This window comes from Caretta caretta, chromosome 10 (assembly GCF_965140235.1).
Source record: "Caretta caretta isolate rCarCar2 chromosome 10, rCarCar1.hap1, whole genome shotgun sequence".
NCBI classification, from domain to species: Eukaryota; Metazoa; Chordata; order Testudines; family Cheloniidae; genus Caretta; species Caretta caretta.
In genome coordinates this window covers 50,930,714-51,070,980 of record NC_134215.1, presented here as the reverse complement: position 1 = coordinate 51,070,980, position 140,267 = coordinate 50,930,714, and the positions used below count along the sequence as shown (strand labels likewise).

The 140,267-nt window shown below is 42.7% G+C and overlaps 2 protein-coding genes and 1 long non-coding RNA gene across 3 annotated transcripts; all 3 read left to right on the top strand.

Annotated features, from left to right (window-relative positions):
- The first annotated feature begins 34,511 nt into the window (after window positions 1–34,511).
- Window positions 34,512–47,710, top strand: CRABP1 (cellular retinoic acid binding protein 1). The gene is made up of 4 exons (XM_048867426.2): window positions 34,512–34,697; window positions 35,348–35,526; window positions 38,514–38,627; window positions 47,384–47,710. The coding sequence occupies exons 1-4, from the start codon at window positions 34,628–34,630 to the stop codon at window positions 47,432–47,434; spliced, it is 414 nt and encodes a 137-aa protein (XP_048723383.1). The 5' UTR covers window positions 34,512–34,627; the 3' UTR covers window positions 47,435–47,710.
- Window positions 47,711–66,949: 19,239 nt separating this feature from the next.
- Window positions 66,950–81,257, top strand: LOC142073487 (uncharacterized). Its single transcript, XR_012670373.1, has 3 exons — window positions 66,950–67,017; window positions 76,953–77,147; window positions 80,985–81,257. It is a non-coding gene; the product is annotated as an uncharacterized LOC142073487 (long non-coding RNA).
- A 4,768-nt stretch (window positions 81,258–86,025) lies between these two features.
- IREB2 (iron responsive element binding protein 2) lies at window positions 86,026–127,937 on the top strand. Its single transcript, XM_048866160.2, has 22 exons — window positions 86,026–86,108; window positions 88,503–88,592; window positions 94,004–94,169; window positions 95,597–95,734; window positions 98,830–99,051; window positions 101,303–101,372; window positions 105,816–105,999; window positions 107,624–107,763; window positions 110,306–110,477; window positions 111,954–112,054; window positions 112,922–113,038; window positions 115,332–115,491; window positions 116,349–116,484; window positions 117,154–117,238; window positions 118,079–118,235; window positions 118,684–118,808; window positions 119,107–119,211; window positions 119,491–119,633; window positions 121,683–121,830; window positions 121,919–122,041; window positions 123,575–123,760; window positions 124,386–127,937. The coding sequence occupies exons 1-22, from the start codon at window positions 86,090–86,092 to the stop codon at window positions 124,494–124,496; spliced, it is 2,898 nt and encodes a 965-aa protein (XP_048722117.2). The 5' UTR covers window positions 86,026–86,089; the 3' UTR covers window positions 124,497–127,937.
- Window positions 127,938–140,267: the final 12,330 nt, after the last annotated feature.

Genomic DNA, 140,267 nt, shown 5'->3' with positions numbered 1-140,267 from the left:
GCACCCCTTTCCTCTCTGCACCTGCTGCCTCTATGGCTGCCCCGTTCCTGGCCTCCCTCCCTGGCCTGGCCTCCACCTTTTCCTTGGTCAAGTTCCCCCTCAAAACATTTCTTCAGTGGGGCCAAAAACCCTCTCCAAAAAATGATAGTGAAACTGGTGGTACTACCCACACTCCTGCTGAATCACCCTGCTCAGTCGCTTGCTGTGCACCACATCCCTTCCCCCATCCTCCTGTGAAATATTGCCATTCAGATTGTAACTTCCTTGGGGCAGGGACCTTGCCCTCATATTTGACCGTAAAGCCCTTCGCACATTTTGGGCTCCAAATAAAGTAACTAATTATTTTTGTTACTATAATTAATAATAAATAGTAGCAAAAAATTAAACCTCATTAGGACATAATTGGCAGGATTTGGGAGTGGCTTCTTAAGAGGCTGACTCGGCAGTTTAGGGAATTGCTAGCTGTGAGTTGTACCTGGCTGCCTTTTGTCATGGTTAGGGAAGAACTTGTCCAGAAAATTCTTCTTGTCCTTGATTATTCTGTGTAATAGAGACTCCACATACTCTTGAAAATGTTCTGGTAGTGGGATCCATGCACCTGACAGCTCCTCCAAGGAAAATACTGTAGCTTCTTTACTGAAGGAAGAGGAAGTTTCCTTGGTAACCATCTATGATCATACAGAAGAGGTAGGCTACTCTTTCCAGCAAACTGGATCATTTCCAAATTTCATTTCCTAACTCACCCATGCGTTAAGATTGTGGGAAAGCTGTCCAAATTAAATGATACTGGGACATTAAGTTAAAACCCCTGGATGTGATTCAGAAGGCATTCTAGAATTTGTAATCAGTCTTTACTTGTCAAAATTTGCCTGAGTAAGCAAAGTAAAAACAGAGATGGGACCTTTGCATTTGTCCCAACACAATACTGCAGTAAAAGAATGAAAATCTAGAAAATATTATTTAGTATAATTTCACAATTCTGTGGTATCCTGATTATTTGTAGACTGACTTTTAAGAGATACCTCTGTACTGATTGAATTTTAAAAGTACACACTAGCTACAAGGTGCTAATTAGGGGCCTACTAAAAAGGAAGCTACCCCCCACCAAGTTTCATACAGGAGGTGCACTCCCAGGCGGAGCTCTTAACTGCAGCATTAGTGTGGAATGTGAGTTCTGCAGAGAGGTGCTTCTCCTAGCTTGTGTCCCTGGGACAGGGAGTCAGTGTTTTGTTTACAAACAGAAATTGGGTGATTAAGACAAGAAAAGGTTGGTAATTAAATTAAGGATCTGGAAATCCTTAGATGAACTTGTAAAACAAAACAAAACAAAACAAGGATTACTTGTGGCACTTTAGAGACTAACAAATGTATTTGGGCATAAGCTTTCATGGACTAAAACCCACTTCATCAGATGCATGGAGAATACAGTAGGAAGATATATATATATATATATATATATATATATATATATATAAAACAGTGCATGAAAAGATGGGAGTTGCCTTACCCAGTGGGGGGGTCAGTTCTAATGAGACAATTCAATTAAAGTAAGCTATTATCAACAGGATGAAAAATCACTTTTGTAGTGGTAATCAGGTGGCTCATTTCAAACAGTTGACAAGAAGTTGTGAGTAATAGTAGGGGAAAATTAGTATGGGGAAATTAGTTTTTAGTTTTTGTAGTGACCCATTCACTCCCAGTATTTATTCAGGCCTAATTTGATGGTATCCAGTTTGCAAATTAATTCCAATTCTGCAGTTTCTCGCTGGAGTCTGTTTTTGAAGTTTTTATTATTGAAAAATTGCCACTTTTAAGTCTGTTATTGAGTGTCCGGGGAGATTGAAGTGCTCTCCTGCTGGTTTTTGAAAGTTACAATTCTTGATGTCTGATTTGTGTCCATTTATTCTTTTGTGTAGAGACTGTTCAGTTTGGCCAATGTACATGGCAGAGGGGCGTTGTTGACACATGATGGTAACTACTTGTCAGCTGCTGGAAATGGGGCACCTTGATTGCACTGGCTTTGTTAGCACTACAAAAGTAATTTTCCTTCCCTTGGTATTCACCCCTTCTTGTCAAATGTTGAGATCAGGCCACTTCCACCTTAATTGAATTGTGTCGTTAGCACTGACCCCCCACTTGGTAAGGCAACTTCCATCTTTTCATGTGCTATAATATATATTCTTCTTACTGTATCTTTCACTCCATGCGTCTGATGAAGTGAGTTTTAGCCCACGAAAGCTTATGCCCAAATAAATTTGTTCGTCTCTCAGGTGCCACAAGGACTCCTCGTTATTTTTGCTGATACAGACTAATATGGCTACCACTCAAAAACAATAGGATATGTGCAGTTCTTCGCTACACAGGAGCAGCAATCACAATTACCTTCCTAGCCTTTATCAGATGGCAAATGTGCAGGTAACTTTGATTTATTAAGGTCTTGGAGGTATCTGAAATCGTTATAAAATCAGCAGATTCAATAATCAGGAGTTTCAGCTCTGAGGGTTGCTTGAGCTGCACAGGACTCAAACTCAACCCCTGCAGAGCCACTCAGCTGACATGTCAACTCCTTTCTCTCCTCCATAGTAAGTAGTTTAGTGAAGGGATTTGCTGACCGAGGTACATAGTGCTTGACGCTCCGTGTGGGTTGCTTGGAAGTGGGCATGTGATTTGTATCGGAAAGGCACGGTCTCTGGTTTATCAGGATGGTGAATATGAAAGGTAGAGTTGGGAATCTGGTCCAGGTAGGGGCAAATTTTCAGGTGCTCAGCATGCACGAGGGGGCCAGATTTTCAGAACAACTCTGGGCCCGCTAAGGCACCTAAAAATAAGGACCAGATTTTCAAAGGAGCTCTGCACCCAATGTGCTGAAATGTTTTGAAAATTTGGCTGTTTATTTTGGTGCCTTAATAGGAGCACAGCTCTTCTGAAAATTCTGGTCATAGGAGCGTAGCTAGGGAACAGTTTTGGTTTGGGGCTGCATGTGCAAAATATGTTTTGAGCTTTGGGGTATCCTTAGGCTTCTGTGGGGAGAACTGCAGTGTGAGATAGATATATATGTCTGTGGGACACACAGAACTAGAACAAGTTGTATTAACAAATGCAAAGAACAGTGTATAAGAATACCCTGTAACTTGCTATATATAGATCCACCACTGGGGGAGCTTTCCAGCATCTTGACCAGCACCAGCAGCTGGGATAGGGCAGGCCCAAGTCTGGTTCTTCTGCAAAAGGTAAAAGGTGAGCTATATTGGCAATAATGGGCAGGTGAACTAGAGGATAGTCTGTGGGCCAGGAAGAGTGAGTGGTGGGTTGTGTGAATGCGTAGCCTGTAATAGAGATACAATGGAGAGTAAATGGGCATGAGCAAGGCCGGCCTTAGGGGTCAGCCACCCAGCCAACTGCCCAGGGAAGCCATGGTCAAGGGGGCGCTGTGCAGCAGCACAGAGGTGCGCGCTGCCAGTGTAGAATCAAACTGCTCCCGGCTGGCAGGGGAGTGCTGCATGCGGGGGTGCCGGATTTCTCCCTGCTTCCTCCTGGTCGGGGTGGGGGGGTAGCAGTGCTGATATACAGATACTGCTCTCACACACACACACTGACATTCCTCTGCAGCCCCCTAGGGGGCTGTGAGGAAGGGAGCGAGGAACAACACCAAGCGCTCTGTACCGCCAGGTCACTTTCCCCACCTTGGATGTGCTGTGAGGCAAGCAGCAGGAGCTGCTGCTCTGCTGCCTTCTCCTTACGCAGCCCAGGTGGGGAAAACAACCTGGATGCAGGAAGCCCTGATGTTAAAGTAGCAGCCAAAAAAGGACACTTTTTTTGTTGTAGATAAAGAATTTTAACCTACATGGCTAACACCTTAAATACGTTAAAAGAGAGAGAAACTTAAAATCCAATTTCATTTTGTATGCGTTTTGTTTGATTACTATTATTATTAATCATGTTGCTATGGTATTGCCTAAGGACCAGTCTAGGACAGGATCCCATTGTGCTAGGTTCTGTACAAAAAAGCAGCAGACAGTCCCTGTCCTGAAGAGCTTAGAATCTAAATAGATAAGACAGAAAAGTTGTTTTTGTTGTGATTTTTTTTTTGGCGGGGGGTGAGAGAAAGGGTATGAACATGTGAGCAGAGTGAAGTGAGTTTTCTTGCATTCCTGTCAGCTTGGACAATGAAAATCAATGAACTATTCCAGCAGTTTCAGCTTCAATTTCCCTACCTAAAGAGAGCTTGGTGTACCAGAAAGGGACCATTGACCGAAACTGTAGCACCTGCAGCCACCGCAGTGACAAAGGGTTCCTAAACGCAGCACTGTCAAGATTCTCAGCCTGTCCCTGGTAACACACATGCAGCCCTCACAATGAAACATTAATCACTCCGAGACTGTCCTTGTTCTGGCAGTGGAGAAGCAGACTGTGACCAGTTGTGGCAGGTGGAAAGAATCCTCTGCTGTCATCTTGGGAATGAATTGAGGCAACATTTAGCACTGCTTTCTCATTCATTTCAGTGGTATCTATCCCTTTCACGCAAGTCTCATCCAAGGACTGGATAGTCACACAGAGAGCATCTGTCTTTCTTGACAAGTATAGTATAAGCATAATGCCAGCAGCATTGCAACAAACTTGGGAAGCAAGGGAAATGAAGATAATAGGAAGATCTTTGTGGATGCAGACATAATCTCCAGTGCTCCTCTTTTGAAATGTGCTGGTTGGGACAGACATGAGGTAAAAGAACATCAGTTTTTTCTGCGGCTTTGTTTCCTGTTTCTTTCTTTGCTCACTTCTTTTGTCTTCCTTCCTTTCCTTTTTTTCCTCTTGTACTCTTTTCCCTCCCTCCTTGTCCATTCAAAATTCCCAGGCCATTTTATTATAGGATTTTACTTAGAGCTAGTCCCGAGCTACAAAGTTGGCATCCAGGTTCAAATCTGAAGTTTTCTAAAGCTCAAGGAGGTTCAGAACTAGGGTTTTGCTTTGAGCCCATCTCTTGCTTTTTCCGAACCCCGTGACTGCCCACAAGACCCTTAAAACTAGCCAAAGCTGCTACACCTTCCATATGGTGGTGCCTGGTCCAGTTGTAACAGATATTATGGGATACAAGGGGATCCGATTTGAAATCACAGCCATTCTCACTCTCAGATTTCAAGTACTGGCACAGGCAAACAGGAGGATGATATAATAGAAACCTTTCCTCCACAAATCTGAAACAACATTACAAATGTCAATGCAGCCTCCTCACTCTGTGAGGTAGGGAAGTATCATTATCTTCATTTTACAGATTGGGAAAACTGAGACCCGTAGAACTCCAGATATACCCAGGGTCACAAAGTGAGTCAGTGACAGTGCCAAGAGTAGAATCTAGGAGTCTTTTTTTTTTTTCTCAGTCTCCTGCTCTAGGCCCTGATTCAGCAAAGCACTTATGCATGTGCTTAACTTTAAGCATATTTTTGGGATTTTTTTTTAAGTGATTACTGAATTGGGATTCCATCCAGTGGACAAATCCTGCCTCCCATTCAATTAATAAGCAGTTACAAGTACAGTACAGAGGGCAGACAGCAATTAAGAAGAAAATGAACCTCCCAGAGGCTGAGACTGGCAGAAGCAAGACAATAATAATAATATCTAACTCTTACATGGTGCTTTTCATCAGCAGATCTCAAAGCACTTTTCATACCATTATCCCCATTTTACAGGTGGTGGAACTGAGGCAGGGGAAGGAAAGTATTAGTGAGGTTTATTTTGTGGGTGAAGCTAGGATGCCAATATCCAGAAGTTCTGAAGCTGCATGAAGAGCATGTTATAATATACTTAGCAAACGATAATATCAGAAAACTTTATTGAGACGGGAACCCTGTTTAGGAAGGCATAAAATATTTGGACCCCTGAACCCAGGAATTTGGGGCTGGATGCAGTTTTGTTCTAGCCCTCTCTCCCCATTTCTCTCCCCCCCACCGCCACCATTCTCCTCTACAAATTGATAGCTGTGTCTAATGATGACGACAATAATGCAGTATTTGGCACTTGAGAAAAATCATTCTCTGACTGGCATTGTGTGCAATCCAGCTGCAGTGTGGTTGCATGAGGTGCAACTCTGAGAAGAACTTGGCTTGTAGAGTCCCTTCCATCAGAGGGGCTGATGTGAGCAGTGGAATTGGAGTGACTGAACAGCTTGTTCTGGGAAGAAAAGAGGAAAATAAAACAGTTAATTAAACAAATAAATCCTAGAAACTAAACTCCATCCTCCACTGGAAGCATTCACATCCCCAATATTTCCTACAGGGAGAACAAAAGGGTCAGACAGAATTGCAAGCCTTTCATTCTCCTGTTTAATGGCCTTTGTAGGTCAGAGGGAGCCTTTAAGAGCTGAATTGTTTTGGAAGAGGATCAAAAAGTATCAAGAGCAGCATTCCTCTTTGTGAGATACTTTCCAGCTATTAGTCTATGCTTACTGATAACTAAGCCCAGCTAACATTCTCTCCCCAGCTTCTCTCTCCTTCTAATATTGGTTTCTGGAAGGAGAATTCCTCTGTTCTTACCTTCCCTCCGTTGTTCATCGCTTTTGATAGGAATGGCCCTTTCTTGTGGGGGGGTGTAATTGGTTTTGTTCTCACTTAAAGCCACTTTTACGGAAGGGGTTTGGAGAAGGTTTTTAAAATATTCCCCTAGCTCTGAAATGCTGAACTGCTGCAAAATGCAATAGTTCTCAAAGAAACATCTGGTGTTTATTTGTCAGGATTAGAAGAAGAAAATGTTGTGAATGTGTCTGTGACTTGCTCTTAGAAGGCACAAGATGTTAGCCCATGATCCAAAACCAATAATGAAACATCCCCACATTTTGATGAGTCTTCTGGGTATTGACATTACAGGAACTTTCATGTTTCGGAAGGTAGTATGTTGGCTTCTTACATGATGTCTTCTCAGCAGCCATCTGAGGTAAAGTGTTATCCCCATTTTACAGTTGGGGAACTGAGAGATTCAGTGAGTTGCCTGAAGTCAGACACAGTCAGTGGTAGCAATAGGGATAGAACCCAGCAGTCTTGACTCTGAATCTATTACCTTGCCCCCAGGACCATTGTGCCAGGCTGGTCTCATGGTCCTGTATGTGTAGGGCCCTGGTGAGGTCAGAGAGAGAGAGAGAGAGAGAATTATTGCCTGACCTCTGCAAGTATACGTTTTAAAATACTAGACTGGATCTGGGGCAGTCCCGTAACCACCCTGAGCCAGATTCTCTGTCTAGCCAAGCTGCACTCAGCACAGGAATGGAAACAAAGACAAAAGTAGCTTTCTGCCACCTTCACAGTTCCTGGGTGCTGGGGCCAGTTCCTAGCATAAGAGCAGCTACACTAGCTCTCTGCCACTTGGGGATTCCCTTTCATAAAACACTCTCCTGTAATAGGTGACTTAATGCATGTGATCATGTCTCTTGTATAAAGCAGCTGAGGTGGGGGCCAGAATCTGACCACCAACATGGCATCTCATTGACTTCAGTGGACTTTCTGTGCGCAGTGCCCAGAGTACATAGCTCTTCAGCAGCCCAAGACACACAGCACATGCATACATCAAGATCTGTGTAGAAAAACTCAATTAGAGCCCTTCACTGATTGACAGTGAGTGCAAAGGTAGACTGCAATAATTAGCTCAGCCACTATCAAAAGCCTCCCAGTTTTATTTGGTGTACTCAGTATTCTGTGCCAACACTTTGGTTATTTCTAGAGTAAATAGAATCTAGGAAGCCTTAATGCCTAATGTCCATTTTTGTAGGTTGCTTGCCGGCTGAATATAAAGACACACACTTGGCTCGACCAGTCAGTTTCTCTGCCACTTAACTCTGTGTCACTGCACTGCTTTATTATTGCAGCCTTCAATGCTACTTTTGTCTCCATCAACACTGTCTCATGCATGCTGTCTGCTTTGATAACTTTACTGGGCAACCACCACTTCCATGTACTCATCCCCAAGTGAGTGAGGCTCATTCTTCTCCAGTTTGTTTATCTGGCTTGCACATCTTTGTGAATGTTATTGACAGTATTAAACTTGCACAGAGGAGCTACCCTTCAGGATAAACGCCAATGCAGTGCCTGCTCTGGTTCCCATTGAAGTCGGTGGCAAAGCTCCCATTGACTTCAACGGGAACAAGATTGAGCACAGCACATTGACATACCATTATGTTAAGCTGCCTTCATATGAGGTGCTTGCGTCAAAGCATATTATTACAGGGATAATACATGCCTATGGCATCCTTCTCTGGCTGTGGAGACAGGAAGCACTGTTTAAAGCCCTGATTCAGCAAACAATCCCAGTGAGGCAAAGCATGCAATTACATCTCATTTATTTTAATGGGACTAAAGTACGTGTTTAAATGCTGTGTTGAATCTCTGCCTAAAATACTGCATATTGGTGTGTTTTACACTTGTCCCCACTAATGTGAGTTCCTGCCAGGATCATTTCGATCATCCCCAGTAGCGTGGTGGCCACAGCTGTTTGCTTTTAGGTTTATAAAATTAATAAAATACCTGACCTTGAAGAAAGTGATGGCTTTGTGTGTTCTGGGCCAGTTGGTGGCTAGCCCTGTGTGCTAGGGAGAGAGAAGGTTTAAAGAGATTGCAGTTCTTGTACATGGGTCCCTGCGCTCTATGGGCTTGATCCAAAGCCTACTGAAGTCAATGGAAAGAGTGCCATTGACTTCATTGGGCTTTGGATTAGCACTAGTGAGTGGACAGCTCTTGCCAGCAGCACAAAGACACTCCAGAGTTTGGCATCAATGAACATTGCACCTCCTGTTTTATCAAAAGGCAGGATTTGATCCTGTGAATGCTCCTATGGGAAAGCTCATTTTCTGAACAGTGCAGCGTCTGAGTTAGTATATTGGGTGGTGACAGGGAATTCCAAACTAGGGGTGGGAGAACTCTAAACTTGGAGTTTGGCTTGGGTATACATACACTCAGAAGTTCAGACGATCCTCCTAATAGGACATGCAGGTCTACAAAATAGCATGGGAAAACCTATGGGAACAGGCTATCTTGTAATATTATTAGCATTTTCTGCTTTTGGGTGGGCTGAAAATGCCCTGAGGACAGCTTTTACCATGGGGTTTGGGCACTGCTGCTTCCACTGTCTAGATAGAACAAAGATGACTGGGTAAGGTAGCTTTTGTGCCTCGGAGACTCACTAAATATATTTATGATGTTGCTGCTTGAAAGATATGAGCAGGATCCCCAAATACAGTACTTGGGCTTAGTGACTTTCAGAAGTTATTTGAAAGAGAAAAATGTAAGAGTCTGTGTCTGAGCAGGCTAGGGAATTTTAACACCATATTTGTATTCATACCCCAGTTAGCTCAGCCGCAGCTTCCCAGAACTTAGTAATGGAAGGAAGTCATGCAAGACATTTCTGTAATGACACCTGGGGATATGGAAGAGCAAGTCATCAAAAACATCAGGCCAATGTTGGTTCTGCATGAAAAGTATGACTCATTGACCCCAACACTTCTGAGATTGGAAATGAAGAGCAACCTTTAAGGCCCCCACCACATGCCATCAAACTTTGCAAAGTTCACTAAGTCACTAAACCCAGTCTACCAGCCTTAGTTCATTCCCTACTTCCCTTACTACCTTTACTGATAGGGGGCCTGATACTACACTCCTTACATTTGCAAATCTCTCAGTGAGTAGACTAGGAGCTGTGTCTGATGAAGAGTGCAGGATTGGTCCCATACCCAAGACATTAGTTTTCAGACAGAAGCTGCTTTCTTTCTAATTAACTGCTTGGAGTGAAATTTGTTGATTTGCAGAGGGGCCAGGGCAAGTCCTAGGCACCACCTAAGTCCCACTTAAACATTCAAAACAGAGCTTAAGGTGTGCATAACCCTTGTGCTGGTCCCTCTAGGTACATCTACACTGCAAAGAAAACCCACAGCACCGAGTCTCAGAGGCTGGGTCAACTGACTCAATCTTTCTGGGCTTGGAGTGTGGGGCTAAAAATAGCAGTGTAGATGTTCCCACTCAGGCTGGAGCCCAGGCGCCGAGACCCTCCGTTCTTGCCAGGATTTGGGCCTGGCTCCAGCCTGAGCCAGAATGTCTACACTGCTATTTCTAGACCAACTGCCAGAGCCCCACAAGCCCATCAATAGACCCAGGCTCTGAGACTTGGCACCGCCGGTCTTTTATTGCAGTACTGTATAGACATAATCTTAGTGCACAGATTGAATTTCACCCCTGTGATGTATCAGCGCGGTGTTTGAGATGCCTCTTTTGCCAGGGAAATAACAGAGATGTCTCAATCCCTGAAGTGACATCGTCGGATGAATTTGGGAAGAGCCTTTGTCTATACTATGGAAACCCCAACCACATATTTCAACACTGGTGCAACTCCACCAGTGGTAGCAATCGTGGAAGCTATACTGTAGCCACTTAACTACCAGAGCAAAGTTAGGCAACATGGAGGGGAAAATGTTGAAGCCCAGTTACAATACAGCTTCCACTATTGCTACTATATTGGAGAAATAAGGGTCTGATTTTTGCCAATATCCATAGAGTGTTAGAAAAGAGAGAACTGCTATTTCTGACGCACACGTGTTCATTATGAAAACAATGGAAAGAGAAGTAGAGTCCAGGACAAATATTCTAGGTGGGGATTTTTGCAAAGGAACCAGTCACTATCTGACGTGCAAATTAAGAGCATGCTGGAATTAAGTAGGGTTGGTTGTTTGTGTTTTTGCTTTGTCTTTTTAAACTATCAGAAAAAACTAGCACACCTGCATGTAGAGGAGTTGGCCTGATCCAGCAAAGCACCTAAAAATGTGCTAACTATGTGCGTAGCCCCATTGAAGTCAGTGGGATTATTAAGCATGTGTCCAAGTGCTTTGCTGGATCTGGGCTTTAATAACAAGAGCTGAGGTTAATAAAAGCTACATCCATGTTTCTCAGTGCAGAAGATTGCTCAAGCCCTGAAGAGTCAATTTGAGGGGACATGCCTGGCAGTACTTCATGTGGAATGAGTTTTTACTGAACTTGCCATAAATGACTATGGATTGCTGGCAGTTTACATAGGACCAGATTTTGCCAGCCCTACTCAGGGGAGCCTCCCACTGAAGTCGTTTGGAGTTTTGATTTAGGGCAACAAGGTTTGGCTATTTGGCTCTTAGACATGATTTGTTATATTTCGGTGCGTTAAAGGTGCCCTGTCGTACATTAGAAGAGGGAATGGAAAATGCAACCCTAGCAGCTTGATGGTTCAACAACTGGCATGTAAGCTTTGGTTTGTGCAGCAGCTTTAGATTTTGAAAAGCAGCTTTTCCAACATATGTTTAGAATTGGAATGATTTAAAATAAAAAAAAAATGAAAGATTTCCCAACATAAAAAATAAACACCAGTCAATTCTCATTTCCTTATGCTACTTTTTATATCTGGTCTTCTCCTGAGAAATGGAGCAGGGCCCCAGTAGAAGGGCTTTGCTCTGAGGTTAAGGTGTGTCAAAGTTTGACTCAGACTCACAGTTTATCAGACCACTCTGTTTTATTAGCAAAGCTGCTCTGCTAATACATTTAGAAGTGAGCCCCCCGAGTGGGGCTTGTGTCTCTTAATTTATACAGTTTTTTGGAGAACAAGTTACAGAGAAGTTACAGACAAAAGAAGAAAAAGATTTTAGTCACCACCCTTCGAGATCCCTGAGACCAGTCACGTATCTTCAATTACCTGCCACCCTTAACAATCTCCTTTAACAGCTTCCAGTTAACTTAACTAATTGCCCTTCACACCTTCCATTCTGATGCCTGCTTCTTAGACGTGCTGGCTCTATCTTAATTGCTTCTCCATTCAAAAGCTAACTGTCCCTATGTGTGCTCCCTCAGATACTTTGTAACATGTTTTGGCATGCCCTCTCATATACAATGTATCCAGCATGTCCCCTTATACAATGTTATACTTCCACAATCCCCCCTTTTGGTCAAGGCTATACCCATGACCAATGACTTACTGGATTCCATACATCAATCGTTCTTTTTCATTACCTTTCACTGGTGACATTTAACAACATTAGATTAGCACTCTGGATTCCCCAGACCCTCAGGACACAGTAGCTGAGGATTAAGCTTCTCAAAGGACACATGTTGGAAGCAGGACCCTTTCTGGTTCCGACAACCCCTTTCGAGGGAACCGCTGTCATGGTTTTACGTCCAGCAGGCGCTAGGCTCACTACTGCTTCTTGTTTGTTGGGTCCTGCTGTCTGCTTACCCTCTGCTTCTGGCAACCCTTACGAGAGCGCAGATTGTAAGGTATTGCAGGCTGTTCCTCTTTGTCTTCTGCGGTTGAAGCTGGTTCTGCGTGGTCTTGCAGAGGTGCTTGGTTCCCTTGAGGTGGCGCTGGCTTACACTGTGAGGCGTGGATCCATGCAGCGATGCCAGATAATTTCACTGCTGTCTGGGTGGTGAGCAGTACCTGGTATGGACCCTTCCACTGGGGTTCCAAGGCATGCTTCCGAAGGTGGTGCCGCAGGTAGACCCAATCACCAAACTCAAGAGTGTGACAGGCAGCAGAGGTGGGTTCCGTCGGCCAAGCTGCTCGCACCTGCGAATGGAAGGACCTCACAGCTTGCATTAACCCTTTGCAGTACTGGAGGAGCGTGTTGTGAACTAGGTTTAGGTCTGGGGCTGGGGTAATAGTAGCCATTGTTCGCATAGGGCGTCCCATGATGATTTCAAATGGACTCAATTTGTGTCTCTGGGATGGGGATGACCGAATTTCCATAAGGGCCAGTGGTAAAGCAGCTGGCCAGTTTAACCCTGTGGAACTACAGATTTTTGCCAGCTTATTTTTAAGCACACCATTTCACCTTTCAACTGCCCCTGCACTCTGTGGATGGTAAGGACAGTGCAACAGGTGGGTGACATGTAATACCTGGTTTAGATGTTGAACAATTTTTCCAGTAAAATGTGTTCCCCGGTCACTAGACAAAGTGGCAGGAATTCCCTTGGTAGGGATAATGTGATTTAACAGACATTTTGCAATGGGCAATGAATCAGCTTTGCGACAGGGAAAGGCTTCAATCCAACCCGAAAACAGACATATTATAACTAAAATGAATTCATATTTCTGACACTTTGGCATTTGTACAAAATCAAGTTGCCAGTGTAGGAAAGGTGCTTGAGGCAAACCCCGGAACCCTTGTGTTACTTTTACAGATTTGCCTACATTGTGGCTTTGACAAGTAACACAAGTGGCACAGTGGCGGGTTGCAAAGGAGCTGAAATGGGGAGCCCACCACCCCGCCTTACTCATAGCAGAGACCATCCCCTCCTTGCCGACATGCGAAACACCATGTAGCAGGGCGGCTAGAGACGGGTAGAGTGAGAGGGGGGCTACAAAGGTACCGGTGTGCGATCGCCAAAGGGAATCAGAATGCAAAGAGCAACCTAAAGCACTCCAGGAGTCTTTCTCTGTTTCTGGGGCAGAATCCTGGAGCTGAGCGAGATGAGACAGGGATGGTGGCGTTACAGAGACAGAGAGGGGACCAAGAAACGCTTCTGGTGAAGGTTTTATAGTGGCGGCATGTTTTGCAGCAGCATCAGCAAGTGCATTACCTTTTGCCACCTCGGTGTCTGCCGCTGAGTGGCCAGTACACTTAACAATTGCCAAGGCAGACAGTAGTAAAACTGCATACAGGAGGGCAGCAATGTAGGGGCCATTCTTGATAGGGGTACCAGTAGAGGTAAGAAAACCTCGAGCCTGCCAGTGGGTGCCAAAGTCATGCACAACCCCAAAGGCATACCGAGAATCAGTAAAAATAGTGGCAGAGAGCCCCTCGGTTAGAAAGCAGGCATGGGTTAGAGCAATCAGTTCAGCCACCTGGGCAGAGGTCACAGAGAGTAGGGGCGCAGCTTCTATGATCTCAGAGAGAGACCACAGCGTACCCTGCAAGAAGGTGGCCTTGGTCATTTCTATAACAGGACCCATCAGTGAATAATACCAGGTCAGAGTTAGGGAGAGGTACATCTGAAAGGTCGGGGCGCGGGACAGTGATAGCGGAGACAGTTGCAAGGCAGTCATGGGGTTCACCATCACTAGGTAAAGGAAGGAGGGTAGCAGGGTTTAACCGGGAGCAGCGCTTAATAGTGATATGTGAGGCTGAAAGCAGCAAAAGTTCATACCTAGTGAGGCGAGCAGAGGAGAGGTGAGCAGTAAATACAACAGCCAAGTTTGCATAGCAAGTCCCGTCCCAGAAGGTTTGCAGGGGTGGAATCAGAGAGGAGGAATGCATGCTCCTCAGAGAGGGGACCGACCTGAACAGACAAAGGTTTTGAGAGGGGAAAAGAGGTAGGGATCCCTGTAATGCCAACAGCAGACACAGATTTTCCAGATCGGGGAACCTCGGGCAAGTCAGTGGTGCGGATTGTAGAAAGAGAAGCTCCAGTATCAACAAGGAAAGGGAGAGAGAGATCATTTACAGTCAGGACACATTCTCCAGTAGGGGACAGAGGTAATAAGGGAGCTAAAACTTTGTGAGGTTCCCCAGCATCCCGTCATTGTTGGGGTGAAAAATAGGGTTGGGGATCAGCTGGAGGAACCAGCGGGGGCGGGGGTTCACTTGATTTCCCATACAATTATTAGGTCGTCTTGGACACTCTTTTTTTTCCAGTGTCCAGGCTGTTTACAGTAGTTACAAACCCCAATTAATCCAGCCCCCCCGCCCTCTTCCGCAACCCCGTCCCTGTCCCCGGTGTGGTCTGCTTAGTCCTGAATAATGCTGTATCTGCAGAGCCATTAACTTTTGGGAGGACTGTTCCTCCTTTCCTTTCAAAGTGCGGTGGCAATGCTCTGCTACTGCCAGCAATTTGTCCATGGTTTCAGTCTCCCATCCCACACTTATTCGTTTTAACATGCTGCCTGTGGCAGGGAGAAGACCATCAACAAATGCATGTGCCAAGGCCCCTGCCCATTTACATCGGGCTCTTGTATTCCTGAATGTTGTAGGAAAATATCAGTTAGCCGGGACCTATAGTCGCCTGGGCTTTCTCCTTGCCCTTGCTTACAGCAACGTATTGCTGTCCAGTTTGTTTTAGGAGAACACACTTTGGGAATGGCTTGATGCAGGCGCTTCCAAAGAGCCATACACCGGTCTCTGTATGCCGAATCTAGGTCAGTACTTTTTATGGTTGAGTGGCGTGCCTCAGCTGGCCAGTTTGCAGCAGCCAACCATTTTTCATAATAACTGGCAGGAGCTAACAATTTACACAGTTGGAGGAGATCCGTCTCAGAGGGTTCATAGGTTTCACAGATTAACAGAAACTCCTCAGCAAATTTGACAGAGTTTTCCTGTGGTTTGGGAAAACTTTTAACTATAGATAAAAGTTCCGTACGAGTCCAGGGCTTATAATCCCATATGGACTCACTTTCTCCCATCTTAAGGACTCGTAAGGGTGCCACAATAGTTTGATCAGAGTCTCTCATTAACCTCCCATCAGGTTCTCTTTTCCAAGAAGAGATGTCAAGAGAATCTTTGCAGTCTGCTTTGGATTTCTTCTTCATAATATTTTGCAGAGCTGCGAGGCCAATGAGGGTATCTTCTTCACTTTCATTATGTGTAGTCACTGAAGATTTTTTCTTTTCTGATTTCTTATTTGCGCAGGAGTATGGTGGGGGTCGGGTTTGATCCAGATCATTGCACAGGACTGGGCAAAGGGGAGCGCTCAGACTAGTGGTGGGAGAGACTGCATCCAATTGAACTGTTAGTTTTTTGATAGAATTTTCAAGAGAGGTGAGTTTTGACTCAGTCCATCTACGATTTGCCTCTTCCCACCACTGCATGAAGCAGTCTACTTCTCCTCTCTCCAATTTGGTTTTGGGAGGACGAGTTTGCTTTTTAAAGCGTCCACTCGATCCTTGTCCCAAGAACCTAACAGTGGCCACTGTAATTTGGGGTTCTCTAGAGCTAATTTGGACCATTTTTCAAGAAACCTACAAGAGTCTGGACCCCTCCTAAAATACATAAAATAAGCTGGAGTTCCCTTAGGGAACTGTTCTACCTTAGACTTCTGATTACCCATCCAAGAGGACTTCACACAGCACTCACACAAGAAGGAAATTCGGGCTCAGCAGAGCGGTACCCGGTGCAACACACAGAAAGGAGCCCACAGGCTACTGCCTCAACTGCCCTTGCTTTCACACCAGGGGTTATACCCAAGGCGTGGTGCGGCTGCAGCTGTGCAGATTCCACTTATTCAGACCGTGGGGACAGTCTCCGGACAGAGATGGCTCCCAGATTCACACACACACCACGGGGAAGACGGATAGACACAAAGACAAGACAGTCCTCAAACTGGGTAAAGCACAAAAATAATAATTACCTGAGACGTCTGATTCCAGAAGCTGGATCCAAAGACCCCTACCCGAACAGAGTGGGAACCAACAAGTTCAATGGCATAGACTGCGCTGCTGCTGTGTACCTTTCTGTCTTGTGGAGGATCGCTTGGACTAAGCATCCAGGCGCCGGCTGCCACGATCAACCTGCAAGGCAGTCAGGGATCACACAGCCTCAGTGAAGCCGCTTGCCATCTCGGTGGAACCTCCAAATTGTCAAAGTTTGACTCAGACTCACAATTTATCAGACCACTCTGTTTTATTAGCAAAGCTGCTCTGCTAATACATTTAGAAGTGAGCCCCCCGAGTGGGGCTTGTGTCTCTTAATTTATACAGTTTTTTGGAGAACAAGTTACAGAGAAGTTACAGACAAAAGAAGAAAAAGATTTTAGTCACCACCCTTCGAGATCCCTGAGACCAGTCACATATCTTCAATTACCTGCCACCCTTAACAATCTCCTTTAACAGCTTCCAGTTAACTTAACTAATTCCCCTTCAAACCTTCCATTCTGATGCCTGCTTCTTAGACGTGCTGGCTCTATCTTAATTGCTTCTCCATTCAAAAGCTAACTGTCCCTATGTGTGCTCCCTCAGATACTTTGTAACATGTTTTGTCATGCCCTCTCATATACAATGTATCCAGCATGTCCCCGTATACAATGTTATACTTCCACAGGTGCTAACGCACAAAGGGGGCTTGCCTGACATATGCTTAGGACCTTGAGTCCTGTATAGCTAGCCCATAGTCATCTACCTCCAGGTCCTAGAAATACAGGAGCAGCAAACAGCCTACTGCTCCTCCCTTGTGCAGTGTGAGCCTTGTCTAGTTCCACTGTGGAAGTACATTGCCTTCAGCATTCCCAACCACTTCCCCATGTAATCTGCAGTTGCAAAGGACTCTTCTGTGCAACACACAGGAGGCCAAATTCTTCTCTCACATCCCTGGAGTTACTCAGGATTGAGAATGGTGTAAATGAGAGTCTGGTCCAGTAGGTGCAGTTCCTAGATTAATTACTTTTGTTAATGAAAATATATTAAGGCAACTGCAGGCAAAGTTGCCCCTAACAATGAGGTAAATTCTGAAGTCCTTTCTTATTCACTTCAGTGGAAAGTCTTGCCTGGGTAAAGACCAAATAAAAACTGAGTATACACTTCAGGATTTGGCCTTATCAGTTGTAGTGACCAAGACGTTGGATCTGAGGACCAGATTCTCTGCTGGAGAAAATATGTGAAAGTCAATTGTTAATGGAAAGAATGTGAGTCTGAATATTTATTTTACAGCTTGTATCCACATAAAGAAAATCTAATCTTGTCAAGCAAAGATGTTCTGTTTTGAATTGCAAACTTTTTTCCTGTGTTTCGTGTGGGTATCTGACCAAGTTGTTTTTCATATGGATTGGGTCATTTTCTTCTGCCTTATAAAGTCATGTTGTATTAAGTCTCTGTAATGAAATCCAGTGTGACAGTTCTCTCCATCGAGTGGCAAAAGGAGGCTCTTCCCTTAAAGGAATTAAATCTCTTGGAAAATGTATTCTTGTATCTTTCCAAATGCGACTTCTCAGCAAAATGCTGGAAAGATAATTGGACAGTGTTTTGACTTGTAAGTAGGATCTGCAAGGCAGTCAACAAGCAAAGTGGGGAGATGGGTAGGGATCTGAGATGCACTGTGATAGGGTGGGAAAAATACCCTTTTCATGTGGGGATCCAAATCTTCTCAGACTGTTACACTCAATAGAAGGCACATACAACCTCTTCATTTGGATTGTCTTCCGTGCTACCACATTACCCTTTCTTCTTCTCCTTTTCATCTATGGTGGGGGCTGGATTGTGCAATTTGCAGAGAGTCCTGTATAGGGAGCAAGGTGTAGCAGCACCACCACAGAGAGCACACACAGAGATTGTGCCTCAAGAAAAATATCTTTTCGATGCTTTGTACACATAGCGAGGGGGTGGGGAAGGAGTGTACTCTCTGCCATCCATTAGGATGGTGCAGACTGCTGTCCTGGTACACTTCCCCCACTCCACAAGCTGGTATAGAGGGTGTTGGAGTCATGGCCTCCCATCTTTCCTGATCCTTTCCAATCCCTTTCAGGCAATTTGCTTGTCAAGGGACAAAGTGGTGAGCACTCCCTGCTCAGTGGGACTGTTATTGTGCCCTGCCCTTGGGCAGGACAGGCAAGACCAGGAAACTTCTGTCCCCTACACCCTGTGGGCCCAAGCAAGAACCAATCATAACCCTGCCCTAAGTGGAATGGCCATGGTACACCTTCCTCTGGGGAAAATGAATTCCATATTCTATATGCAGTAATTGAGACATGTAGGCCTGGCTTGACATGAATAATTTAAACATGGGGGAGGCTTTATATTTTAAAAGACAGGATTAAGGAGATAAATAGATTAACAGACTGAAAACAAAATGTTTGTGCTAACTAGGTAAATGGGTCAGTGAACTAAAAGACAGAATGTCTTTGAACTAACTAACACCCAGAAAACCTTTTACAAAGAACAAGATAAAATGGACAAAATAAGTCGGAAACGTAAAAATGAAGTAAAGAGTAAGTCAAACACGGACAGTGCATAGACAGAGTATGCTGTACAGGGATTGGTTCCTATAAAGTAATCAAGTCAGTCCTAAAATGTAGAATGCAATATGATGTGTAAATGTATGTAAAGGGAGAGGATTTCTGTGTAACTTTAGATCTGTAATGTATCCTGCATCTACGCCCTGCATTTAAGTCTAATCAGTTCAGCATAGCATTGCTGTATGCCAAATAAAAATACCTGCATGATGAAGTTTGGAATCAAACTGTTCTTGGAAAGCTGAGTAAAATAAAGTCTCGGAAGCAATCCCAACATAGTAGTGCCATGACTCAACCCAACAAGACAGATCTACCATGTAATGAGATCTAATCAGAGAGCTATTTATTTTAGGGTTAAGATGTTTAAAATATTAATATTATTGTAATATATTCCAACACAAACAAATGTGTTAAGGTGAAGTTAAGGTTGCATCTACATTATTTGCGGTTTGGGTGCATGTTACCTTTCAACAATGATGGAATTATCCCCCCCTTACAAATATTGGAAACTCAGGAATGCTGAATTAAAGTTGTACTTCAGATGATCCACCAAAATAATCTTAACTCTGCCCCTATAGCAATGCCTGCCTATCAACTTCTCTTCCTTTTGCTTTGAGTATAGAAAATGTGCACCATGTATTTACAATCTGTTTTACATATGACTGTTTTCAGTAGCAGGTGTGGTGATTAGCACCACACTATCTTTTGTTCTTTTCAGGTAAGGGCTGTAAGTGTATGATGTGAGGTTTATATATGCAGAGGTGCTAGCTCGTTAGGTAATGGCAATTGGAGGACGAGCTGCCATGTGTAATTTTTTAGGGCCTGATGCTGAAAGATGCAGAGCATCATCTATAAGGCACTGCATTCCCCTATATCAAGGGTATTTGCAAGTGCTGAGCATTCTGAAAATCAGGGCACTTTCATTTAGGGCCTACCTAAGGATTAAAGAGCCTAACTTTAGGCACGCAGGTTGGAAAATTTTTGCCTTACTTTCTGAGTGCACCAATTTTCCTATGTGTAAAAAGGGGAAAATAGTATTTACGTACAGATCTCATGTAGATGTTGTGCCAGAAAGTGTGATCATGGGCCTATCCTGTACCCCATTACTTCGGCACTGATCCTGAAAGGGATCCTCTAACAAAAAACCTAATTCTGTGGAAATCAATGGGATTCATGTGGGTTGATACAGTCAGAGGATCAGGACTCTACACAAAATTCTCATTTGCTTTAGCAGGTGTCTTCCCAAACTAGAGAGTGCACAACTGGATTCATAAATGTGTTGACTAATATATGCTGGCTAGTATATAAATATATCCTATTAATAGTATATATTATCTGCTATATATATAAAATTAGTATGTATTAAGGACCAGTAACATTAAGCACAAATACTATAATCATGATATAGCATAAACTGGCCTATACCGTAATCCTGTTCACGTATGCTAAGTATCCCATAACTCCTGGCATTTGCTGAAGTAATCATTTGGCATAAGCAGAGAGGAAACTTGTCAACATCAAGATAGATTTCTTCTGTGTCTTACTACAAGCTAGGAAGTACCTTCCTGGACCAGTACCTGCAATGCTAATATCCAAACCAAAGAGAAGGAAGAAAGGAACTCCCTAACAAGAATCATCATATAAATAATACTAGCTAAAGTGTATAACTTGAGGCACTCACCTGCGAACAGTGAATGTAACCACTGCATGGGACAGCTCCTTGGAGACTAGCATTGTTTAGAACCTCTTTTCCTGTACATATTAATAAACCTGGCTGACATTATTTGGTCTTCTGAATATGTTTCATAATGAACCAGAGTGTGGTCAACCAATTGACTATACACACATTATCAACAAGTGCCAGGTATAATCATAACATATCTAGGAAGACAGAACCATTTTTGGCTGAAAGGAAGCTCATGAGTTTGATCTAGGTACCTAACTAATGGCTATATACAGTAATACATTGTTTGCTCTTAAATAGCTGTTTAGCTCTTGTGAACAATCCTCTACTTCAGTATTTGTTTTTACCTCATCCCTTCCACTAACTCCCCTGTGTATGGGTGAAAGATTTTCCCTGTATTTCCTTTGTGTCTACTGTTTCCTTTAATATTCAGCTCATTGTGTAATTGTCTTTGGACTTTTCATGATTTCAAATGGCTTTTCTCTCTGTTTACCTGCTCTGACTCTTTTAATGTCTTGCAGTATTCAATCCCTTTAATAATAACAGTACGTAGCCATCGTAGTGACCAGTATTGTCTTATTGTTTCCTTGCATTCCCCCATCTATCTGTCTGTATCTGTCTCTTGTCTTATACTTGTGAGCTCTTTGGGCCAGGGACCATCTTTTGCTTCTGTGTTTGTACAGCATCTAGTACAATGGGGTCCTGTTCATGACTGGGGCTCACAGGCCTTATGATAATACAAATAATAATAATTAGTAAGTAATAATTCTGTGCTAGATTCTACCTCTCTTAATCACATAAAGTAGTACATTAGTCCTCAAGTAGTCCTGTTGATTTCAATGGGAATACTTGAGGAACTGGGTATTTACTATCCACTGTCAGTATGGGTGGGAGAATCTCACCCTCTATTATTATATTTAAAAATCCTCTCCAGATGACTTCAGTGGGACTGTTCTCAGCCCAGTCTACTCTTTCAGAACAAAGTAACAGGAACAGACGTGTCGACTTATTAACATCTGCTATGAATCAAGTGTATTGGAAAGAGCCAGTGGATAGAAGTCTTGACTACTAACATATCGATTTCCTCCTGTTTCCTAATAACTTGGTTCAGAAAATTATCAGGTAGACAAATTATATTTGAGTTTATTTGATTATGTTTAGAGAGAATTGCAATATTTCTCTGTAGCTGCTTCATTGTACATTCAAAGCCAGATCTAGAGAGAACTAAGTGGAGTATTGTTGGACCTATACACTGGTTTTATTATTCTTTGTTCTCTCCTCTTTCCACCTTACCCCAGCGATACCGTATTTGCAGTTGCTAGTAGTAGTTGTTCATGATAATGATAGAGCAGTTTCAAAAAATGAGCACTTAAGTGCAATTAAGTGAATTAGAAGCAATCATTGTGGCCCCAGCGAAGCAAACAAATGTTGAGAGATGATTGAAAGTAGCAGTTTTACTGAACAAAAAAAATTCCATAGAATCCATGATTTGGGATCTTTCTAGAGTAGCAGCTGAAATGCATTGTTCTGAATCTCTGCATGGTAAGAGAGAGCTGTGCTAGTTTTTGTTCTTATTGTTTGCACATTTGGTTTTGATGAAGATCTGTTTCTGTTGGTACTATCTATATTAGACTTTCAACATCGGCTTGTGTGGAGAAGATAGTGTGTAAAGATGATAGATCATTAAAGTTTACTTATAATTGTGGTTCTTGAAGAGTTAGCTTTCTAGTAACGTGGGGTGAAAGACCTGTGCATGTAGAATCTGGTGCAAAAAGGCTCATGTTCTTGGACTCTGTTGAAAGGCTATAGGTAAATAACTACCCACTCATTCTGATTTTTGTCCTTTAAGAATATTCCCCCATTCTGGCTGTGTTAGAAGTTCATTCACTAATGGCTGCCTTCTTAAATTGGTGGAAAAATATATTTATTTGATTTGTATTTTATGAAATTTGATATGCACTTACTGGAAATGATGTAAAGTTGGCCAGTTTTCATGACATTCAAATAAATTGTTGGAAATATGAATGCTGCTTTATCAAGCAAATCACAGTTACATGGGAAATTTGTTATTATTCCACCTGGGATTACATGATTGTGTAAATCAGGGAAAAGAGAAAATTAGAGAGACAGAGAATTTTGTGGATGAAGATTTCCACCTGTATTTTATGATGGAGAAATTTAGTAGATACTGATGCAGTGGCACATCTGTCTGAAATGAGCTGATCTTGGTAATACTGTTCCAAAAAAAAAAGAATCAATGGCTTCCTAGAAAAGCAAAACAGACTAGTATATGAGGTGAAAAATTCATTTTTGACATATTACATCTCAAGTATTTTGTGCCGCTGGCATTTGGAGATATTAAAATGGGATAGTCCCTGTCTTTTTTTATTTTCTTCTCCTATCTGACCCAAGGCTCATTCTGTCAACATGCCTTCTGCAGGGATGATGGAATTATACTTATTTCTGAAATTCTGTTTCCAAATGCCCCCCTCCTCTCTATCAAATTCAGAGTCTAGCACCTACTGTAAAAGTAAGATTTTTGTGTTGATAATTTTCTCTGCAAATAGCATCCTCTTGAATATGTATAATAAAGAGACATAGTTGGTTTGAAACCATATCAATTTCTTAAAATGAGTTAAAACCGTTTCAGATGCTTCACTTGTCCTGGGGTCTCCCTGCCACTGTTTTTGTGGTTTCACAATCACATTTTCCTAATTGGTTTTCTCCCCCCACTATTGAGTGAAAGACGCAGTGGAAGAAGCTGAATAATTGAGGCCATGATCATGCAAATGGATCCCTGTGAGTGACCCTTGTGCCCATGCAGAGCCCCACTAAAGTCATTGGGTCTCCACCCAAGAGCCAGGGTCTGCTCATACCAATCTAATTGCAGGATTGGGGCCTAAAGGACAAGCTAGGAGAAACTATTAAATTGACCATAGAGTAAAATGCACAGAGTAAAACTGTAAAAAATCAGAAGAATATTTTTTTCTCCAACTCCTTTCAGTTACAGTAATAAGTGTTTACTTACTTGATAACTAAAAATCAGATAGGAGTGTGATTTTTTTTTTAATTGATGGTGCCCTTTAAAGTGTAGCATTTTAATATGAACACAAAATTGAAATAAGAAATTAAACACTAGATCCTTATAATAGCAACAATCTTTATGATTCAGGATAAGAGATCAGGTTCTATTTATATTATTTTTATAAAAATCTAAATATTGACTCCTCCCAAGAATGAGAGAGTAGGACTGAGGAAAAATAACACAGATTCAAAAATTGCTCCAATAGGAAAGTTTGTAGGCTAGATGGCATTGTACAACAATTGTTTCCAACACTTTCACACTCTTTCTACACACACACAAAGCCTGTCTGACTTATCACCTGCTACCACGCCACATGATGTCTAGAGACTACAAAGAGTCAGTCAAGCAGAGTTGCTTCATAGCAAGCTGCCATATCAAGATTAAATGACCTTCCCTTTTCTGTTGCTGTCAGTGTTCAGGGCCAGGAAATGAAAGGTTTGAATCTATTCTCAAACCTGGGTGTTGATGTGCATCTGCTCTGCTATTGGACCTCTACAGCAGCAGCAAACAGTCTTTTAAATACAATATTCAGACCTATAATACACTTAAATCCATGGTGACGCCCCAGCTGGCTTTATACACTGTTTACATTCCATGTTGTATACATATTCAGAATTGCTAGACCATGGCTGACTTATTGGTGCAATGATCAGTCTTTTTATAATGCAAGACCCAAGCCAAATCATTAGTCACAAATCCTGCCAGGTGCTGAGCACCCCGACTCCCACAGTCATTAACTTCGAGTGATTCCATTGGTACTAATTGGGTGCAGGCTTTACTGGGATCTTCAGCTGTCTAACCTTTCCCTTTCAGCATGTCCCTCTTCCCTCCATTCTGCCCCCTCACTCCTCTCCTCTCCTCTCATTCTTACCTTTCCTTTCCTTCCATTTCAATCCGTCTGAATTCCACCATGGTAGTACACTTTCCCCTGACATAAAAATGCTTGCTGGAAGAAATGCCACTAGGTACTTAGTTGTGTTGGTTGCCTCCACCTCCCAAAATGTTGGAGATCCAACATGCCACATCAGATGCTTGCCATTGTACCTGCACCCTTTCCTTGCATCCTCCAAGGTCAGGAACTCCATGCAACGTGTGTGCCAGTTCACTTGGAACTGTGTCTCATTTCAGTCATATTGGACTCTGTTTTTCTGCTCTCACTCACATTGGGTAGGACCTTACTGTGTGCTAGTCCCCTTGACTCCAATCAGTGTGACTACCCACAGAGTAAGGTGCTACTCCAGATGAGTGAGTGTGGCAGAATCAGGTCCTTTATAACTGTTAAATAGGACAGAATTCTGAACCTTTGGCCAGCAGTAAACCTGCTTGCCACAATTATTAGAATATTAATACAGGGAATGCCTTGGAGGTTATTGTGAAAAGTACAAACTGTCCTATTGTAGCCGAAGGCACAGTTGTCTGAAGCAATGACTATATCAGTGTAATGCAAATCCAATCTAATAGTGAGTCATGAGGAGTTTGTATGTTTACAAGTCACCCTGACAGTAATGGTGGATTGTATATTTTTCAGTAGGCAGGAATAGTTATAATTAGCCAATTATAACCAATTAGTTATAATTATAGCCAATTAGGGCTAGTTCCATTTTCACACAAGGCAGGTATGGGGTTCACTTTTGTGCCAGCAAACTTCTCCCATGAACAACAGTGGTCAAAAATAATTCTGGGGGTTTTCACAGCCTGGCCCAATCCCACTCTCTGGATGGACACCAATCTGTTGTGAGTGGATCCAACAGCTGGCTCCCACGTGGTTCTAAACCCCCTGGGTCTGGGCAGTGACTGGTCACTGTTCCTAGTCTGGGCTTCCCAAGCACACTTCCAGGTGCAGACCCTGTGTCTGACACCCTTCTTGGGTAGTGAGGCCCTGCACTCTGCACCTAGAGCCCAGAACCAATACCACAGCCCTCCCAAACCCCAAATTGCTTAGACATGTTTCCCCGAGAATCCACCTGGATGTGGGAGCTCTGTCCCTGAAGGGTGTAACTAGAAAACTGGCAATAAAGCAAGGAACACAGGCTTATCAAAACAACTTTTTATTCACAAATACTTGACTCTTTAAAAAGCACAAGAGAATTACAGATCTGTGGAAAACAAGAAGCTCCTGAATGCAACCCCCTGGATCTGCTGTTGTCATACCTGTGCATCTGTGGTTTGGGCCAAGTCCTTAGACCAGGCAGCCCTTCTGTCCTTCTTGGCTTGGCCATCTTGCTTCTGAAGGTAGAATGGGTTCCTCCTGTCCTCTAAGAAGCAGCCTCCTTAAATTAAAGTCTCTCTTTTAGTCAATCTGGGCCACTGCATGTCTCCCAGCCATGTGCTCTGACTGGGGGATTCCAACACTCCGCCACCCCCACCCCACTTCAGAGACAGGTTTCTATGTAGAGCGAGTCCATTCAAAATCAATAGCACTGCTAGGGGAACCCCTATTGTTCCAGTAGGAAAGAACCATTCAATGCTGATGACCCTTGATTGCTCGGTCACAGCTTCTCGGACAGTGGATCCACGTAGTCAAGTCTCTGCTACAAAACTGATGCTCTAATCACAAGGAAGGTCATAAATGGTGTTCATAAAACAAAATGGAATTCCTAATTTGGCACAGACCTATCCCCAAACTGTCACAGATGCAAAGGAGGGTATGGAGAAGACAGAGGCAGGTGCAATTAGTTTTAGATGTGTACATGGATTTGCTTGTGCTGACAAAATAGTACTTGCTATTATTTGTGGATGCAAAATGGCAGAGCGATGTTTGTATAGCACCTAGCACAAAAGGGCCCTGATCCTGACTGGGCCCCTGGATGAGACTCTAATGTGAATAAGAAACAGCATTTCGGGTTAACACTGTATCTGTCGATAGGCCAAAAGTGTCCTTTGTGTGGAAGTATGCTTGATTGATGTACAACAGTATTTAACTATTATTCTCTGGTAAAGAAGGGATTTGGCTTTTAAAATGTTCAGATTATTCAGATTCCTCTTTTAAAATTGATTTCTAAAGCCACAAACAAGATAGTAAATGTACTAAACAATCAAACAGTCTATCCTATACAACATTCACATTGCCTTGATTCTATGACCAGAGGAGCAGACTCTGTTGCATGGTCTGGGAAGCTCCAGAAATTTCTTGTGAAATCATATCAGCGCAGATTCGTTTTAAAAAAACTGGAGAAAATTTTTTGATTTTTTGTTGTTGTTTCTAAATGATTTTTGGTTTTGAAATTTAATTTTATTTAAACACTTTTAAAACCAACTCCAAACGATTTTTTTTTCTGAATTTCATTTAGTGTATGCTGAAATTTTGGCTTTTCCATCTCCAGTGAAATTTTTCATGGGATGGAAAATCCATTTTCCTGCTAGTTCTGATTACAGTACAATTACAGCATTACAGTAAAATAACCACTTAGTCTTCTCATGTGGTTCTCTCCAGTTGTGTTGCAAATACCCTCCCAGAGTCAATACAAAATCTCACATCTTCCTACGGCTAGAGCTGATGTCTTTACCTAATAGATTTTACTTACCCATTGAAATTGCACATTACTAGTTTCTCTTCACTCTCCCATGAAAGTGGTTTGCGCCACTGTAGATTCACAGCCTCCTTCAGCTCCCATTGAAGTCAGTTGGAGTCTTTCCACTGACTCCATTACCTAAGCAAAGATATCTTCCTTTGGGTTCTCACTCTCTTTTTCTGGTCAGCTGGAAGAAGTCATGTGATCCTTTTGTCTGTGGAGACAAAGATCTTTTGACAGGTTTCAGAGGAACAGCCGTGTTAGTCTGTATTCGCAAAAAGAAAAGGAGTACTTGTGGCACCTTAGAGACTAACCAGTTTATTTGAGCATAAGCTTTCATGAGCTACAGCTCACTTCATCGGATGCATACTGTGGAAAGTGTAGAAGATCTTTTATACACACAAAGCATGAAAAAATACCTCCCCCCCAATCTCCTGCTGGCAATAGCTTGTCTAAAGTGATCACTCTCCTTACAATGTATATGATAATCAAGTTGGGCCATTTCCAGCACAAATCCAGGTTTTCTCACCCCCCTCACACACACACACATCTGAGACTCATCTGATGGTCTGGTGAAATCTACGTTTTATGGACTCTCCGGCATGCTGCATGGCCTAGGTATTCATCTAGGGAGAAATTCACCACTGGGTAGACAGTCAGCACATGCACCACTTCAGACCCACATAACCCCAATAAGTGGTGAACAAGCCTTGTGCTGGTTCTCTACAGGGATGACTTTCACCCTCCAGCCATTCCTGAATAAGGATATGGGAAGGGAGGCTCTTTCCTTTGTGGGCTGGAGGTGCACTTACAAGTATGGAGGTGCACTTACAAGTATGGGGGTGCACTTACAAGTAGCACTTCAGCTTTCTTTGTTGGCCAGATAGACAGAAACCAGCTCATTTGGAACCCGGTGAGTCTGATCTCAGTGGTCTACTGACATAAGCTTTAAAAGGGCTGTCTACTGAAAATCTTTATTTAGATGTTGGTCATAAAGCAATAATTATGATTCTGCATCAGCAGTTTGACTAAATGAAGTATCTCAGCAGTTCCGCAGAATTCTGCTCCCCCACATGCTCCCCTACAACAAGCCCGTAGCCCTTAGAGGTCGGTGTCTTTGTTCATGCTAACCAACCCAACCTCTAACTCAAGGACACCCAACTCAGCGCTGGTATTCTGGCTGCCCCCTGGAAGGCTCTGGCAGTACTGGAAGAGCAGCGGTGCTGCATCTCCGTGCCGATGTGCATGAAGAGAGCTGGCAGAGGAAGCTTGTACTATGCCTGCAAGCGTTAAGCTAGCTCTAACCAGTGCTATCAGCCCTTTACTGTCTTGGACTCTGAAATTCACTAACCACCCCCTCCCGTTTTTTAAGCACATTATTTACCCAGCAGACCATAACAGCTCTATTTAATTATGTAAATAGGTTTCCTTAGTCTTACAAAATCATCTTTTAAAACTGACAGACTGTAAATGCTCTTTCAAAATCATTCTATTCTGCCTTGTTAACTTTTGCTTTGTTTAACCCAAGGATTGTTGGTCTGATAGACAGACAGAGAAACAGCTCCTTTGGAGCCCAGCAGTCTATGGTCTCAGTGGTTTTCTGTGCATGTTTGTTAAACAGGATTCCTGCTAAAAATTATTAGATGTTGGTCATATATTACTATGACTCTGCATCAGCTCCCTCTCCAAAGCAACTCAGCAATTTGTAGTTGTTTCTCCTAGATTGTGAACTTCATGGAAAGACTCCTCCAAATTGCTAGTCTGGGAAGGGGACTGGTCCTGATTTTCCTCTCACTTGTTTTACACTACTGTAAATCAATTGCCTTCAACTGATTTACTCTGGTGCTGATCCAGCAAAGCACATAAGTGCATGAGCAGCTCCCTGGGACAATTCATGCTTAAAGTTAAGCATGTGCTTAAGTGCTTTGCTGGATCAGGGCCAGAATGCTCAGGCTCTTGTGAGACTGAGCACCAAGTGAGAAGAGAATCAGGGTCCCTGTTCTTAAGGTTGAAAGACATAATATAGTAAGGGCAGTACATTGTATTTTATTTTATAAAAACATATGCAATTTCATTGTATTCCCCTGGCAGGAAAGGGAGGAGACAGAAGGAGCAGGTGGCCAGTTTGAGGCCTGACTTTGGGAGAGAATAGGGGTCAACTGCATTCCTGTTGGGGGAGGAGGTGACATGGGGAGAATACTGGGAAGATCATAGCCATGAGTGTACATAATCACATTTATTTTTCCATTCATAGTGTAGGCTTATAATAGTATTTTAAACTGATGGACTTTTTACTGTTCAAGCTCTAGCAGTGCAGGGATCCATCCACCTTGCTGCAATAAGAATTACATTGGGGGTGGGGGGAATCTCTCCAAGTGTTTTAGCTCAGGGAACAGTGGGTATCCTGTCAGCTGATGCTAAACACAAAACTAATGATGCAGTGACATTTTAATGAGTGTGTAATAGACAATACAAGGCAGAACTGCAGAAATGCTTTTTATTCCGCATACATTTATATTACATTTCATCTATTGTCACGCTGGGAGCCCCATTGTAAATTAATTTGGCAGATAAATTTACGACAGCAATTTGCCTTCCAGATGTATAATTTATTCATGTCCGAAATAATTTATTATATATTCCCTCAGACCAATCTTTTTTTCTGGTACCACCTTAGTAAATAAAATTTATTGTTTCCACTGAGCCTTATGTGACTTTGCAGTGGTCGGTCAATAACCACAGGGGGATAGTTTTGGTCACATTATTGGTCACTTATTTGGATGGATGATGGAGTACCTTGTCCCATCTGTACATATATTACTTTCTTTTGTCTTAGGGGCACTTTTGGGAAGATTAATTAGGTCCATCTGCAAGGAAAGATCAGCCTTAGGGATTCAGGTATCTAAAATAAATGCCAAGGGGAAGAACTGCTGAAGGAGACACTTCGAAAATCAAAGCTATTTTCCACGACGTTAATGGGGAAATATATCTATATAGATTGAAAGAAAAATAAACCTGCTTCTTAATCTGGGTCATTTTAACACCAGCATGATAAATGCCTCTTATAGACGCTGTGCTAGGGTAAGGATCTGTGCACCTGGTTAGAGTACATGGGCCATATTCTCAGCTGTATGTCAGCATAGCTCTACTATTGTCCTTGGAGCTACCCCCAGTTCGCATCAGCTGAGGATCTGAGCCATTAGCTGTCAAATATATTCAAGGCGGCTTGTAAACTGATCAAGATCCATGTGTATACACCTTATTTAGCATGAGCTGAATGCAAAATACATAAAATTTGCTGCAACTTAAGTAATAGCTAACTGCATAGCTTGGCCAGTATAAGCTGGGCTCCATGTACTCTGCAGCATGGGATCAACTTCTGGAGCATCTAAATAACAGGGAGGAAAAGGCAAAGGACCATTTTTCTCAGCAAGGCTCAGCCATATTGTGGACTTTCGAACATGGTAAAAGCATTGTATTGCTTGAAGGGCATTTTGTTAGAATGAAATAACTGTACTTGTAGATTTGGGGCCACATTCTGCCCTCATTTACATGAATACTACTCCTATTGACTCTGAAGTGAATCAGTGAAGACAGTGGAATGTGAGGAGAAGGAGATTAGAAAAGAGAATAAGAGAGAAAGGGAGGAAGTAAAGGAATTAAAAGGGAAAGGAAAAAAGCACGAAAGAAGGAAAGCAAAACAAAAAGCAAGAAGGCAAGGGAAAATGCCAGGCAGCATTTGATTTCAGTGTCCCCTCCACTTGGAGAATATTTGAGGAGGAGGATAAAATTTGCTCTGGAAATGCTGATGCCTGTCTCCCTCTCTGTGCTATGAACAAAGCCTCTTCATTCTCAAATCTGGGCAATTCACAGGATGTCTGGATCTTTTGGCTTAATTCTACAGAGTTGTTGATCCCACATCGTACAGTACTTCAAGGAAATGGGGCCTTTTGTACAAATGAGATGCTTGCCTTGGAATGTGTATATATTGCCAGACAAAGCTGATTAGATCGTATATCTGGGCTTTTGTTTTATGAAGGACACTATATAAATGCATAGGTACCCAGTAGCCTTTGGTCATGATTCATAGATACTAAGGTCAGAAGGGACCATTATGATCATCTAGTCCGACCTCGTGCACAACACAGGCCACAGAATCTCACCCACTCACTCCTGTGAAAAACCTCTCACCTATGTCTGAGCTATTGAAGTCCTCAAATCATGGTTTGAAGACTTCAAGGAGCAGAGAATCCTCCAGCAATTGACCCGTGCTCCATGCTACAGAGGAAGGCGAAAAACCTCCAGGGCCTCTTCCAATCTGCCCTGGAGAAAAATTCCTTCCCAACCCCAAATATGGCGATCAGCTAAACCCTGAGCATATGGGCAAGATTCACCAGCCAGATACCCAGGAAAGAATTTTCTGTAGTAACTCAGATCCCACCCCATCTAACATCCCATCACAGGCCATTAGGCCTATTTACCATGAATATTTAAAGATCAATTAATTGCCAAAATCGTGTTATCCCATCATAAAAGTGTAATTTATCCAGAAGGATTGACATCTCCATGTGTTGCTAATGCAAAATGGAGCCTTTAACTTCTAAGCCACTTGTTCTTTCAATACTGTTCCAATCTCTAAAAGTCATGACGCTCTGAAGGCTGTTTTGTGGTCTTCATGACATGGGTTGATGGCTTCAGTATATTATCTAGTAGACAAGTACCACATCCCCAGAACACTCACAACTAGCATCAATTGAAACCCTTGTTGGCAGTCTCAGCACAGCAGCAAAGGAATGAATGGGCATGGAAACTAAACTCCCCTCTAAAGAAAAAGACTCCCTCTGCCGCCTCTTCCCTCCTTCCCTTCCCCCAAAAAAATCTCTTGGCCAGTTTCTGCTCTCTGATACATGTGGCTGATTCCCATCTGCTTGGGTGGGAGCTACGCGTGACAGTTATCTTAGACAGCTAAGGCCCCAGTCCTGCAAACAGTGAGAAATGTGACTTATTTCAGAGTTCTCATATGTGTGATTCTGAATCCTGGATGCAAGGCTGTGTCACGTTACAGTGGAGCCATGCAGCCAGGGTGCTGAAGTTAAGGGATGAGGGAGGCTCTCCTGCACAGGTTCCTGGGGAACTGCTAGATTGCCTAGTGGACTGTGCAACCTTTCCCACAAAGGGGCAAAACCTGCCTGCTAGAGCTGCTCTGGAAATGCTTTGTGTCTCTTCCCCCTCCCCTCTCACAAAAAGAAGACAAAAATGAAAATGGTTTTCTTCAGTTTTCATTTTCACTGAAAAAAAAATAAATGCTGACATTTTTCAGGTTTTGGCCAAAATCTTGGTTGTTACCAAAAACTGGAAAAAAATGTTTTTGACAGAAGATGAAAAATGTAATCACAAATGGACATTGCTCACACAAACTTCCATCCTGATTGGGGAAAAAAATCACCACATTATTCTTTGAAAAAAATGTTGTGGACAAAAAGCGTCAACTAGTTCTATTGATTTCCCTTCGAAGAAACTACATCTAGAAGGAAAATATCTGTAGAAAACTGACCAAATGCAGACATATATTCAGCCCCCTCCTGCAGTCCTTACTTGGGCAAAGTTCCCCATCAGTTTCACCTGCGGAGGGCCTGCAGGATCAGCCTAGTCTGTGACTGGTGACTCCCCATTTCTAGACATTTGTCCAGTTGTGGACACTTGCTTTTAAATACTCCAAATAACCAAATTATTATTCTGAATTTTTCAGAATCAACCAAACAAGGGAAGAGTAGCTGTGAGTGTGCTATGAAACGGGCTCAGCCAAGTGGTTTGCATAGTAAAATTGCATCAGGCACAGTTGTGGGTCAAACTCAAGAGTCCTTTCTGCATCATTAGAATGTATTATTATGGGAAGGAGGTCTGTAAATAACAGCATGCAGTCAAATCTTGCTCATTTTACTTATAAGACAAGGTGGGTGAGGTAATATCTTTTATTGGATCAACTTCTGTTGGTGAAAGAGACAAGCTAGCTTTGGAGCTTACACAGCACTCTTCTTCAGGTGTGGGCTCTGTGTAAGCTCCAAAGCTTGTCTCTTTCACCAACAGAAGTGGGCCCAATAGAAGATATTACCTCACCTACCTTTTCTCGATAATATCCTTGGACCAACACAGTTACAACAACAGTGCAACATTTTACTCATGTGAGTAGTCCCATTACACTTATAAGGTGAGCAGGCTTGGGCCTGGTATGAGAGAGAGAAATCTTCTTTTGCTCTTCTGATACCTAGGAAATGGAGGGATTAAAAGCAGCAGCTATGGAGAAGGAAGCATGAAAGACCTCAGACAATACTTATCTCCTGAATACTGTATAGATACACTTTACCAAACTCATCTCTCTTTCAAATACATGGGAAATAGCCTGTTGTGATGCTTTTTCAAAATGTGTGATTCTGCAATGGGCGCTGCAGTTTCTGATGCAGCTGGAATAATTTCCAGTTCTTCAGATCTTGCTCTGCCGTTTCCAAAACTGCATGAAGACACATGGGAAAGGGAGACATTTTGGCAGTGAGTAGTGGATTAATTTCTGTTACTACCCTAGGCTAACTTAACCTAGGTGAGTAAGAGTGATTTGATGCTTGATTGTATGGAGTCTCATGGATGGGATGGGTATTTATTTAGACCAGAGGGAATAATGGATTTTTTCAGTTTAGGGACCAACTGAAAAATCTGGAAAAAGAAATTGTTGGTTTGTTTTGAACTGAAACTGAATTTCTTTAGTTCTCACTGAAACAAAAAACCAGGGAAAATTGGTTTGTGTTTGGTGTTTTGGGTTTTTCTGAGGTGTGTTTCACCCTTTCCTTGTTTGTAAGTAATTAGCTACATTTCTGAGTCAAGGCCCATTTCCGTGTCTAAGTTTTCTGGACCAGAAATATTTGGTCAGGTTCATCCCCTTACACCAGCATGTGTTTGGCGCATGTGCCTGCAAGACTGCAGGATTCTAAAGGGACCTTTCCCCCTTTGGGAGGCTGAGGAGCTGGCACTGGAGGAAGTAATGTGTCATTCTGGCTATACCCTGCCTGCCTCCCTGGACAATGCCCCAGTTAAAGTCCATCCTGGGCACTGTTCCTCTGCGGACCCCCCTCTGCCTCTTGCTCCTTTCAATAGCTGGTGAATCTCTAGCCGGCTCCCAGCTGCAGGGCGAGTGACAGTTGGGGTCTCCCTTTGGGGAGCCCCAGGAGGTGGCTAGCTGGCTGAAGGCAGGGCGGGCTGATGGATGGATGGATGCTGCCGAGTCCCACGGGAGGAGAGGTGGAGGGGGGGGAGTGACTCACACAGCCAGCGCTTCAGCCCGCCCCGCTCACAAGGTGCCGGAGCTGAGAGCAGCCAGAGCCCGGGACGCTCCCTCCTGCCCCGCCGCCGCGCACGCCCCGCCGCCTCCGACATGCCCAACTTCGCCGGCACCTGGAAAATGAAGAGCAGCGAGAACTTCGACGAGCTCCTGAAAGCGCTGGGTAAGGAGCGGGCGGGGCGCGCGTCTGCCCGGCGCCGGCAGCCGGGACACGGGCTGGGGGCTGCGCCGGCGGGGCAGGGACGCAGCCCGCTGCCCCGGGGAGTTAGCAGCCAAGTCAGCCAGTCTGCAGCCGCGTGGCTCGGCCCCGGGTGCCGGCTGCCTTCTCCCCGGGGGCGCGGGGCTGCGGAGACCTCGCCGCACGGGGCGGCTGTCCGAGGTGCTAGCCTGGGAAGCGACGTGCCGCCAGCAGGTGGCTACCAGCCCGCCCGGCCCATGGCGAGCCGCTCCGCCCAGCCTCGCGCCCCAGGCATTGCCGTCATGGGCCGTGCCAACCTGTCCGGGGTCGGAGTGATTAACGCACCTGCAGGGCTGTGCCGAACGCCAAGCCATTCCTGCCAAGCCTGCTGCTAAACGCCGTCACATTCCTGAACCCGAGGAGCCGGGGCAGACCTATTCGTCCCACTGATTAATGCCACGTTCATAATTAATAGGGCCACCGTTTCACGAGCGATCCCGCTACTAAATGCAATGCTCTTAATCACAGCGCCAGAGCGGTTAACGGCGCACCATGCCCTACCGCAGCGCGGTGCGCGGTGCTGGAGGGGCACGGTTAGGTTAATGCTCTGCTTCCTGGTCTCCCCCTCTGCCCAGGTGTCAATGCGATGCTCAGGAGAGTGGCGGTGGCAGCCGCCTCCAAACCGCATGTGGAGATCCGCCAGGACGGGGACCAGTTCTACATCAAAACGTCTACCACCGTCCGCACCACTGAGATCAACTTCAAAGTAGGGGAGAGCTTCGAAGAGGAGACTGTGGATGGCAGAAAATGCAGGGTAAGGGCGAGGGAGAACTGTGTGTGTGTATGTGTGTATACAGCCTTGGCTGATGGTGTTTTCCCAACAGAACCCCACTCACCTACCCTGGTAATGGGAGTGGAGTAAGAGTCTGAATAGAACACAACAGACCAGAGGTATGATCCAGCAACGAGACAGCTTCCCCTGTGTCCTAGGAAAAGCCCTTTGCTCTCCCAGGGTGGATTTATCTGAGATCTCGGTAATTTTTATATGCGGCAGATAGATACATTTCCACTGGCTCAAGACAATGGCATTGCCGATTTACTCCTTTACTCGGTCTTCTCTGCCTCCTCCATCCCTAATCTGAACTGTTTGGTTTTTGGCCTCAATCTGGCATTGTTCCTCAGGGAGGGCAGTTTAAAATTAAAAGCAGCAAAAAATATCAGGTCCTGAAGTAAGAGCTCAAGATGATTTTACACAATTCTTCTCCCTAACCCTTGCATGCAGAAATTTTTCTGATTGCTTTTCCTTCTCTCTATTTTAACATGTCCCTAGTGGTGAAAGAGATTTCTTGATGTCTGTCTGTTACCATAACAACACACTGTGGATGAGCAACTAAGATCTCTGTCTTGAGTGCTGTGCAGGATTTAGTGGCACAAACTTGCTCATAACTTTTATCCTAAAACAAAACAGGCTAGGTCTCAAATAAGAATTGCAGGATATTTTTAGCTTTTTCCGGACATTCTTTTATCATAGTTCAAACATATATCTTAATTTTTTGCATAGATATTAATTGCTTGTATCTTTGATCTAATATTGTATCGTGATACTTAATTTTATGTAAACTTCAACGGCTGTCAATTGTTATTACACCACTTTCTTTGTTCAGCGTTATCTTTGAGATGCCTCATCTGTTTGTTTTGGTTTGGTTATTACACTTTACTCTGATGAGAAACTCTGGGCCTGATGTTTCCATTGCTTTGTACCTTGTATAGTCATTTACACTTGTGCAAAGTGGGTGTATAATACTACATTCTGATTTAGTTGCAGCTTACATCCAATTTACACTTATATGAATACACAAGACATAAGGAAATAGAGAATTGGTACCTCTGTGGTGGCAGGAGGGGGTTGTATGAAAAAAGTTCACACAGGACCAGGTTCTGATGTCCTTTACTCTCACTGAGTAGCATCTTGTTTCCCAAGTAGTTCCACTGATGTCAATGACACTACTCATCAATGAAAGTGCTACTCAGTGTGAGTAGTGTCATTGATATCAATGGAACTACTTTCAAAGTAAGATGTAACTCAGTGCAAGTAAAGGATATCAGAATCTAGCCCCCTCCCCCCTTCCCAAAGTAATATTTTAAAAAGGCAAAATAGTAGCAAAATATTTCTGATCATCCCAGGACCAACTTCTGAGTTCATTTGCATTGATGTAAATCTAGAGTAACTTCATCAAGTTTAGTACAATTACTATGGATTTAAACTGGTGTAACTGGGAGCCTGATCCTGGGAGATCTTGAGCACCCGCAACTCCCATTGAATCTCTAGGATGAACAAAGCTATCAAGAAATATCTCACTGGTTTTGTTAATTTCTTTCTCTTGGTGAAAGTAAAATGGAATTTGATCATCCAGAACACACAAATATTTGACTCCATTTTAAATGAAAGTTTTATTGCTACATATGGAAAAACAATAATTATTGCTTTGAAAGTGGGCAAATTTTTAAAATGTAGTTTTCAGTAAAATGTTTTCCATGTGTGAAATTATATGAGTGAATTATATTGCTGAGCTCAGTAGAAAATTGAGCTGTGGCTATGATACAGAAATTGACAGAAAAATAACATCATAATATAGTTTGCAATACCCGACAAAATAGCTGAATGTTTATAGATCCTGAAACACTTTACAGGAAAAGAGGGTCTTATTCTGCAGTCTGACTTGATCTATTTTTCACACAAACAAATAAGGATTCAGGATAGTTGGAATGAAAAGCATAACATGTATAACTCTGCCATATTGGTTTTAAAAGGCTATAATTTTGAAAGAATCATTGTTCTTTATATAAAAGAAATAGCGAATTTTTATATAAAAGAAAACCTTTTTCCTTTGGAAAGTCAAGGAAATGTTGACTTTAATTTTTTTTTATCATCACAGACTAATGAATATCTCCCATGTGCTAGTTGTAAAGCGATTACTTGTACATTCATTATGGGGCATCCTTCTGCACAGCTGTTCCACTGCATTGTGGAATAATAATTCAACACTAGGAGGAAAAGCAGTGGAGAACCTGTGCTTGCCTGCTTGTTAAACAGTATGAAATGCCATGATTTCTCACCTCAAAATAGCTTTATAGTAATAATTCCAAGTGCTCTGAAAAAATGTCCTAGTGTATTTCAGTTTTCAGACCCTCCCCCATATTAATTTTTAAAAAAACCCAAAATATCCAAATTCTAGTGCAACTACTTTAATTTAGTTGCTGTGTACCCTGCTTGTTAGAACTATATGTTAAACATACAAGTAACCTGGAACAGTGCCATATAGAATAAAGATTATAAGTGGCAAGTACTGCATTATTTATTATTCCAAAATGTTACATTTGATTCTAGCTGCTTTTATGCCATGAGGTGGTAAATAACATGTCAGCTCATGCCAGATCTTTACAAAGATGCTAAGTTATTACATGTTAATAAATGAAGCTTCTCAGTTCTCACCATTAAAATTTTTATGAGAATTAAAGGACTTCTTAATTTGGATGCACGGAAATAAACACAGAGTTACGTTGAGAAGTCATATTTGAAATTATTCTTGTTAATTATATGTATATATCTCCAAAACATCCATCCCCAACCTTTGTTTTGATTTTACTGCTTTCTGTTGATATGCCTTTCTCCCTTGCTATTATCTACCATGTGTTGCTCTTTTACTGCAGCAATTATTCTCTGTAGTGTTCATTGTTGTGTCTCTCCCTCATGCTGCCAGGGAATATAATTAATGTTACTAATGGTTTTCTTGCCTGCAGAGTTTAGCCACTTGGGAGAATGAAAACAAGATCTATTGCAAACAAACTCTTATTGGGGGAGAGGGTCCTAAAACATACTGGACTCGGGAATTAGCTAACGATGAGCTGATTTTGGTAAGACCCTTTCACCCTTCCAGTGCATACATTGTACTAATAGGTTTTGTTGCTATGTAATCGGACTGTTACTTTTTTCCATTAATTATTGTGAAACACGCTGCTTTATATTAAATGCATTTGAAAGGCCAGGATGCTCCTAACCCTCTTTAGTGCAATTCACACACAATGACTTTTTTTAAATCATTGTTCTCCCAAATTATATCATGTTCTTCTGTTTTAACTGCCTCTAAACACTTAGTGGTAAAATAATCATAATGTGCTAAATCCAATTCTATAAATGCAAAGTAACTCCAGTAATTTCAGTTGTAATTGCAGATTTAATCAACGTAAGTGAGAGCAGAGAATTTGACCTAATTTCTGGAGAACTGCCTGCTTTGATTTACCTGGAAATATATCCTTTTCCTTCTCCTTTTTTTGGTACATGTGTTATTACATGCTTCTTATCACATGGTATATGACAAAGGAGTGCCTGGCATACTGTTAGCACTATATAACCTCCCTCCGATAAGCAGGAACATGTCACCACATCCTCTATCGCCTCTGACTCCCTGCTCATCTCTGAACTCCATTCAGAATTGCCCTCTATTTTCAAGATTCCTAGAATCGCTCTTTCTTATGTCTGAGCTCAACTATGTCCAGCTCCAATCAATCTGCTTCTTCAGTCCTTGTGTTCCCTCTGTCCACTCCTACATAACACTCCACACTCAGGCAGGAGCAGGTCAGCAGTTCTGCCTCATGTATCTGGAACTGGATCCCTCCACCTGAGCCAGTGAGGATACATCTACATAGGATACATCAAAGACCCGAGGCACAGCCACAACTGGACTGGGTCAGCTGACTTAGATTCGCGGGGCTCAGGCTGTGGGGTTAAAAATTGCTGTGTAAATGTTCAAGCTCGGGCTCGAGCCTGAGCCCTGGGACCTTCCACCCTTGCAGTACGGTGTAGATGTACCCGCAGTCAGATTCAGTCTATTTACTTCTCCTACAGTTGTCATCTTGGTACTGATATCCCTTCTCTGAATCTCACCTCAGTGCCCAGCCCTGCTACAACTGCAGCTGTGATCTGTAACTGACTAGAGACATGGTCACTTTAACTTGATTACAAGTATCACAGTTAAACTTGTGCCCACACAGTAGCCTTTCCAGAGTCCAGAGTCACTGCATTGCCTGTTTGTATCAGTGCATTCTGGGTAAATCCAGTAAGCTATCCCAAGGATGGTCCAGTGGTTAGAGCACTAGTCTCCACTGTGGGAGATCCAAGGTCAGTTCTTGCTCTGACACAGACATCCTGTGCAGCCATGGGCAAATCAATTAGTGCCTCTCTATGCCTCAGTTTGCTATCTGTAAAATGGGGCTAATAGCAGTGCCCTATCTCACAGGAGTGCTGTGAGGATATATACATTAAAGATTGTAAGGTACTCAGATACTACAGTGATGGGGACTATATAAGTATCTTAGATAGAGAGAACAGTACTTCAGCCAGGGAATAGAGTGTCTGGAGGACATGCTGTCTGGGATGGAGGCAGTCAACTGACTTATAGCACATACAACAATGGGGAGGGGATTTTTAGTCCAGAACACTGGGGCATACCTCTGCTCTTACGAAAGATATCAATACAATCTAACCTTCATGTAATCCAGACAGGAGCTCTGTTTTTTAAGATTTCATCTGAAAGGGGAAAAAAACAACAACAACAGATCTGACCCTGTGTAGACAAGAAGCTTTTAGAATGTTAAAGTTGTTATTTCAGATAGTGAGGAACAGTGTTTCTAGGAATGGGGTGGATGTTATTAGTGAAATCACACTGGTTTCCATAAATATGAATATCCAGATCCTTCTGTTTGTTCAACTCTAGTAAGCCTTTATGTTACCCAGATAGCTTAGGAAGCGGGGAGTTCTACCCTCTGTTTCATACCTTTTTTTCCCTTTTTTTTTAACTGATACAAACAGAATTTATTTCCAACTGTCATTTTTCCAACTCTCTAACAAAGCATTTTTGAATTTTGTCATCTAAGCAACCTACTCACGAGGCATTTGCAAAACCAAGGCCAACTCTTACAGTACAAGCAGGAGATCCGATTGTAATGCTGTCACCTTCTGCAGCCACGACACAAACTGACCCAACTGGGAAAGGAGAGTGAGGTTAAGAAACACAATATGGACTCATAGAATATAAGGCTAGAAGGAACCATTGTATTCAGCTAGTCTAACCTCCTCTATAACCAGAGGCCATAGGACTCCCCAGAATTAATTCCTGTTTCAACTAGAGCAGTGGTTTTCAACCTTTTTTCATTTGCAGACCCCTAAAAATTTTCAAATGGAGGTGCGGACCCCTTTGGAAATCTTAGACATAGTCTGCAGGCCCCCAGGGGTCTGCAGACCACAGGTTGAAAAACACTGAATTAGAGCATATTTTTTAGAAAAATATCCAATCTTGATTTAAAAAGGCTTTCTCTCTTGAAGGTTTTTGCTTGAACCATAATGACTGGGAGCTGAAATTCGCCCTGGTGCAATTTTCTGCAAGCAGCGGTTTAAAGCTTAATGTATCCCAGCTCCAACCTTCTTCTCAGGCCTCCCTCCTCTTCAACACCCCCTTCTCCTATAATCCTTCCCATAGCTCCCCAGTCAGTTTATCCCAGCTCCCTTCTAGCAGAGCTGGAGGGAGCCCCATTCCTGTGCGCCTTGGGGGTCTCTGCAGCTGGGATAGCTGCCTTGCATGGAGCAGAACCTGTGCTGTAGTGTATAAGCCATGCAGGGCTGGTGTCTGATCCTTTGAGAAGACACAGTTCTGAGTTTTTTCAGGTATAGCATCATACATTTCACACCAAGGTGAATTTTTTTTTTACATCTGTGTTTTGTGTTCCCAAAAATGATCTTTGCTCTTTGTTCATCTTAACTTGGGAAAGGTGTTATTGGTACGTCAAGAATAAATCTTGTTCGTCTAAGGCCTGATGGTCTATGGAGGCAGGATCAACCCCCTGTTTTGCAAAAGATCACGTTAACACTTTAAAACTCTTTTTTAAAAGATGCTTTCTCCAGTATTATTTATAGTAATCCCATTGGAAATGTGGCAATGGAGCCTTCATATTTAATAGCATTATTATTCTATATCACAGACTTATTAGTACAGGGTTTCTCAGAAATGTTAACATGGGGGGGTTCTTTGGTTTTGGGTTTTTTAAGTATTGAAAACTTGGATTTTAAATACTTTTGAATAAAAATGGATATAAAGGATTACATGGGATGTGCAAACAAAAAGGGAGGTGAGGAGGGAACTTGTCAAAGTTCAGATTTCTTACCTTGAGAGTATCCTTAACTATCCTTAACTTTAAATTAGACTACAGATACAGGGCCAGATTCTGATCTTATTTGCACGAGAACACTATTCACTAGAGTTATTTTGAATTTATATCAGTGTAATCAGGACCAGAGTCTGACCCAGCATATGTATTTCATGTACAGGTCTAAAAATGAAGATTTATGGTTGAGCTTATTTTAAAATAAGGTCTTTTTTCCTTACTTCCTAATTGTGAGTCTATTGTTTTTTGCTGTTATTGCGCTTTTCTGTGACCTTAATGAGCTGTCAATCACTCATGCAAATTAGGAGGGACAAAGGGTCTGCTCTTACCCAAAATTAAAGGTTGCTGCCTTCAAATATTAGCGGTTCAAATTAAATAATTTATCTTCTATCTTTTCTGTGTTGCTTCTTTCATGACTGCTCAGCCCCTTATCTGTATCGCAAATACTGTATAGTAGATGATTTCTGAAGCATGGCTTTAAAAAACAGCTTCAAACCAAATTTTGCACAGTTCACATGTCACACAGGGGTTCTCAGAATCAATTTTAGCAAGGGTCAAAGATCAGAAGTTTGAGGGGTCTGAAGCATTGTTTCTATTCCCCTTCCTCTCCCTGGAAAATTCATGCTATAGTTGATTAAAACTGGTGAACTGTGAAGCATAGATGAATGATTGAACATTTTTTAAATGATATTTCTGGATTCTGAAATTAAACATGGCAGGTAAGATGGTCCAACCCACATTGGAGAGAGATCGCACAGCTGAGTGCCAAAGTGTGTCTGTGTGGGTTTAAGCCTTGGAATTAAACCACTTAAAGGTTTAATGCTTCCTATATTTTAAAAAAGTCTGATCTTAAGTAATCAAGTGGAGGGTCTGCTCCCCAGGGCTTAATTTTTGCTGGGGCTTGCCAGTGCTGAGCCCCAACCTCTAGGCTTGGCAGTTCATAACTCCGGCAACTCTGGGCTTGCTGCATCAGTTATGAAAGTAAAAAAGATTGCTTTAGCCCCAGCACCTCTTTCATTACAAATTAAACATTGCTTCTCCCACTGAAGTCAATGCGGGTTTTGCCATTCACCTCAATAAAAGCAAGGTCAAGCCCAGAATCCAGTACCCATCCATGTTTAAGTACTGGAGATACCTAAAGCATTATTTGAATATGCATCCTGTTGTAATACCATTTGTAATACAGCTGACTGACTGATATAGGTATTTAATCATATAAGTTAGGAGATAGAGTTATCCATTGGATAGACAATTGGACTGCAAGTCAGGAGATCTGGCTTCTATTCTTGCCTTTGTCACTTCCTGTGTGACATTGGACAAGCCAACAATTTTCAAACTTGGGTATTCTAAACTTAGGCACCCAAATAAGTGGCCTGATTTTGAGAGGTACTGAGCATTGACTTTGATGGGCACTATAAATGGTAAAGAGGACAGGTCACTGATACAGAGCAATCTGACTCACTTGATAAGCTGGTAACAAGCAAATAATATATCTTTTAATACAGGTGAGTGTAGATGCATATATCTAGGAACAAAGAATGTAGGTCATACTTACATGGCGGGGGACTCTGTCTTGGGAAGCAGTGGCTCTGAAAAATATTTGGAGGTCATGGCGGATAATCAGCTGAACTTGAGCTCGCAGTGTGATGCTCAGGTCAAAAGGGCTCATGTGATCCTTGGATGCATAAACAGGGGAATCTTGAGTAGGAGTAGAGAAGTTATTTTATCTTTGTATTTGGCACTGGTGTAGCCTCTGCTGGAATACTATGTCCGGTTCTGGTGTCCACAGTTCAAAAAGGACGTTGCTAAATTGGAGAGGGTTCAGAGAAGAGCCACAAAAATGATCAAAGGATTAGAAACTAATGTTAGTGACACAGTCATAGACTCCAGGAGCTCAATCTATTTATCTTAACAAAGAGAAGATTATGGGGTGATGTGATCACAGTCTGTAAGTACCTTCTTGGGGAAAACTATTTGTCTGCTAGAGGGAAGAGCCCATTATCAAAGATATAACAAGATCCAGTGGTTGGAAGTTGAAGCTAGACAAATTCAGACCGTAAATCAGCTATATATTTTTAACTGTGGGAGTAATTAACCATTAGAACAATCTACTAATGGCTGTGCTGGAACCTCCATCACTGGCCATTTTTAAATCAAAATTGAATGTTTTATAAAAGATATGCTCTAGTTCAAACAGAAATTGTGCTGGGGACGTTCTACAGCCCACGTTATGCAGGAGGGCAGACTAAATGAGTACAATGGTCCCTTCTGGCCTTGGAATCTATGAAAAAGCTGTGGAAGTCTCTCTATTCAAGTACTGGGGACCTGAGCTAATGTCCACTGATGTCAATGGGAGCCCGTTCATGGACTTTGATGTGCACTGGATCAGGTCCTGGGTGAAATTACAGAGTGTGAATTGATGGATTATCTCATTCTGCCAGGAATCAGGGCCTGCAGCAGAGCCAGGCTCCAAGCAGCCTCATCACTAGAGCTGGCCAGCAGCAGGCTGCCTGACTGGCCATTCCATCTGATTGGCTGGCGGGGCTATGTTGTAATTTCTGAAATAATAAATTTAAGACACTATAATAATTTACACTTAGATACAGCACCTCCCCCAGCACTTTACAAACATTCAGCCTCACTGCACCCTTGTAAGGCGAGTTTTATCCCTATTGTACAGATGGGGAAAATGAGACAGAAAAAGGCTCGTGACTGTTTGCAGGTTATTCAGTGAGCTAGTGGCAGAATATATTAATATAAACAAAGTCTTGAATTCCACCTATTATGCTGTTATGTCTCGACAGAGCTGATTCCTGGATTCCTATGTTTCACAGGATAGCTCTCCTTTAAATTTGTACTTGCTAGACAGAAGCAAGAGACTGGTTAAAAGGCAATTATTTGGGTTTGGATCCAGATTAAGTTTAGATGAAAATTTAGGTTTGAAGCTTATGAGAAAGGATGGGAATATCAAAAACATCTAAGGGAATTGTGTGCCCAGTTCCCATTGATTACAATGCGTGTTAGGTGCCATGTTCACATGGGCCCTTTTGAAAATCCCACCTTTGTCATTAGCATTGGTTTCAGATTTGACAGTGCTGGACTCTTCCAAGATGCTTTTTGGAGATTTCAGCCCAAGACAGGCTGGACTGTCTGTCTCGATTTCTACCCCCTTGCATAATGGCATTCTTATGAGATCTGCTGTGCTGATGAGATTTCTTCCACATCTCTTCCAAACTAGAACCAAAACCTTAGGGGCAGATTCAGACGGAGAGACTCTCCTGTCTCCTCAAACCACTCCCCATCCCTAAATCCAATGAATTTTAGGGCAGGGGGTTGTGAGATTACAATCCCTCAATCTATCTGTACCTAATCTGTGGGTCTGGATCTATACTGTGCAGAAGTCTAGTCAGAGCTCTTCTGAGTCTCCATTAAAGTTTATTTTCCTCTGTCTAGGAACTGTTCTCATGGACCAGCACTGTGCAGAACTCAATGGGCGTTACATGTAGGGAAGGGCTTCAAGATCTGAGTTTCTTGGTAGTTTAGAGTGGAATGTTAAATTGATTTAAGGCTTGATTGTGCCATTCTTATGAAGAGGACCACTTATATGATCAGTCCTGTTGATTTTCATGGGACTTCTCACAAGACTAGATGCTCACCAATGTATGAGGTGTACAACTGTGTCCTTAACATGTATCTGTGAAGCAAAGTCATGTGTAACTTTAAAGAAAAGGAGTGCAGAAAGTATGAGTACATGTCCCTCCAACACATAACTTTCTCTGCTCAGCAATATGTTTTAATGCCATTTCACTAATAATGCTACTATGCTAAACTTTTAGGCTTTTCAAAATTTTCCAACATGGGTGCCTAAAGTTAACAACTTAAATCCACTTTAGGCACCTAAATAAGTAGCTCTACTTTCAAAGGGGCTGGAAATCAGACCACTTATTTAGGTGTCCAACTGTGGATTTAGGTGGCTAGCTTTAGGCACACAAGTTTTAAAAATATGAACTTTACCTATAAAATATAAAACATCAGAGCTAAAAAATGCAACACATTCCTATAGCATCTGAGAAACCACATAATCTAGACTGGCTCTTCAGGAAAGGAACAATGTCTAGCTCTGTTTGAAGGGTCATGTCAATGGCACCTGATAGGTGACTATTAGCAAGTAGTTTTCTAAATCCTGTGCAAACGTGTTTGATCTCTTTGCATGTGTAGCTAGGGAAGAAGTCTATAGGACTTTTGTCCCCTACCTCTTGCAGAGAATGTGTGCACAAAGTCAGTTTTATTTTGTTTTATTTCTATTAGTATTATTTTTATTCTAGTAGCACCTAAAGGCCCAACCCCCATTGTGTTGGGCACTGTACAAACATAATAAAAAGACAATCCCTGCCTCAAAACTCTTATAATCAAAATAAAATTGCTTAAAAACATCACAGTAATAAAACTCCTCGGGGGTACCATTCCTACACTCCTTTTTCTGGCATAGCTCCTGCTTAAGTTATCTGGCATGTGTGCATATTTTTGCAAATGTTGTCAGGAAGCCATGTTAAAGTGGGGTAAATCTGGTAGGGTATTAGTGCGCAATGCTGGATTATATGGCTGTGGGGAACTGGTTGAATCCTTTAACTGCTCATTTGCAGGGAATGAGTTTGCCTCAGACAGATTCCGAGTCGATAAGTGTCCATGTCAGAAAACATCAGCAGAATTGGCAAGTTTATTGGTAGACTCAGCAGAGGGGCCGAGGATCGAATGGGCATTGCAAGGAGACTAAGCTACCCTCTCACTCCCAAAGGAGAAAGCTCCAGGTCAGGGTCAGGACTCCCCGTCAGAGCAGTGTGGGGATACTCACATTGATGCTGTCTACACTACAGCTGGAAAAAGAGGATTTCAGTCTGTAGGTCTGTCACGTCAACATCTTGCAGCAGCATTATCCAATTACAGGTTTTATATATATAGTGGTATATATGGACCAGATCTTCAGCTGGTGTAAATCAGCATTGCTCCATTGATCACACTGGAGCTACACTGATTTACACCAGCTGAGGAACTGGACAGCTAAGCAGTCAGTCTTGTACGTGCAGTCAATCTGATCTGAATCCCACCCTAAGCACCCTTAATTCAGACAAAGCCATTCAAAGATTGTGACTGTTTTCAAATATAAAAACCTAGTACATTCCAACTTCTCTTGCCATTCACAAATGCATGCCAAGAAACTGTAGAAAAATTATGAGGTTCCAGGCTATTTATCTCTCTGACAAACTTCGTGTCTGGGAAAGAGAACCACCTTCAGTATATTACCCTTTCAAAACTTACGTCTTTGCTTCTGCAAAGTTACAATTTAATGTCTGCTATACCACTAGCTACTGTGGTAAAATTAACATACTCCTGAAAAATTGTATGTAATTTTTGCCTATTACCTCTCTGCTGATTGATTTCTGTTTCTTTTCAAGACTTTTGGTGCCGATGATGTTGTGTGCACAAGAATTTATGTAAGAGAATGAAGAACACCAATTGACTTGTCATCTGGGATGGAGTGGAGGATTAAGAGGCAGCCGTTGTGAGAAATCCTGCATAATGAATATCTATGTGTACTGTTACTAATGCAGCATTGTATGTGACCAAGTGTGTCATATCAGAATCCCTATCTGCTAAGTGTATTTTGCTTTTGTTTTGCATAACAAACATTGTTCCTTTTGACTCTTATGCCGTCACTTTTCAGTCTACTTTGTATTTTGTAGTTACAAATTTGTATCAGTTATTAAATTTATTGGGCATAACTCACAGCTGTTTTGTTAGTTGTTCTGGATTGAAAGCCCAACAAAACATCTAGGGCTAGTATGGGCCAACTGGACACAGCCCCATGTTGGGGGCAGTGCAGCGTCCCACTGACCCTGGGAAGTGCTGGAGGCTCTCTGCATGCCTTCCAGAGCTCCCCAATGTGTAAGGGGAGTGCACAACTGGTCCCCCTTTTTAAGGGATACAGCATGCTCCCGCAGAGCCATGGCTCTGCTTACTCTCTACCCCTCCACACCCCCTCTAGGGTCACCATGAGGGAACAATCTCTATGCTGCTTTGAGTGGAGGGACTGCCATTCTGTTGCAAGCCATGCAGTGTGGGGAAAGCTCATCCCACTACATTTCCACAATAGAGCTAGGCAGGAACTACCCTTTTAACACTGGCATCAGTCAACCTTCCCCAGTGGTGACAGCCATTAGCCACTCACAGTAAGACCCCCAGCTTAATTTAAAGGCAAACAATGTTTTCATAATTTCTCACAGTGATTGCTGTCACACCAGGACATCTTGGATCTGCCCAGAGAGCAGTCAGACCCAACACACCTTGCCTACTATCCTTAAAGGGTAGAGCGGAGGAAAGCCTACTGAGACCCCCACCCCCACTGAACTTTTCCTTTTGTGGGTCACTTATAATGCTGAGAATTTCTTGTGGACCCACGGCAACCCTCAGCACCCCCTTCCCGCTCACTACGTGTGACTCAGTATTTCAACCTGTGAAGAGCCAGAAAGGGCTTGGTGGACCATAGCTTGAGAACCACGGAAAGTATCTCCATGCCTACTGAGTGGAGCTCAGACACCAGCACTGTTACAGTTTAGATCCAAGCTGGAAGTATCTTCAGGGCACTAAGATGTAAATGAGCCAGGCACTCCTGTTTTCTTCACAGTCTCCCCCTCCGGTATTACCACAGCAAATGTTGCTCTTTCCCTTTAAAACATATATAATGAAGTGTCCAGGAAAATGGAATAGAAAAACTGGCTATTTCTATCCCAGGGAGTTCTTGCGAACAAACTGCCAACATTGTTAATTAGCGTGGTGTTTTTCTGACGGTGATAAGAAAATTAGTAGCTTTTAGAAATGCATCTGTGGGTAAACCCTGCTACAACCAATACCCACAAAAATGTACAGAGCTACATACCGCTGCAAATCTTGCATGCCTTGTGTGGCTTTCAGAGCATCCCACAATGTGCCAGGTTAAAAATATCTGTCTATCTGTACAGAATCTCCCATGTCCTCAATGTTCCTCTGGTATCTGAATGAGGAATCCCTGGGTACTCTGTCTGTGAAGATCCTCCTTCAGGTTCACTAATAATATGAACTGCAGCATGAGTAACTTTCTTCCTGCAACATGGAGAGAATGCATCTTACAGTTACATGGAACTAACATTTGCCCTCAATGTAATAATTATCAAAACGTGGCTTTTTTGACAATAATACGCACCGCTTAGACAGGAAGTGAAGAACAGCACATCCACTTACTTGCTGTTCTGAACTGGCTTGAATTACTGGGGATGCAGGCATATAATAAGCTTAATAATAATAACAAGCAAGAACAATCCTACCAGCATGGGGCTGTTACAAGCTGAATAGAAAATTTGCTTAGCTGAGGAAAAATTGTTGAGGGGAAAAAATATTTTTTAAGAATTGCATTAGTCCACTACAATGTCCATTCCAACAGTAATCCATAGGAGAAAGAATAGTCTTGGCTTTAAGGCACTGGGGTAGGATTCAGGAGAGCTGAGTTCAATTCCTAGTTCTGCCATGGATGTGCTGTGAGAATTTTTGGGCAAGTCACTCATGATCTGATTTTTTCAGACATATTGAGCACCCTGTCTCCAGCTGAAGTCACTAGGGGGAGTTGCAAGAGATTGGCACATTTGAAACTCAAGCCACCAGTTTCTCAGTGCCTTAGATCTGTAGAATGGGAAATATGCTGCCCTAGTTCACCAGGGTGTTGTGAGGGACCTAGATACTGTGGTGATGGGGCAAAACAGATAGAGAGGTCCATAAAGATAAGAGAGAAGATTTATACAGGCAGACCATCAGTATCTGAAACATTTGGACCTAATCTGAACCAGAAAATGTTTGCCTGTATAGCTATACCAGTGAACCTTCCCAGTGTACACGCAGCTTATACCTGAAAAAGGGAGCTTTTGCCGATTTAGCTTATACAAGTCCCACGAATGAAATAAGCAATACTGGCAAAAGCACTTTTTTGTGTTATAGCTGTGTCTATGTTAGGGCCCAGATCGTTGCTTAAATCGGGGGAGTTAGGCACTTAAACGCGGGTGAAGATCTTGGCCTAGGGCTTTTGCCAGAGTAGAAATGTTGCATAAACAAAATCGCATCCCTAACTAACATTACTATCCCAGGAAAAGCTTTGAGTGTAGACTAGGCCCTGATCGTCCGTCTTCTGGTGCCTTTACCAGACTTGTCTCACACTACCTACACCTGAACAGAATGGAATCTACCTTGTAAGAGACTGTTTTTCTCTCTCTCCACACAAAATATGGCCACAGTATGTAGCCCAGCAGAATGTGGCCCAGCACGTTTTGGCTCAGATGGAAAAGTCACACACTTGTCTGGAAGGGAGAGCAGAACCCGAGGTTGATTATGACAATTGGCATATTTTATCCAGAGCTTCTTAATTGTTTTTAAATGTGGTCCATTATAGATGCATCTGAAGAGTAACCATGACCTCCTAGTCCTGCACTCAGCTATGCCACTGGGGTTGCTCCCCAGGGCAGGGTGCCAGCCATTGGATCCAGCTGAAGGATCAGGGCCATCGCTCTAACGTTTCCTACAACAAGTGAATGTATTTAATGGAAGCCATGAGACTAGAAAGGATAGTGCTAAATGACTCTGCTGTTCCAGCAACTATCCTTTTGAGAGTTTTCATGTTGATTGTCAAAAATGGTCAGATATCCATCCAGTTGGCAATTGCTCTGTAGCAAAGCACGAGCCATAAATCTGAGTTGTGAGGTTATGATTAAAAGCAGATTCTTGAGACAGGGATCGTTTTGTGTAACAGGAAATTTATCTGCTTTAGTGCTGGAAACTAGCCACAGAAATGAAGTTTTGCCTGTAGCTTAGCATTGCAGCAGTTCCCTACTCTCTTAGTGCTGTCACAGCAGCTTTGCAACCTTATCGATTTAGGGTTGCCAATTTTGGTTGGACATATTCTTGGAAGTTTCATCACATGACATAATCTTTAATTAAAGATTAATCTTTAATTCCTGGAGGCTCCAGGACAATCCTGGAGAGTTGACAATCCTATTGTGTGGCATTGCATTAGATTTATGCAGGTGTAAATTGAGAGCAGACTCTGGCTACACTCCAATCAGAGGTGCGACGGCAGCAAATCCCCAAGCTAGCTTTGCTCTAGCCAGCTCAAATACCAATAGCAGGGAAGTTGCAGTAGCACAAGTGTCAGCATGGGCTATACACATCCACGTGGGGTCCTGGGTATGGAGTCAGGTGGCTAGCCCATGCTGCCATGTTGAGATCACACCTCTGATTGCAGTGCAGATGTACCTTCTGACCCAAGGCGTTTGTTTTATTCTTACAACAAACAGTTGGAAGATCACAAAAGTCAAACAGCACTAGTGAGTCCCCTGACTCTTTACAATACAGCAATATTCTAAATCTAATTGCAAGGGATTTTGAATGACCATTGGCCAAAAACCTTGGAAAAAGACTTCTGGCTTTTTTTATTTGCTGCAGTTAGGCCACTTTTGGGAATTATACAATTTCAGTGTAGCAGTTACAAATAACCTGTACATCTTTGGCACATTCCAGCTCAGCGTGCTGTACAAACATCAGTGAATGACGTCCTTCAGAACATCTCTGTGAGTGAAGGCAGGAGGGTATCGTTATCGCAGCTTTACAGAGCATCATTATTAAGGGTCTGATCCAAAGCCCACTGAGATCAAAAGGACTCTATTTACTCTGACTTCCATAGGCTTTGGCTCAGGGCCCCAGGGATGTGCCCAAAGGCACACAGCAAGGCTGTGACAGAACCAGGAGGCAGTTCAGTGCTTTAGCCAGCAGGCCATGCCCCCCTGCAAAGCAGAAGCTACTTTTGCCATCACCAAGCTATGTTCTGCAGGCAGGGAGTGTCAAAGGGCTTAGTAGCACTTGAGGTGAAACATGCAGTTTGCCACTGCCATCTGGACACATTGGTGGCTGAATGATTGCAATAAGCATAACTGTTCATGACGTGTCTGCTGTCTTACCAATCCACCTCAGCCTGAGGCAGTCCTACTTCTCATCTGATGACCAGTGCCTGTTGCCAAGTGGCTTTCTGCTTGTGTAGCTAGGAAATGTCTGACAATGCAAGTGAATGTGCGAGGGAAACAATCTCCCATGAGTTGTCACATCTGATGATGACACAAACTTGGGGTGTTACTACTGAATAAGAATTGCTTATACCGGGCCAAGAGAGAATGAGGTGTTCCCTAAACATGTCTGAAAGACAAGATCCCTGCCTGGGGAGCTTGGAATCTAAGGGCCTGATCCTCCAAACACTTGACCAGTCTGTGGTGTTGAACGCCACATGCTTTATGAAAAGATGCTTGGAACGTGAATATGATGTAACTGGAATATGCTTTATGCGAAAGGTCTCTTGTAAGGTATCGTTACAAATCTTATAATCTACTGAGTTTGTTCATCCTATTTGTATGAATGTCTCATTCTTCTATCTAAAACTAGAAACATGACGTTAACTCTGAGGTCCTATTATAATTATGCAAGGTGTGGGCCATTAATGGTGATTTAGAATCTTTGTGGCATCCATTGACTAGGACAATTGGCCGTACAGTAACTCCCCACTTAACATCCTCTTGCTTAACATTCGTTCGATGTTACGTCCCTGCTCCATTATAGAACATGCTCGTTTAAAGTTGTGCAATGCTCCCCTATAACGTTGTTTGGCCGCCTGCTTTGTCCACGGCTTGCAGCCCCACTACATTGCCGCCCCCTCCCCCGCGCCTCCTCACTCCTCCCCCCCAGCCTCTTGAATGCCACAAGGCAGCTGATTGCCGTGGGCAGGAGGCAGGGGGAGCAGGCAGAAGGTGCTGATCTGCGGCATCCACCAGTGGGCCAGAGGTGCTGGGGGGCAGGGGGTGTAGGGGAGCTGATAGGGGGGCTGCCAGCCTGTTTAATAGCCATATTAAATTGCTTGTTTAAAATTGTTTAAAATGTATATAATGTCTTTTGGCTGGTAAAAAAAAATTCCTGGAACCTAACCCCCCTATTTACATTCATTCTTATGGGGAAATTGGATTTGCTTAACATCGTTTTGCTTAGGGTCGCATTTTTTAGGAACATAACTAAATGTTAAGTGAGGAGTTACTGTAGATGGTTTATTTACCTGTAAGCCTCCTTGTGGACGTGGGAACCAGCCTGTGGGTAATGAAGAATAATATCTTACAGTGACATGTGACCATGTCACCTGATACTGGAATCCATCTTAAACCTGATGCTTTTCCATTTAGAAGGAGGGATGGGAACCCACAGAGACAAAGGAGTCCCACCTTGGGCCAAAGCTATAAAAGGGGGTGGAACAGAACAAAGGAGGCTGCAGTCATGAGAAACCCCTAGTTACCACCTGAGCTGAAACTAACAAGAACTGTACCAGGGGAAAGGATTGGGCCCAGACTAGGAAGGAGTCTAGTCTGTGAAATAAGATTATTGGAATATCTCTGAGGGTGAGATTTTACCTGTATTCAGTTTCTTAATGTATTAGGCTTAGACTTGTGAGTTTTTGCTTTATTTTACTTGGTGACTTACTTTGTTCTGTCTGTTATTACTTGGAACCATTTTAATCCTACTTTTTATTCTTAATAAAATCACTTTTGTTTATTATTGAACCCAGAGTAAGTGATTAATACCTGGGGGAGAAAACAGCTGTGCATATCTCTCTATCAGTGTTATAGAGGGCAGACAATTTATGAGTTTACCCTGTATAAGCTCTATACAAAGTAAAATAGATTCATTTGGGGTTTGGATCCCATTGGGGTTTGGGTGCTGGAGACAGGAGTACTTGCTAAGCTGTTTTCAGTTAAGTCTGCAGCTTTGGGGGCATGGTTCGGACCCTGGGTCTGTGTTTCAGCAGGCTTGCATGTCTGGCTCAACAAGACAGGGTTCTGGAGTCCCAAGCTGGCAGGGAAGACAGGCTCAGAGGTAATTCCAGCATGTAAGGTGACAGTCCCAAAGGAGTCTCTGTGACCGAACCCATCACACTGTCTTCTACTGATTTCATTGGCACTACTCATTGAGTCAAGTAAATATTTGTACAATTGGGCCCACCATGCTCATTGCATGGAATACTGAGAATGACATGCTATAAAGGCATCAGTAAAGGGTTAGCCTGATCTTTACGGAGATCTCCAGTTAACTTGTGTAACTTCAACAACAACAAAAAATCTGTTCTGCATGATTCAACCCTTAGGTGGCTGGGACACACTGGGATATCAGGCCACATCATCTGCCCCAGGACGAGAAGGATTCAGATTGGGAATATTTCTCTGATTTCACTACACTTGGTTGTTATAATGCTGTTCTCATAAAACTTTTGTTTTCTTTTCTCCAGCAAAAACAAAGAAAGACAAGCCAATAAACAGAACAGGCAATGATGTTGGATTCAAACTAATTCACACTGGGAAAGCAAAAAGAGAAAAGGAACTGCTCAGCCAGAGATGTGATATTGTAATGAATTGGTTAGTGCAGCAGTTCTCAAACTGGCTCCGCAAACCTCTGGCAGTCCATAAGTCATGTCTGACTCCAGGGGATCTGCAAGTCATGTCCAGGGCTGCTGACCCCGCTGACCAATTCCTCCCCCTTCCTCCCAGTGCCTCCTGCACACCGCAGAACAGCTGTTCAGTGACATACAGGAGACGCGGGGGGGGGGGAGGGGAGTGGGGATGGGGTGTGCTCGGGGAGGGGGCAGAAAAAGGCATGGAAGAGGAGGGGTGGGGGTGGGAAGAGGTGGGGGGCATTGGGGGAAGGAGTGGCATGGGGGCCAGGGACTGGGGCTGAGCATGGGTTGAGCATGCCGAGGGAAAATTAGAAGCCAGCTTGGGGTTCTGTGAAAAATTTTAAATCAAAATGAGAGGTCCTCGGGTTGCTAAAAGTTTGAGAACCACTGGGTTAGCGTACAAGTAACCGCATTTTTGCCCACTATTGGACAGAAGCCAAACTGTCCAACTGCATGTTCGGGGTGGTTCTTAGGTTCTGTACCAGTGAGTTTCACAGTCTTGGACCAGCTCTTGCATCTCCTGCACAGAGTAGTGCCCTGGCTGTAGACAACTCCATAGTGCTAGAGGAATGGGATTGACTTTGGCAGTTCCATTCTAGTCTACATAGGTTTTTATACCACTCTTTGTGATCTTGAAGCTCGAGATAATCTTTTCGGTTCTTTGGACCCGAATTGTTAAGAGCCTTGAAGATAAGGACCAAGATCTTGACCTCAGTGTGTATTCACTGGAGAATACAGATTGGAGGACAGGTCTGATGATCTTGCAGTAAGTTTTCCCAGGGCTGGAGTTTTCATGCCCCAGTAAATTACATTGCTGAAAGGTGATAAAATAATGACAGATATCAAGTGATCTCACAGGATTGCCCATTTTATACAGCATACAGTACAGCAGGACGCAGGTTGAGAATACACATAGTGCTGCTCATTTACATGAGTTCCCTGCTCCCAAAAAGTTCTCCAACTCCTTCCTGTGCATTTGGTGCATTCTTTTCCCACCCTCAACTTGGCTGACAATCTCCAGGGGCTGCATTAGCTGAAGAAGAGCAGCTGTGTAGGATCTCCAAACCAAGCTGCTGAATTGAGGGAGAGAGAAGGCTTTTCCTTCTAATCTCCTGTAGGCAGTTTCCCAAGGCTTTGCATTAGAGAACAGAAAGCAGCACTGAAGTCAGTGAAGTTTTGTGCTGAATAAGGACTGCAGAATTTGACCCAATATAAGTGAAATAAACAGCAAAACAGGCCTGATGCTCTTTGCATGTTGAGATTTCATTCTTCCATTACAATGAAGGCCTAAAACATGCACTAATGCAGGGGTGGGCAAAAATTTAATGCAGACAAACTTTTTAATGCAGGGGTGGGCCATGAATGCTCACAAAATTGGGGTTGGGGTGGAGGAGGGGGTGCGGGCTCTGGGGTGGGGCTGGGGATGAGAGGTTTGGGATGCAGGAGGGTGCTCTGGGCTGGGATCAAAGGGTTTGGCGCTGGGGAGGGGGATCAGGGCTGGGGCAGGGGGTTCAGGCGTGTGGAGAGACTCAAGGGGTGCAGGCTCCGAGCAGCACTTACCTCAAGTAGCTCCCGCAAACAGTAGCATATCCTTTCTCCGGCTCCTATGTGGAGGCGCTGCCAGGCAGCTCTGCATGCCACCCCATCCACAGGCACCATCCCTGCAGCTCCCATTGGAGCGCATAGGAGCCAGAGCAGGGCCATGCCGCGGCTTCCAGGAGTCATGTGGTGTGGCCCCCAACCCAGCGCCCTGGCCAGAGCACCACAGCGGGGCCGAGCCGCATGCTATGGGTCAGGGGCAGGCTTAAAACGGCTCGTGGTCTGGATCCAGCCCACAGGCCATAGTTTGCCCACCCTTGCACGAATGGTATTATGGTCTAATAATAATATCCAGTTCTTATATAGTGCTTTTCATCAGTATAGCTCAAAGGACTTTACAACTGAGCTCAGTATCATTTCCCCATTTCACATATGGGGAAACTGAGGCACAGAGAGGGGAAGTGACTTGCACTAGGTCATCCAGCAGGCTATAAGCAGAGGTGGAAATAGAACATAGGTCTTCCGAGGCCCAGTCCAGTATCCACTAGATCACACTGCCTCTAGCATGCTACCTCCGAAGACAAAATGATTTACAGTGGCAATTCCTTATAGCAATCTTTAGCCAGTATTTTATTGCCAGTGTCAATGCAGAGATGTTCATATTACCAGGAGGTTGCTGGTTATTGAAGCCATTTCTTTTGCTATATTTAGGAACTTTTAAAATGTTCTGTGTGTGAACATCTGTGCAGAATATGTACTATGCCACAGTGACAATTAGTGAATCAGACTACAATAGGGCAATTTGCGAACAATTAGATAAGTTGCACATAACTTTGCAGCCCATAATCACATGAAACTCGCAGTGATCTAAATGACACTTCTGCTTAAGCCAGGACTGCACATATTCAATGTGAGTATCTAATAATTTTAGTTTCATCGGTTTTAACGCTGAGTTCAAACTCTCTTTAGCAGGACATTGCCGGAGGACTTGGACATATTGCAGATATTATAGAGCCTGAAGGCCAAGTCCTTTCCAGGCACGCCAGCAGACAACGTGCTTACATAAAACGTTGCGGTTTAGTGAAATAAATTGGAATCATCTGGAGCTGATTGGCACGACAACCTCTGAAATGTCATTTACTTCCCAATTCTAGTAACTAATTTGATGTCAACAGTTTAGTGCCGGCACGAAGGATAATAAAAGTCTGCAACTGGCCCCTTAGGACAGATTACCACAGAAACCTTGTGGTTGATGGCTTCATGCAACAGCTGTTAGAATCTTCAAAACAGGCCATGATATGGTCCAGCCATTGGAATGCTAAGAGTGCCGTACATGGACCACTTACATGGACAGCCCTATTCTTTCATGTTATTGTTTGAATAACTGTAGGAAGTATCAGAAGAGTGAATAGTTCCTGGTAGTTCACTCTGCTGGGTAAAATACCTGAGAATCTCTCAGTTCCCCAGCAGAGGAGGGCAGGGCTGTGTCTGCGAGTTGTCCGGCTCCTCTGGTCCACTACCTGCAGCTGGCTGCATCCAGGCCCCACACAGCACCCTCTACTGCTGGGCAGGAGGCCCAACATGGGGGGGGGTCACTCTTAGCTGCTTTTGTAGCCACTGCCAAAGCTGGCCAAAGTGCTGCCACCTCCCTCTCCGCAACATGGCACCAGAGGCCCAGCTCCTGCTGTGGAAAAGCAGACACCCGGACAGCCCCTCCCGCAGCACGGTGAGGTGGCCTCAACCTGACACGGTTGCTGTCACACATAGGCCCAGCAAAGGGGCTAGGAGAAAATCAGGCCATCACAAGTCCTACTCAAATGCACTGAGGTACGCGGAGAACAGCCCTTTAAATTGCAGCTGTAGTGAAAAGGGGAAAGGGAACTGCACATTGGGGGGTTGGGGAAAGGATGGGATGGGCACAAGTGAAATGGGGAACCGCATAGCAATGAGGGGAAGGGGGAACTCCATAGAGAGGCAGGAAACGGAGAAGAAAGGGGAATGTTACTGTGACTGAGGAGAAAGGGGAACCCACAGCAAGGAGGGATATGTAGGAAGGAAAATCCACAGTGATGGGGAAGAGGAAACCCTGCACTGTGGGTGGGAGAATACAGGAAAAGGGAGAACCTTAAAGCAATGGAGGAGAAAGTGTGCAATGAAGGGAGAGCAGAGGAGACCCATTAAAGGTGGCAGAAGGACATGACTGTGAGGAACATTAAGGGGTGTTTGAGAGGAGAAGATGCTCCATGAAAACACCAAAGGAGGGAGCAAGTTTGGGGTAGCAGGGCCAGTGAGCTTTTCTCCAAGAAGGTAACAGCCAGGGAACAGAGGAAGGGTGGTTTTGAGTAGGAGGCTCATGGGCTTCCTGTAGTGTCTCTAGTTTCTGATAAGTATTTGTAGTGTAGATGTAGAGAAAGGGTGGTTCGATGGTTCAGGCACCAGACTGGGATTTAAGAAATTTAGGTTGAATTCCCTGCTCTGCCACAGACATCTTCTGTGACCTTAGGCAAGTCACTTAGTGTCTCAGTTCCCCATCGGCAAAATAAGGGGGAATAGCACTGCCCTGCCTCACAGTGTTGTGAGGATAAGCACACTAAAGATTGTGAGGCACTCAGACACTATGGTAATAAGGCCATATAATCACTTTAGGGTATGTCTACACAACAAAGAAATAACTCGCAGCAGCGACTCTTAGAGCCCAAGTCATGGGCTCACGTTGCAGGGCTAAAAACAGCAGAGTAGATATCCAGGCTCAGGCTGGAGACCAGGCTCTGAGATCCAGAGAGGGGAGAGGGTCTAGGACAGTGGTGGGTAGCCTGTGGGCCACATGCGGCCCATCAGGGTAATCTGATTGCGGTCCATGAGACATTTTGCTGACGTTGACTGTCCGCAGGCACCACCCCCCGCAGCTCTCAGTGACCCCTGTTCACTGTTCCCAGCCAGCAGGAGCTGTGGGAAGCAATGGTCAGCATATCTCTGCGGCCTGCTGCTTCCCGCAGCGCCCATTGGCCAGGAACGGCGAACTGCGGCCAGGGGAGCTGTGTGGGGCGGCAGGGGGCCATGCCTGTGGATAGTCAACATCAGCAAAATGTCTCGTGGCCCGCTAGCGGATCACCCTGATGGGCCACATGCGGCCCACCGGCTGCAGGTTCCCCACCACTGGTCTAGGAGATCAACTATAATTTTTAGCTCCATAGCATGAGGCCAAGTCAGCTGACCTAGGCCATGAGAGTCTCTGACATGGGTGTTTTGTTGCTGTGTAGACATACCCAGAGATAGATGGAACTATAATTGAGCTTTCTTTGTGCTGGCCTCATGTTAGTTTCCATTTTTCCACTGAATGCATCCGATGAAGTGAGCTGTAGCTCACGAAAGCTTATGCTCAAATAAATTGGTTAGTCTCTACGGTGCCACAAGTACTCCTTTTCTTTTTGTTAGTTTCATGGTTCACCAGGGAGATCACCCACAAACTAGTTTTGTTCCTTTTAAAATGGATTCTAGCAATCACCTTGAAACAGGTCTTGCGCCAGCATGTCCCTGCCTCACTGACATAGTACATTTTACCAACACATTGTTGGCTGTCTGAAGAGTTAAAAATATGATGAGAGATTTGTGACAGACACCATTTTGTTAACAGAGTGGAATACTGTACAGTCCAGCAGATTTTAACAATGGATAGCACTGCCGAAATGTACAAGTAATCCCGTAATTTTCATAAAACATTTAAATTTGGCTGTGAAAACCAACATTGTTGTAAAGCAGTTTTATATGCTTCAATTGTGTGCAAAAAAATCCATATATACCGCTCCCCAAATAACAGCCACAGTGGGAATTAAGTGCATTTGGTACTGCAGATATCTGGAAACACAGAAGGGTCTTGCTTGTGAACAAAGCCCCTAATCAGCTCCACAAAAGAACAGTTCATAATTTCTTCCCTCAGGATTTTTTTTCCTTCTTGATAAATATTAGGTGAGAAACAGCGTTTTAGGAGCAGTTAGAATTCTGTGCAATAAATTAAAGGCCTGAGAAATGGCTTCATTGAATGCCTTAAAATTACATACATGTGACCAGATTGCTGTATAGCTCCCTAAACCATTTGACATTTTCTCTTGTTAGGGCGAACTGCTGCTTCATCTACTTTTGACCCTGATATCTTATGAAAGAGCAAGTTGCTCTCAACTAAGTTTAAATAATGACATGTACTAAATGCTCATAATAAGTGCAGTGGCCTGTTAAATGAAGTTTGAATTCATTCAGGATATGTTAATTTTATGAATACTTTTGAATAAGTAATTATGATCTTTTTGCCTGAAGCTTGTTGTTGGGATGCTGAAGTAATTAAGGTACCACTTAGCCAGTTTTTATTTGTGTGCTACTGCAAACCAAAGGCGAAAGGAAATGTCTAGGGGAGAAATATCCAGATATATTTTGGGAAAGGAGAGGATTTGGGGATAAGAATTAGAAAACATTTATCAACAGGCAAATAGTGAATGAAATAAATTCCTGGAGCTGATTAAATAAAGAGATGGTTGAAGAGTTCTCACTGCAGCTGGGTGACCAGAAGCAGAAGCACCAAATGATACTTTGGAATGGTTGGGAGCAATTCTTTCATGTGGAATGGAGCATGACTGTCTCATGGTAGCTCACTAGCATATGTCTGGTAAACGGGACAATTCACATCAGCTGGCCATAAACAGATGAGATCAGCCTGCTGTTTAGAGAAAAGGGTGAGAACCTGGAAATATCCTGATGCTCACTGGCTGAGAATTTCATGCATCTCCTTCCTTTTTGACAAGTGCCATGGTGTATCCACTAAAACCTGACAATCTATTTTGAACAAATGGTTATTGATTTCTATGTTCTGTTGTAATAATTTTGTTAGATCCTTTTCTCAAGCATCCTGTTTATTACCATCCAACTAAGGCCTCCTTCCTGCAGCCCTTACAATGAGTACTACTTATTCACACAAGAAGTCCCACAGAAGACATTAGGGCAACTTGCTTAAGTGCCACTCAAAGTAAGTGTTGCACAATGAGGCCATTATATTATGGGGGTGGGGGGATCTGTCTGTTAAGAATCCATCTCTAATATCTGTAAAGTGCCATGCACATGTCTGACTGTAAAAGTAAGAGAGACAAGGTAGGTAAGGCAATCTCTTCTAGTGGACCAACTTCTGCTGGTGAGAGAGATGAGCCTTCAAGCTACACAGAGCTCTTCTTGATCTCTGTACAGCTCGAAAGCTCATTTCTCTCACCAACAGAGATTGATCCAATCAAAGATATTGCCTCACCCACCTTGTCTCTCCAATATCCTAGGACCCACTCAGCTACAACAACATTGCATATAAAATTAACAAACAATCCTAAGTGCTATGGGGTAATAGAAATAAATAAATAATAATAATAATATAATGTGCTAAGTGTGTATGACTTTAATAACAATATTTGCCTTATGTTAGCATAAGAAATGCTTCCCTCCAATTCTGGATGTGGCAACAGTAGCCAGAAGGCATTGATTGGAGTCTGCAAGAAACCTACCACACAGACTTTGTATTGTCTGTAGCATGTGATGAAGTACAGTACACTATTGTTTCTGGAAATACTTGGAATCTGGATGTCTTGTTCAGTTGTCTGGTCATCCGTGACCACGATAAACTAAGTAATCATAACTATTACTGAGAATGTAGCTATGAAAACAAAGGATTAGTTTTTCTCTTCAGATTGTTTGGGGAATAGGGTGATTTATTTCTGAAATTCCTAGAGTTGAGGGGAAGCCATAGAAAAGTCTCACAGCTGAGGTAAAGAGAGCGTTGTCAGATATTCAGTGAATAATACAAACCACAGAAAATAGAGGAAGGAAAATATCATAGGTTAGCTGGTCCCTGTTCATAGACTAGGCCTAGCAGCCCTGGACCAGAACAGGTGTGTCCAATCCAACCAATTAAAAAGGGCTGGGCAACACCTAGGCCTATAAAAGGCTGCTGGGGGGTAGGAAGAGGAGAGATAGAGTGAAACAGGTGGTGGGGAGGGTCTCCTCAAGCAGTGGGCTAGATGCTCCAGGACACAGTCCTGAGGTTGCTGCCTTAGAGAGGAAGAAGAGCTGGGAACATGCTAGAAGCCCCTGAGCTGAGTGGAAATTTGAAAGTAAGGACTGAGTTAAGACTATTTTATTGTTTGCTCTCTTTTGTTGAAAAAACAAACCTCCTTGCAAGACAGTGGGGGTAGCAGTGTATATTTTGGAGCAGGGGAGAAATCCTGCCTGCTTATATGAAACATGTACATTTCCTGGTTGGGAAACTGGCATCAGTTTTGAGCCACAGAACTGATGGGTGCATGTGAATTTCCCAAGCTTCCAGTTGCTGCAAATCTAGGACAGGGTGTGGTTTTCCTGAAACAACAATTTCTGTCGTAGGGAAAATGGTCCATTCCTCACAGAGCTTGCTGAGCAATGGGTATCTTATAAATACTCCTCCCCAGCCACGCACTAAACTGCAACCAACAATGAGACAACCAGTTTCATCATCCCCACTATTTCAGTGACTCCCTTCTCAACTTTTCATGTGGAGCTGGGACTCCGGCCCATTCCACACCACTTTCACTTTATTGGGTTCAACAGATGTGGCTCAGTCCAGAGGTGCCCAGACCTGGCCCATTCCATGCGATTGATTGATGGGAGTCTGAGGACAGCACCTAATTTGCATGGAATGGATCCATACTCAGCTTTAATCTGAAGGTATGGCTGAGTGCATCCACCTTTCTGCGTGGCCAGGCTGGCTGGCCAGGCCTGATACACTTCATGTAGTGGAAAGCAAATGGCCTAAAGCAATAACTGGGGCTCTTTAATTGCCAGGCCATGTGAATCAATATGGAACATTACATGTTAGAATCTGTGGTCTCCATGGACCTCAACCCCCATATGAAAGGTGAGGGCAGCTGGCTAGAGAAAGGGTCACGGTCTTACCTCAATCAATACCTACCAACATTTAAGTCCCAAAAGGTGTGATTAAGACACTGCTGCATCAAGTTAGGATTCCCTTCTCTACAGCCTATTGGCTGTAATGAAATGACCTGAAAACCCTGGTCCCAGGAGAGTCAATGGCCAGATGTCCCTGGAAGGAAGCTTATCGCTTCTGCCGCTCCCCCCCTTCCCCCCCCCCCCCCCCGCCTGCCCAATGGCTCTAATTGTTACTGTAGTTGGTTTCCCTGTGCCTTAGCTTTAGTGAGTTGCACTGAGCTTTCTCCTAGAATAAGTTACTCTGCAGCAATAAACCCAATGAATTCACAAGCAGATGATCTGGATGCTAGTTTTTTCTTTATAGTACTAACATACACCTTTTGTGGGTGCTCTTGGAGGTGTCACATACCTTTGAATTTGTATGTACCTGCAGAACTGCCTGGAGTAGGGTGTACAGAAATGTTTCTCTTTACTAACCCATGGGTAGGAGCGCTGTTTTCCAAATCCATGTTCAACTGTATTCTCTCTGGAAAGGTTCAAGGAATGGGGTGATAGCTCTTGTGAGCCCAGATGTACCAGCAAGTCTTTAATTGAGCCATTTTCTGATGAGATTAAGGGTCTGAGACTTTGCAAACTGAAAATTCTGATGTCGGGAATCTCTGCTCATTCTCTAAAGGAGGGGAACGACTGCTGTGGAGGGCTGGGAGGAAAGGCTTTGGGCTCACTGTGGCAGAGCTGATTGGGAGGGACACTAGATAGGTGAGGAGAGGGGTTGGTTTGGAGAAATTAATAAACAAAAAGCACAAGTTGCCAGGCATGTTAGGTGTGGCTTATAGCTGTGTATAAGTACTATATTTAGCTGTGTTAAATACCTACACTTTCTTCCCAAAAGGCTGTTTCAAGATCATTATTTCCATGAATAAATCTAACGGACTGCATCAGGTTAAAATGGTTTTATAATCTGATTTCAGAGTAGCAGCCGTGTTAGTCTGTATTCGCAAAAAGAAAAGGAGTACTTGTGTGCATCCGATGAAGTGAGCTGTAGCTCACGAAAGCTTATGCTCAAATAAATTGGTTAGTCTCTAAGGTGCCAGAAGTACTCCTTTTTCTTTTTATAATCTGAGGCTCTTTCTATATATGTTTTTTCCCCACCATATCATCATCAAGTAACCCAAAGGAAGAGACTAATGCATGTATCTTGTATTCTGCATGGTTGGTTTATTATTGACTATATGTCATTCCACACAGAATATGTGGTTGGATTGGCATATTGGTTAGCATAGTAAAACTGGGGTACATGGTAATTGCTGAGGCATGATTAACAATCTATGTAAATGTTTTTGCAGGTATTTGTGATTTTTATTTTCTACTTGCAGGTTCAATATTTATGTTTTAAAATTCTGGAAATCTGGAAGAGCCATGTATACATCTATGGCTCTGCAGCCAGTGGCAGATATGATCTTGGAGAAAGAAAGGACCTATGAATATTATGGCTCATCTCCACGATTTCTGCCTTGCACATGAGTCTGTCTCTAAGAACAGGTAATTAGTTGTCTGTTCAAAGACAGACACACATGCAAGGCAGAAATAGAATCACTCATGCACAGGTCAAGGAGCTGGGGGATGAGTGGAAACTAAGGTCAGTCTGGCCACAGGTTAGGCTCTAGATTAGTTTCTGCTGAAATGTCATGAGAAACCATTTGCTAATAATATTATGGGAACACAATCTAGGTCACAGCCAGGGAGGGAGTCTATTTGAGGGAGAAACTGAAGGCAAAAGGGAATACATCAGACAGATGTTTGGAGAGGGGGTAGGGTTCACAGTCTAAGCGTCAGGCTTGAAACACTTAGACTCCCTGGGAGTCTAAGTTTGTACTCCAGCAGAGCTGACTCAGCCCTTCATCATTCTTTGACTGATGAGTAACTGAGTTGAAGGAAAGGTGACCAGATAAACCCAAATGTGCATGTGTCTAAACAATAACCTTGCAGTTGCACAGATAAAATATGTGCTGGTACCAGAAGATCTACACTTCAGCTCATACAGTTTCAATACTGGCAAATATCTGGAAAAATGAGACTCATACAACAACCAAAATAAAGTTTCACAATATTATTGAGATCCCCACTTTGTTACATGCTTCTGAAACTTGGCCAATGCTAGACACCCATAATAGGAAATGTAACACACTAATGCTGATGCGTTAGGACTGGCCAACAGACTGTAGGGATAATGATCTGAAAAAGAAGGCTGAAGTGGTTTGGGCATTTTGTACGCATGTCAAAAAAGTATTCCTAGACAAGCCTTAACTGGGTATCAATTGGTGGAAAATGGAAAAGAGGACAACAGATGACACATAAGAAAACTATTGAGAGAGATGTCACTGTCATGTTCACAGACACAGTGGAGCAAGAAATGTGGCACTAGACAGAGGTGGAAAAACTGGGTTGCTTCATGTCACCAGGCAGGAGAGCATCTAATAAAAAGTGTATTGTAATTAGAGGTATGTGCTTTACTGAATATCATAGCTCACTCTTGTTTTTATGCTTTTTTTTTTTTCCAGTTTCAACAGTGTGGAACATTTAACTCCTCCCTTCATTTGAAACAAGCAAAGATCCTCTGAAACCATGATTGTGAGCCAAAAGACGATACACAGTAATGCTATTAGAGTTTACAAATCTGGGAAAGTAGAATAATTCAGCACAATAAATACTTGGAGCTACATTTGCCTAAAAACCATTTGTTTGCTAGCTGTGACACAGATGCACTGGAAATAGAGTGAGCCATGAAGCTGCAAAAGAAAAAAAAAACTCACATCAGGGTAAACAGATTCAGAATCCTAATTCTACAAAGCTCCCAATGATATCAGATGGAACTGAGGGCTCTTGGCATTTCAGTAAATGAAAGGGTAGACTCTGGATTTGCGTAAAGCCAAGTATTCATGTGGGAAGGTGCCTCAAAAACCCATGCATTAAAAACAAGCACTTTAATGTACCTTCCAAAAATTATTCCAGATATGGCAGCAGATAATAGAGCCAGACTCTTTCCAGAAAATGTCAAGAAAATAATGAAGAACCAAAAGAGCCTGAAAATGAACTAAGCCTAGAATTCATCTCAAATGTAGATGACGATTGCAACAAGGATAATAGCATAATAGGAGGCAGAAGTGCACAATATATACAGGGGCAAAGTCATTTAAGATTACTTTGTGATCTAAGTACAAGAGAGACAAGGATGGCAATCATAGTTGTAGTAGTGATAACACAAAGAGAATGTGCTGAGTTACTACAGGAAATTGGGACTTATTTTCCTTTGCATGCAGGGGGTGTGAGTGGCATCTTTAGTGCCCTCTCCAAAATGAGAGTTCTCTCCAACTAGCATTTGATGCAAAACAATATGAAGCTCAGTGTCTAAGCACAGGCTGCTACCCAAGCAGAGAGGAGAGCGGATTTGACATTTCCAGCAGAGAGATGTCAGTGCTGGGCAGTCTCAGAGTGATCTCAACCTTTCCTGGAGTTCCTGGGACTGTCTTTCAATGTTCAGGAGTTTGGATCAATCCAATTATTAGGAAGTGGGGATTGTGAAGCCTCTAAAGAAAAAAGACAATTCCACCTTGGTCACTTGCTCTTTTATTTGAATTCATCAGAGTGAAATTTTATAATGGTATTTCTCACTCCTGTGAGAGTGAATTTGTGTGGGGGGGTGGAGGGTGAGAAAACCTGGATTTGTGCTGGAAATGGCCCAACCTGATGATCACTTTAGATAAGCTATTACCAGCAGGACAGTGGGGTGGGAGGAGGTATTGTTTCATATTCTCTGTGTATATATAAAGTCTGCTGCAGTTTCCATGGTATGCATCCGATGAAGTGAGCTGTCGCTCACGAAAGCTCATGCTCAAATAAATTGGTTAGTTTCTAAGGTGCCACAAGTACTCCTTTTCTTTATGGAGAGATAGAGAGTGAAGGCATTTCATGCTAGTGATTAAATGTGAAACTTTCTTGAGAGGCTGTGTGAATCAGCTGGCATCCTCTCCAACAGGGGGCAGGGTAAGTGAAGCTGTGATCCCTTCTCTTCTGCTTCCTTGGCTTTCTCAGTTCTCCCTTTGCCCATCTCATACCTTCCTCCTTCCTGGCTGCTCTGTCGCCTTCCCCACTCCCTTGATGTTTTGTTACAATCTGTTGTGGAATGTCACTGCTCCAGAATGACTAGTTAAAAGGTGGTTGCATTTGCATGGAAGGCAAAAGATCCCACTGCCACAGAATCATGGACGTTGGAGATTTGGTCCATTTCCATGACATCTGGGCTGCAATGCAATGCAATTCTTTATGGAATATTCTTGAGTATTTCATCCATTCTGAATGTAATTTCTGGACATCCTGTATCAGATTGTTCAGGCCCCTGCGGGTCTTCCAGGATGAAAGGTACCATATTTAAGGTACATGATAATTAAATGATAACACATGGCCTGAGCTCTTTGTATTTAACATGTTTGGGGGCTGGTTCCAGGGACCGTTCTTTTCTCTTACAAAAAGTTTTGGGATTAAAATTCAACATACCTAGTGCTGAGGGATTATTTTCTCCAGGAAGACCAAGTGGAGAACTAACCTCGTGTTGAGGCATCTTAGAGAGCTGAGGAGGGAGCTCAGGGGCTCCTTAGTTGAGATCAGCCAGGCCACTTCTGTATCCTGAGAAGAGAGATTTAGAATGCCCCAAAATAAGTTCCACCTTCCAGAGAGGAAGGTGTCCTCTTCCTTGCTTCTGCTGCACTAAAGAACTCCCCTTCCACCTGGCAATGTTCCTCACTGAGACCCTGTGTCTTGGCTTCAGTCTTTCTGACCATGAACGGGAGCCATAGTCATCAGCAGTGGATATTTCATCTGCTTGTCCTTAAATGGCAGGGCTGATATTCTTCCTTACTAAGGTTTAACTCATAAAACTGTCATCTTCTATAGATTGACTGACTGCTGCTCTTGGCTGCCATTGTGTTGTTTGCTCTTGGCTTACTCCTAGGGAACATATTTGTCTGATCAGTAACACACTAATTACAGGTGAGAATTCATCTGGTTTTATCTTAATTCTGTAATGTAGTTGCCAACAGCCCCCATAATCTCCAGTATCCCAGAAGAGAACAGTCTCTCCATCCCAGCCAGCTTTGCTTTTATATGCTAGCCCTTCCATTCATCTCTAAGATCTGCTCCTCTGAGTAGCTATGGAATTTTGGTCTAACAAATGTATTGCTTTCAATATGGAGCATTGGCTTGACTACTGCAATCTGAGTGTGCCCTGCCTATCACAGTGATCCAGTGTCTACCTATGTTGATAGTGACAGGCCCAGTTATTTGTATGACAGTAACACCTAGAGGCTCCAAACAAGATCAGAGACCCAATATGCTAGAAATTGTACAAATGTAGTAAATCAGTCACTGCTCTCCAGAGCTCACATTCTCACTAGGTGACATAGACAAAGATTGGGACAGGAAACAGTGACTCACCCAAGGACACCCAGCTTCAATCTCCTCTATGTAAAACTTATAGGCATTTCAGGTAAGAATCCTCATGGTCTCAGCATAACCCTGTTCTTTCAGGACCCCCTCCAGTCTTTAGTTTCATCACATCCATTATAAGATTTGTCTGTTTCACCACTATATAAACCAGTGGGCACTCAGCATCCTGCTGTTCAGGTTTCAGCCTCAGACAAATTGTAGAGAACAAATTTACAGCATTAACAGTATTAGTATTTTCCCTAGCCTATTTGGGATTGGGGAAAGAAAGCCAGGGGGTATTGCTGGATTAAACTTTGTTAAGGTGGAGTTTTGTTTGGCACACATCAGTGCCTTCTGCCTCTGGTACCCTTCCATTATGGGGGACTTCACAACCACAGACTCACACATCCGAAAACCAAGAAATGACTAGTTAAGGTCTCTCTGTATATCCCTTGGTGTGTGTGTGGGGGGGTGTTCCCCCCTGGTCTTCCCTCTTAGGACCTAGACTGAGCAAGATTCTCTGCACCAAGCTTTCCCTCCCATTTAACTGTCTTAAAAAAAAATTTAAGGATGAGGTGGTTACTATGTGCAGAGAAGAGGTAAAATGTCCTGAGTCCCAAAATGAGGCTGTGAAGAAAAGTCTCCTAGATGGCTGGATCTCCTGCATATGACTGACCAGAACTTTGGAACAACTGAAGGGGCCATCTGCAAGAATCCATTCTATGTTTTACAAAGACACCCATGTGTGCTGGGACAGTTTTAATACTGTCATCTCTAGCCTCTGTAAAATATCATGTACACTTGCCGAACGAAGGGTCACCATCGGGACAGGGTAGAATATGCTTTACAGAATTTTCCTCCAAATAACACCTTGGATATTTTTGTTCAAAAAGATAACTAGAAAGGTTATTAGTAAACCAGGTACTAAACTTGAACCCAAAGCAATAAAGCCTGGAACAGATATCTGAGATAGAGGATGAGAAGGCTCTTGGGGCAGGGACCATCTTTTTATTCTGTTTGTATAGCACCCAGTGCAATGGAGTCCTGATCTATGACTAGGTCCCCAAGCACTATGTTAATAAAACTAATCAATAATAAGAACACTACAGAATTGTCATAAATGTTATTTCTAACTGGGGTCTTAATTCCCTCTTTTACATATTGGTTACAGGAAGAGGGACATCTAGATTCTAAGTGTTCTTTTCTCCTGGATATTACTTAGCAAACAGTTTTGAAGGGTCTGCTTGTGTTCATTTTAAACAAAATGTGATTTAGAAGGTACTTAAGCATAAAAAGCATGATGTGGCTCACCACCCTAGGAACATTCTAGAAAAGGCCAAAGGGAAGGGTTCAACATGTGGAGTGGAGAAGTATAAGCATGTGATGAACAAATCCTATATAGAAAGGTTAAATATGATTGGTTAGAGGTTTGTGTTATGTAACTTGTTATGCAACTGCCACATGCTATAAAATAGCAATGGGAGGGGCTGCTTGCTGGAGAGACTCTGGCTGATTTTTGTACCGGGGCTCTCCGTTTGTGCACATTGAATAAAGTCTTGTTGAATTGAATCGAAGACCCTTGATTCTGCTGAGCATCTGACTCATTTGGTGGTTGTTGGGAACCACAAAATCCCAACAGTTTCAATATGCTTTTTCTTTCCAGAAACACATTTAGCCCTCTGTATCTTTCACTCCTGGCTAATCTTCTCCCCTCCCCCACAACAGAGAAAGAAAGCATGTGACAAGCTATACAACCTGGAGCAGGGGGGAAGGGCTCAAATCAACCTCTCTGAAGCCTTCCTGATGTCACTGGGAATGTTAAACCTGTGTAGCTGCCCTCACACTAGATAATACATACAATAGTGTCAAAGAGAACATTCATGTTCATTTTCTTTAATTCTTCCTACTATTGTCCAATGACATGAGTCTTAAAACTCTTGATCATCTTACTGATGGCTAACTGTCACTGTCAAATCGGCTCTTCCTTCTTTTTTAAACTAGCATGTCTTTGGGCAATGTCTGTGTCATTGTTTCTCTAAACACACATTACTGGTCCTGCCTGTCTCTGTAGATTTGCTCATGTGCCTTAGATGGACCATTGCTAGATTAGACTGACCTTAATTTCTTACATAAATGTTCTACAGAAGTTTTTTAAAGCTGTGTCATCCTTTATTCTCAGACTTCACTTGTGAGTGGAAAAAAGGTCAGTTGCTTTATTTCTGTACTGTCGCTAAAGAATAGAAATAGAAGAGAGTGATTTGGTCCCATCTTGTCCTTATGCAGGGAACTATTGGCGGATAGGTTTCTATAGCATGTTCTCCAGTTCTTTGTCCAGTCTTGTTTTATGGGGCTCAAGCACTGGAGCTTTTGCCATTTCCCAAGAGTGACTATCGATAATCTTCTGGATACACAGATACTACTACTATTTGTATTTTCGTAGTGCCTAGAAACCCCACTCAGGGACCAGGACCCCACTGTGCTACATGGTTTCCCTCAATTTGAGCTGTATTTTAAAGGAATCTTTCCCAATGTTTATTAGTAATACTTTGCACTTCCTACAGCACATTCCATTCATGGATCTCAAAACACTTAAACATGCTTGAAATACCTCTCCCAATGACCCCTGTGTGAATAATAATACTTACCTATTGCCCCCATTTTATAGATGAGGAAACTGAGGTACGCAGAGATAAGGGCTCAATTCTGCAAGCACTCCACACTTAGATATCCCAGTGACTTAAATGGGATGGCTGTAAAAGGAGGGAGTGCTGGATTGGAGACCTAAGCACCCCAAGATCACACAAGGAGTCTCTGCAGTCCAGATTAGAACATGGACTTCAACTCACAGTCCTATGCTTTAAGTCCTAGGCCATGCTTTCTCTCAGAAGACTATAAGGGGAGGATGTGGTTTTATGGGGGGATTGGTTGGTAACACCATACTCTTTCATCAGCCAGAGCAAATAGGCAACAGTTAAAAAGTGTCACATACTGCCCTGCTCTCCCTTCCCCCGTTATTTACAGTGTAAGCTCTTTGGAGCAGAGACCTGAGGGCGTAATGTGGCCCAATCTTATCCAGTAATAACTGTGCTTCTTGTTTGGGACTTAGAAACTATGGTGAATGGTACTCTTAAAATCCCTTAGATTGATTTAGATACAGTAATAGCCTTACTCAGACTTTTGCACAAGCACCCTGGAGTGCCTGCCTTTGCTTTCTGTGTTTCACCGAGACACTTCAGTGGGCTTCTGTCAGTTCTGATTACAAAGCAGAAGCAACTGACCTTGCTTTTTCTTCATGGTAAACTCTCCCTTGAATTTAACTTCCTCTAGGATACTGGACTCTAGCTGGGAAGCTAGGAAGAACTCTGAAGGCAGCAAACCATGCTCAGACCGTTATACAGACATACTATAGGTATCCATTAATTTATTTCTAAGGCTCCTTTCAGATTCTGATAGAACCATTGAAAACCACAGGGCAGAACTACGGAATAGGAGGAAACTACTATGCAAACCAATAGAAAGGTTTTCAACCTGAGTTAACAACAAGAGCCCATACGCCTTATCCTGCCCAAACAGCTTGTTAAAAATGTGGATGTTTGTGGTTTTAAAAACTGCCTGTTTGTTTAGGTGATGGGTATTAGAAAACCAGAGGTCCTGTGACACTGGAAAAACATTTAAATAAGTGGCCTAAAAAGATTTAAAATAAACATATACAAATTCCTCTGACTCATTTTGCCTCATCCACCACAGCCAGCCTTCAGCCAACCGGAGATGATCACCAGAAGTCACGCTGACATTGTCCTTCTGGAGGCCCCTTAGGCCTTCTTCAGAAAAGAAAAACAAAACAAAAGGGTCAGCAAGAACCTCCTAGGAGTGAAAAGAAAAGGAGTACTTGTGGCACCTTAGAGACTAACAAATTTATTTGAGCATAAGCTTTCGTGAGCTACAGCTCCCTTCATCGGATGCATCCGATGAAGGGAGATGTAGCTCACGAAAGCTCATGCTCAAATAAATTTGTTCGTCTGTAAGGTGCCACAAGTACTCCTTTTCTTTTTGCGAATACAGACTAACACGGCTGCTACTCTGAAACCTAGGAGTGAAAGGAAAGGATCTCTCTGAAGACACATCTCACCTGTCACTTAGAAAGAATGTCCGCAACTACCTCTGTAACATCCACCAGCCAAGCATTTACACAGCACTTCATCAACACTGGGATCTCCTTCTAGACACTTCCTGGAGCAAATTGCTTCTAGCTGGCATGTGTCACATTGCCCTGTGTGATGGAGGGAGCAGAAGGCGATAACCTACCCTCTGCCCCAGGTTATTTGGCTGCAGCACACAATGCTCGGAGGAGGCTTATTAGAAAAAGCTACCACAGTGAGCCAGTCAGTGTGAAGGCAATGGACAGGACACTGCATACAGCCAATATATACAAAAAAGAGACATGGGTTTGACCAGTCTGACATGTGGGCAGCCTAGATCTCTCTGGGCACATCGACACAGGAATTAAAAAACCTGCGGCTGGCCCATGTCAGCTGACCTGGGATTGTGTTTGAGAGCAGGTTGGGAATGGTACCTGCTCACCTGAGCATTTTGCTGTAAGGTGTCAGTTTGAATCCTGCCCACAATTACAGTGATTGCAAATGGCTACTCTTAGGGGTTTGGAGGCCTTGGTGAAATGAATTTCTGGTCTCAATTCAGCTTCTCATGGGCAGGTGTCCATACTTCAAAAACCAGCATCACAACCAGCACTCTCAGCAGAGAATTGAAGAATGGCTCCTTCAAACCACAGTTGAGGCACATTGTTTCATCTACACTACCCTGTCAATCTTAAATGATATATAAACATTGCTGTAGGAGCAGCAGTGATCTGTATGCTCTGTATAACCTGTATGTTCAAAAGATCTGTTACACCTCCTCCCACCCCCCTTTTGTCTCCTCTCCCTCTTTGAATACCTGTGAAGTGGCTTTCCCCCTCCTTCCTGGAATGCTTGTGGAATGAATGGGCTGCTTGAGTAGCTGGAAGATCAGAAGAGCTCCCAGGTAGACCAGGTGTCTGGAACGCTAATTAGGCAGTGATCACACACCCAATGCATGGACACTGTCGGAGGTGGAGTGTGACCAACCTGATGCGGCCAAGTCATCTCTAATTGCAGGCTATGAGGAGCAGGTCCTTAAAAGGGGAAGGGGCCATGTGCTCGGCAGTGCACTCACAAGACTGTACCTCCCTTGAAGGCCCTTCGCCCAGACCGCCTGGCCAGTGGTTTGTCGCGTTGCATTCCATCGTGCCTCGGGAAGACTTACCTTCATCGCACCGTCCATCGCTGCGCTGTGGGACACTTACCTTGAAGGATCCTGACACCTCCAGTGCCATGCCTGTTCTGGGAGCACGAGTATATGAGTGTGACCCCTTCCCCCTTTCTTTTGAGCTTAGCTATCAGTATAATAAACATGCTGCTTTCTGCCAAACGCTGGTAGGTCATTAGATCTCCCTAAGCTTACTAGCTGGCCCAGTTTCAGGTAACAAACATAATGGTAAAATCCTGGCCTCAGTGAAGTCACTGGGAGTTATGCTATTGCCTTCAGTGGAGCCAGGATATCACCCAATATGTTTCAGAATATTCATTGATTGCCCAATAGAACTGATGACAAAAATAGATCCCTATATAATATATTATGTATGATAAACTTTCCCTCTTTGTACATGCTTAATTAATGACTTTCTTATACTTGGTTGTTCCTGTTTTGAGGACAAAAAAAGGTCATCAGTCTCAGGGCTGTCAGTACAGCATCTTCCACTGGAACTAAACTTACTTAAAAGATGTCAACAGCTCTGATGAATGATGACGATGAGTGCAAATCTTTCTTCCCAACAGCAATGACACTAGAGGATGAACTGTGGAACATGCGATCTAACCATTTGTATAGCTAATGCTTACTCCGCATGCCCCCATTCTGAAAGCCACATCAGGAATTGTCTCTGAGGCTTTTTCAGCACTCTGCCTCCCAAAGAGGTTTGCCATTACATGACCCTCTCCCTAGATGCTATTGTTTACCAGTGAGAGCCATGGCGGTGACAATAGACAAGTGTAGAAAGAACACTGAGAATCACTGCATGCAGCGCTGAAGGTAAGGGGAATTCCAGGGTGCTGTGCTAAAGGAGCCATACGTTAGCTGGGCACTCTCACAGACAGGCTCTGGAGTGGTTTCTCTATGGGAAAGGGGTATACTTATTTCCATTTATTGTTTTGCTGGATTGGAGGAGTGGTGGTTTGGTTAACTAATGTAGGTTTGCTGGAAACACACTGGATATTTTTACCGCTCGTACTGTATACATGTCTAGAGACTGGGTAAATCTTACCTCGGTGCAATTTTTAAACCCTATGTTAAGCACTTAAGTGGGGCTGCAGTCATACATAGACCTTGCTATGTATCATAATCAGTCCTTATGATTGAATACAACCCAACTCTGACATTACATATAACAAACTAATTTCAAAGCTGTGCAAGTTTCTGGACAAAAATTTAGCCAGTTTTCTTTCCTTCTACTACTGCTTTTATTTGAAGAAACATAAGAGAATCAATTATTTATGATTTCTGTACACATAGATATGCAGTTTCTTACAAACTAGAGAAAGCACTTTGAAGTCTCTGAAACTTAGCGATGTTTCAGCATTCATTTATGCTGGTCATTGTCTATTATTTGATCACTGTCAGTTTGCTTATAGAGACAAGGTGGGTGAGGTAAAATCTTTTATTGGACCAACTTAGAAGTTACCTCACCCAGCCTGTGTCTCTAAACGGCTACAATATCCCACCATCAACCTCAGCCAGGACCAGTCCACACAAGAGATCCACTTCCTGGACACTACAGTGCTAATAAGCGATGGTCATATAAACACCACCCTATACTGGAAACCTACTGACCGCTATACTTACCTACATGCCTCCAGCTTTCATCCAGACCACATCACATGATCCATTGTCTACAGCCAAGCTTTACGATACAACCGCATTTGCTCCAACCCCTCAGACAGAGACAAACACCTACAAGATCTCTATCAAGCATTCTTACAACTACAATACCCACCTGCTGAAGTAAAGAAACAGACTGACAGAGCCAGAAGAGTACCCAGAAGTTACCTACTACAGGACAGGCCCAACAAAGAAAATAACAGAACGCCACTAGCCATCACCTTCAGCCCCCAACTAAAACCTCTCAAGCGCATCATCAAGGATCTACAACCTATCCTGAAGGACGACCCATCACTCTCTCAGATCTTGGGAGACAGGCCAGTCCTTGCTTACAGACAGCCCCCCAACCTGAAGCAAATACTCACCAGCAACCACACACCAAGCAACAAGAACACTAACCCAGGAACCTACCCTTGCAACAAAGCCCGTTGCCAACTGTGTCCACATATCTATTCAGGGGACACCATCACAGGGCCTAATCACATCAGCCACACTATCAGAGGCTTGTTCACCTGCACATCTACCAATGTGATATATGCTATCATGTGCCAGGAATGCCCCTCTGTCATGTACATTGGCCAAACCAGACTCTACGTAAAAGAATAAATGGACACAAATCAGATGTCAAGAATTATAACATTCTAAAATCAGTCAGAGAACACTTCAATCTCTCTGGTCACTCGATTTCAGACCTAAAGGTCGCAATATTACAACAAAAAGACTTCAAAACCAGACTCCAGCAAGAGACTGCTGAATTGGAATTAATTTGCAAACTGGATACAATTAACTTAGGCTTGAATAGAGACTGGGAGTGGATGGGCCATTACACAAAGTAAAACTATTTCCCCATGTTTATTCTCCCTCCTCCCCTCCCCCCCCCCGTCCAGTGTTCCTCAGACGTTCTTGTCAACTGCTGGAAATGGCCCACCTTGATTATCACTACAAAAGGTTTTTTTTCTCTCCTGCTGGTAATAGCTCACCTTACCTGATCACTCTCGTTATAGTGTGCATGGTAACACCCATTGGTTCATGTTCTCGGTGTATATAAAATCTCCCCACTCTATTTTCCACTGCATGCATTCGATGAAGTGAGCTGTAGCTCATGAAAGCTTATGCTCAAATAAATTTGTTAGTCTCTAAGGTGCCACTAGTACTCCTTTTCTTTTTGCGGATACAGACTAACACGGCTGCTACTCTGAAACCTAACATTACTTATATTATAGTCACAGAACTCCCTCTTGTGGCCAGCTTAATACGGTTAGACCCTTACTAATTTACACTTTGCTACTCCACAAATCCTATAATTCAAGTAAAACCCTGCCACTTCAACAACCTTTCAGCAAAGATGGCTGAGCCAAGTGCTGTGCCTGTTCACGAGTATACTACAAAGTGCGTGCATAAAGAACAGAAACTATTGAATTTTCATGCCTTCTCGCTGCTTTTTGTCCGTTTGATTTTCAAGTATTACAAACAGTCAGGGACAAGTATTACAGCCAGGGAGTCATCCTGAAACCATTTTCTAACAGATATTCTGCAAGGGTTATTGTAGTCCTGTGGGCTTACCATGGGGACAGAGGGAGACCAAGCCCAGCAGAGAACAACTCAAAGGAGCAGAATGCCTCCAGCACTTAGCACCTATGGGGCCCACCGATGTGGAGAAGAAGAGCTCCTCTACAATTCCTTTGATCCTGGTGACAGATGGGCCACTTTTAATGAGTCAGGTAAATAACCAGTTTGCACAGGAGGAATTAATGTGCTCTCTTCTCCTTTACAGGGTAAAAGCAGGCCAGTGTAGATACACCTACACATAGGCGCCAACTCCGTGGGTGCTCCAGGGGTGGAGCACCCATGGGGAAAAATTAGCGAGTGCTCTGTACCCACTGGCAGCCAAGCTCCCCCCTCCTTGCCTCCTTCTCTCCCCATCTTCCCCAAGTGTGCCACGTCCCCGCTCCTCCCCCTCCCCCCAGGGCTTCCCACTGCCTAACAGCTGTTTGGTGGTGCTTAGGACTTTCCGTGAGGGAGGGGGAGGAGCGGGGATGCAGCACGCTCAGGGGAGGAGGCAGAGAAGAGGCGAGGTGGGGACTTGGGGGAAGGGGGTGGAATGGGGTCAGGGACTTTGGGGAAGGGGTGGGATGGGGTAAGGCAAGGGCGGTGCAGAGGCGGGGCCAGGAGAGGGCTGGGAGAAAGTTGGCGCCTATGCACCTACATAGCCCCTAGCAGCAAGCCTCCCAGCCCGGGTCGATAGACTTGGGCTCACAAAGCTTATGCTACCATGCTAAAAATAGCTGTGTAGACTAGGGCTGTTGATTAATCACAGTTAACTCACGTGATTAACTCAAAAAAATTAATCACGAGCATTGTTAAACAATAGAATACCAATTAAAATGTGTTAAATATTTTGGATGTTTTTCTATTTTTTCATATATATTGTATTCTGTGTTGTAATTGAAATCAAAGTGTATATTATTTTTATTACAAATATTTGCACTGTAAAAATGATAAACAAAAGAAATAGTATTTTTCAATTTACCTCATACAAGTACTGTAGTGCAATCTCTTTATCGTGAAAGTGCAACTTATAAATGTAGGTTTTTTTGTTATATAACTGCACTCAAAAACAAAACAATGTAAAACTTCAGAGCCTACAAGTCTACTCAGTCCTACTTCTTGTTCACCCAGTTGCTTTAAGACAAACAAGTGTGTTTACATTTACAGGATATAATACTGCCCTCTTCTTATTTACAACGTCACTAGAAAGTGAGAACAGGCATTTGCATGGTACTTTTGTAGCTGGCATTGCAAGGTATTTGCATGCCAGATATGCTAAACATTCGTATGCCCCTTCATGGTTTGGCCACCTTTTCAGAGGACATGCTTCCATGCTGATGACACTTGTTTAAAAAAAATGCATTAATTAAATTTGTGACTGAACTCCTTGGGGGAGAATTGTATGTCCCCTGCTCTGTTTTACCCTCATTCTGCCATATATTTCATGTTATAGCAGATGATGACTCAGCAAATTTTGTTCATTTTAAGAACACTTTCACTGCAGATTTCACAGAATGCAAAGAAGGTACCAATGTGAGATTTCTAAAGATAGCTACAACACTCGACCCAAGGTTTAAGAATCTGAAGTGCCTTCCAAAATCTGAGAGGGACGAGGTGTGGACCATGCTTTCAGAAGTCTTAAAAGAGCAATACTCTGATGCGGAAACTACAAAACCCAAACCACCAAAAAAGAAAATCAACCTTCTGCTGGTGGCACCTGACCCAAGATAATGAAAATGAACATGCGTTGGTATGCACTACTTTGGATTGTTATCGAGCAGAACATGGACGCATGTCCCCTGGAATGGTGGTTGAAGCATGAAAGGACATGAATCTTTAGCACAGCTGGCACGTAAATATCTTGCGATACTGGCTAGAACAGTGCCCTAAGAATGCCTGTTCACTTTCAGGTGACATTGTAAACATGAAGGGGGCAGCATTATCTCCTGCAAATGTAAACAAACTTGTTTGTCTGAGCGATTGGCTGAACAAGAAGTACGACTGAGTGGACTTGTAGGCTCTAAAATTTTATAATTTATTTGTAATGCAGTATTTTTGTACATAATTCTACATTTGTAAGTTCAACTTTCATGATAAAGTGATTGCACTACAGTTCTTGTATTAGGTGAATTGAAAAATACTATTTTTTTTCCAGTGCAACTACTTGTAATCAAAAATAAATATAAAGTGAACACTGTATACTTTGTATTCTGCATTGTAATTGAAATCAATATATTTGAAAATGTAGAAAACATCCAAAAATATTTAAATAAATGGTATTCTATTATTGTTTTAACAGTGCGATTAATCGCACAATCAATTTTTTAAATTGTTTGATAGCCCTAGTGTAGACCTATTGCAGCTCATGCTCTGAAATCTAGGGAGCCTTGACTTGGCTTCAGAGCCAGAGCTCCAGCCTGAGCCACAATTTCGAAGTGCTGTCAATACAACTATTTTTCGAGCACTAGCGTGAGTCCTACTGGCCCAAGTCTATCAACCTGGGCTGGAAGGCTCACTACCTCAGGTTGTGTAGACATACTCAGTAAGGCCCTAAGGGTATGTCTACACTACGAAATTAGGTTGATTTTATAGAAGTTGATTTTTAGAATTGGATTTTATACAGTCGATTGCGTATGTCCATACTAAGCACACTAAGTCAGCGGAGTGTATCCTCACTACCATGGCTAGCATCCATTTGCAGAGTGGTGCATTGTGGGTAGCTATCCCACAGTTCCCGCAGTCTCTGCTGCCCATGTAAATTCTGGGTTAAGCTCCCAATGCCTGATGGGGTAAAAACTTTGTCACGGGTGGTTTTGGGTACATGTCATCCCCCTCCCTCCCTCCGTGAAAGCAACGGCAGACAAGCGTTTCGCGCCTTTTTTCCTGGGTCCCGTCTGCTGACCCCACTCAGCCCGCTGCCTGCCTGTCTACCTGGATGATTGGAACCCCAGGCAGGCAGCGGGCTGAGCGGGGCTGGCGGACGGAGCCCCAGACCGGCAGCGGGCTGGCTCAGCCCGCTGCCAGTCTAGGGCTCCGTCTGCCGGCTCCTGCCAGCTGGGGTCCTGGCCACCGGCCCTGCTCAGCCTGCTGCCATGCTTGCCATACCACAGCAAGCATGGAGCCTGCTCAGCCCACCGTCGCCGTACGTCTCCTGGGTGCTGCTGGCAGACACGGTACTGCATTGCTACACAGCAGCAGCTCCTTGCCTTTGCAGAAGACAGTGCAGTAGGACTGATAGCCATCGTATGTCTCCTTGGTGCTCCTGGCAGACCTCAGTGAGGTCGATCAGAGGCGCCTGGACAGACATGGCTATCCTCCTCTTAGAGCACCGAGTGGGAGTGACTCCAGGTCATTCTCTTCTTTAAGTTTTGTCTTATGGAGATTCAGTCCTGCCTGGAATATCATGCAAGCTGGAGGCTTCTGCCTCAGGCTGCTCTCCCAGCCAGCAGCACTGTGTGGTCACACCTACCCCAGCCTGCCCCTTGCTCCCATGGCTCATGAAGCCTGGACAGTAGTAAGGAGCAGTTCAACTTGTGGAAAGACAAATCCAGAATGAAGGATTGCACTCTATGGGCCACGTTAAGATTATTTTAGAGTCCTAGATAGCATTTAGTCCCTATAAAGGGCTTCATGAAAATTTCCCCCCACCCCTAACAAAAATGTTAATTTATCAGAGCAGTTGAAAGGGTAAGGAACCCGGGACTATAACTTAGAGAGAGCTTCCATATTATTTAACTCATAATTGATATAATTCAAAGTAAAATTTCACAGCGCGGTCTCTTTTAAGACTAAAAATGCAGGAGGGGAGTCAGAAAAAGGAACAGAGACCTGTTTCCACCCAGTTTCAAACCGGGGATCTTTCATGTGTTAGGTGAATGTGATAACCACCACACTACAGAAACCCAACTTGAATGTATCCCTCGCGTGGTCCCTATTATACTTTATGTAACGTGTGGTTGTGTATTATTAATAGTTTGGTGTGTCACAGGGCCTCTCTTTTTTTGCCACAGACTTTCCGAATGCACAGGAATGTTTTCTCTAGCTACAGGAGCTACCCAATGCAATGTCTATATCTATGGCCTTCCTGCTCGCAAAGCGGTCATGCCCCGCCCAAGGCTGACACAGCGCGGAGTGCATGTGATGCAGCGACCTGGATCGGGCAGGATCACTAGTGAGGCATGATGCTTTTGCTGTTAAGCAAACACAGCAATTCTTTCCTGGCCTCTGCCACTGAATGTCTCCATGCATTAAACTGTGCCCTATCAGTGCGGGAGGACTGCATGAGCTCGGAAAACATGTCATCACGAGTGCGTTTTTTTCGCCTTCTAATCTGCGATAACCTCAGGGATGGAGATGACAGGAGGAGCGGAGAAACATTCTACGCTCTACGATTCTGGGGGGGCTGCATGGTCACCTGTGCTGCGGAGTTTGCCAGGCTGACCAAACAGGAAATGAAATTCAAAAGTTCCCAGGGATTTTCCTGTGTACCTGGCTAGAGCATCGGAGTTCAAAGTGCTGTCCAGAGCAGTCACAATGGAGCACTCTGGTATAGCTCCCGGAGGCCAATACCGTCAAATTGTGTCCACACTACCCCAAATTCGACCCGGCGATGTCGATTTCAGTGCTAATCCCCTAGTCGGGGAGGAGTACAGAAATCAATTTTAAGAGCCCTTTAAGTTGACAAAAATGGCTTCGTCGTGTGGACGGGTGCAGGGTTAAATCGATCTAACGCTGCTAAATTCGACCTAAACTCGTAGTGTAGACCAGGGCTAAGGCTGTATTTGCACTGGAATTTTCCATAAAGGCTACCACTGTTGCACTAACTGCTGCAACTCCACTGGTGCTAGAAGCAATGGTGGGAGGACTAGTGTAGACTGGCCACCAGCATTTTAACGCTCTGCGAGTGATCCAACGTTTAATGATGCTGGTGAATTCTAGACCCGTATCTACACTAGTGCTCCCACCAGTGGAGCTGCTAGCACAGTAATGGGAGACTTTGGAAAAAATTGAGAATGCAGAGTTGTAAAAGTATGATCTCACTTATCTCCCACCAGTAGTCAGCCCTCCCAGCTACGTTCTATTCTGGTTAAACCTCTCCTTATTTGTCTGGCTGTTTAGTGGACAAACACCATCAGCCTTTGTGTTACCTTAGCACAGGTGACAGAATCTGGAACAGCCTGGGCTGTCACAAAAAATCTTTGTTAGGTGGAGGAATTGAGAGGCAGTCAGAACAAGTGCCAAGACGAATTGTGTTAGAAAGCACAAACTAGCTGCATGGCTTTGAGTAAACTGATTCTTATACAAGTTTCTGCCAGAAACTTGTAACCAGTAGAGAGAACTTGTTTTTTCACACTTTGGGTCCAGGAATAAGAGATTTTCCAGGGTAACACTGCAAACTTCAAGTAGCAGTATGGATGAGAGGCCATGTTGCCCAATGGACAGAGCACTAGACTTGGATGCAGGAGACCAGGTTCTATTTCTGCCACTGCCTTATGGGTGACCTTGGCAAGTCACTATGCCTTTCTGTGCCTTAGTTTCCCCCTCCGAAAAATGCAGGTAATGGTTTTGTCCTTTGAGATCCACTGATGAATAGCACTATATAAGATGTATGTAGGAGTATTTTATACTCATGACATTAGTTCCATTGTTCCCAACAGCTATTTAGGCCAGACTTTGAACTCCACTGAAATTATTCACATAAATTACTATTCACTAGTATAAATAAGGGGCTATACAAGTTATAAGAGCTATAAAAGCGGGACCCTTTTGTTTGGACCCCTTCTCCTGAACATAATTCCGCACTCTGCAAACTCTGTCAGACATTTCAGAAGGTGAGGGAGGAGGAGTTTAATGCATACAAACCTATCAACCAAGGGTAGATCTATTTTTAAAGTAAGTTTTGTACTGAAAACAAAAGGTGGGAAAAAATTGTGAATAGAGGAGTCTGATTCCTATCTTGTATCCATATATTAACACCTGAAATAAAGATACAACCAAAAGCCATGTTGTGTAATATGTTCAAAAAAGGGAGAGAAAATAAAAAATAAATCCCAATAGTCAAAATAAGGTGGAGGGGGGGAGAGGATGAGTTCCTAGTTGCAACACATTTTTGTCTGTGCTACTACAGCATATTTGCTGTTCTTCGGGAGCTAAAACTCCAAAATTACTCTGACCAAGAAGATTAAAAGGCAATGGTCATGTGTTTCTTCTGATAAGAAGCCAGTAATGGGATTTCAAGCCCGCAGCAAATCATCTGAGGTCCTAAAGATATAAAATGTCTAAAGACATGAATCTGAGTAGGGTGGAGATGGCAAAGTCTTTTAAGCAAGTGTCTGTTCATTTCATCAGGGTGCCCTACAACCCAGCAAACAAGGAACACAAGGAGTCATTTTTTTCAGCAGCCTAACAATGGAGTAGCTGGTACATAGTCTCCTGTGGGCCACCTTCCATAACTGCAGGTGCAAGGACTTCATTGACAAAAAGTTCACTGGGGAAGATTTCAATGGTGCAAAGAACCCACACTCCTGCATACTCCAGAGGACCCAAAATGGCCAGAGGACAATGTTGGTCAGGGAGGATGTCCAAAAAATGGGCAACGTTGATTAGTAAGGGGCATAACTAGAGTAGCTAAGGGTGTATCCTAACTGCAGCACATGCTGCTAGGACTTCGGTAGGACCCTCAGTGAAAAGTATATGTATTCCCTTACATATACTGAGGGAAACCCCAACCAGTGCAAGTGACCTGCTCTCCTTTGCCTGAGTTTTGGCTGGGGCACAGTGGACAGGCAGTTGCATGGAAGTGTAATTTACATCTGCTATTCCAGGAAAAACAGATCTGTCCCAATCTTTTCTACCTAGAAGGTCAAATATTTGATTTTGGACATCGCGAAGCTGTGGGCATGACATGAATGATCAACTTTTTTTTAAAATGTCACTCTTTAGTCTGCACCTTAGAGACTAACAAATTTATTTGAGCATACGCTTTCGTAAGCTACAGCTCACTTCATCGGATAAAGTGAGTTGTAGCTCAAGAAAGCTTATGCTCAAATAAATTTGTTAGTCTCGAAGGTGCCACAAGTCCTCCTTTTCTTTTTGCGAATACAGACTAACACAGCTGCTACTCTGAAACTCTTCAGTCTGAATTTCAATTCTTACTGGCCTTACAAGTAACACCACCAACTACTTTAAATTTGTTTATTGATTTGATTTCAAGCTGTGTCCCTTTATTTAAAAAAACCCTCTCCTCTGCTGCATTACTAATCCACTTTATTAAATTACAGAATTAATGAAGCCTAATTTACTAATTATTATCTATTCTGATTACTTTTCGCAGTCAATTCAGCTTGGCCAATGAGAATGGACTAGTCAATTTCACTTGTATTTAGCATCAGCTCCGGATCTGGGATCTCAGGTGCTTGAACCACATTGCAATACTTTGTGCGTCACTCTTCAAGCAGATGACAGCAGGGCACAGAGCTCTTTGCTTTGCTAACATGCTCAGTGCTGGAGGAACAATAAAGCATCCAGTCAGAGAGACAAGGGAATCATAGAATCATAAGACTGGAAGAGACCTTGAGAGGTCATCTAGTCCAGTCCCCTGCGAACCTGCTCTTAAAAATTTCCAATGACGGAGATTCCACAACCTCCCTAGGCAATTTATTCCAGTGTTTAACCACCCTGACAATTAGAAAGTTTCTCCTAATGTCCAACCTAAACTGCCCTTGCTGCAATTCTCCAATTGCTTTTTTTTCCTATCCTCAGAGGTTAGGAAGAACAATTTTTCTCTGTCTTCCTTGAAAGAACCTTTTATGTACTTGAAAACTGTTATCATGACCCCCTCAGTCTTCTCTTCTCCAGATTAAACAAAGTGTTTTCAATCTTCCTTCATAGGTCATATTTCCTAGACCTTTAATCATTTTTGTTGCTCTTCTCCAGTTTGTCCGCATCTTTCCTGAAATCTGGCACCCAGAACTGGGTAAACTATTCCAGTTGAGGCCTAATCAATGCAGAGTAGAGCAGAATTACTTCTTGTGTCTTGCTTATAACTCTCCTGCTAAAACATCCCAGAATATTTCAGTTTTTTTTTTTTTTTTGCAACAGTGTTACACTGTTGACTCATATTTAGCTTGTGATCCATTATGACCCCCACATCTCTTTCCAGTTCTCCTTCCTAGGCAGTCATTTCCCATTTTGTATGTGTGCAACTGATTGTGCTTTCCTAAATGGAGTATTTTGCATCTGTCCTTATTGAATGTCAGTCTACTTTCTTCAGACCATTTCTCCAGTTTGTGCAGATCATTTTGAATTGTAATCCTGTCCTGCAAAGCACTTACAACCCCTCCCAGCTTGGTATCTGTCACAGACTTTGTGAGTGTACTCTCTATACCATTATCTAAATCATTGATGACGATATTGATCAGAACCGGACCGAAGGGGCACTAAAACGCAATTTCCCCAGTGAAGCGTGAAATGCTTCACCATCTGAATCCCTGCCCCACCTGAATGGCTCAGCTAGATAGGACCTGGGTGCTGCCCACCGGGCCAGCCACCTCTTGTGCCCCCCAACTCTCCCAGCATGGGGCACAGCCTGGGGTGGCACGCAGCCCCTGCCCTGCGACGCCGAGCCTCGCAACCAGCGCCTGTGGGCCCCCCTGCGAGACAGTCCCAGTCACCCACAGCCTGCTCCCGCCCGCCTTTCTCCCGCGTAGCCCCGCACAACCACGGTCCGGCGGGGGCCCCAGGGCACGGAACAAGAGAGTCGCCGGAAGCTGAGCTCACGCCCAGACTGAGGCTGACCCGACCTGGCACCCAGCGACTAGTAAAAACACTTCCCCCAAACACCCCACCCCACCCCCTCCTTTACTGAGTCTGGAACTGCCGCGAGAGCGGCCACACACACCACCCTCCCCCCAGCACGGCTGCTAATTCTCGCGAGATCCCCCCTATTTTTCCTTTATTGCCATGACCCAAGATCTCGCGAGAACTGTGTCTGCTAATCGGAAGGGCGGAGCTCATTTCTAGTCTCGCGATGTTAGGTGCTGGCTCCGCCCCCCCGACCCCCTCCCCGAGTCTTCCTCGTCCCCCTCCCCACGTAGGGTTAATATGGTCGCCAGCGATGGACCCTGCAAGGCCAGGTCAGTGCGAGCCGGGCTTGGTAGGGGAGGGGCGATCCCGCTCCCGAAGGGCCCCGCTTCTGCCGACCCTCCCCCTTGCAGTTAGCGGCCTGGCTTGTACCTCGGCCCCAGCTCCCCTGGCCTGGGGCCGCGACAGGTGCCCCCGGAGTGATGGTTTATCTCCCCCCACCCCCCCGCTGTCTTTATCGCCTCATCATCCCTCCCCCCCGCGCCCCGGACCGGCTCCGCTTTCGAGCCGTCGCTTCCCCCCCTCCGCAGCCGCCTTCACTGTCTGCCGTCCTTTGTTCAGCCCCTTTCCGGTATCACCGACTTGCACTGACATGTTCACAGCCCCTGGGCGGGGGGCTCGGCCGAGTCCGGGCGAATCCCTTGTCCGCTGGGTAGGGCCCAAGGCCGAGCCTAAGGCGGCGTGGAGAGCCGCCAGTGGGCACCACTGAGCGGCACGGAGAGCAGCTGCCCCCTCGCTCCTGGCACGCTCCGTATAGATCTAACGGTGCTGCGTAGCGGCTCCTGCTGCTGATGCCCCGCACCCCATCCCAGGGTAGCGCTCAGCCTTCACCCCCCCCCCCCCCGTGCCCCCCGTTGTCTGCACACCTTTTAGCTGCCGGGTAGGGGACCCGGGGCTTCCAAGGGGGGCCCCCGCCCCGCAGCAGCTGCCTCCCACAGCAAAATGGCCAAAAAACCTGTCCTGTGATTTGGGTGGAGGGGGGTGACAGCTATACCGGACCCTGAGCTGGGAAGGGCCTCAAAACACCTGTTATGTCTGTGTAGGTGAAGTGAAATGGGATGGTGGAGTCCCAGCGAACATGATGTAGTGGGCCCCAAATTTTCTCAGGACAGACCTTTCTGTGACCCAAGCCTCTCAATCTTTGGTAGGCTCTTTTCCAAGTCATGGATCAAAAATGGGTTGAAAACAATGGATCTCATACTTGTACTCTTCTTGGGTACCTTTTACAATAGATAGGCACAGAGCAGACAGGGCTTTGTTTTTTAACCTTTAATTCAAGAGCCCACCATGTAGATAATTGAGCTTATGTAGTTCATTACTTCAGAAGGTTGAAGGGCATAGGTTCATGGTGTTACTATTTATTAAGCTGTCTCACTTTAAATATTTGTGAATAGATACCCTATCTCACTCAAAAAGAAAAGGAGTACTTGTGGCACCTTAGAGACTAACCAATTTATTTGAGCATAAGCTTTCGTGAGCTACAGTAGCTCATGAAAGCTTATGCTCAAATAAATTGGTTAGTCTCTAAGGTGCCACAAGTACTCCTTTTTGCGAATACAGACTAACACGGCTGTTACTCTGAAACCTATCTCACTCAGTATCTCACTCCCTTTTTTAAAACTAGTATCTCCAAATCCTTCAGTTATTTTTGTTGACTATTTCTGGTTCTTCTTTAAGTTTGTTAACCTGCGAACATTTAAGCACATGAGTAACATTATGCGCATAAATGGACTACTTGAGCATGTTTGCAGATTCAGGGCCTTACCATAAATACAAAATAATTTGTAAAGTACCAATGATGCTGCATTTACATTACAATGAAAATGTAAACAAAGTAGGAGGTGAAAACAAGGCAACCTACTAAAAAAGATAAGCTTTTATTGCTGATACAGTCTTTTAAAATCAACAGAGGCCCTCTGCCTGCAAACACGCATATACTTAACTTTACTCACCTGAGTTGTTCCATTAATTTCATTGTAAATGTTTGTAGGACTGGGAGTGGGTGGTGTCACAGTTTTAACTTTTGTTTTAAACCAAATTTGAATTTCTTAAACATGCACTATATTGAGTTCTTTGGGCCTTCCTAAGAGATGTTACTGACATTGTTCATTTAGGTTAATAGTATTTGAGTGGCAATAAATATTCTTTTTGTAAATTCCATTACTTCAGAAAATAATTTCAAATTAATATGCAGTTCTTTTCTACAGATACTTTTTAAATAAGGTCTGTATTAAAGTGCATTTCTGTCTATTATCTTTAGGTACTTATATGGCCCCTGTTGCCATAGTACTTCACAATCTTTAATGTACTTATCCTCACAACTCCCCTGGGAGGTAGGGAACAACCATTTTGCAGATGTGGAACTGAGACTAGATGCCAGATTTTTAGTGGTATTTAGGTACCTCGTGGGACTTACAAAAGTTCCTGGGTGTCTAACTCCCATTGAGTGCCTGACTCCCTAAGAGGTTTTGAAAATCCCACTAGGTACCTATCTGCATCTTTAGGCACCTAAATATCTTTAAATATTTGGCCCTGAGTGATTTGTCCAAGGTCACACAGGGATATCTGTGGTGAAACAGGGACTAGAACTGCATTTGTTTGAGCCCCAGCCTACTGCCTGAACCATCCTTTCTTTCCACTTAATATTTTGCTGCATTATTTTTCAGAATGCCCGTTCCAGTACTTAATTGAAACATTAAATGACAATCCAGAGAAGAAGTTCTACAATATCCCTAAACTTGGAGGCACTAAGTATGGTAATGCTACTTTTTAATAGCTTTTTAGTAGTATGGTTCCACTAGTAAATATACACCAGTTGTGTGATGCAGGAGTGACTACATTGTCTTTAGTAGGTTTGTATGAAAGCATGTAATTTTACCCTAAACATGCTGTTTTATTAAGTTGATTAATAGCTTGCTCAAAGTGAGATTAAAGGAATGATGCTTAACCAAACTTTTCTACTAAAGGAAAAGTGAGGGATACTTCTTGGCCTTTTACAGGCATAGTAGTCAATATAGTAATAAAAAACATTTCCACTACAGAAAATCACCACTTCTGTTATGGAATTAACAAGCGGTGACAAAAACATAAACTCTGTGTTACCTTACATGTAAATAAATGTTTGTACTGAAATGAATTCATGGTGGTCACATAAATGCGGAAGAATTATGCATCATTGACTCATTTACTCTAATGACAATCTCATATTTCTTTGTGGGTTTCCTTGTGTCACAGTTTAGGGCCAAAAGCATCTGTATTTCTATGCATGGTCCAACAAGAGTACCTGCTGTCAGGCTTCTGGCTCCCTCGCTGTTGTCTTTCCTGGATGGAGACCCACCTCTCCCTCCTGACCGAGTATTTCCTGCCTGAAAAGTTCCTTGATTATACTGTGAATTCACCATCAAAGTCAGACTGCCTGCTTTGCCTTTTTCCTCAGAGATGGTTTACAGTGCAGTTGCCACAGTCATAAGTTATCAAACAGCACTTCCTATGCAAGAATATTTATTCTTTGGGTATAAACATTACAGAGAAAACATTAAAGAAATAAAAGAACCTACATGCATGCTAATAAGCTTACCAGAGATCAGCGCAGCTGTCTTTAGTATGGGCTCTGGCAAGTGAGTCCTTCAGCACTCCTCCAAAGAGGTTTCTTTTGTGGTCACAAGTTCATAACAGCCTTAGCTCAAAACTAGTGCACACGTGAAAAATTTAGGCCCTCTTTGTACAGTTTGGAGGTCTTTGTACTGAAGTTTTCAGGAGCAGGTAATCAGTAGACAATTGGTTTCTCTCCCCAGGGCTTAGCTTCAAAAGGATGGATTCATAGTGGGTCATTTGCATTCCTCTCACTCCCAAGTATTTCTTAGGAAATCCACTTCACATGTATTGTTCCAAAAAGTCCTTTGAAGTTCCTAATATCTCCCGGAGATTGCACTCATCCTTCCTTCTGCCTCCTAAAGAATTTCCATACAATTCCACGCTAGTGCACAAACATTAGCATTTTCAATATAATGGATCCCAAAGGTGTTAAATGTAGTTCAGTAAGGTTTAATTCCCTAAGATTTGTCCATGATATTGCAGAATACGATCATAAGTGTCACATCTTGATTTTAATTTTTTGGGTGAACTTGGTGTTCATGAAAATGATGAAACTAGCTAGAGTCAGAGAGGCCTTATGAAAGTTTTCTTGTAGAGGTCTTCAAATACACCTTTGTCCCGACACACAGTTGACTTCTCTCCAGCTGTGGCTTACCGACCTGTTCATCTAATAAGTAGAAAACTACACATACATCACTTGGGTTTCATGTATTTTGTGGAGTGAACTTTGTCAGGGGCGTGGGCTTAGTCCAATAGTCTTGGTTGCTGGCGACTTTCCTAAAGCCCAGTTCTATTCAGTAGGACTACTGCTGTTAGCCTTATCTCTTTTGCACTGTTTCTTGCTATCCCATATCTCTCCTCTTCAGGAATTCCAAACCATGGATAAATGCCCTGTTTACTACCTGTTGCTAGATAGGGCATAATTTCTATTGCAGTTGCTGCAGAGGGTTCAGTTGAACTGAACTGTATGGAAGTTTTTGTGAAGTAGACAAATATTTCATCTCAGCAGATAAATTACTGTATAAATATATTTATTTGTGTGTACTTTTAGATGTCTAAAATGAACCCATTAGGCCTGTCCCCCTTGAAGCATAATTAAATAAAAATACACTTACACAATGTAAATACAATACAGAATATTGTTGATCAGTGACAACTTGAAATAAACTTCCCCATAAAATTTAAGGAAAAGTTACCTCCATCATGATCTCCCCAGGCAAATCAAAATTCTGAGTAAATAGAGGAGTTTGAGGCTCTTTGGGACTTTTTTGGGAGGTGTGGGTTATACTTATATGCTCACTGGACCATTAATGCACTCCTTTGCCGCTGTTTCAAATGGATGTTTTATTTAAATCAATATACATGTTTGGGAGCAGTAAAGCAATTACTTTTTTGGTTTGAAGTTTATGTATAATATAGCTTCAGGGCTTGAAAAAAATTCACTTCCCGGTAGAGAGACATAGACCATCAACTTATGCAGTATTTAAACTTATGCTTTAAAAAAATATCTCTAGTTCGATTGGCAGCAAAGAGAATCTTCCAAATGTGAATGGCAGACAGACTGCTCCTCTGCCTCTACTCATAGCTCTTCAAGCAGCATCAGTAGAGTAGAATTAAGAAAACCAGTCAGTTTCACCTGTTCTCTTCAGAACCTTAAGGACAGCCGTGAAATTGAACATAATTATTTCACTTTCTGTCTGGATGCTTTGGAAAGCTATGAAGAGCAGCAGAAATCACTGGAGCTATTTAGGGCAAAAGACTGTGTAAATGGAGACTGTGGAGGAGTAGACTAATAGTGACTCCAACAGTCAGAGTGCTGGGTTGTGAGAGGGAGAAAACCCTCTCTTCCAGCAATATGGATGCCTTCAAAGTTATCAAACATGCATTAAAACAGACAGAGATTGTTATGAAAGATAGAATTCCAAAGCAGGGCCCCGAGACAGCATTCTGATAGGAATCCTAGCCCCTGCATCTTTCCAGGTCATCCATCCTGGATCTCCTTTGTGACTCCTCTGTCCTGCAGTTTAAAGGTTCATTTGATTTCTTTGGTTCCAAATTGCTATAGAGAGTCTGATTGTCTTAATATTTAAAGTGGGAGCAGAGGTATTCAGTTATGAAAAAAATTGCAGCTAGGTGACTGAGACTGAAAGACCTTTTCTGATCAGCGCGCGCTCGCTCTCTCTCTATATATATATGTGGTAGTGCATTGGAATGACTTTATTCTTCATTAAAGGGAAGAACACAACTGACAGGGATATATGGTCATTTTGTTCTGGTAATTTGAATATTAAACACACTTAGTGCTGACATTACACCACATTTATTTTAATCAGATTTCTGTACAATTTGCTTTTTATATGAATCATCTAATTAGATAATTACAGTGACTGCCCTTTAAAATGTATCTCATGTAACAGAAGCCACCAAACCCTGAAGCAATAGTTTATAGGAAGACAAAGTCCATGGACTTGGTTGAAACTGCCAAACTCATCTGTTTGTTAACATTATTCAGATCTGAGCTTTGGTCTCCAGAGCTGAAACACTAGTACATGAACCTGTTTGACCAGTTACCTAGCACCCTTTATACTTGCCCCTATTACTGTACTCTCATCTGACCACCTGAATTATTGCTGAGTGGAATGATGTTTGTGAGCGAATGAGTGCTCTTAATTTAGTACCTAAGAGCTCCTTTACTGCCTTCAGTGGTGACTGGCAGCCCTTTCTTTTTTTTAATCTATTCCCCCCCCACCCACACACACACACGTTTTCCCTTCCTTGAGAGCTTCTCCCAATATTTGCTTTGCTGTTACTTTATATTAATCAGTTTAGGTCTAGATTTCTCCCACTTTTGGAGCCACACTGAGATTATTTCTTGTTTTACTGTCACCTTCTGTGAACAAAGGGGAAACTGCACATAGCGATCCATATTCTGTCATTAAAGTCACTTCTGACTTGATATCACAAAGTAATTAAATGGTCAAGTTTAGGCTTCTAAAAATTATCTGTATTAATAGTTAGCAGCATAGTCTCATTGTGTCACACCTTCTGCTTTGTCAATGATACCAGCTTTGGCACTCCCTACAGTTATTTCTGCTACCAGTCTCTCCATGCCTTCTCTTTCTTTCATCCTATACATGGGGTATCATTGCTTCTGTGTTCAATCAAGTCCTTATTCTCTTCCATTCAAATCCTTCTTAAAAACTCCTCTTCTCTAGTGCCTACAATAAGTGACTCACTATTCAGTGTTTGTTTTTATATATTTAAAACAAAATCCCCAACCCTCCCAGATGTGCTCACTCCTAATCATACTGCTGTAGCCCTCATCCTAACTGACTGTTTGTCACTGTCATAAATATAAAGGGAAGGGTAAACCCCTTTAAAATCACTCCTGGCCAGAGGAAAAATCCTCTCACCTGTAAAGGGTTAAGAAGCTAAAGGTAACCTCGCTGGCACCTGACCAAAATGACCAAGTAGGAGACAAGATACTTTCAAAAGCTGGGAGGAGGAAGAGAAACAAAGGGTCTGTGTCTGTCTGTATGCTGCTTTTGCCGGGGATAGAACAGGAATGGAGTCTTAGAACTTTTAGTAAGTAATCTAGCTAGGTATGTGTTAGATTATGATTTCTTTAAATGACTGAGAAAAGAACTGTGCTGAATAGAATGACTATTCCAGTCTGTGTGTCTTTTTTGTGACTTAAGGTTTTGCCTAGAGGGATCCTCTATGTTTTTGAATCTAATTACCCTGTAAGGTATCTACCATCCTGATTTTACAGAGGTGATGCCTTTACTTCTATTAAAAGTCTTCTTGTAAGAAAACTGAATGCTTTTTCATTGTTCTAAGATCCAAGGGTTTGGGTCTGTGGTCACCTATGCAAATTGGTGAGGATTTTTACCAAACCTTCCCCAGGAAGTGGGGTGCAAGGGTTGGGAGGATTTTGGGGGGAAAGACGTGTCCAAACTACGTTTCCCAGTAAACCCGGTTAAAGTTTGGTGGTGGCAGTGGAAATCCAGGGGCAAAGGATAAAATTAATTTGTACCTTGGGGAAGTTTTAACCTAAGCTGGTGAAAGTAAGCTTAGGAGTTTTCATGCAGGTCCCCACATCTGTACCCTAGAGTTCAGAGTGGGGAAGGAACCTTGACAGTCACTCTCACATATTTTGGTCCATCTATAATAATGTCCTGACCCTGCAATGAGCTCTGTATGATTGGACCTCTACACTTGGGTGGTATCCCTTTGACTTCAGTGGGGCTCTGCCTGGATTCACATATTCAAAGCTCATTGTACGATCAAGGCCATTTTTTTCAGAAGCTTTTATACTAAGGACCAGGTCCTCCTCTCTTCTGTGAAACACTGTTGCACCCTTCTGAATGCTGTAAAATAATAATAGAGAGCAAATGCGCATTGATTTAGTGTTTCCTTGTAACTTTATTGTATTCCTGTGCTCTTATGGGGTCGGAATGAATTTCCCTGCATAATTTGTCAAATATCTTTAGTATAGTAAGGTGCTATTAATTAAAACATGTATAGGCTAAAAGTGTTTCCTTGATTAATTCATTTACTTTCCCATAACCAGATACTCTGCCTTATTCCATACGGGTACTGTTGGAAACTGCTGTCCGTAACTGTGATGGCTTCTTAGTAAAAAAGGAAGATGTTATGAATATTTTAGACTGGAAAACAAAACAGAACAATGTTGAAGTGCCCTTCTATCCTGCCAGAGTTCTTCTTCAAGACTTTACGTAAGTGAGATACTTTCTTTTTTTTAATTACATTTTTCTAACAACGTTTTCAAAATCTGTCTTGGTTCACCGTGCTCAGTGAGGTTACCAATCTTTTATCAGGCCTGAAAGAAAACAAAATGAGGTGGCCCTTGTGATGTTTAAGCATTCCATTAATGAATGGAAATCATAGTTTTTGTTTCTTAGTGCACCTTCAGTGATGTTTCTACATTGTAAATAAAGCCTCTGATCCTGCAAGTTGGTCCAAGAAGGCAGATGCCTGTGCCCACTGGGAACTTCGCTAACTTCAGTGGGACTCCATGTGGGTGAAGGTTTCTGTCTGCATGGAGTAACTTGCAGAATAAGGGCCAAAGAACCAGCTTGGTGGCACTTTAACTGTAGTAGGATTGTGTGATGGTGCAATGAAATATTTAGAAATCTTACTTGTGATAACCTAAGGTCAAATCCTGCTTGTTTTACTTGTGCATATAAGCCTATTGAAGCCAATGGGACTACATTCATGAATAAGAAAAGCAGGATTTGTCCATTAGAATGTTACCTATGGATTATTGAGATTTGTGGCTGTGAGGCGGCTAAAAGGAATATTAAGCAGCTACAGAATATTAAACTAGGCACATTTAATTTTGCCAAGCTAGGCAATCATTTATTTGTCAAGTAGCCATGCAGAATAGAGAAGAACTCTGTAAATTCAAAAGCTCATCTCTCTGACAAACAGAAGCTGGTCCAGTAAAAGGTATTAGTTCACCCAACTTATCTCTCTAAGAAGTATCCTAGTTTTATAAAAATATATGGAAGTGATTTAAGTGCTTAGTTAACAAATCAAATCATAAGATTTTCATAACATTTCAGTTTATATCAGTATTCTTATTCTTTCCTTTGGTTTTGTATGTTGTCCTTAAAGAGTGTTTTTTATTTGTAAAATGGGGATAACAGTACTTTTAGATCCTGAAATGAATACTGTTATAATATAAGTGAAAAATACAAATTGAAAAGTAGTAGTAGAATAAGTAGCATACACGTTCATTTGTATTGCAAAGTGGTGGTATACAGTAGCATACATCCAGAAGTGGGCATTATGCCAAGGTTTCCTCACATACCAAGACAAAAGGGTAAATACCAAATGTAATCAGTTGGCCAAGGATTTTGCATATTCCTAGTTGACACGGATTTTAAATGCGATGGTGGTTATGCTTGGGGTTAGGATGGCAGACAGTTTTTATTTAGATATATTTAAACAAACCCAGCACATGAATACTTAATATTCCTTAAAACATGTTAGACAAAGTAAAACAAGCATTATGAGATGGTATTCAAATAGGCTGCTATGGAGGGTGAATTAAAAACAAGCGTCTACAGTTAGCTTTATTTTAGAGAATTGTCAATGCATCATAATATATGTAAAGTGCTATTTCTTTGTTCTTTGTTAGTGGAATTCCTGCAATGGTGGATTTTGCCGCCATGAGGGAAGCAGTGAAAAATCTTGGAGGAGATCCTATGAAAGTCCATCCTGCCTGCCCAACTGATCTCACTGTTGACCATTCTTTGCAGATTGACTTCAGTAAATGGTATTTAATCTACAAAAGCCAGTTCTGTTTAATAATTAAATTTCAGGGGTGGTCAGTATTCTCCATTGTGCTTTGTTCACTGCTCCTTTGGTAGCATAGAGGTAGCCTATGTAACCGTCATGGAGTTACTATTTAATAATTCACGAATATCATATGTTCTACACATTTGATGTAAGAGGGTTTGCTATATGATTATAAAGTGAATTCAGACAGGGGTCAGTTGCATATATGTAGGAAAGAGGACAATAGCCTGAGATAGCCACCTATTTACCTACATTTGAGGGACAATATTAGACCCATTTGCTTCTAACCCCCCACTCAAACCCATATCGTGCTCCATGAACCAGTTTATTGGGTGGGTGGGGATCACAGATTGTAGATGCATGGAAACCTAAGACAAAGGGCTTCCTGGGGGACAAAAGACATTCTCAAGTGAGGAGGACAGTAGTTGTCAGGAGCTGTTCCGGAGCAAGAGGCTGACAGACATACCCTTAAGGAGGTCATCTGAAGCCATTGGACCTTTTTAAGCTTCCAAGTGATGGTTAAGTTTAAACAGTACTTTGTTTTAAGAACATACAAACGGCCATACTGGGTCAGACCAATGGTCCATCTAGCCCAGTATCCTGTCTTCTGACAGTGGCCAATGCTCAGTGCTTCACAGGGAATGAACAGAACAGGTAATCATCAAATGATCCATCCCCTGTCGCCCATTCCTGGCTTTTGGCAAACAGAGGCTAGGGACACTTCAGAGCATGGTTTTGCATCCCTGCCCATCCTGGCTAGTAGCCACTGATGACCCTATTCTCCATGAACTTACCTCATTTGTTTTTGAACCCTGTTATAGTCTTGGCCTTCACATCCTATGGCAAAGAGTTCCACAGATTGACTGTTCATTGTGTGAAGAAATACTGTCTGGTCCCTCAGAAAGCTGTCTGGTCCTGTATTGACTGGGGGTCGTACCTCCTGAAGGGCAGACTTGCAGGTGCCGAGCCCAGTTGGGCCTGCTGAAAAATCACGTTGGTATGCAGGGCTGTAGCCCAAGACCGGTATAAGATTGGCAGAATCCCAGCCCAGGCAGGTTGAGGGACAAGACCTCATACCTGAGGAGGTGCATGCAGAGAGACTAGAAAAGCGGTCCGAGGCAGTGATGTCATGAGATCAATTTGGGGCTCTCCTTTATGTCTGGAAGTTTTGACAGTGTGGAAAAGAAAATCTTTAAATTACACTTACCTTTTGCCTCACTCATGTAATGGTATGTTACACAGCAAAAGCTGTGCATGTGCTAGCCTACTCAGGCTAGCTTGAATCTAGCTAGCATGACTAACAATAGTGGGGAAGACATCACTGTGAGGGGTAGCAAGCAGAGTACGTACCATGGGGCCTTCCAGGCTTGTACTACCCATGCTGAAGTCTTCACTGCTTTTGCCACCCTGCTAGATGGACTGAAGCTAGCTTGGGTAAGCTAGCCCAAGCACAGATTTCGCTATGTAGACATACCCTAAGTGATTACAGCTCCTTTTCTTCTCTCAAAGCATGTAGCCTCCTAAAGGGCATATTGACTGGTCTAACATGTGGAATAGTGATTTCAGTCTCTGGAGAACTGAAAAAGTTCAGAACTGCTGTGAAAGACAGTCTTGTGTGCATATTTGGTATTTGCACGGACCTTTTAAATACATACACAACTCCAATTTTGGCAGTAGTAATTTAGAAGAATGAAAAACAAGAAAGTACAGTAGAACCCTGTTAACCGAGCCTCCATCATCCAGCTCTCCAGTATTAACCAAACCACCAGCCACCCCAGGCTGACAGTGGCAGGGGCTCCTGCTGTCAGCCTGAGTCCCAGCCACCCATTCTCCAGTTTATCCAGTTTTTTGGTTATCCTGTCTGGCTGTGGGCCCAATTAGACTGGATAATCAGGGTTCCACTGTATAGCTGTGAAATGAAGATTATTTTGTGATACTGCTTCTCCAGCAGTCCAGTTCTTTTTTTACCCTTCCTCGTGTTTGAAGGGAAAAGCCCAAATTGTGATTAGTTAAGTCTGAAATTATCAGAAAGGCCAAATGTTGGCAAGAGATCTCAACATGCTGCTTTGTACTGATAGATCCAGTTCTGCTAGCTCACTGATGAAAAGTCCACAGGAGTCTGTCAGCATCTGCTAAAGTGTGATATGAGGCCCTTCCCCAAGGTGCTGCATGTACTGCCTCTGCATAGCTTCTAAATCCCACTAGCTGAGGGATTGTGAACTGAGCTTCGATTCAGACAAAATACCCTGTGAGGTGGTATGGTATCCTGCCACTAGACAATGGAAATGTTTATTTTTATTTTAGAGCAGCAGAAACATTGATAGCCGTATTTATCATTGTGGCAAATTACTGAATGTAACCATTAGAGGTAAAAAGTCAATCATCTTTCATAGTGGGTTTTTTCAGTGTGTTCATGTTAAGGTTGAATGTAGTGTAAATAGAGTGTAGTATGGTAAACGTGTAGATGGTTTTAAAAATGTTTACCTACAGTGTTTTATGTATGTACTTACATTATTTTCTTGAGCCTGAAGTATAATAATTTTATATTTGTAGTAATAAAATGTGTTTATTGCTTGAGCCCTTATTTCAGAAACACAATTAAATATAAAATATCACAACTGCTGCTTTGAGTAAACTGTAGCAAGAGACAATTCCCCAGGGATCTAACAAATGTCGACAGTGCTGCAGTAGAGAATAAAACCAAACACAATCCCCAGCCCTTCCCTGGGACAAGACTTTCCTCACATCCCTTCCCTTCAGACCTTAAGTAAACAGTGCAAGGACCATCTGTGTCCTGTTAATAAATGTGGTGTTTTGCAGACCAATCAGATGAGTGAGTAGTTTATATGGCAGATAATATAGTTCCTTTTAGAAAAGGTCAGTACAACTTCTTTTTGAGTGGTCACCGTGCTGTATTCTTTGATTAACTAAACTTACCCAGTGACACTTTACTTTCAGCAGGGTTGTAATAAAATGGTGACCTTTTAGATACAGTTAGTCATTTGCTGGGGGTGTTTTTTCAGTAGGAAAATGTTTTTATGCACTTGTTTTATTTTCTGTTTAAAATGACAGTGCAATACAGAATGCTCCGAATCCTGGAGGTGGTGACTTACAGAGGCCATTGGCAAAGGTTTCTCCACTTAAAGTGCAGCCTCGGAAGGTACCTTGCAGGGGCCAGACTGGCTGCAAAGGGCCATGTGATGCTGGAGAGTCAAGTCGTAACTCAGGAAAATTTTCTGCGCAGATTGAGAATACCCCTATCCTCTGTCCATTTCATCTTCAACCAGTGCCTGAGTATGAAATGCTTTTATTGCTTAGCATTTAATTGTCAAATCCATCTTTTGCTGGAGGGAATTATGGTTGTGTTTTACTGACTGGAATTCAGGCTCTTTCTGTGTGCTGTCTCCTAGTTCAGCACTTCCTTTTAGTTTGCAGTGCTTTTGGTTTAAATTTAAGGTGGAGCAGAACAATTGTACTATGCTATCAGATGATGCAGGCTTGTCCCCAGAGCAACAGTACAGCTTTTAAAGTGTTGGCCTGCCTTGTGAAAGCCTGTTGGCTAATTACAGCTAGCTTTTTGGAGTTAATTGTAAAATTTAAATGTTGCCTCCAAAATACAAAAAAGTGAACTAGCTGTCTGTCGTCCGCAAAGCAGGCAATGCTCCTTAAGCTGCACTGAAGGGGCCTCTTGGTTGACATCCAGAATGTCTGCAACAGCTGACAGAGATGCTGCTCCATGCTATGTGTACCTCTCTGCAACTTCGTCCACTCCACCCAGAAACAGGCCGGAGCATTTAGGATGATGTCTAACACCACAGGTGTTTGAACTGATCTAAAACAGGAGAAGAACTTAGGTAAAGTGTTCTGTAGAGGGTCATTTATCTGGTGGTTGATTGTCTTTTTAAATCTGAGCTGGAGACTTGCCTCATTTCCTTGTAAGGGCAGTGATACATAGGAACAGTGCTCTGTAAATTAGTTAATGTAATAAGGCACTGCTGAAACTTTGGTTTACATCTGAAAGTCTCTCTTGTTTTATATTTCATTTAAATGATTTACAGAAGGTTTAAACTCCTTTCTTTCCTGATAAGAATTGGACATCCCATACCAGCTAAGAAAGCAGTCTATGTATCATCCCCCAGGCCACAAATAACCTCTAATTCATCTGTCACTGAGTTGAAATGCAGCATTACATCTTGGCTGTATGTGACACCCCACAAAGGCCTCATCTGCTTGCCTTTTCCCAAGATTCATTTATTTATAGGTCCTTTTGCAGCACTCTGTCTATGACAATTACATGTAATAACCCTCATCTTTCAACTGCCACCTATCGTCTCTGATAGATTGACTAGATCTCTGTCTTTCTATGGCTGACATATCTAGAATTTCAGTGCTATATTGAAGAGGAGACCCACAACCATACAGTATTTTGATTGTGTTGCAAATTTTATTTTAAAAAAATTATTTCCATCCTCTTTTGCTTTTTCCACACAGAAATAGAAATGTTATGAGAAAAGCTAAATGTTTTCTGCAATCTGGATGTTGCTGATACCAGTACACCCTTTTCTACCAGCAGTGGCATTCATTAAGCTGCAATTTGAGTGTTGACTGTCCCTTAGAGCTTTGTAAAACAATACACCATATGATCTCTCTCTATTGCAGAAGAGAAAGGGGGAAAGGTCATGATGTAAAATGCAGCCCTAAAATATCATTTAGAGAAGGTTTCAGAGGAACAGCCGTGTTAGTCTGTATTCGCAAAAAGAAAAGGAGGACTTGTGGCACCTTAGAGACTAACCAATTTATTTGAGAGAAGGGCTTTTATTACTCTCTCTCACAAAAAAGCTCCCAGAGAAGCAGTAGCTATAAAAACACAATCCAGCAATGAATTTCACTCCTTTAATAAAATTATGCTTTTCATAACAAACACATATGAAAGTTAGTCATCTGCATTTATATTTCGACACTGTGGTGATGAACGCATATACATAAGTAAATGAATACAGTTCCTGGAAGATATTTACAAATAGATTATACAGTATCTTATTGGTGTTCTAGTCAGCAGTTAGAGGACCAGAGTTGAAAATGAGCAATTCTCTTGCCAGCAATAACATAAATCAGACACCTAATTTCTTTCTCAACGTCAAATTATTTGAGGTAAGCAACTCCTACAAATACCAGTTAGAAGAAATACCTTTCTTGTTTTACAGTGCAGTTATTGTAGTCCCTCACATGCTGGGAAGGTATCTTTTTCTGATCGGTGTTTTTTGAGGTTACTTGGTTCAGGCAAACTAGAGCTAAAAACTCTCATTTATGCTGTATGTGATGAGAAGACCAGTCCCTTTCTCTGCTGTTTTCAGAGGGTATCTTCTCCTTTCCTCACTTCCTTGTTTGCAAGAAATTGCCTCAGTCTTATCTAAAAGAATTTAAAAGAATTCTGCTATTTGCAGCAATGAATCAGCGTTCCAGCAAATAGAAGCAAAAACCAAGTCTCATTGTTTATCATTCAAAACATGCCGTTGTTTATCAATTAATTTTAATTAATTTCTAGGCCTGAAACAGTGTTAAAAAACCAAGAGGTGGAATTTGGCAGAAATAGAGAGAGGCTTCAGTTTTTTAAGGTATGCCATTTTTTTTCTACAGCCCTCTTACTATATTTTTCATTTGATTTGATGTTTTGTCAATCTTTCAAATGGCCTTGGCAGTTCATGATGGTAGTGGGGGAGTTATTGTATCCCTTTCAAAATTTCAGGTTTTCAGGTCAGAATTTTTGAGTGTATATTAGTACAGCTGATTAGTGCATAACATGATGATACAATTTTTTGGAAGAATGCCCAAGTAATTAATGACTCTTAGGCATTGTAGAGCCCTAATTAAGGTGTGGGGGTTTTTTTAAAGGAGGAAGGGTACAAAATGTTAATAGAAATAGTAAATAAGCTAATATTAACTGAAACAGTGTATTTATTTGGATTTAAACATTTCCCAAGTGTTTGTAACCCAAATATCAATAGTATGGTGTTCAAACCTGAGAACCGGAAGTGATGCTAACTGGAAACAAAAGTGAAACTGACCAGACACTAAGGACTTGATACTTTGAGGTGCCAAACATCCTAAATTTCCATTGAAATGAAAGTGCTTTGAGAGCACTCAGCACCTCAGAATTATTATCTGTCTGCATCTCTGCAGGTTAACTGCTTCCTCAGTCCAAAACTGTTTTCATCTAAAGTGTCATTGGAATTTTTAGTAGGTAGACAATAGAGCCCATATACTTAAAAGTTGGTACTGTCTATTGAATCAACAATCCTCAGCCTTAAGAGGATTGGAAAGAGGTGCCATATATGAGAGATTTCAAAGCCTAAATACAGCTGAGTTTCGCACCAGCCTTATCCCTAGACAAAGCCCTGATCCCGCAAATCTTTGTTTAAGACAATAGTCCCATTTAAATCAGTGGGACCACTTCTGAATGGGATTTGCGTACAAGTCAATGCCACTCTGATTACCAGTTGGTAGTTTTGGGGTTGCTTCACTGATGTAAGTCATTTCTCCCTTCCTCTGATTCAGTGTGTTTCTGTAGTGCTTGCTGCTAGCCTAGGAATTTATGACCTGAACTCTGATCACTATAAGGCAGCATGATATGCTGCTATTCAATCAACAGACAGGATACCTAACTATGTATGTTGCTGATTGGCTAGGGCATTTTTCTTCTGTATTACCATTACATATAATAACAGTAAAAGCTGTTTTATCTGGCACTTCACCAACCGGAAAGCTCTATAAAATCTTCTTTGAAATTCTGGTTGAGAGTCTGGTTGGGCTGGGGCACAGGAGGGGGTGCGGAGGGCGAGCTTTGGGGGAGGGAGTTTGGGTGCAGGAGGAGTTCGGGGCAGCGGGTTGGCAGGCAGGGATGTCAGATCCGGGGGGCTGTCACCTTGGGCAGCTCCCTGCAAGTGGCGACCTGTCCCAGCTACTCCAGGTGGAGGCATGGCAGGCGGCTCCATGCTCTGCCCCTGCCCCACCCCAAGCACAAGCTCCACAGCTCCCATTGTCTGGGAACCGCCTGCGGACGGAGGCAGTGCGCAGAGCCTCTTACTGCACCTCCATCTAGGAGCAGCCAGGACAGGTCACTGCTTGCGGGGAGGTGACCGCCCCCCAGATCCAGCACCCTGCACCCCACCTGCTGCCCCGAGCCCCTTCCCGCACCCAAATTCCCTCGCTCTTAGTTAACCCACATTTTTCACTTACCGGCACCCCCCATTTCCCCAACATGCTGGATAAAACCGCTTTTACTGTAATTTAACACAACCAACAAAGAAAGAAAGAAATTAACAATTAAAGTGCAGTTCTCCTCTGAAAAGTGACTCTGAAAATTGGGTTTCCATGTTTGTGATCTGAGTTTACAAGTAAAATATAAGGCTGTCGATTAATCTCAGTTAACGCACGCGATGAACTAAAAAAAAAAAAAATCACAATTAAAAAAATTAATCACGATTAATTGCAGTTTTAATTGCACTGCTAAGCAATAGAATACCATTGAAATTTATTAAATATTTTGGATGTTTTTCTGCATTTTCAAATATATTGATTTCATTTACAACACAGAATACAAAGTATAAAGTGCTCACTTTATATTATTTTTATTACAAATATTTGCACTCCGAAAATGATAAACAAAAGAAATAGTATTTTTCAGTTCACCTCATACAAGTACTGTAGTAGAATCTCTTTATTATGAAAGTCCAACTTACAAATGTAGACTTTTTTGTTACATAACTGCACTCAAAAACAAAACAATGTAAAACTTTAGAGCCTACAAATCCACTTAGTCCTACTTCTTGTTCAGCCAATTGTGAAGACATACAAGTTTGTTTACATTTGCAGGAAATAATGCTGCTCGCTTCTTGTTTACAATGTCACCTGAAAGTGAGAATAGGTGTGCACACGACACTGTTGTAGCTGGCGTCACAAGATATTTATGTACCAGATACGCTAAAGATTCATATGTCCCTTCACGCTGCAACCACCATTCCAGAGGGCATGTGTCCATACTGATGACTGGTTCTACTCGATAACGATCCAAAACAGTGCAAACTGATGCGTGTTCGTTTTCATTATCTGAGTCAGATGCCACCAGCAGAAGGTTGATTTTCTTTTTTAATGTTTTGGGTTCTGTAGTTTCCGCATCAGAGTGGTGTTCTTTTAAGACTTCTGAAAGCATGCTCCACACCTTGTCCCTCTCAGATTTTGGAAGGCACTTCAGATTCTTAAACCTTGGGTTAAGTGTTGTAGCTTTCTTTAGGAATCTCAAATTGGTACTTTCTTTGCGTTTTGTCAAATCTGCTGTGAAAGTGTTCTTAAAATGAACAACATGCTGGGTCATCATCCAAGACTGCTATAACATGAAATGGCAGAATGAGGGTAAAAAACAGAGCAGGAGACATACAGTTCTCCCCCAAGGAGTTCAGTCATAAATTTAATTAACACATTTTTTTAATGGGCGTCATCAGCATGGAAGCATGTTCTCTGGAATGGTATCCAAAGCACGAAGGGGCATATGAAGGGATTGCTCTACAGCAGTGGTCTCCAAATTTTTTTGAGCGCGCGTCCCTATCAGTAAAACTTTTTTGAGCACACCCCCCCAATATATGTATATTTATTTATGTATAAATTATATATCTGTCCTACTGTACTAATATATTGTGTAAATTATAAACCATACACAAAAAATAGAAATTAAAAAACGATGAGATAAAGATGATATGTTTTTCAGATTTTTTATTTTATTAACGGTACAAAAACCCTTTTTGCTCTCACTTTAAAAAATTTATTAATAATAATTTTAGTGAGAGCAATGTGATTGAATATGCTTTATTATTTTTGAAAATCTTGGTTTAACACTTTGTGATACAGCGGGCGCTCAGGGTGGGGTGCGGGGTCTGGGAGGGAGTTAGGGTGCGGGAGGAGGCTCAGGGCTGGGGTGCAGGAGGAGGCTCAGGGCTGGGGCAGGCAGGAGGTGCAGAGCACTTACCTGGGACAGCTCCTGTTTGGTGCAGGGGGTATGCAGGTGGCCCTGCGAAGCGCAGCACCACCCCTTCCAGCGGTGCTCCTCCTGCCACACCGCCCTTTTGCTCCGACGGTGCTCCTCCTGCTGTGCCCCCAATCCATCGTCTTGTGCACCCCACTTTGGAGACCACTGCTCTACAGAACTTGAATTGAAAAATACGATTTCTTTAATTTATTATTTTTAGAGTGCAAATATTTGTGATAAATAATATAAAGTGAGCACTGTACACTTTGTATTCTGTGTTGTAATTGAAATCAATATATTATAGAACGTAGAAAACATCAAAAAATATTTAAATGGTATTCTGTTATTGTTTAACAGCGCAATTAATCATGATTAATTTTTTTAATCACTTGACAGCCCTAGTAAAAAGATGTTTTTCTAAGTGTCAGCTTTGCAATCTCAGCCAAGTTTGTGAGAATCAAGCTGTATTTTTTGCAATCTCATAAAACATAATCAGTACTGAAGGTTCTGCTGGCCAAGTATTACCCTTGGTTACACTTGTGCTTCTCTGTTGTCTCAGTTCAGTGACATCTGTGTGAGCCCGTTGCTTTCATTAGGTTTGTACATAGAAGTGATTAAGAATTTAGTAAATTTTGTTGATGAACAAGAAGGAATAGACTCCAGCTGACTCTCTCATACCTGTGATGACTTTGCAGTACTAACAGAAGGAGTGAAAACCACAGCCAGGAATATCAGAAAATGTCTTTCTATACTCACAGGAAACAGATGTGTGGATTTTTACATAGTCACTTTTCAGAGTAGAACCATGTATAAATGCTGAAATTGCATATTTCCCAATTTACTTGAACAGCCAATCATATCTGAAGAGCAAGTATGATGACGTTCATTTTTTTAATTCTTTATTATGTGTTCTTTAAAGTTATGTGGCTTTATGTCACTAAACACAGTTTAGCACACCTTCTGTACAAATGCAAAACACCCTGGTTGATTTAAATATAACGCAATAACCTTTTTTTATTCTCTCTCAAAAAAAATTTAGTGGGGTTCAAAGGTTTTTAGGAATGTTGCTGTAATTCCACCTGGAACGGGAATGGCACACCAAATGAACTTGGAATATTTATCAAGAGTTGTTTTTGAAGTTAAAGATTTCCTATATCCCGACAGTGTAGTTGGCACAGATTCTCATACAACTATGGTAAATGGTTTGGGGATCTTGGGATGGGGTAAGTATTCTGTACATGACTTGATAATTTCAATTGTATTGTAAGGGTTTTTTTACTATATAAATGGAAAATAATTACTATTTAATACTTTCTTTATATTGGATATTTCTCTGTTTCAAGCCTAACAGCATTTCAGAACTTGAAATTTTATTTAGGGGAAACATATTTTGAAGATAATTTCATGACATACGAATAATGGACTGAAATTATTTGCAGTTCTTCTAAAACAAGGGTGGGCAAACTTCCTGGGCCGAGGGCCACATCTGGGTGGGGAAACTGTATGCAGGGCAGGGGGTTGGGGGGCGTGCAAGGTGTGGGAGGGGGTGCGGTGTGCAGGAACGGGCTCAGGGCAAGGGATTGGGGCATAGGAGGGGTGTGGGGTGTATGGGGGGACTCAGGGAAGGGGGTTGGGGTGCAAGAGGGGTGCGGAGTGCAGGAGGGGGCTCGGCTGGTACAGGAGGGGTGCAGACTGCGGGAAGGGGCTTAGGGCAGGGGGTTTGGGTGCGGGGTGCCATGGGGCTCAGGGCAAGGATTGGGGTGCGAGGTGCAGGCAGGGGGCTTAGGGCAGGGAGTTGGGGGGGCGGGGTGCAGGAGGGGTTTGGGCTCTGGCCCGGCGCCACTTACCTAAATCGGCTCCGGGGTGGCAGCAGTGCGCACCGAGGCCAGGGCAGGCTACCTGTGTGCCTGCCCTGGCCCCATGCTGTGCCGCTCCGGGAAGCTGCCGGAACCACGTCCTTGCGCGGCCTCTGGGGGAGAGGGGGCACAGGGCTCCGTGCGTTGCCCTTGCCACGCCTCCAGGTACCTCCCCCGAACCTCCCATTGGCCACGGTTCCCCGTTCCTGGCCAATGGGAGCTGTGGGGGGTGGTGCCTGGAGGCAAGGGCAATGCACTGAGCCCTCTGCCCCCCGGGGACATGGTTTGCAGGCCGCTTCTGAGGGCGTCGTGGAGCCTCCGTCACCACAGGAAAATCCTGCAGGCCGCATCCAAAGCCCCGAGGGGCCAGATCCGGCCCGCGGGCCGTAGTTTGCCCACCCCTGTTCTAAAAGAAACTAGAGAGATTCCATATAGTAAGGCCAGTTTCATTCCCAGGATAATAGTGATTCGCAGCCTAAATGGTGGGGTTTTTAAGACATTTATATAATGCATAGATGAGTGTTTTGATGTTGTCATTGGAAATCAGTCAAGAACTGTGTATCCTGAGAAGGGATTTGAAGGAAATCATAATATTGCAAAGCTCTTGTTACTGTAGTTCGATGCACATTGGCATGGCAGTGTGAGGAAGTTTCCATGCTGCATGTGTTCTCTGGATGAATAGAAAATTTCTATCTAACACCTTTATATAAAATCAGTAGTAGATATGGTACACCAGTAGGATTAAAATGTGATAATTTGAGCAGTAGTTTTGCAAGATTCTTTCATGTCCGTCTTTTTATTAGAAGACACGTGTATTGAACATATTGTCTTTCAGTTGGAGTCAGATACAAATAAGGATGTGTTATTGTACAGATTATTATGGCCTTTAGCTTCAATAGGAGGAACTTCATTAGACTTTAATATGCACTTCAAAATGTTTATTATGTTAATTACTTAGCACAATAAAAACAGTTTAATATTCTACCTCCAGGTGTTGGCGGTATTGAAACAGAAGCAGTAATGCTGGGAATGCCAGTTGCACTCACTTTGCCTGAGGTAGTTGGGTGTGAGCTGACAGGCTTAGCCAGCCCACTTGCTACATCCATAGATGTTGTTCTAAGCATTACTAAGGTAATTCAGAATTCTGTTTATCCTAAATCAAGCAGACTTTGTTATGGTGGGAGTTCTACCAGAGATGCTTAGGAAGAGAAATAAAAGCTGGATATGAGTCAACAGTGTGCCCTTGTTCCCAAGAAAGCTAACGGCATTTTGGGCTCTATAAGTAGGGGCATTGCCAGCAGATCGAGGGACGTGATCATTCCCCTCTATTCGACATTGATGGGGCCTCATCTGGAGTACTGTGTCCAGTTTTGGGCCCCACACTACAAGAAGGATGTGGAAAAATTGGAAAGCAACCAGCGGAGGGCAACAAAAATGATTAGGGGACTGGAACACATGACTTATGAGGAGAGGCTGAGGGAACTGGGATTGTTTAGTCTGCAGAAGAGAAGAATGAGGGGGGATTTGATAGCTGCTTTCAACTACCTGAAAGGGGGTTCCAAAGAGGATGGCTCTAGACTGTTCTCAATGGTAGCAGATGACAGAACAAGGAGTAAAGGTCTCAAGTTGCAGTGCAGGAGGTTTGGGTTGGATATTAGGAAAAACTTTTTCACTAGGAGGGTGGTGAAGCACTGAAATGGGTTACCTAGGGAGGTGGTGGAATCTCCTTCCTTTGAGATTTTTAAGGTCAGGCTTGACAAAGCCCTGGCTGGGATGATTTAGTTGGGGATTGGTCCTGCTTTGAGCAGGGGGTTGGACTAGATGACCTCCTGAGGTCCTTTCCAACCCTGATAGTCTATGACACTCGCAGTCTCTGATGCGGCATCATTAACTGTAGCTATATGAAACAGCAACATCTCTATTAACCGCCTAAGTACGCAACTGCTCATTTAAGTCCTATTTATTTTCTTTTTACCAATGGTCCCTTAGAGGCCTTACATATAACTATGTATTTACAGACATTTTATAAATGTAATTAATGTCAGTGTTCCCTAGTGAGAGCACTTACAGTCTCTGCAGTGGAAAAACCCTCCTGTTTGACTCTTTGCTCCAAAGTGTTCCTGCAAAACCCTGCTTTTGCTCTCAACCTGGGGTGAATCAGGAGTAACTTTACTGAAGTCAGTAGTTACAGTAGTGTAACAGAAATGTAGTGAGAGGATATCTGTCTCTCTGGATCTCCACTCCTGGGCCTCTGGTAAATGGTGTCAGAGTGATTTGTGTCAGTATGGTGAATGCTTCCTTCCTTTCAGACCCTTAGCAAGATTTAATCAGTTTCTATTTTTCAGTTTTTCACTGCACTTGGAGTTTTGTCTTATAAAACAGAAGGTGTAAGAGGGGGTAAATGTCAATGAATCCCTACTCTCTAAGCCTGGTGAACTAGTTACAGTGGATTGCACAATCACACAGAAAAGTCTTGTTAGATTTCTGTTCCCAATTTCTTGCTTGGCTCCAAGAGATGAGAGTGTAATTTTTCACACTGTTTACCAGCAGCTACGCTAGCCTAAGGAGGACAGGTGCAGGCATCCTGGAAGGATCAGTGGGGCAGTGTACAGTGCCTCAGAATGTCTGGGGGTTTTCCAGGGAAATTGGGGGACCATCAGGGATAAAGCAGCACTTAGGTTTCAGTGACCACACCCAACAAACCAGTAGTGTCGCTTTGCTTAACTGTCTGTTAATTCCAGTATGGTGGTTTTATTTTCAAAACTTGTTCCAGTGACATATGTTACTGCTTAGATATTTATTTGTCTTCTTATCCTGACCTCTACAAATATCTTTTCCTTCAAGTAGCTATCCCTTTCTTTTCATTGCCATCCGCTGTTCTCTAAAATTTCACTGACTTCACAGCTAGGGTACCTTGAGGAACAAGAGAGGGGGAATAGTGTCTAACTAGGCTTTCCTTGTGATAGTACAAAGCACCGTCACCAGCTCACTGGGCTTAGAGTAGAGCTTTAAGTTCCTTCCTTTGAGTCTTTGTCACCTTGATTACCAAATGAAAAGCCACACGTTGCCTTGTGAATTCCTGACTCCTCCTAGCAACACTTTAAAAAGCATGTTTCAGAGGAACAGCCGTGTTAGTCTGTATTCGCAAAAAGCAAAGGAGTACTTGGGGCACCTTAGAGACTAACCAATTTATTTGAGCATAAGCTTTCGTGAGCTACAGCTCACTTCATCGGACTAACCAATTTATTTGAGCATAAGCTTTCGTGAGCTACAGCTCACTTCATCGGATGCATACAGTATGCATCCGATGAAGTGAGCTGTAGCTCACGAAAGCTCATGCTCAAATAAATTGGTTAGTCTCTAAGGTGCCCCAAGTACTCCTTTTTCTTTTTTTAAAAAGCATGGTACAGTCACTGCTTGAAAATATGCAGAACTGAGTGGGTGGGGAGACATATCTTGAGGGTTTTTACCTCTGTCAGAGTCCAGTTTAAGTGTTAAAGTTTTGACGTTTGAAGTTTGTGGACATGATTTAGATATAAAGAAGTTTTGCACTGTATTTCATTTTGTAAAATTAGTAATTGTTACTAATTTCAAACTGTTGCACCAAACATTCCTTGTAGTATATCTTCTTATATTCCGGATGTTTTATAGTTCTGTATTTCATTTTTAATAGCAACTCAGGCAAGCAGGAGTGGCTGGAAAATTTGTTGAGTTTTTTGGAACTGGCGTTTCCCAGCTGTCTGTAGCTGACCGAACCACAATAGCAAATATGTGTCCTGAATATGGTGCTATTTTGAGCTTTTTCCCTGTTGATAATGTGACGCTAAAGCACTTAAAGCATACAGGTAAGGATGAAATTAAGGTGTAACACACATGATTCAGCATATTAGCATTTTAAAGTCACATGGAAAGTATTTTTTATCTAAAATTGCATCATGCGTTACATTTGGACAGTATTTTTCTTCAGGATTATAACCTGCTTGATGGAGATAATGTAATGAGTTCTGCTGGCAATAATGTTCTGTGTCATGGGGAGCTACTTTGCAGATCCCGCCCATGAATAGCCTCATGGACACAATGGAATTTTAAATTTAATAAAAATTATATTGCTTTAATGAATATCAGCTACCTTTTTCTGTGGAAGTGGCCATTGGGCCTTGGAGCTTATTAGCATGTAAATTTCCTTATGGCACTACATTTCATTAATTACTGTTTTTCTAGTTAAGCTAGGAAATAATTTTTTTAAATAAATCTTGACAGATGGCGTGCCTCTGAAGCTTGTACCAAATCTGTACAAGCTTTATATTATGTTTGTTGTGATCAGTCTGATCATTGCCATCACTGTTCAGGGTCAGCTTATTCTTGAGCATGCAGAGGTCTTCTTTGTCAAGACAGACCATTTTCCGCCCCCCATGAGTTATTCTATAAGGCCAGGAATGGCAACATGGTAAAGTGGTTCCTCTTGACAATTAATGAAATCTTCTTTTTATGTTATGGGAAAAAAATTGTGAGCATATATTTTAAAGCGGTTTCTGCCAGGATGGGTTAAACGTGATTTGCCTGGTAACTACGGACCTCACAAACCATTACTTCATCTAACCAGTGTTTTAAACAGTGTTAGAGAACCATGTTTAAAATGGTTTATCACAATTTGAAGACAAGTTCAGACAGAGTTTGGTGGCTGCTGGGAATGGTCTTCTGCAGGATTATTTTGGTGCATCTCAGCTTCTTTGGTTTTTGAGTTACCTTTTGGTTTTTGCCTTTTCACCTCCTACGAAAGTGAGATTCAGTCGCTCCTCTTGCCTAATTTGGCTCAGAGGATCAAGAAGTTTCTGCTGTTGCTCCCCATAGATCAGGTCATAATCAAAAGGGTACCTGCTGAATGGATGTTCCTTTTCTGAGTTCCATCTTAGACTGCAGTGAGGTGATCAGATGAAAATGAAAAAAGCTCTTAATTATGAACTAATAGTACATATGCTTTCAGCAAGCTATTCAGTTTGTGTAGCTTGTCAGTCCTTGTTTCAAAGATTGAAGTATATCACTTTTAGATTTTGTGGGGGTTCAACAAACTGCTAATAGGACAGAGGTAGAATGTGTAGGGACGATTATATGGCAAGAAGACTGATATTCAGGGCAGTTATTAAAGTGCAAAGTCAGATTTGTCATGCACTTCAATAGTGCTTGATTCATGGAATCCATGGGGCGGCACACAGATTGTGTGAATTTGTCACAATATTTATTTCTGAGAACCCTAGTTACAAGTAAGTTATGCTCTTTTTCAGTAGCATACCTTTTCCCATGTCTGGAAATTTTTTCCATAGGCTTTGACAAGGCCAAGCTTGAGTTCATGGAAGCATATCTTAAAGCTGTGAAGTTATTTCGAAATGATCAGATTTCTTCAGAGGAACCTGAGTATACCCAGGTATTTATAGAATGACTTTTACTTTTTCAACTATTTGTATTCATTATTCATAACTTATTTTTTATCATTGTAATTGTTGCCACTTTTTAATTGACATTTGAACATGAATATCTTAACTCATAGCTTTGGATAGTTAGATACTTTACGAAAAAACCCAACAACCTTCGGTAGCGTAGCTAGGGTGGGGAGCGAGACAGCGGCCGCTCTCCCACTGAGCAGAAGTGGTGCCTTTTTAATTTTTACTCACCTGGTGGCTCTCCGGATCTTCGGCAGCGGATCAGGCGGCGCTCCGGGTCTTCAGCGGCACTTCAGCGTCGGGTTCTTCATTCGCTCCAGGTTCTCCGGTGGCAGAGGGTCCTTCAGTGCCGCCAAAGACCGGAGCAAGTGAAGGACCCAATGCCGAAGTGCCACCGAAGACCTGGAGTGAGTGAAGGACCCGACACCGAAGACCCGGAGCACTGCCAGGTGAGTACAAGCGGGCGGTGCCTTTTTTAATCTCCGCTCCCCCTGTTTTCTCCACCTGGCTATGCCACTGACAACCTTAAGCACTATAATAAGTGTAGGAGTGTAGGAACGGCTGATGAATCCCTTTCGTCAACCAACTCTTTCAGGGTATCATATAAGTCTGACTTCATGAGAAATTTTGGCAGCTGGCGTCAAAGCTCACGGATTGTTCATGATAAACCATTGTTAGTAATACTCCATCTTGAAAATGAAAGCCTGACTTTTTAATGGAAAAACACCACAGACTATTCAGATTACTAAACTGGATGGGCCCAGTTGCCTTGAAAAACTAGGGCTAAATGTGCTCTTACCTATTGGGCAATGTTTCCTAGCATGTGTTACTGGGTTTTTTTTCTTTTCCAGATAATACAAATAGATCTGAGTTCTATAACGCCATATGTCAGTGGCCCAAAGAGACCACAGGATAGAGTGGCTATTACTAATATGAAGAGTGATTTCCAAGCCTGCTTAAATGAGAAGGTTTGTACAACTTTACTTTTAGTGGTTTGGTAGATAGATGTATTGTAACTCATTTTTTGGCTTTCATACTGAACACAATAGTTTATAAAGTCATAATCCGTAATCTGAAGCATTTATTTTACAAATACTCACTACCTCAATGAGTGTCCCTTGGGCATAGCTCTGTATGCTAACCATCACAGGAATGTTACTGGGCCTCAAACAGTAGAAAATTTGAATAAAAATTGCAAAAAGCCTCAATTCATATTATGGACCTAAGAATCTACTAAGCAGAAAAGTGAAAAAGTTAAGCAATCAGATGTTCCAAGCTTCTACAGTTTGTCCATTTAAGTCATTTTTAAAATTGCTAAATTGGTTAGGCACATGAGTGGGTGGGTTTTTTTTGAGAATTTCTATTTTAAAACAACAGTGGGGCAAAAATGATTGTACAGTGCCATTTCTTATGAGTGAGTTAAAAATCCCTCCAAATCAGCTTCATTGTTTGAAATTGAAACGATGATTCTCAGTGTTGTTGGGAGGTAAATTCAGTTTAGTCCAGCTTAATATAACCGTTGATTTTAATCAATTGTTAAATTATCCAAAACTTTAAAAAAAAACAAACAAAAAACAGAATGTGCCTTAACAACCATGAGCCTCCAATTTCCAATGCTTTTGAATGGGAGCTGAATTTTCAATCCTAACATGTACTGTTAAGTTCAGTGATCAAGAAGAGCTGGTTACAGCACCGAGTCAGAAGTAGAATTGCAAGTAGCATAGAGTCTGATTCAAAGGCCATTGAAATCTCTGAGTCTTCTGCTTCAGTGGGCTTTGGATAAGACCCATAGTGTGTAGCAGTCAACTGTGGTAGGCTTGCCTTATGTGGGAGAAAAATCAAAGACTCGGTAGTGAAAAAAAGAGATGTTTGCGGGGAAGCTGTTTGACTGGGAATGGTGTGTCTGGGTGGGCCATGAAGACTTCTGGGAGATTAAATGTTACAGATCCAGACCATGTTTATCTTTAATCCTTTCCCAGTCAAACTTGGTTTGACAGCTTCCTGTTTGATTAGCTCATCTTTATTATATTTCAGACAGTTATAAAATAGTGCTGAAGAAATATATGTAATTAATTAGGTTTAGTGCAGGGATGGGCAAACTTTTTGGCCGAAGGGCCACATCAGGGAATAGAAATTCTATGGCAGGCCATGAATGCTCTCGGGTTCAGGGTGTGAGCTCTGGGGTAGGGCTTGGGATGAGGAGTTTGGGGTGTAACAGGGTGCTCTGGGCTGGGACCGATGGGATCAGAGGGCAGGATAGGGATCAGGGCTGGGGCAGGGGTGCAGGAAGGGGTGCAGGTTCCAGCTGGGGATGAGAGGTTTGGGGTGCAGGAGGGTGCTCCGAGCTGGGATCGAGGGGTTTGGAGAGGAGGAGGGGCATCAGGGCTGGGGCAGGAGTGTGGGGAGAGGCTAAGGGGTGCAGGCTTCAAGCAGTGATTACCTCAGGCGGCTTCCGGAAGCAGTGGCATGTCCCTTCTCCGGCTCCTACGTGGAGGCGTGGCCAGGTGGCTCTGCACACTGCCTCATCTGCAGGCACTGTCCCTGCAGCTCCCATTGGCATGCCAGAGGGGGTATTAGAGTGCGTAGGAGCTGGAACGGGGCCGAGCCCTGACCCAGCGCCCCGGCTGGAGTGGGGCCAAGCTGCGTGGTCCAGCCGGAGTGGGGCCAAAACGCTGCTCCCCAGCGGGAGCTCGCGGGCTGGCTTAAAGTGGCTCCAGCCCGTGGTCCATAGTTTGCCCACCCCTGATAGTGAGTAGAATATCTTGTATGTGATACTGGAGGAGTTGTTTTTAATGGACCAGTTATGGTTTATATTAAAAGTCTTGAGCCTTGCCACATGATACACACATTTCTAATTTTGCAAACTACATATACCTGAATGAATGCCTATTCCTTTAAATAAGGGAATTCACCTAAAAGAAGGGGGAAAATACTCTAGGGATTTGATCCTGCTTTTGATGCATAGGCACTTATTGCCACACATTTTGTACTATTAACAATGGCAGTTAGAAAGGTATATGGATGAGCGCATCACTGTTCATTTGAGGGCAATGAGTCCTTGCACGCATCTCTGAAGACTTCTTTGAAAACCTATTATATTTCAATGTACTCATATGACTGATAAGCACTTTCATGGAGTACATGAGTCTTAAGTGAAGGTTCACATAATCATGCTATGATGAGGTACATATCTGTTTTAAGTGTGATCTATAGTTGTTGAATTGTCTCTGTTCTTGACTTGTTATATATTTTGTCATCTAGATTGGCTTTAAAGGGTTTCAGATTGCTGTTGAGAAACAAAATGACATTGTGCCTGTTGAGTATGAAGGAAATGAGTACAGATTGTCTCATGGATCTGTTGTCATTGCTGCAGTAATCAGTTGTACAAATAACTGCAATCCATCTGTCATGCTTGCCGCAGGTATGTTGTGACTGGTGACAACTAACTTTGGTTTACTATTGCAATCTGGTGTTTACATGGTCTTTGTCAATTTTGGTCCAATTCTGCAAATGCTCAGTGCAGGGAATTCCCAGTGTCCAGACCTTTTAACTCAGTTAGACTGTTCATTGTACTTTTAGGCCTGAATTCCTGTTATATGTATTGAGAACTGTGTTAATGAGAAGTGGCCTTTATTGTACATAGTGCTGTATAATTTCAAAGTTTCTGTGACCTTATCAGACATCTATAAAAACTAGATGCCTATGAAGGTAGGTCTAATAAGTTTGTGTTTGTTTACTTTATGATCCGACATTACCAGTCTGTTTAGAGCTCCTTTCAAAAGGCTATGGATATCAACATAACCATTGATAGTGTCAGGAGGTTTTGATCCCTGAATGAAAGGGTGAAATTTAGCCTTTAATCAGATGCTAGCTGAGCTTTAACAGCAGGAATTGAAAAGTCAGTGACAGAACTTGAAATAAAACCCAGACCAGACCACCCTTCCATGCTCTGACCACTAGACCATCCATTAAAACACGGAGAAGAGATTTTCTGTCAGGTAAGGGGAAGAAAATGGATATGTTTGATCTGAATAAGAAAACAAATATGACTTCTTATTATTGATAAAGCAACTTTGTTATATTACTTGTCTAAGGAATATTACAAATATATACTCCTTTTAAACAGTTTCCTTAAGAGACAGAAAATGGTGATTTCCCTTATTTTCCCCTCGTCACAGTAATTTACCTACCTGACACCATCTTGGTAGTTATAAATTCAATTGCTCTTCCAATAAATATGCACAAGTCTTATTTAACTATTGTTTTGTTTTTCTTTAGGTCTTTTGGCCAGAAAAGCTATCGAAGCTGGACTGATGGTTAAACCTTATATAAGAACAAGTTTATCTCCGGGTAGTGGGATGGTTACACATTACCTCAGTTCAAGTGGAGTGTTACCGTACCTCAGTAAACTTGGGTAAGTTTAACGTCTTTATTCATGCTGACGGAGGGAAAAGTGGTGCATGTGTAAGTGGATTTATGTATAGTCCTTAGATATGGCCCCAGTTCAGCAAGGTGCCTAACTTTAAGCATGTGAATAGTCCCACTGACTTTGGGACAACTTGCATGCTTAAAATTAATCATACACATAAGTGTATGTTGGATCAGGTCTTGGCCCTTGCACATACAATTTACAAGGTGCAGGTGATCTCCTGTGCCTGAGCAGAAGCCTGTTTTCTTTAACAGAGCTCCACAGGACTGGTGGCTTGGATTGTAAATTTTTCAGGACAAGAACCAGGCCCTGTCTTGCTTGTCTGAGACACCTACTATACTTTTGACTGCTCAGTAGCAATAATAATCATAATCAAATCACACTGTGTATTAGCTTTGTTTTATGCATGAACTTTATTGTCCTTGCTTACGTTTCACTAAGTAATGGCAATACATCAGGAGATATTCTGGAGACCTGACTTATTTTTTGTAATTCACCAAGACAAGTGAGAAGTAATGAGATTATTATCTCTTTTCAGTGTACTCAGTATAAAAAATGCCCAGTTAGCAAAACAAATTCCCTCAGCTTCAAATATTTCACCAACACTCATTTTAAATAATTGAATGTGCTACTTACTCCAGTTTTTCAATGCAGGTTTGAGGTTGTTGGATATGGATGTTCAACATGTGTTGGAAACACTGCTCCCTTGCCAGAAGCCATTCGGAATGCGATAAAACAGGTACAGCTTAAAGATTCTGACAGTGCATATACAATGTAGCAGATTCTTTTCTATTCAAATGGTCAGGAAATAAAAGAATCTGTATAAAATAATATACTTTGTCCTTGGCTGGAATTTTGCAGTGCATTTAGAGATGCATCTTTGCATGCCACATGGAGTATATAAAGTGACTAATTTGGTGTCTGAAATAATAATAAAGTCATAGTGAATACAACTTTATACTACACAAATCTCAGCTGTAAGATGAAGTTTGTGTATTCTTGCAAGAGTTAGTCATATTGTGTATGATATATACATATGCTAACCTGAGTTTCTGCTATTTTTCTTGTCATTGGCAAAATAAGGTTAATGATACAGAAATGAGCCAATGGTTGATACTTTCTTTATTGTATATCTAGTAACTCTGTAAAGCACAAATGTATTTTGGAATATTAAAAAAAAATCACGAGAGTGAGCAGTTTTAGACAGCTAAATGATAAGCTGCCTTTAGCCTTATCAGTGCTAAAAGCAGCTCAATCCTCAAGGCCGCTGTTAGCAATGAGGGAGTAATAGAGGCATCAGCCTGGGAAAAGGTGATGGAGAAGTAGGAGAAAAAAGGAGGGGAGAACTAATCCAGCTGACTAAGAGGAGACATGAGGGAGTTCTGTGACTGGGGAGACAGAGTGGGAATAGTAGTGGTAGAGAGCAAATGACCTTTCCTTTTAGGGGCTTCTATAAGTACTTACGGTGCCTTTAGCTTTTTTTTTTTTTTTAAGACAACAGAAATCTAAGCAAACTGTCATTAATGCACCTATAAGTTCGTAAGGAGTGCTGAGAAATGTATTTGTTTCTACCTTTCAGGGTGATTTAGTTGCTTGTGGAGTTTTGTCGGGAAACAAAAACTTTGAAGGCCGTCTCTGTGATTGTGTCCGTGCCAACTACCTTGCTTCTCCACCTTTAGTAGTTGCTTATGCTATAGCAGGCACTGTTAATATAGATTTCCAGACTGAGCCTTTAGGTAACTATTTCTTTATATCTCATATTTCAGAATAGTACCAGGTTTTCTTTGGGTGCTTTGGCTTAAAATGTCTGCCTGTTAAATGGCAGCAACTTTTGCATTTTCTGTTTTGAAACAGGACGATCAGCCTTAGACCACTTCATCTCTTCTTTTATTTATACTCAGATATTTTGTCTCATGAGAGAAGGTGGAAATTACATATTTCCTCAGTTTTTTACAACGTTTGTTTCATTTAACTGGCATTTAAGCATGCAGAGAGCATTACATTATTACAGCACTAGACAAAGAATGACCATGCTTTTCATTCCTAGCAGCAAAGAAATAAAAAATCACTTAGCCGATTACTTTTTTGGAATCGGCTGTAGCATCTTTGAATAAAGTCTCAACATATATGGGGGGGTTTTGTTCGTTTGTTTTTGTTTTTGCTTACAAAAAACCTTTTACATAGGCATTGATCCTAATGGCAAAAATATCTACCTGCATGATGTTTGGCCTACTCGAGAAGAACTTCAGCAAGTTGAGGAGGAGTATGTGATATCATCCATGTTTAAAGAACTGAAAGAAAAAATTGAGGTAAGATAGGTCTGTCATTTTAAATAGTTTAGAAGACAGTGCATTTCTGTATAGCTTTGCTGTATCCTCTGGTTGAAACAGCAGCCGTTATGGAGAGTTCTGATACCGTGACTAAGATTAAGTGACGAAGATATGGCCACCTGTATTCTGTTATACTGGGGTTCTTAAACAGTGTACGTTACAATGGTATCTCCCACAGTATATTACAACCTCAGAAAAAAAACTTTAAGACTGTATAAGATAATTGTAAATCAGTTTCCCTGATAGTCTAATTGGCTAATATACTCTCTTTTTGTAGAAAGGCAATAAGCGATGGAATTTTCTGGAAGCACCAGAGTCAGTTTTGTTTCCATGGGATTTGAAGTCCACATATATCCGATGTCCTTCTTTTTTTGATAAGCTTGTAAGTACAGTGATTCCATCTAAAATAATATTTTGGGAAGTGCTGAATACTAAAGTAAGGGGAAAGTTGCGTTTCAGTAAGATTTGTTTGTATCTGATTAAGTTGTGTAGCATTAACCATGTCTAACTGTCTCTAACTGGTGTTCACACCATTGGAATGATTGGAGCTCATGGATGGATGCTCCATTTTTGACGTGAACAAACCTGTTTAAATAAGATTTGTGCTAGGAATCCTGGGGGGAAAGTATGTATTTTTTTTTCTTTTTTTCCCCCTTAATAGGCTAAAGAGCCAATTTCACTACAACCAATTGAAAATGCCCATGTCTTGCTATATTTGGGAGATTCTGTAACTACAGATCACATATCACCTGCTGGAAGCATTGCAAGGAACAGCGCCGCTGCGAAGTATCTGACAAACAAAGGGTATGGATCGTAACGTATATTTAAGCCCCTTCATTTTCATTTTTTTAACTGATTTTTACCAAAAATTTCCCGGGTTTTACAAAAAGTATTATTCATTTTTTTTCTGATTTTCATCCTACTTTTGTATCCTTCAAATATATTTTAAAACCCTTGTTTTATTAGGAAAATACAATACCTTGCATGAGATATATGTATTACAATAATACATTAGTTTGTATATACATGCAAAGCTGACTGAAGTAAGGCTGTGTATTAGTCTACTCTAGAAGATACACATAATAAACAAACAGGCACACATGCAAGCTCTGAAGTGTGTGTGCATCTGAATGTACTGATGAGTCTCACGCCCACCACGTACACATTTCAAGCTGTTAGCAGATAATGGTTTAAAGATTTGACACACTGAAATGGGAAGAAAACAAAAATCTGTCAGAATACATTTCAGAACACAAGGAAATATTCAAAAGGAGAAAAGAAGTCGAGTTGTGCGCTGCAAATGGTGTGGCCCAATTATTAAATGTAAATATTTATAGGTAATAGTTCTAACTCTACAAAAGTAAACTGTTGATTCAAATGAAAAGTTGTATTTGGGGATAAGAGATGTATTATTTTCTTAAACTCAGAGGTGAAGTTGTGTTTTGAGTTCTGTTCTAGTTCTGCAGCAAACCACACTGATGAACGGAATTCAAAGAATTATTCTGCTGAATACTTTTTCCCTGTCTTTCTGTCCAACAAAATAAACCCCTATATTTACCCAGAAAAATAATATTTTTGCACTGATTTTTCACCTGTTTTTTTGTTGTGGTGGTAATAAACATTGATAAATTCCCAGGAAAAATTAAATAAAAACAAAAGCTGAAAACAAAGGGCCTTACGTATATTTTATGAAGCAAATTAATCTGCTTTAGTTTTTGTCTCAGTGGGGAACTTAATTTACCAAATAAACAACTGATCATCAAAAATTGTTTTGTTCTGTAAATGCCATTATGCATTAGAGAAATGAATTGTGTATGTCCTGGCTAACATGTAAACTGTCACTACTGTGATTGTAGGTCATCACCAGAAATGTATTTGAAATCTCTTTTGCCTTGTGAATAGCTGAAATCTATTTTAAAAGATCACATCAATGAGATAGACCATTGTAAAAAGATAATGGTCTGCTGCCAAATCCATCTCAAAACAAAGATACATTGTTAATTTACAAAGCAGATAGCACTAATCTTGTGCTAATGGTCTATTCTATGTCCATTGATTTTACATAAGAAATGATAATGTTGCTTTCACTTCATTTGATGGGTGTTGAACACAGTATAGGGATAATTGCTTACTCCACTGCTGTTGCAAAATTATTGTTCTTGGCAAAGAGAGCAGACTGGCAAATAGATGCACAGAACACATCAGAGACCAGCTTGTTCATAACACGCCTCGTTTAAAGACTGAATTGCCCCTGTATGAATGTGAATTTGGCTGAAGGTTTGATGTAGATTTATTTGAGAGATGAATCAACAATTCTGGACCCAATATAATGAGATGTTAAACACCCTTAACCCCCAGTGAAGTCTGAGGGTACCCAGCTTTTCACAGGAGGTGCAGAGCTCCTCACAGAATCAGACCTTCCATTTGGTAGCACTTTACACGGACTAATTGTACGGTACTGCACCAACAAACCCCAGTTTATCAGCCGAATATCTCAAAATAATGGCTTCCGGTGCCCACTGTTTACCCATGACTATCTCCCTCAGTCTAAATTAAGGGTACTTTCTAGAAGTAAAAATGAATTGACCCTCACTGCCAGCTCAGCTATCTCACTCATGAGACTAGAACTTGTAGATACTACTCATGTTGATTTTTTCTACAGACTACTTAACCAACATTTGTTAGAAAATTAGTCCTCTAGATTGTCACCAAAAAGCCACTTAAAACTTCAGTTCAGCTACGGTTGTAATGTTCATTAGCTAGTGCTCTATACCACCTAATGGTAAAAACCCTCCAAAACAATATCAGTAGACTTTCTGTTGAATAGTAAATACTGTCTTATGATATTTGTAGCCTCACACCTCGTGAATTCAACTCTTATGGAGCTCGAAGAGGTAATGATGCTGTGATGACCAGAGGTACCTTTGCAAATATGAAGCTTTTGAATAAATTCATAGGAAAACCAGCTCCAAAAACAGTTCATTTCCCATCAGGACAAATGGTGAGCATGTATTTGTTCAAATGACTCTATTAGCTAAGAGCTATGGATTAGAACTTGTCTAATGATTTCACTTTCTTTTTTCCTGCAGCTAGATGTGTTTGAAGCAGCAGAGTTGTACCAGAAAGAAGGCATTCCTTTGGTTATTTTAGCAGGGAAGAAGTATGGACTGGGTAACTCAAGAGACTGGACTGCAAAGGGGCCTTTTTTACTGGTACTGTTATATTCTCATGAAGTTAGTTTCAAATGTATTGTTTTAAGAAGATGTCTTTAAGCATCAATTCATGTTGAACTGCCTTCAGTTTAAATTTAAATATTTGCAAAATATTGTTTGCTTGAAAATGTATAATCTGTAGTTTTTCCTTGGTAGAATCTGCATAGAAGAGAACAGGTGGTTACAGGGCCAGTTTATTAAATTTCAGAAATGTATAATTTATCAAGTTTGGCCCACAAAATGGGGATCCAACATAAGAGGTTCTAGACTTAACTAGATAAATGACATACACTATTGGTCTAGGGCCCCAGTCCTGTGGGGGTGCTCTGTATACCCCCCAGCTCCTATAGGGGTTAGGGGAAATGAAGGGCAGCTACCTTAGTAGCTAAGGTAAGTGCCAGTCAGTTATTTTTGTGTGCTTGCTTTGGCTGCAGTATAAGTAACTAGGGTAAAAAGTATGTTGAAGTTGGCTAGCCTACTAATTATCCTTTACCTTTGTAGTTTCTTAAATTTAGTTTTAAAAGTTTCATTCTCTCCCGTCACTTCCCCAGAATCATTGCTCTCCCATTTTAGTCTCTGTTAATGTTTTTTAAGCAAAAAGAGGAACTTGCTGCCTTTTTTTTTTCCCCCCTGGAAGCTTTATTTAAAAATTATGTTCATATTTTTTAAATGTTTGATTTTCAATTTTAAATTCAATCCACATTTCGCAGTCTTGTGAGTGGAAAAGCTGCACACCATTATTTGGGGTTGAATTTTTCACTAGTGAGCTAGATCACTGCCAATTTTCAGCTGAGTATTGTAAAACTGCAACTCTTTCTCAAGAAAGGAAAACATCCAGACAAACTAATATCTCTCGTTACCAATGCTCTGCATTTTTGATGAAGGTTTTCTCTGTTTAGTTTGTGCATGTGGTGGTGACAGCCATTGGATACATTGCAGACTATTCTGATAAACTGCATTTATCATATACCTCTGTCTGTCACTTGCTCCCTGTCCATCTATACTCTCCATCTCTCTGGGAAAGCAACTAGCATTCCATGCCACCTCAGCAGCTTCAGATAAACATTTTTTTAAAACTCTCAGAGAAGTGTTTCCTTTTGCCTTCAAACGTCAAAAGATCCCCCTAATTACTACAAAACAACAACAGACTCTGAAGCCCTCGGTGGACAGTGTTCGGTCCTGCATTGCTAATAGATTTCAGTTTCAGTAATGTTCTGAAAAATAACTAAAAATGACACCACCTTATTGCACTGGTCTGCTTCCTTGGTTTATTCACTGCCATCTGCTTGTTTTATTGCCAAAAATAAGTTGTTACTGCATTTTACCCCTGCTAACACTGCAGAGCCAATAACGAGGCATGTCCAATAAACCAGACTTCCACCAGCTTAAGATACAGGAGTCTGGAGGTCACTGCCTCTGTGTTGATCAGAAAAATATTTGGTGTTAGTTTTTATGGTTATTTTCATTAAACTTCATTATTATGCAGACTGCTGGCTGAAATCGGAAACCAATTATTTTATTTACATTTTATAGGGTGTTAAGGCAGTTATAGCTGAAAGCTACGAAAAGATTCATAAAGGTCATTTGATTGGAATTGGCATAGCTCCACTTCAGTTTCTTCCGGGGGAAAATGCAAACGTTTTGGGCCTCACTGGCAAAGAACAGTTTTCTATATCTTTTCCTCAAGAGCTGTTTCCAGGAATCACATTGGATATTAAGGTATTTCTAAAATATATCATCTCTATTTCAAGGTGCAGACCATTGGAATTATGAAGTAATATGCTGATTTTCTTGAAAAAGCAAACATAGTCTTGCCTTGTGCTTAAACTGCTAGTGAACATAATTTGCCAGAATATCTTGAAAGTACATATAATTTTAGTTGCCTTCTTGTTCCGTTATTTGTCTGCATGTGCAGCCCCTAATCACTTCAGTTTTCCCCCAACACAGAAACTTTGTTAAAAGCCAGTTAAAGTTTAATCAAATCCCACTCACATAACTTGCCATTTCCTTGTTTCTAAGGGATTAAAGCAACAGTCTGCATGATTCCTTTCCACCTAGACATCGCATTCAATGCCAACTATGACACACTTTGCACATCCACAGGGAAATCACTCCTACTTCCAGCAGAGAATGCAACACAATATGCTCCCCAAAATTATCTAAAATTGTGCACTAATATAAAACGTAATCGTGGTCTTAGCAATGTGAACATCTGGAATGGTTGGCATATGCAGTTTGAGTTTTTGTCTGTCTCATTTATTGTTTGTGGGTAGAGTATGAGTTCAAAAATTGGAGACAAGTTTTTAAAAGTAATTAACACTAATTGTTCTTTTTTATTTTGAAGACTAACACTGGCAAAGTGTTCAGGGTGATTGCCTCGTTTGAAAATGATGTGGAAACAACAATATATAAACATGGTGGAATTCTAAACTATGTGGCTCGAAGATTCTTATAGTAGCTACTGACTATATGGATACCTTGCATAACTGGTAATTCTGAAAATGCCTTGTGTGAACCCAGGAATCCATGCTATGGAACTGCAACAGTCCTAGTCCGCTCAAAGTTATTTCGTCCATGGATGTAGAAGATTGTGAATCATTGTAGTGACCGCAACAAGATCCTTCCTGATTTTAAATAATATTCAAATGGTGCTATTAACATTGCTAAAATCGACATACGTGTTTTGTGGCAGAAAGCTGTAAGTATGGGGGGGGATATTTTATCACACCATTTTGTAGATAAAGGATGTGAAATCCAAAACTGAATTGTGCTGAAGATTATTCTTTAAGACGATTCCTCCTGCAGTTGTTTTCACTTAGTTTTGCACCTGTAAATCTGTGTACTGCTATTTGTTGGTTTAAAGGTAGCAGATGATATGGAATATTAGAGGCAAGAGAGATGGATTCTTCCATGGTAGTAGCTAAGAATCCAGATCCGAAGGTTTGAATTCATTATGCTTTATATTGGGGGTTGACCAAAAGAAGGTCCACATGAAGCCCAAAGAGTTCTGTAAACATAGGCCATGGCTTTCTTTACCTTCACTGTGGAGATGGTGTGCTCTGTCTGATCCAGATCAAACATCACTCAGAGTAAGATGAAATATTGTATGCTGGTGATATGAAGTCTCCATGGGCCACACCTCTGTATTTAAAATGAGGATGGCTGCAATAAATTCTATTTCATGGAAGATGCAGCTCTGAAACTTGGGGCAAGTTCCTGTGTCCCTCAAGTGGGCAGCTTGCCCATCTTTGCTGTAACTGGAGCAGCATGGTTGTCCCCCTTGTGTCACCCTGGGAGTTAACGTGTACTGTTTGCAATGTCGCTAACCAAAGTACTGACGAGCTGAGTTGTGAAAACCTACTTTTAAAAAATGTACTAGGCTTTTAGATTTTCTTCTTTGCTTTTAAGTGTGGCCTACGCTTACTGTGTTTTCTCTCTCTTAAATTACATTGTAACGCATTACAAGGCTGAGATAACCATATTGTCTTTTAAAACTTCTAATGTGTCCTCTGAATACTCTTCTCATAACACTAGAACTCCGCTTAAGGTCCCAGTTTTCTAACCAAAGCCAGCTGTGACTGCATTGCCTTTTGAGCTGCTGTAGTTTTGGTTGTGTCAGCACGTCCATGATAAAAGCCTGTTTTCCATGAGTTTACAATTGGAAATATACTGTCTCAGCACAGGAACTTATTTGGTTTCATTAGTTTAAAACACCATTTTACAACTAATGATTTTTAAATCACTTGTATAAATCAATTTCTGATTTTTTTTTCCCTCTTGAAGCTCTTTTCAAAGTACATTTTAAAAATCGGCTCGTGATTATCTATTATATGTTTATAGTTCCCTTTGGGAGAGAAATAACATTTATTACCATTAAATATTAGCTAGTCCTCTGCACATGCCCAGTAAATTATTTCCATAATTATGCGTTAGGATTTCTACTGCAAATAACATGTATATCAAAACTCTTGAGAGAACAATTTCAGCTTTATTGCATGATGGGGGGTTGGATTTTAATATAAATTACTAACTTATACTCAGGCAATAGACTGTAGTGGTCTTTCAGTCAAAAAATATAGGGCATAAAAATACCTTTCAAGTTTTTACATGAAAATGTAATTTTTAAAAAATCCTGTTTTAAACCATGTTACAGTTTTGACAAAGTCCTGAAAAGACATGGTTAAAACTGGCAAATTTATAGCACTTTCAGGTGGTGGTAATAATTTTCATGATGTGAGATAACATAGCTGTCAAACTGAACTTTGAATTCCTTGGCTACTTCATTTTATGTCACAACCCTAGTGACATTTAAACACCTTTGTGTGTAATATGCTTTTTGAAGAAGGAAAGTTTTTCTACACAAATTCCAAAATCCTGTGTAATCTTTTCCTACATTTTACCAGCTGAGCTGTGCTTTCTTTTAGCAAAGATAAAAACCATTGACAATTGCCGCTGCTCAGTAAATTAATTTAATACATTTAAGACAAAAACTACTCAGCTGTAGGACTGCTGTGTGAATTAAGCATTCAAAGATCCATTTCTATCTTGGATGTTTGTAATGACAGTTGTGATTGAGGAGCCAATCTTGTTTATTGTATAAAACTGGCCTATCTTAATCTCACTCTGTTTTTCAGCTGAGTGGTATATTCTCTCTGGGTTCAAGTAAAGGGGAATGTGTGTTCATTATTGGGGAGCAAACAGTTATGCTAACCGATAAAGATGTCCCCCCCCAGCCGATTACTGTAAGTGGAAATCCTGTTATTTGGCACGAAAGAGTTTAGTTTAAACATCTCTCTTGTCCGACTACCATTGCTTGAGTTCAGCACACAACCTCCCAACTTCTGCAGTCTTGCAATAAAACACTTGTTGCTGCAACAGTAAAATACTCAAGAGAAGTGATATAAGACACATCAGAAGTAAATCAATAATTGTGAGAGAAAATGCAATTTAACAAGACATTTATCAACCTACAATTTTTCCAACATTAAAACCAGTAAATTCTGTTGAGGCATTCCGATGTCTCTTCTGTAGTGATTACTTTAATTCTGCTGCTCTTATGCTTTAAAATCACTGAAAGAATATTATGAACACCTCAAAGGAAGCTTCTGTTTTCATAGTTGAGGTCCTGTCATTGCTATTTCACATGGGCTGATCCAAAGCCCATTGAAGTCAATGGGAATCTTTTCCTAGACTTCAGTTGACTTTGGATCAGGTCCCCAGTGCCCACAAGTTTGAAGCATGGTGAATGCTGAGGAAAATGGCACCTATCTGTTTTGCTTGTCACAAGTTAGCAAACTGCTGTAGAAATGAAGGAACTTGCTTGGCTGTCTTCCCCTGTCCCCCCGTCACGTGCATGTGATCACAGGCATTACATAACCCCCTCTCAACACAGCAGCAGGGGAAACAAATTAATTTTGACATAGTGCTAGGATCTAGTAGTTTGAGATGCGATAGCCTGATTAAATGACATCCATCTCAAAGCAGTGGCAGGATACAGTCCAATTAAAGGACTGCTTTCACCATATAAAATACAATGTTCAATAAGCTCTCTTTCCTGTATTTTAAAGCATAAGAGGAAAAAAATAAAGTGACTCTCCAAGTGTTAGACATATTTAACTTATAATTTTTTCCCCCAGAACTTTGGGATAGTGTTGATGTTTATAAATTTTACACATACATATAGGGACATGAAACAAAATGTATATTAAACACATTTAAGCAACTGCAAATCAGTGTCTGCTGTTTAAAGCCAACAAAACAGTATAACAGTTTTAAGTTCAATAATGTTAAGTATTGTATAGAAATATTATCTTGAGACAAAGGTCATTTGCTGACAACTGTGCATAAAATGTTACTGATGTTGTAAATTATTTTTAATAAAGAAAATTGTATCACACTACTTGTATGCAACAATCTGTTTTAAAACAAATCACATAAAATGTGTTTAAAATGCCAGCATAATTCTTTATAAAAAGGAGGCAAGGATATTTCTCTCAAAATTTGGGAACCATTATACATTAAATCACTGGAAATGCAAACTGCAACTGTCATGTATGGAGTACTCTGTCTGCAGTGAACTGAACAGCTCAGAAGTAGTAAAAAATAAACAAAGGACTTCTTCCCTCCCTCTCTTATGGCAAATGCCTCTGAGATTCATCTTTCCTTCTCCTAAATTAAAGGGAGGGAACTCAGATTAAAAACTACATTTTAAAATAAATGCCCTTAACATTAGAAATAACACCTCAGAGTACCTAAAGAAAGAATTATTAAAATCTGGTTTACTTTAGAAAATTCATGCTCTTAATTTGGGGGGGTGGGGGGTTGCATTTTTCCTTATGAGTCCTTTTCACTTTTGTTTCTAATCAACTTCACTTTCTTCTCACAATCTCAATGCTGCAACACTGAGGTTGTACACATTGCAGGGAATATTTATTTTATTTAAGATTTCTTTGAGATTTCAAAAGCAAAAACATACCCATCTTCAGGGAGAGAGTCTGGTATGTGAGTAAAATTTTAAACTATTGTTAAAGCTTGTTTTCATAAAACCTATAAGTGGGGTCACATATGACCAGTCACGTGAACTAGAGTAGATGTGTACTCTGAATTGGAACACTTAGGCACTCTAAAGGACATATCCCATACGAGATGCCTCAGATTTGTTATAGGGACACCATATTCCAATTCGCAGAATTGTCTTTGGGATTTGTGTTAACCTCGTTCATAAAGGGTATGATTTTCAAGCATGCAGTGTTGGCATTACTGTTTCCACTGTAGTCAGCGGGATTTGTTGAGCACTCTTTAAAATCCCGACTACATTTTTTAGCCTTTTTTCATCCTCCTGGGAGGGGGAGAGAGAGACTGTGTGTGTATTCCTGCAAACAACATTGTGTGAGATTTGTTGATTACGTAATTTTAATTAACCAGTTACCTTCAAGTTCAGTCTAAAATTCAGACTGGTGAAATTATTTATATATGTGTAGGTTTTATTAGCCACAATAGATTTGAGAATAAAAGAAATAACAGAAAGCAAAATAAAGATGATTAATGATGCTTATAAAGTTTAAAAAATGAATTTAACTCAGGGTATTAATGTGCAAAGTGTAACAAAACTATAAAACAAATATATTTTAATACCTTTTAATTATCCATTGAGTATATGACCTTGATCACATTCCTACTGAAAATGGTATTGTCCAAGCAACTTGTAACACATGGTAATTTAAGGTTGCTTTGGCAATTAAACTTCCTCAAATGTGAAAAGACACAATTGTAGGTCACTTACTAGCTGGATCATATTTATTCTCTCTTTTTACCTGCTAATACAAATGGTAATGATGTATCAAACGTAACAATCTGCTTGTTACATAGACCCTCAATTACTGAGCACGTGATAAGAAAGAAAAAAAAAAGTTAGCCATAGTGCTGCTTATCACCTCATAGTAGTGGGGCTGGTTTATCTGCCTACCCTCTTAGTTAGCTTCTGGCTTGTTCGGGTTACTCAGCAAAATGCTCTGTATTCTGCCTAACATTTTTAGAAACTTGGGCCTCAAGTAGGCTCAAGATTACTGGCAAGTACCGTATTATTAATCACTTAAGTCCATATTCTATGCTGTCAACATCACAACTGGCTGGTTTTAGCGTACACACAACATGCCTCAGGTCACACATGACCAGGACTCATCACTGAATTTGGTCCGCTGGTTGGATCATTAGCTTCCTCGGCCTGAGCTGGGTACTGACAGGGAGTGCGATGTGAATGCTGATCTGTGCCCCCAACTGGCTGGTGAAAGATAATTAAGGAAACAGACGTTTGAGTCCCCAGAGTCTTCAGTCAGTTTAGAAAAGGGGATGAACCTGTAAGTGCCTCAGTCTGGCTGTTAGGTATGTAGCCCCCGTTACTGTAGTATCGTGATCTTTAATGTAGTTGTCCTCCTAATGCCCCTGGGTGGTAGGAAAGTGCTGTTATCCCCATTGTACAGAACAGAAACAGGCAGAGAGAGACTTAAGTAGCTTGCCCGAGGTTCTGTTACAAGTAGTCTGAAGGGGCATAGGAAACCCTATCTCCCAAATCCCCTGGATTCAACACAGGGTATTTGATCTCCATAAACCCATACTTCCTGCCTGTATGTTAACATCCAGGAAATGAACTCAGAGCCTTTCAGGAATCTGATAACTGACAAAATTAGGAAACTCCATACCCATGATGAACTACTCATGTATGATGTCTGTGAGGGGGGTCTTAGTGGGGAGCTAGCTCTGGTCACTCAGTAGGGTGAACTGCAAAGAATGGGGCAGACAATCCCCTTAAAGCTGGTGGATATTCCAATACTTAGATTTACCAAGCCAGCATAAAACAGCTTCTTTATTATTTTACTGGTTACTCAGAAGTTCCCTTAAAGTGATCCAGCCTCAGGCCTCCATCCAGGTACCCACATCAAGTATGATGACAATTTCTGTAAATCTTATTTCATCATATAAAATAAAAGATTCTACCAATCCCAAAGGATCGGACACATTACCTCCCAGGTTATTAAATATTTCAGATCTTCACCAAATACGCACTACAGGCAGTTCTTATTAACTAAGCTAAAATTAATTAAAAAACAAGAGAGTATGGTTAAAAGATCAATATACTGTGGCAAATTGCCGGCACTACTATGATGGGTCTTGCGCTTTCTCCTCTTGTGCGGGGGGGTCAGGGCACTGTTTCTTGCCCCTGAACTGGGGTATTAACTGCCCCACGAGTGTCCTAGAGGAGGGGAGTGGAGAGGGAGGGACCCGGGCCCGCCCTCTACTCTGGGTCCCAGCCTAGGGGCCCTAGGGATAGCATTGAACTAGTGGTTCCTTCCTCTGGGCTACTTCCCTCTCCTGCCCTTCAGCTTGTGGGGCTTCCTGCCCCTCCCTCTGCACAAACCAGCTGTCCCTTTACCTAGGGTCTTGGTTTTCTTAGCCCACTGCAGCACTTCTCCAAACTCTCCTCTGCTTCCCTCCAAACTGCTCTCTTCTCCAACACCAACCCACTCTGTTTCAACTCCTCCAAATTGCTCTTTGCTCCAACGCCAATCCACTCTGCTTCAACTCCTCCTCCTGTCTGATTGAAGCAGGGGGTTTTTACCGGGTGACGGGCTTCAGGTGCTTTAATTAATCTATAGCAAACTTTCTTCCCTCTCCAGGGAAGAAGGCTCCCTTCTTACACTCTCCTGCTGCCCTCTGGCCTGGGCTTTCCTTGCTTTTTGCCCCTGCTTCAGTCCCCCCCCCCTGCGACCGGGCCAGATGCTTTTTCTTCGTTTTGTTTTTTTTTGCTGCCGTTCGAGTGCTGGTTGGCTGCCAGCTCGCCTGCCAGCCCCCCCACGCCTGCCCTCGGACGCTGCTATTGCTTCAGCTGCAACCCCTGGAGAAGGGGGGGGAGGACTGCCGACCCGCTCCCCGGAGGAGGGGAGTGGACGCCCCCAGACCCAACCGTTTTGCTGTTTGTTTGTGGACCCGCAATTAATCATCATCTTATCTTTGCTTGGCATTTTTGGAATGCTCCACAAAGACCGGGAGAGAAGACAGCTGACGGAGACATCGCCCAGGGAAGCTACAAATCATTGTGGAGGGGGCCATAAGACTGAGTACTTTTGAACTGTACTCTCGTGTGGGGGGAGGTTGACTGTGTCTTAACTGCGTTTGTAGGGGCACAGGGGGTGTGGCACGGCGATGGTGGGATCTAGGGAAGGTGCGCGCCAAGCTCTTCTGCCATGACTACACCCGGGGCACCAGCCGACGGAGAAATGCAGCAATAGAGCAGTTGGAACGGGAGGTCTTAGAGATGGAGAGGCGTCTGGCCGCCAGCCCCGAGGACCCGTTCCTCTGCGGAGTGTGCTGGGAGAAGCGGGAGGAGCTCCGGGCCCTCGAGGACCATCGGGCCCGAGGTGCTTTTGTTCGATCCCGCATCCGCCTCCTTCGGGAGATGGATCGCGGCTCCTGTTTCTTCTACACCCTGGAGAAAACAAGGGGGGCCAAGAAACACGTCACCTGCCTTCTAGCAGAAGACGGCGCCCCCCTCACGGATCCGGTGGAGATGTGTGGGAGGGCCCGTGACTTCTACACAAGCCTTTTCTCCCCGGATCCGACCGATCCTGGCACTTGCAGGATGCTCTGGGAGGAACTTCCCACGGTCAGCGTGAGCGACCGAGACCGGCTAGAGCTGCCTCTCACCCTGGCCGAGTTCTCAGAAGCCTTCTGTCGCATGCCCACCAATAAATCTCCAGGCATGGACGGGCTGACCGTGGAGTTCTACCGCGCGTTCTGGGACATCCTTGGCCCAGACCTTGCCACTGTCTGGGCTGAGTCTTTGCAGGGCGGGGTCCTCCCCCTTTCGTGCCGAAGAAGGGGGAGCGCCACGATTTATGAAACTGGCGTCCCGTCTCGCTCCTTAGCACGGATTACAAAATCATAGCGAAAGCAATCTCGCTGCGGCTAAGGTCCGTGATGGCGGACGTGATCCACCCAGACCAGACCTATACTGTCCCGGGTCACAGCATTTTTGACAACCTATTTCTAGTCCGAGATCTTTTGGAACTCGGGCGTAGAGACGGTTTGTCATTCGCCCTCCTGTCTCTTGATCAGGAGAAGGCGTTCGATAGAGTGGACCATGGGTACCTCCTGGGCACTCTGCAGGCGTTTGGATTCGGACCTCAGTTTGAGTTTTCTCCAGGTGCTGTACGCTTCCGCGGAGTGTCTGGTTAGGCTCAACTGGACCCTGACCGAACCGGTCAGCTTCAGGCGAGGAGTACGGCAGGGGTGCCACCTCTCGGGCCAGCTGTACGCTCTGGCAATCGAGCCCTTCCTCTGTCTCCTCCGCAGGAGGTTGACGGGGTTGGTGCTGCGGGAGCCGGAGCTGCAGCTGGTCCTGTCAGCGTACGTCGATGACGTGCTCCTCATGGTCCAGGACCCGGGGGACTTGGCGCGGGTGGAGACTTGCCAGGCCATCTATTTGGCAGCCTCCTCCGCCTGCGTCAACTGGGTCAAGAGCTCTGGCTTGGCGGTGGGGGACTGGCGGCAGGTGAGCTTCCTCCCTCCCGCGCTTCAGACCATCCGGTGGAGCGCGGGCCCACTGCTCTACCTAGGCGTTTACCTTTCTGCCATGCACCCTTCTCCGCCGGAGAACTGGCAAAATTTAGAAGGCGGGGTGATAGAGCGGCTCCGGAAATGGACGAGGCAACTCCAATGTCTCCCCCTCCGAGGGAGAGCACTGGTGCTTAACCAACTAGTCCTATCCACACTCTGGTAACGGCTCAACACCCTGGTCCCAGCCCCAGGTTTCCTGACCGACCTCCGGACATCGATTCTACAGTTCTTTGGTCAGGAATGCACTGGGCCCCTGTTGGGGTTCTTCATCTACCCCTGAAGGAAGGAGGGCAGGGCCTGAAGTGTCTGTACACTCAGGTCCGTGTCTTCCGCCTCCAGGCCCTGCAGAGGCTCCTTTATAGTGCAGGTAGTTCGATGTGGAGCATATTGGTGCACGCCTTCCTGCACCGCTTCCAAGGGCTCCGATACGACCGGCAGCTCTTTTATCTTTGTCTGAGAGGTTTTCTGCGAGACCTCTCCGGGCTGCCGGTCTTCTACCAGGACCTCCTCCGGACCTGGAAACTGTTTTCAATGGCCAGGTCCGTGGCGGCCACCGTGGGAGCAGATCTTCTCATGGAGCCCCTGCTACACAACCCCCAGCTCCGTGTGCAGGCGGTAGAGTCCCGCTTGGTGCGCCAGAGTTTGGTCCTGGCGGAAGTCACGAGAGTCGGAGACCTCCTGGACTACGACCAGGGAGACTGGCTGGATCCCGTGATGCTCGCTCGGCGCATGGGGCTCTCCAGACCTCGTACCCCCAGGCGCGTACTTCAGGAGGTGAAGGCCGCCTTGACACCCGCTGCTCGGGCTTATCTCAACCGAGTCCTGTGCGAGGGCGCACCCCGCCCACCCTCTACCCCAGGCCCACCGGACCTTTCAATTGGGCCCCTACCCCGTAGATCCCATCAAACCTCTGACCCTTTCACTGAGAGCCGGCTGCATGAACTGCAGCCGGTCAGCTTCCAAATCGCACCACGGAAATATCTATACACACTCACGCTTCACACCCTTCACGCCCACACCCTGGTGTCCCGCCCTGATACAAAGTGGCGGGACCTCCTGCCACCTTTAGAGGGTGAGCAACCCCGGTGGGCCAGCCTGTATTCCACCTTGGTCCTGAGGCCCGTCGGGGACATTAGTTGGTGGCTCCTTCACGGAGCTGTGAGCATGGGCGTGTTTTTGAAACGGTTCACTCCCATCCCGGATACTTGCCCATTTTGCAATGTGAGGTAAACCCTGGCGCACGTATATTTGGAGTGTGCCAGGCTGCAGCCCCTTTTCCGGCTCCTCACGAATATTTTATTACGCTTTTGGCTACACTTTTCCCCTCACCTCTTTATCTACACACTCCCCATCCGTGGCCCCACAAAATCGCGAGATCTCCTGGTTAACCTCCTCCTAGCCCTAGCTAAAACAGCCATTTATAAAACCAGACAGAGGAGGTTGGCTAATGAAGCGTCCTGCGATTGTAGGGCCATTTTCCGATCCTCAGTACATTCACGTATCCGGGCGGAGTTCCTCTGGGCGGCGTCCACCGACTCCCTTGACACCTTCGAGGAGCAGTGGGCGCTGTCCGAGGTTCTCTGCTCGGTGACCCCATCCGGTTCTCTCCGTCTGACCCTTTGATTGAGGGGAAGAGCGAGAGACCCCAGCCCCAGCCGTTGCCGCTGTGGATATCATCATCACTGTCACCTAGGAGGGATCCTATCACACGTGGTGTACGTCCCCCCCACCTCCAAACTGCCCACCCCGCAGCCGTGCCCATCTTGTCGGGCACTCTCAGGAGAGGGATAATCGGTGACACTGGGCGTAGCACTAGGTAACTCGAGGCGGTGGAAGACCATGAGTGTCGAGGAAGCCCTCCCACTCTAGGCCACCAGGTAACTCAGGACGGTGGAAGACCATGAGTGTCGAGGAAGCCCCCCCGCTTGGGCCCAGGCTAGCCTGAACACTTCTCCCTCCTGAAGGCTGCTGTGTTATACCTTGTGTTTGCTTTTGTTTTGTTGCATAGTTTTGCTTTATCCTTTTTGGTGATTCCTTGTAAGTGTTACACAAATAAAATTCTTTTCTGCTTTAAAAACAAAACAAACAAACAAAAAAAACACTCTCCTGCTGCCCTCTGGCCATACTGTATCACAATACATATAGACATGAGTTCAATTCATGTAGGTGCAGGTTCATAGCAGAAATGGCGAGCTTTGGAGTTGCAAAGAGTTCTTTCAGAAATAGTTCATAGGTTATAGTCCAATGTCCAAATATATTCAGGGCGTACCAGCATAACTGGGACCTCAGTTTTGTGACTCAGACTTCCCCTAATGAAGTCTAAGCAGATCTGAGATGACAGAATCAGGACCCAAGGATCTTTTATACAGTTTCATGTCTTTTGACAAGTTGGAGTTCCTCAGGGAATAAAAAGGTAATTAGGATGACTCTGAAGGAGGTACTTAGCTATATGAATTAACTAGGCTGTCAATTAATCGCAGTTAACTCACACGATTAACTAAAAAAAATTAATCACAATTAAAAAAATTAATCATGATTAATCGCACTTAATAGAATACCAATTGAAATTTATTAAATATTTTTGGATGTTTTTCTACATTTTCAATATTGATTTCAATTACAACACAGAATACAAAATTCACAGTGCTCACTTTATATTATTTTTATTACAAATATATGCACTGTAAAAATGATAAAAGAAATAGTATTTTTCAATTCACCTCATACAAGTACTGAAGTGCAATCTCTTGATCGTGAAAGTGTAACTTACAAATGCAGATTTTTTTTTGTTACATAACTGCAGTCAGAAACAAAACAGTGTAAAACTTTAGAGCCTACAAATCCACTCAGTCCTGCTTCTTATTCTGCCAGTTGCTAAACCAAACAAGTTTGTTTACATTGACAGAAAATACTGCTGCCTGCTTCTTATTTACAATGTCACCAGAAAGTGAGAACAGGCGTTCATAAGGCACTTTTGTAACCAGCTTTGCAAGGTATTTACATGCCAGGTATGCTAAACATTCGTATGCCCCTTCATGCTTCGGCCACCATTACAGAGAACATGCTTCCATGCTGATAATGCTCATTAAAAAAATAATGTGACTATTAAATTTCTGACTGTACTCCTTGGGGGGAGAATTGTATGTCTTCTGCTCTGTTTTACCTGCATTCTGCATATATTTCATGTTATAGCAGTCTCAGATGATGACCCAGCACATGTTCGTTTTAAGAACACTTTCATAGCAGATTTGACAAAACGCAAAGCAGGTACGACTTCTAAAAATAGCTACAGCACTCAACCCAAAGTTTAATAATCTGAAGTGCCGTCCAAAATCTGAGAGGGACGAGGTGTGGAGCATGCTTTTAGAAGTCTTAAAAAAGCAACACTCTGATGCAGAAACTACAGAACCCAAACCAACAAAAAAGATCAATCTTCTGCTGGTGGCATCTGACTCAGATAATAAAAATGAACATGCGTCGGTCCGCACTGTTTTGGATTGTTATTGAAAAGAATCCATCATCAGCATGGACATATGTTCTCTGGAATGGTGGTTGAAGCATGAAAGAACATATGAATCTTTAGTGCATCTGGCACGTAAATATCTTGCAACGCCAGCTACAACAGTGCCATGCAAATGCCTGTTTTCAGGTGACATTGTAAACAAGAAGCAGGCAGCATTATGTCCTGCAAATTGTAACCAAACTTGTTTGAGTGATTGGCTGACCAAGTAGCAGCACTGAGTGGACTTGTAGGCTCTAAAGTTTTACATTGTTTTATTTTTGAATGCAGGTTGTTTGGGTTTTTTTTACATAATTCTACACTTGTGAGTTCAACTTTCATGGTAGAGAGATTGCACTACAATACTTGTATGAAATGAATTGAAAAATACAATTTTTTTTGTTTTTTACAGTGCAAATATTTGTAATCAAAAATAAATATAAAGTGAGCATTGTACACTTTGTATTCTGTGTTGTACCTGAAATTAATATATTTGAAAATGTAGTAAACATCCAAAAATACTTAAAATAAATGATATTCTATTTTTTAACAGTGCGATTAATCATGATTATTTTAATTGCTTGACAGCCCTAGAATTAACATAAAGCCATTTGCTTGTTCCTTCACCGTTCACAGCACATTTCAAAGAGAGATGAATACTGAGATATCCCATGTTTCAGAGTAGCAGCCATGTTAGTCTGTATCCGCAAAAAGAACAGGAGTACTTGTGGCACCTTAGAGACTAACAAATTTGAGCATAAGCATCGGATGAAGTGAGCTGTAGCTCACGAAAGCTTATGCTCAAATAAATTTGTTAGTCTCTGAGATATCCCATGTTTCAATTCATTTAAATGATTGGATGTTCTTTTGACCTCTGAATTATCAGAATACAGCATAGACAGGGACTGTTGATTACATTGTGGACCCTACTCATACATATGTAAATACACAAAAACACAAACATTATCTCCCCACATGTCTTTTGAGGGTTATTTATTTTGCAGGATGTTTAACCCTTTCTAGCCAAGCAAAAGTGGATGGGAATCTGGGAGGCAGTGACCATGAGTTGGTTGAGTTCAGGATCCTGACACAGGGAAGAAAGGTAAGCAGCACGATACGGACCCTGGACTTCAGGAAAGCAGACTTCGACTCCCTCAGGGAACGGATGGCCAGGATCCCCTGGGGGACTAACCTGAAGGGGAAAGGAGTCCAGGAGAGCTGGCTGTATTTCAAGGAATCCCTGTTGAGGTTACAGGGACAAACCATCCCGATGAGTCGAAAGAATAGTAAATATGGCAGGCGACCAGCTTGGCTTAATGGTGAAATCTTAGCGGATCTTAAACATAAAAAAGAAGCTTACAAGAAGTGGAAGGTTGGACATATGACCAGGGAAGAGTATAAAAATATTGCTCGGGCATGTAGGAATGTTATCAGGAGGGCCAAATCGCACCTGGAGCTGCAGCTAGCCAGAGATGTCAAGAGTAACAAGAAGGGTTTCTTCAGGTATGTTGGCAACAAGAAGAAAGCCAAGGAATGTGTGGGCCCCTTACTGAATGAGGGAGGCAAACTAGTGACAGAGGATGTGGAAAAAGCTAATGTACTCAATGCTTTTTTTGCCTCTGTTTTCACTAACAAGGTTAGCTCCCAGACTGCTACGCTGGGCATCACAAAATGGGGAAGAGATGGACAGCCCTCTGTGGAGATAGAGGTGGTTAGGGACTATTTAGAAAAGCTGGACGTGCACAAGTCCATGGGGCCGGACGAGTTGCATCCGAGAGTGCTGAAGGAACTGGTGGCTGTGATTGCAGAGCCATTGGCCATTATCTTTGAAAACTCGTGGCGAACGGGGGAAGTCCCGGATGACTGGAAAAAGGCTAATGTAGTGCCAATCTTTAAAAAAGGGAAGAAGGAGGATCCTGGGAACTACAGGCCAGTCAGCCTCACTTCAGTCCCTGGAAAAATCATGGAGCAGGTCCTCAAAGAATCAATCCTGAAGCACTTGCATGAGAGGAAAGTGATCAGGAACAGCCAGCATGGATTCACCAAGGGAAGGTCATGCCTGACTAATCTAATCGCCTTCTATGATGAGATTACTGGTTCTGTGGATGAAGGGAAAGCAGTGGATGTATTGTTTCTTGACTTTAGCAAAGCTTTTGACACGGTCTCCCACAGTATTCTTGTCAGCAAGTTAAGGAAGTATGGGCTGGATGAATGCACTACAAGGTGGGTAGAAAGCTGGCTAGATTGTCGGGCTCAACGGGTAGTTATCAATGGCTCCATGTCTAGTTGGCAGCCGGTATCAAGTGGAGTGCCCCAAGGGTCGGTCCTGGGGCCGGTTTTGTTCAATATCTTCATAAATGATCTGGAGGATGGTGTGGATTGCACTCTCAGCAAATTTGCGGATGATACTAAACTGGGAGGAGTGGTAGATACGCTGGAGGGGAGGGATAGGATACAGAAGGACCTAGACAAATTGGAGGATTGGGCCAAAAGAAATCTGATGAGGTTCAATAAGGATAAGTGCAGGGTCCTGCACTTAGGACGGAAGAACCCAATGCACAGCTACAGACTAGGGACCGAATGGCTAGGCAGCAGTTCTGCGGAAAAGGACCTAGGGGTGACAGTGGACGAGAAGCTGGATATGAGTCAGCAGTGTGCCCTTGTTGCCAAGAAGGCCAATGGCATTTTGGGATGTATAAGTAGGGGCATAGCGAGCAGATCGAGGGACGTGATCGTTCCCCTCTATTCGACATTGGTGAGGCCTCATCTGGAGTACTGTGTCCAGTTTTGGGCCCCACACTTCAAGAAGGATGTGGATAAATTGGAGAGAGTCCAGCGAAGGGCAACAAAAATGATTAGGGTTCTGGAACACATGAGTTATGAGGAGAGGCTGAGGGAGCTGGGATTGTTTAGCCTGCAGAAGAGAAGAATGAGGGGGGATTTGATAGCTGCTTTCAACTACCTGAAAGGGGGTTCCAAAGAGGATGGCTCTAGACTGTTCTCAATGGTATCAGATGACAGAACGAGGAGTAATGGTCTCCAGTTGCAGTGGGGGAGGTTTAGATTGGATATTAGGAAAAACTTTTTCACTAAGAGGGTGGTGAAACACTGGAATGCGTTACCTAGGGAGGTGGTAGAATCTCCTTCCTTAGAGGTTTTTAAGGTCAGGCTTGACAAAGCCCTGGCTGGGATGATTTAACTGGGAATTGGTCCTGCTTCGAGCAGGGGGTTGGACTAGATGACCTTCTGGGGTCCCTTCCAACCCTGATATTCTATGATTCTATGATCACAATGTCACTGAGTAGATAAGACACTGACTGACTGTCTGTGTTAGAGAACTACTGACACATGGGCCAGGACAACCTAGATCTTCCTTAACTGATTTGTATTGCAATAGTACCTAGAGAGGCTTCAGTTACATTGTGCTAGGAGCTGTAAAAACAGGTAAGTGTGAGTCCTTCTCCAAAGAACTCAAAATCCACCTAGACAATGCACAAGAAAGGATTATTATCTCCATTTTATAGGTGGAAACTGAGCCACAGCCTGATTGTTACCTGCCCCCAATCAAACAGAAAATCAGCAGTAGAGCCAGGAACTGAAGCCAGATCTCCTGAG

Coding starts and splice junctions, on each gene's coding strand:
- CRABP1 (XM_048867426.2), top strand. CDS start 34,628: ATGCCCAACTTCGCCGGCACCTGGAAAATGAAGAGCAGCGAGAACTTC. Junction 35,527..38,513: donor TGGATGGCAGAAAATGCAGG/GTAAGGGCGAGG, acceptor TCTTGCCTGCAG/AGTTTAGCCACTTGGGAGAA. Junction 38,628..47,383: donor CTAACGATGAGCTGATTTTG/GTAAGACCCTTT, acceptor TTTCTTTTCAAG/ACTTTTGGTGCCGATGATGT.
- IREB2 (XM_048866160.2), top strand. Junction 101,373..105,815: donor AGAGGCTTCAGTTTTTTAAG/GTATGCCATTTT, acceptor AAAAAAATTTAG/TGGGGTTCAAAGGTTTTTAG. Junction 121,831..121,918: donor ATTTCCCATCAGGACAAATG/GTGAGCATGTAT, acceptor TTTTTCCTGCAG/CTAGATGTGTTTGAAGCAGC.